Source organism: Sphaeramia orbicularis, chromosome 7, assembly GCF_902148855.1.
Source record: "Sphaeramia orbicularis chromosome 7, fSphaOr1.1, whole genome shotgun sequence".
Lineage (NCBI taxonomy): Eukaryota > Metazoa > Chordata > Actinopteri > Kurtiformes > Apogonidae > Sphaeramia > Sphaeramia orbicularis.
This window is the reverse complement of record NC_043963.1, coordinates 44,563,401-44,707,579: the sequence shown is the minus strand read 5'-3', so window position 1 is coordinate 44,707,579 and position 144,179 is coordinate 44,563,401. Positions and strand designations below refer to the sequence as shown.

Sequence of the window (144,179 nt, the reverse complement as noted above, 5' to 3'; positions counted from 1 at the left end):
AAGTGCTAAGCATCTCTGGGAACTTCTTCAAGACTGTTAGGAAACCATTTCAGGTGACTACCTCTGGAAGCTCATCAAGAGAATGCCAAGAGTGTGCAAGGCAGTCATCAGAGCTAAGGGTGGCTACTTTGAAGAAACTAGAATATAAGAGATGTTTTCAGTTATTTCACACTTTTTTGTTAAGTACATAATTCCACATGTGTTCATTCACAGTTTTGATGCCTTCAGTGAGAATCTACAATGAAAATAGTCATGAAAATAAAGAAAATGCAAAGAATGAGAAGGTGTGTCCAAACTTTTGGCCTGTACTGTACAGTCAGTCCAGCTTGGATTTACAAGGCTGACAATTAATACTGAACAAACAAGAACTCAAACTATGAATTATGAAAGAGCTGCAGCATCTGAAACTGACCACAATGAACATTTGACAGATAAACTGAACCACAGTGCTTCAGTTTCAGCTTCACAATTTGTCATGTCTTTTATGGATTGTGATTTTTCTGTCTCAACTCACCATATATTTTTTATTAGTATGTTTTTTTTGTTGTTTTTTTTAATCAACACTAAAAATTTCAGGCGACCCCATATGAATTCCAGGTGACCCCACGGTTGAAAAACACTGCACTAAGTAAAGGTTTCTGCTTTTTTTTTTACATCAAATAATTACCTTGATTGGAAACAGTGTGATGCAACAATTTTTTCAGATGTAATTTTTTATGGAATGTCCCTTCTGTGGATAGTGTTTGTTTTTTTTTTTTTTTTAGGTCTTTAAAACCTGACGTGTCATCGCTGACTCACCTTGCACATATGCAGCTTGGGTGGCTGTAACTTACTGTTTGTGCAATTGGAAAAATTCCAACGGTTTCGGAAATTGCACTTTATAGGCTTTATTGGGTCATTACAGTAATTTCACTCATGTCTGTACTAGAAGCTGGAGAAGAAGCTGTTTTAGCATAAATTATAACATGCAGTAAATTGTAAATGACTGCTAGATGTTGAAAGTTGTAGGTGCTCTGGAAAAATGGGCAAAAGGACTCATTCACAGCATATTTTCTAAACTTTTTATAGTCAAAGTAAGAAAAAACGTCGAGTCGGACCATTTTAAGCCTAGGGTTTAAAGTAGGAGGGGGTGTTAATATCAAATATCACATTAGCCCTGATTTTCTGATGCAACAAGATGTTCTAAGCACTCCTGTGTAATTTCTTTTAAATTTTCATCCAACCCCCACCCTGAAAATTACTTTTGTAACTCTGAAATCGCAACTTTCACAGCTTCTCTACTCTTTTGTCCAGTGCAGTGTATAAATATGTTCATGATGGGCCATTTAATGATCTTGTAAGTGCCATATTGTATCATAAGAGTACTTTGTACTATGAAAAGTCTAATGTCAAGGTCATGTTGTAGGTTAAAGGTCACCAAAATGCCTAGTTTTTTCAAAAATTCATACCATTCCGATATTTTATCAAATCTGTCCTCAGTTCTCTTCCCTCTGGTTTCCTGGTGGGATCCCCCAAGGCCTTTGGCCCTTTAAAGACACATTACAGACTAAATATTGCAACGTGTACATTCCATTTGAATTTGCCGCTATTAGTGTGGTGGGAAACACTAGTACACATTTTGGAATCACTAACTCTTCGTTCATTCATTCATTTTCTGAACCCATGTTATCCTCACTAGGTCGCTTGGAGCCTATCCCAGCTACTTATGGGCAAAGGCGGGGTTCACCCTGGACATTTCACCAGTTCATCACAGACTGAACATATAGAGACAAACAACCACTGTCACATTCACACCTACGGGTGATTTAGATTAAGCCATTAACCTATCAGTGCATGTGTTTGGATGGTGGGAGGAGCCAGAGTACCTGGAGAGAACATGCAAACTTCACACAGAAAGGTCCCACCCCCATCGACTGGTGTTGGAATTGAACCCAGGACCTTCTGTCTGTGAGGCACCAGGTCTATCTACTGCACCAACGGGACATATACATGTAAATGTCAAAGTCATGTGAAATGACCGTTTGTTCTTTTTGACATGTCTATATGGAGAATACATGGAGTAAATAGTTCTGTTTAATGTGTTTTATTGAATGGAAGTTATTTGTGGTCAATAGATGTGTTCTGAGGAGAGAACCTGAGCCCAACATTTGGAAGAACCCACATTAACAGCTTCATTCCATGAAATATGCATTTGTGACCATTTGGGTGACCTTTGACCTATAATTTGACCTTGACACTACACCTTTTGTAGTGCAAAACACTCTTAAGACATGACATGTCTCACAAAAAAAACATTTAAGGGCCCAGCACGAGCAGATTGCTACATTGTACTTTATCAATAGTGAAGAAGGTTTGAAAGTTGCCAGGGTTGAAAAAGTAATTTTCAGGGTGGGGTGGGGATTTTGGGCTTGATTTGACATTTTTTCACATTTTTGTATTCCCAAGACATGGGAGCATTAGAAAATCTGGGCCAAAGTTTAATCTTAAAATTTTCCTGAAATACCCCCCCCCATTTAAAGGGTTAAAGCTGTGTCACTCTTATCCACTCCAGAGGACAAAAATGCATTGCTGCATCTCAGGAGGATATAAATACAAAAGAAACATGATCATAACCATTTGAAAGAATTTGACTTCGATAATTATGTGCAGAAAAGATGTGTAAATTTGTGGCCACGTGTGTCATACTAGTTGATGAAAATGTACTGGTATAGAAAACATACCTGCTAACATGCATTTACATGAAAACTCAAATGTGTTATTAGCATAAAGGGCATTCCACGTGTTTTGTGAATCAAAAAAGAGCCATCTTTATCTTCATTATGTCATACTGAAAAACACCCCAGACTCGCTACAGTAGAAGTGAACAGCAGATTTGTTGCTATAGTGACAACACCCGTTTGTGATGCGGACATAAATATGGACACATCCCCTGGTCGTAACTCACACTGTCAGTCAAACATTTATTGTCAGTTCAGCAGCTCTGCAATTCTTTGGTGATGATCTCATTTATTCAGTTGGTTCAAAGCTGCGTGTGTGTGTGTGTGTGTGTGTGTGTGTGTGTGTGTGTGTGTGTGTGTCATGCGTGATCCTGTAACGGTTTGGGAAAGACGTGACCCGTGTTGGACGGGTTCTGCCTGAGAGGCCAGAACCACACCACTTAACCTCCACATTACTCTCTCTCTCTCTCTCTCTCTCTCTCTCTCTCAAACACACACACACACACACACACACAGTCTTTACCACATTCATTCACCATAAAGCTCTCCAACATATGGATGCTATAAATTCAAACAGACCCATAAATTCTTGCGCAACACATTTCAGTTTTTCAACAGGGTTCCTCTGAGTCCTTTGGGTTTGACACTCATTTTTATAAGAAGTTAAAACCATAATTCTTTCCACAATGACAGCTGGCATGTGAAATTGCCCATGATATTGACAAACCGTCCAATCTGACACCAGGGGCTTCTACAGCTCTGTTACATTTTTGATAAAAAAGTGAGAAACATAGGCTTAATATTTGCACAAGAATATGATCTCCTCCTGCTTGTACTTTACAAAAAAAGATAAACAGGCTTACACTGTTTTGTTTGGGGGTTTTTTGGAGGAGGAAAGTTGTGTTTTCTTCATTAATAACATCAATTAAAAAAAACTATGCAGATGTAGAATTTCCAAACATTTCACCCAGACAAAGTTCATGAGGTAGGTCTTCAGTTATTCACAGACGTTTTAAGACCCCACTTCCTAAACTATGTGGTCTTTCAGCAACTGCTAATAAAACAAGATGGCAAAACAATGTGTGTTGCTGCACGTCGGGTAGGAAGTGAGTGAGTGCTGGGAAGTCGGGGAGTATTGCATGTCCTCTAACACTAACATTCTTTAAGTAGGTCAAGTAGAGAAGTGATTCCCAGCCTTTTCCATAAACCTACTGATGTAATGCTGACCTACAAAACAGCAGCAGCTGCTGGGATCATGGGTCTGGACCCCTTCTTACCCCCTCCTTCTTCCTCCTCCTCTTCATCCACCTTTCCTTTCCTTTCCTTTCCTTTCCTTTCCTTTCCTTTCCTTTCCTTTCCTTTCCTTTCCTTTCCTTTCCTTTCCTTTCCTTTCCTTTCCTTTCCTTCACCCACATTGTTCCATCATTCTGTGCCAGTTTTGTTGTAAACAAAGAATTACCTTAATCCTGAACTTAACTAAACAGTTTTATTTTCCAAACCTGAACCGTAACCACAACTCTTCACTTCAGCTACACCTCAGCTTTACTTACATGCAGACAAAGATGCATTTTTAATCCTGAACTTGTACAATCCCTTCCACTGACTGTGTTGACTAAAGGTCTTCACTCTAAATGTATTTATTTGGGTCTGCAAAAATGGGCCAGAGTGTTTACATCTGGATGAAGGTACCGTCCCTTCATTAACCTCCTGAGACCCAGGAAATGTCAGCAAAGTACAAGCTTTTTTTTTGTTTTTTGTTAAATAAGTGCCTATATTGGAAACCTCATGATGCAACAGTTTTTTCTGATGCAGTTCTTAAAATTTTTATGGAATGTCCTTTGTGGTGGACACTTCTCTTTTCTTTTTTTTGTATAAAGTTGTGAAACTCTGGTCCACAAATGTGGACAGAAAACCCATAGCTGGGTTTAGGAGGTTAAAGTGATCTGCATTAGCATCATTAACACTCCACTCATGTGTGGGTAATTAAAAACATATTTCTTGAGTGCATTTGCAGAAATTAAAAGTTCAGTGTACCAGATTTAGAAAGTAATTAATTAATACATTTAATTAACCCTCCGGTATCTGGGTGCGCCTTTTAAGCACATTTTGCAATTCATTTTAAAAAACTTCATATTATTTTTCGCAATTTAAAGAAGGTTAGAATTCAAAAGTTGTTCATTTTTGTACGATCTTTAAAATTCTGGCCACCAACTAAAATGTGCATATTGTAAACAAAGGAAAATTACAAGACTAGCATCTGTCTCCCAAGTGTGCCTAAAACGCACTATTTCTTCCATTTGATATGTATGATTAGGGCTGACCTTGATTTACAAAAATAAAATCAAATTAGAGCAGAAAAATAAATCAATATATAATATTTAATAGTTTGATTTATAGGTGTGCATTTTACGCACACTTGGTGACAGATGCTAGTATTTTTGTACATTTGACCTACCGCCAAAAATAATAATGCAAATTATCCGATGTTGCTGTTAATCATTGACATATGTCAGGCTGCAAAAATCAAATAATATGTGATCTACTTTTTATGTAGTATATTGAACTTTTTTTTTTTGTTTGTTTTTTGCATCCAAAAAAATGGTTCGTTTACATTACAAACACGGTATTTAAAGGGTTAAAAAATGTGACAATTATTGAGTATTTGGTATTTTTTTATTTACGCCCCAAGTTGATGAAATAGAAAAAAAGTGTAACAGAACAAAAAACAAACTGTATGAAATTTTTTTTGACATTATTCCACAAGTGTGCGAAAAAGGCACACCTGGTGCTTAGGGTTAATATATGAACTGACCAAAAAAAAAACAAAATAAAGTGGTAAGGTCAGTAGGTCACAATCTGCCACTTCATCACTAGATGCTGCTAAATATTACACACTTACTGAGCCTTTAAAGCTTCATTAATTGGCCACTTTGGGTATAGCATCTGACATGATAAAGGTTAGAGGTTAATGGTTAACTCACTTTATTGCCCCCATAGGGAAAATCAGCCACTGCATGTTACCCACCCTGCTCACACAGTGCCTAGCATTAGCATTAGCACATAGCCCACATTAGTATCAGTGAACTGAAATCCTTGAAGGTGCTCAGGGACCAACTCCAGATCGTGCAGAGGTCAGAGGCACCAACAGGAAACTCAATCTATATGTACTGTACCTGTTTTTAACTGCAGAAACCCATACTGTGCAGAGACAACAGGTAAACACAAAACACAGACATACTCACTTAAAGGTATAATGTGTGATATTCACTGTTTCCAGCTCAGTAAGGAAAGTATCAATTGTTTGTCCTAAAAGTCATTAGAAGTTGCTTAATGACATCATCACCTAATTTGCACAATTGGAAATATTCATGTAATTGTAATGAACAACATAGGAGAGGAATAACATTGTGTTAGAGCAGTGGTTTCCAACCTTTTTTGGCTTGTGACCCCATTTTAACATCACAAATTTCTGGCGACCCCAGACCTTCAAAACGGAGACATTTCCTTTTTGCTAAAATTAATTTGTTTTTATCATGTAATAGTTTGCTATACTATGTTGCAAATAAATGTTAAGTTTAGACGACATTTAGTTTATATAATGTATATCATTATGGACGGAGGCAGAAAAGCCAGATGTAGATTACTGCACAAAGTGAGAATTTGATTTTCCTTGGTCAGGATATGTACAGTCAGTCCAGCTTGGATTTAAAAGGCTGAAAATTAATACTGAACAAACAAGAACTCAAACTATGAATTATGAAAGAGCTGCAGCATCTGAAACCGACCACAACGAACATTTGACAGATAAACAGAACCACAGTGCTTCAGTTTCAGATTCACAGTTTGTCTTTATGGATTGGGATTGTCTCTCTCAACTCACCATATATTTTTTATTAGTAAGTTGTTTGTTTGTTTTTTTAAATTTTTATCAATTACTAGAAATTTCAGGCGACCCCATTTGAATTCCAGACGACGCCACATGGGGTCCCAAAGCTGAGGTTGAAAAACACTGTGTTTGACACCAAAAGTGTGTATAAAAACATTGTAAATAATGTGTAGAACTACAAATGAACTATACTCTGTCCCAGTTCCAACCCTCCTCCTTTATCTGGGCTTGGGGACCGACTAAAGAGACCCAAAAGAGACACTCTGGAGGAGTTACATAGGTTAGTTATTTATGTATTTGTTTAGTTTTATCTAGGGATGTCCGATATTGGCTTTTTTGCCAAAAACCAATATGCCGATATTGTCCAATGCTTAATTTCCGATTCCGATATCTACCGATATCGCTGCCAATATATATGGAATATTAAACTAATTTTAGGTAACATCACATATCTCCTGTCATGGAATTAACACATCATGCCTAATTTTATTGTGATGCCCCATTGGATGCATTCTCAAATGCAACAATTCTTTCAAAATGTAAACACTGTCTGTGCAAAGAATACATACTTCAACTTAAGTTGTGGAAAAAATGCCATATTTATTTATTTTCTCTCCCTCCCTCCATGAGTCTATTACAGTGTGGCAACTCTACTGTACAATTCTGAAAACTGCACATTTCTTTCACCTACAAACAATGCTTCATTTACGCGTCAGTAAATACCGGCAAAATCAAGGCATTATTTTATCGGTTTTAATGAATGAATGAATAATAAAGGCAAAAAAAACGATAACGATATTCACCGATATTACATTTTTATGCCAATATCGGACATCCCTAGTTTTATCTTCATTTTCTTCAGTTTGGTTTTTAACCTTACAGTCCACTTAGGAGACTACAACAAGTAACAGTAAAACATGAATGATTTTTACCATAACATTTTTAATTTTCAGTCAACTTTAACAATCTACAGGGTGGGGAAGCAAAATTTACAATGAACATTTAGTTGTTTTTTCTCAGCAGGCACTACGTCAATTGTTTTGAAACCAAACATATATTGATGTCATAATCATACCTAACACTATTATCCATACCTTTTCAGAAACTTTTGCCCATATGAGTAATCAGGAAAGCAAACGTCAAAGAGTGTGTGATTTGCTGAATGCACTCGTCACACCAAAGGAGATTTCAAAAATAGTTGGAGTGTCCATAAAGACCGTTTATAATGGAAAGAAGAGAATGACTATGAGCAAAACTATTACGAGAAAGTCTGGAAGATACTATTAAAGAAGAATGGGAGAAGTTGTCACCCGAATATTTGAGGAACACTTGTGCAAGTTTCAGGAAGCGTGTGAAGGCAGTTATTGAGAAAGAAGGAGGACACATAGAATAAAAACATTTTCTATTATGTACATTTTCTTGTGACAAATAAATTCTCATGACTTTCAATAAACTAATTGGTCATACACTGTCTTTCAATCCCTGCCTCAAAATATTGTAAATTTTGCTTCCCCACCCTGTAAATTGACCAAAAAGAGACAATAGAGAAAACTGTCAATGTCAATGGGACTGTTTTATATTCAGTGATGTGTTTTAGACAAAGAACGATACGTACTTTCACGTCAGAGTCTCCAATAACAACAGACAAAGACAGATTTGTCACTAGTCACTTTTTTGATAGAGTCTCTAGAGGGGTGTGAAAAATCTGTAAATATGTCTAAGTTAAAAACACAGACTTTAACAGCAAGTATGTTTTTATGACTGTGACAGAGACAATCATTTTGTATCATTTAGAGCACAGGTGTCAAACATGCGGCCCGGAGGCCAAATCCGGCCCGCCAAAGGTTCCAGTCCAGCCCCTGGGATGAATTTGTGAAATGTAAAAATTACACTGACTATATTAGCAATCAAGGATGTTAAAATCATTTTAGGTCAATTCAATCTCAAGTGGGTCAGACCAGTAAAATACTATCATAATAAGCTATAAATAATGAAAACTACAATTTTTTTTATCTTTGTTGTAGTGTAAAAAAGGTAAAATTACACAAAAATGTTTACATTTACAGACGAACCTTTTGCAAAAAATGTAAATAACCTGAAATTTCTTAAGAGATGTGGAATTTTACCAATATTCTGCCTGTTACTAAATGTTTTGTGTATTTGTAGATCCACTGTGACCTGTAAGTTGTGATGCACATATATAAATGACAAACTAAGGCGTAATATTGTTCAAATTGCACTTATTTTTCTTCAGAATTTTCAGGTTGTTCATATTTGTTCATGTTATCTTCAAGTACGGTTCGTAGATGTAAACATTTTCAATACGGAATTTTACTTTTTTCACTCAAAAACAGAGAAAAAAACTTTGGAGTTGACATTATTCATAAGTTCTTATCCTATTATTTATATTATTATACTGGTTCGGCCCACTTTCGATCATATTAGGCTGAATTTGGCCCCTGAACTAAAATGAGTTTGACACCCCTGATTTAGAGGAAAATTGTGTGTATTGTAGTGTTTGAGTCACTTTCCAAAATTAATTTTAAAAGTAGCTAAATTTGTTGATAGGTGCTTTTAGAAAAAAAAGTTGCTTGGGTTGTCTGAAAAGTTGCTAAATCTAGCACAAAACTGCTAAGTTGGCATCAGCGGTGACATTTCTGCATTAATGTATCTAAAAATAACTTTGACTATGCTATATATTTTGCTTATTTTCTGCAGTTGTATCAGCTGTTTCCAAGAATACTAATATTTCTGTTTATTCAGTGTAACAGCCCAGTTCATTTCACCACCGTTTAGTGGCCTCATATCCCTTTACTAACCTGTTTAACTCACTTGGGACTCTATAATTCAAATGAAACACCAGGAATGAATATGATGTGAATAAAGCTAATGCATTATGTCAACTGTAAACCAACAGTGGGTCAAGCTTGTTCATGATGACATATCTATGCATTTTATAACACATTCTCATGACAGTATTCATTTATTTAAATCATTCCTAATATGACAAACAGGCACTACATTTGTGGACATAAAATACACCTGTTAGAATTAAAAAAGAGTATGTAACAGTTGCATTTCAGCTGTGATAATGTTAGATCAAAACTGGCACAAACGTCCATAGAGTTTTCTGTTTCATCAATAACAAATGACCACAAGGTATGCAAACATGCATCATTTTAATCCCCTTCATTTATCAGCTCATATTGTCATGTCTGTGGTGAGGTGTAGCTGGTAGTTACCCCACCCCCCAAAGGGGAGGCAAGGGGTGTTGTTTTTGGTTTGGTTTGTTTGTTTGTTAACACTCTAGCAGCAAAACTATTGGTTGAATTCATACCTGATTGGGTTTATAGATTGCCAGTGACCCAGAATAGATGTGGTTACATTTTGGGAAAAGTAGGTCAAAGTTCAAATTTTTTATGAATTTTTAAAAGCTTTTTTCTCCCATTTTCTTATAATAGGTGAAATTTCAAATATCTATCAAAAAAATCGATTTTGTTTCAATTTACTTCAACCTTAGCACATATATAGAGGCAGTTGATATGCTGACATCAGCGCACGCAAAGACATGATGACATCAGCTGGATCGAAGGCAAAATAAGCTACAATATGTGTGAGGGGCGGGCTTTGTTATGCCTGGAACCACTTGTTTGTTTCTGTTATAAAGGAGTGATATTTTGCTTTTTTAAATGGAATTATTTTAAAACATTTCCCTGTGGTCTACATAAACTGTAAATGCTCTGCTTGGGTCTGAATTCTTCATTAATTCAACTCCACAGGTCCATCTTCAACCCTATTTCTGAGTAATGACACCAGAAAGGCCGTTTAGATGCACATGACCCCACCCCCTCCAGGTTGTTGGCTGTGCTGCTCTGTCCCCTTCAGCCACTTGTGTTCGTTAATACCACCAACAAGTGAACATTTTAGGTAATCGGCTCAAAGTTTGGACATATTTTCAGTATGGACTACAACCGCTGCTGCTGACAAACAGTTATGTTGTACTCAGAGAAATGTTTGTCGGAAGTCTTGACCTAATATGTGCAAATGTCTTTTCATAACTAGTTATAAAACATAACAAATTAAGCAGGAAATGAAACAGGTTTTAGAAATCCACTTGATTTTTGCCGGAACAAATATAATTAAAGCCGCAAGCGGCATCTAAAGGCCCTTGCCAAGGGCACGTCCAGTGGAAGTATGCTCATCGTTCAGCAGGTGGCGCTGTAGCCCCAAATTTTGTGTCTTCTAATGAATGGGTTTAGGCCTGGGACATTGACAATTGATTTGAGACAAATCAGTGTTCGTATGTCCGAACTGAACAAAATTTTGTATATATAAATCTGTAGGGGGCGCTATGAGCAAAAATTCAATTTGTTCCATTGAATGGGTGTAGGCCTGCGAGATGTACCACTGAGTCAAATTTGAGCCAAATCGGTGTTCGTATGTCTGAACTGATGCAATTTTCGTGAAGGTAAATTTGTAGGGGGCGCTACTGAGCGAAGTGGCAATTTCTTTTGATAAATGGGTGTAGGCCTGGGAGATTGACAACTGATTCAAATTTGAGCCAAATTGGTGTTCGCATGTCTAACGTGAAGTAATTTTCGTAAAGGTAACATTGTAGGGGGCGCTATGGCGCCGAATTTAAAATTTTTCTGATAAATGGGTGTAGGCCTGGGATATAGACGTCTGAGTCAAATTTGAGCCAAATTGGTGTTCGTATGTCCCAACTGAAGCAATTTTAATAAAAAATATTAAAAAAATTTGTAGGGGGCGCTGTATTTCAAAATTTCAGTTTCTTTTGATAAATAGGTGTAGGCCTTGGAGACAGATGTCTGAGTCAAATTTGAGCCAAATCGGTGTTCGTATGTCCGAACTGATGTCATTTTTGTAAATGTACATTTGTAGGGGGCGCTATAGTGCGAAATTTCAATTTCTTTTAATAAATGGGTGTAGGCCTGGGAGATGGACGTCTGAGTCAAATTTCAGCCAAATCGCTGTTCGTATGTCTGAGCTGAAGCAATTTTTATGATGGTAAATTTTCGAAAAAACTTTGCAAAGTTTGCAACCTCGTCACACAAAAACGGTGATGCCGATTCAAAAAATTCGGCTAACTTTTGATGCCCCACTTCTCTAGATACTGTACACCGATTTTGAGCTCATTCGGCCAAACGGGTTAGTTGGAGATAGTTAAAATACAACTTCAGCGAAAACGCTGACTCAGCATTTTGGAAAATTCAATCCAATATGGCCGACTAAGGGTTGGTTTAGGGGCATGGCCATTATAATATTTTTTGTTTGTCTCCTCATGATGAATCTGTCTACCGATTTTCGTGGCTCTACGACAAACTTTATGTTGGATGCGCTCCCATTGGCGCAATGCATTTCCACTTTTCAAGGGGGCGCTGCCGCAACGTTTCTTTACCGACATCTACGAAACCTATATGTAAATTCAATTTCTCACACTTCTGAATTTTAGGCGAAATTTGGTGAGTTTTCGTAAATGTTCAGAGGGTCAAAATTGAGCTCAAAGCGCAGGAGAAAGAAAAATAAGACAAAAAAAAAAATATTAAAGCCGCAAGCGGCATCTAAAGGCCCTCGCAAAGGGCACGTCCAATGGAAGTATGCTCATCGTTCAGCAGGTGGCGCTCTAGCCCCAAATTTTGTGTCTTCTAATGAATGGGTGTAGGCCTGGGAGATTGACAATTGACTCAAATTTGAAACAAATCAGTGTTCGTATGTCCGAACTGAACAAATTTTTGTATAAATAAATCTGTAGGGGGCGCTATGGAGCCAAAATTCAATTTGTTCCATTGAATGGGTGTAGGCCTGCGAGATGTACCACTGAGTAAAATTTGAGCAAAATTGGTGTTTGTATGTCCGAACTGATGCAATTTTCGTGAAGGTAAATTTGTAGGGGGCGCTATTGCGCAAAATAGAAATTTCCTTTTTATAAATGGGTGTAGGCCTGGGAGATTGACAACTGATTCAGATTTGAGTCAAATTGACTCAAATTTGAAACAAATCAGTGTTCGTATGTCCGAACTGAACAAAATTTTGTATAAACAAATCTGTAGGTGGCGCTATGAGCCAAAATTCAATTTGTTCCATTGAATGGGTGTAGGCCTGCGAGATGTACCACTGAGTCAAATTTGAGCCAAATGGGTGTTCGTATGTCTGAACTGATGCAATTTTCGTGAAGGTAAATTTGTAGGGGGCGCTACTGAGCGAAGTGGCAATTTCTTTTGATAAATGGGTGTAGGCCTGGGAGATTGACTACTGATTCAAATTTGAGCCAAATTGGTGTTCGCATGTCTAACATGAAGTAATTTTCATAAAGGTAACATTGTAGGGGGCGCTATGGCGCCGAATTTAAATTTTTTCTGATAAATGGGTGTAGGCCTGGGATATAGATGTCTGAGTCAAATTTGAGCCAAATTGGTGTTCGTATGTCCGAACTGAAGCAATTTTAATAAAAAATATTTAAAAAATTTTTGTAGGGGGCGCTGTATTGCAAAATTTCAGTTTCTTTTGATAAATAGGTGTAGGCCTTGGAGACAGATGTCTGAGTCAAATTTGAGCCAAATCGGTGTTCGTATGTCCGAACTAATGTCATTTTTTTAAATGTACATTTGTAGGGGGCGCTATAGTGCGAAATTTCAATTTCTTTTAATAAATGGGTGTAGGCCTGGGAGATAGACGTCTGAGTCAAATTTCAGACAAATCGGTGTTCGTATGTCTGAGCTGAAGCAATTTTTGTGATGGTAAATTTTCGAAAAAACTTCGCAAAGTTTGCAATCTCGTCACACAAAAACGGTGATGCCGATTCAAAAAATTCGGCTAACTTTTGATGCCCCACTTCTCTAGATACTGTACACTGATTTTGAGCTCATTTGGCCAAACGGCTTAGTAGGAGATCGTTAAAATACAACGTCAGCGAAAACGCTGACTCAGCATTTTGGAAATTTCAATCCAATATGGCCGACTAAGGGTTGGTTTAGGGGCGTGGCCATAATAGTATTTTTTGTTTGTCTCCTCATGATGAATCTGTGTACTGATTTTCGTGGCTCTACGACAAACTTTATTTTGGACGCGCTCCCATTGGCGCAATGCATTTCCACTTTTCAAGGGGGCGCTGCCGCAACATTTCTTTACCGACATCTACGAAATGTATATGTAAATTCAATTTCTCACACTTCTGAATTTTAGGCAAAATTTGGTGAGTTTTCGTAAATGTTCAGAGGGTCAAAATTGAGCTCAAAGCGCAGGAGAAAGAAAAAAAAAAAAAATAATAATAATAATAATAATAATCTGAGCAAGAACAATATAGCCATTTCCATGGCAACCACGTATTTGGCCTTATTTGAAAGCTCTCGAGCTCCCCTACATGTCTGTGGGGTCAGATGTCACGTGTCGTGCACTTACACCCATGTGACTGACCCCGAGTGGGCGTGTCCCATTGACTCCCATTCATTCTGTGCAGGTGTAAATATGCGATTTGTGCACATGTCATATACATCTTCGGAAAGGTCTCAGTGCCGTGAATGTGAATGTGTGTGAGAGTGGCGACAGTGGCGAAAGGCGACCGCGTCACTGGCGATTTTGTCCCCATGCACCCACTGCAGACTCAATAGGCCCTGCGCCGGCTTTACTCGGCTCGGGCCTAAAAAATAATAATAATCTGAGCAAGAACAATATAGCCGTTTCTATGGCAACCACGTATTTGCCCTTTTTTGAAAGTTCTCGAGGTCCCCCACATGTGTGTGGGGTCAGATGTCACGTGTCGTGCACTTACACACATGTGACTGACCCCGAGTGGGCGTGTCCCATTGACTCCCATTCATTCTGAGCAGGTGTAAATATGCGATTTGTGCACATGTCATATACATCGTCGGAAAGGTCTCAGTGCCGTGAATGTGAATATGTGTGAGAGTGGCGACAGTGGCGAAAGGCGACCGCGTCACTGGCGATTTCGTCCCCATGCGCCCACTGCAGACTCAATAGGCCCTGCGCCGGCTTTACTCGGCTCGGGCCTAAAGATAGCTTTGCAGCACCTGGAGGGTTCAAATTTAAACTTCATGAACTATTAGGGTCGAAATACACAAATAAATGAACCAAAGACTAATAAAAGTGGGTTTAGCAAAATATGACCCCTTTAAATGTGAGACCCTTAGAGGCAGAAATGATATCCTCCACATGTAATCTAATTCATTTATTGAGCGCGTTAGCAACTCGTTGCTTAAAGTATGTAGACATCCAGCATTCATGGAGCAAGATGAACGTTCATTCTCAGTTTCTGGCAAACTAATCATGTCGTTTCACAAGCCACCTTCCTTTTAGCTACATTTTGGAGTACTCCTGAGAAATATATCTGGGAAAAATAGCTGCTAAATGACCCACTGTGTTCCCCAGCTAACTGCTAAGTGTTTCCATCTGCAGTTTGTGCTGGGCAGGTAGCCTCCAGTGGGCCCCTTCCACTAAAATCACCTGTCTGTGGAGACTTCAGGTGACAGAAGTCAAATAGGACAAAAACCTAGAACAACAGGCTAAAATAGGCTAAGAACATTAACATTTAAGTTTTGCCAGTTGCCTGCGAGCTAATCAACCGTGCATGGAGTTTCTCCAGTCGTGGTAACTACGACTAAAGGTGATGTTCATGTTTGGGTATATTACAGTGCAGTGGCGGCTGCTCGTCTTTCAGAGAGGGGAAACTCATTGTCGGCTTACATAAAATAAAAAAGTCAAGTTAGTTAAACATAAATTTTGCCCTCTGTTCCTTTTTAAGAAAATGGTCAGTGACCTTATTGTACCAAGTAAACAAGAAAACACTGAAATTCTGTTAAATTGAAACAAGGAAGTACAATGAGTGTGTTTTATTTACAGTACAAGAAATGAACAAGTCATTTCGTAGTGGTTTCTCTCTCCATTTCACAGCAGAATGTGCAACGGTATTAAACTGAACTCTGTCAGTGAAGGAGTAGATCTGAAAATAGCTGTCAATCAAATGGGATTCAGCCTTTAGACTGATCCTCCAATCAGCACGTGGAATCCCGGCGTCCAGCCCAGCCAAGCTCCACCCACAGCTCCATTCACCCCCAGAGACGTCGAGCATCTGGGGGCGGGACAACATCGTGGCATTTATCCAATTACCGTCCAGTTTTGAGGCAATGAAAAAAACTGTTCCACTCAGTCCCATTGAAGTGCATGGACGCTGAGCGTCTACGGACAAATGCACTGAGCAGAGATCGAATGAGAAAACAGCACAACGGGAATGTATGAGAAGTGAACAACATCAAGTCTGTTGATTTGTGATAAAGTTGATTCTGAACGAATTCGTCTTTGAGATGAACGTGTTCTAACACATTTGTAGTCAATGAAATGTCAACACAACCGAACATATTTAACCATTTAATTTTCATAATTTTAGGGGAAGCCGAGCTTCCCTTGCAGTCTATGAGAAATCGTCACTTACAGTGTGACAATGTTTAAGAATTGTTCAAGAATTGTTTTAATTTAGCTGTGTTGTTTGTATGGATCCTGAACCAAGCAATTCTGCAATTATCAAACATTGTAGTTCCTCACAAAATACATACAGCGTTAAAATCTGTGTAATGTGTGTGTGTGTGTGTGTGTGTGTGTGTGTGTGTGTGTGTGTGTGTGTGTGTGTGTGGGATTGCTGTGATGGACAATCTTTGTGAATTGTTCTGAATGTTCAGGCCTCGGTCTTGTGTTTCTTCTCCTGACAGCAGAACTGATTAGTGAGGCTTAGCAGACAAGGCTGGTAACCAAAACAGAGGAGGGGAGGTTAAAAAACATACAACACAAGCGCGCAGACACACTTTAATCACTGCATACAAGCATCACACCCACATCTGGAGACGTCTTTCCATGAGTGTGAGTGAGAAAAAGTCAGTGTGAATTGGGCTTTAGTCAAACAAATGCATAAAAGGTGTATGTGTATGTGTGTGTGTGTGTTTGAACAACCGATGTTTGTGGAGAACAGCAGTCAATGGGTTTGCTGGTTTGTTTTCCATTAGTGACATTGCTAAAGCTACTTGAGGGCACCCAAACTTAGTGACATTAGCAAGAAGTGGAACCTGCGTTGTGTGTTTGTGTGTGGGTGTGCATGTGTGTGTGTGTGTGTGTGTGTGTGTGTGTGTGGGTGGGTGTGTATGCATGTTCTGCTTGTCGATATGTAACTACCCACCCCTCCAGAGGGACCTCACCCATGTATTCAGTCATTTTAATGACAAACATATTCTCTGCTGTTTTGGATACATGCACATTTCCTCTCTCTGTTTGAACACACACACACTCTTATATTTACACCCATGCACGACGACACACACTCCTTATACTTGCCATGCGTTTGACAGTGACGCACAGCATTGTTTTATTTGGCTAAAATCAAACTCAGATGTGTTGAATGAGTCTGATAAACAACCTGCAGCAAGCCAGCTGCTTCATCAGGCTGCAGTACACAGAGTCAGTGGAAAAGCCTGCAGACTCGACCCCTTCCTCCAAAATTAAAGGAAGGATTTTTTTATTGAAATATTTAATCCCCTAGATCCAAATAAGAATTCGGTATCTTACTGTGGGACCCAGGATTGCATCTTGTGAGCCTGTGATGTAGCGGGACCAGCCAGACGCAGGCCTGCAACCTATTTAAGGTCCCTGCCCGACGTTTAAGAAACCTGGGAGGGGAAGACGAGAGGCCAGAGAGCATTCAAGTCGTTCATGACAAAGTAAGACCAGCAAATGATTCTCATCATATAAAGCTGATGTAGTTCTGCATCCACGCCCTTATTTTAGTCATTTTTACTCATCACACATAATTTTCTTTGGAAGCTGCGAGACAAACCTCCACAGAGAGACCTCCAAACCCCCAGAAGAGAGCAGAAAAGTTCAGCTTTAATTAGTGTTAAGTGCTTTTACAACTGGACTCTGAAGCTATAAATTATGTGGCAGCGTAATTAAAACATTACTGTTTGGTTTTGGTTCCCAGCTCATAACTGTTCTGTGCTCTCTCTGTGCAGAACTTGTCACCGCAAATAACTAATGTGAGTGAGTTCTCTTTTAGCGCTAATACAGCAAACCAAAACCAAAGGCCTAGTGTTGTACTGCTCTGTTTTAGACCTCAGCTGTGTCAGGGTTACAGTAATACAGAAAGCCCTTTAAAAGTCCATTCGCAATAGATGGAATATGGACGTAGATATATCTGGCACATCTGTACAGTTGAGCAACTGCAGTTCATTATTATTATTATCATCATCTTATTACATCCAGAACATTTGCAGCTGCAAATCTTCCCAAACCACAAGTTAAGCACAAATTAGCGCTGACTTTCATCTGGATTCTCATGCGATCATTCATGATAATATATTAATATATTGACATGAAAAGACTAGAAGTAAGATCAAAGCGAAGTTATTGTCAGACGACTGTGCTGCTAATTATCAGTGCTAGTGAAGGTTTAGATCAGTGTTTTGGTTCTGTGGCCCCCGACTTAAATGATTTTATCGACTCTGACTTGTTAATATTTGAGCAAATTTCTTCTAAAATGTCTAAAATCTAAAGAAAAAAATGAAACATAGTGCAAAGAAAATTACTAACATGAAAGAGCAGGTAAACAGGTAAAAACAATGAATTAAAATAAATAAAAGCATAAATAAACAAGTGGTGCCAGTAGGGATGGGAATCGAGAATCGGTTCTTTTTGAGAACCAGATCCCAGTAGCTCGATTCCTTGGAATCATTTGCCTGCCTGCTTAACAATTCTGCTTATCGATTCCGCCTTCGCTGCGCATGCGCGATTACGTCACATGTACGCTGCATTGTTTTGGTCAGAACGTAGCCAACATGGCGTTGAGGCAGAAATGGACTAAAAAGATGACACCAGGTCCACTGGAACACTGTCAAAGCTTCCATGTCTTCAAAAGGGTGAAATCCCTCCAATCTGCTCAAACATTCGTCCACAGCATCTGATTCATTTACAGGAATGTCACGTATTTGATTCACTACTTAGCGGCGCTTGTGAATGTAGCGGCAGAGTGAACGCCGGGCCCAGTTCCGGTACAGACAACAAACATCATACCCCCTCAAATACACGTTTCCGAAGGTAGGGGAGAGGAAATGAGGTGCACAACAACGGGAGATGAGCTGAGTCAAACTGGTTCCACATAGTGGATATGCGGCAATAGAGGAATTAGTAAAGCGTCTTAAGTTTCACTTTCACTGTACGCCCACGTCCGCCCTCTGAGCCGGGCCTGGTGTCATCTGTTATTATTATTTGTACATACTGTATATGTTATATTTTCTGTGCAGAGATGGAAATATAAAAGACAGTTAATGCAAACACACCCATTTGTACTCTTTTATTCCCTCACCCAATGAGAATCGATAAGAGAATCGATAAGAGAATCGATAAGAGAATCGGATCGATAAGCAAAATCGATAATGGAATCAGAATCATTAAATTCTTATCAATTCCCATCCCTAGGTGCTAGGCACAAAAACCCCTCCCCTTGCAGGTATTGTAGCTTATTTTGGCATCAATCCAGCTGATGTCAGCATATCAACGGCCTCTATAGATGTGCCAAGTTTGAAGTAAATTGAAACAAAATTGGTGTTTTTATAGATATTTGAAATGTTACCCATTATAAGTAAATGGAAAAAAATTAAAAATTCATAAAAAAATTTTAACTTTGGCTTACTTTTCCCAAGAGTAACCACATCTTTTCTGGGTCACTGGCAATCTATAAACCCAATTTTTGATGAATTCAACCAATAGTTTTGCTGCTAAAGTGTTAACAAACAAAGAAACAAACCAAACCAAAAACAGTACCCCTCGCCTCCCCTTTGTAATAACGGTAATAAAGCTCCAGTACGCCAAAATCAGAAAGGACACACCCATCTCTTTTCTAATCCACCCTCCGAGGATCATGGGTATATCTGTAAGTGCACCTGTTGAACAGCCTGTAGGAAAACTCTTAACCTAAGACGACCTGTTGTTGGGAAGTCTCCAGTCATGAATTATACTCTTTACAGACGCTTTAAAGAGTCAAAGGGAAGTGTTGAAGTCTTGTTTCTTCCCTAACAAGCTGAAAGGTTCACATGAAATGTTTGTCTAATGATACCAAAAATATGATTACCTACACCAGCTTTAACTAAGTTCCATTAAAGTTGCATTAGATGACGCTTTGAAGGTAAATTTACTTACAAATCCACACATCAACCAGACACTTAGCAAACACCAAGTTTCATCTGGGGTCATATTTTATCCAGCTGATGAAAGTGAGTCCACCATTTATTTTCCAGATCTGCTTCAGACTCTGCCAACTCCTGACTAAAGTACAGATATGATGCATTTTATATGATTTATAAACAGGTAGTACACAGTAAACCACTGAAAACAGCTGCTGGCTGCTGTTGAAAACAAGGTGGGTGAGAGTTTATGTCGGTGTTGAGCTGAAATACATACATTCTCTTTCAGATTTTCCCAGTGAAAGCATGCAGAGATGAATTAACCCATAAAGACCCAGTGCTACTTTTGTGGCACTTCTCAAATTAATGTTTCTCCATATTTTAACTTTCTTTAAGGGATTTATCACCATACATTATAGTATTATCCTCTGTAGTTTGCATTTTTCAGTGAAAATCATGTATTTTCCTTTATTTAATTAACTGATCATATAGATGTTCAGATAAAAACTTTATTATGTCCAAAAAAAAAAGAGAGAAAACTGATGAAAAAGTGATTTTTTCAGCAAAGATATCAATAACTGAATGTAAATACAAGTGTCTCCATCCACTGTCATTGATTCAACTCCATGGGTTTTACTGGTGAATCAGTGTTGTACAACACAGGTGTCAAACATGCAGCCTGGGGGCCAAATCCGGCCCGCCAAAGGGTCCAGTCCAGCCCTTGGGATGAATTTGAGAAATGCAAAAATTACACTAAGATATGACCAATCCTTTTAGTTCAGGTTCCACATTCAGAACAATTCAATCTCAAGTGGGTCAGAACAGTAAAATACTATCATAATAACATAGAAATAATGACAACTCCAAATGTTTCTCTTTGTAAATGTAAATATTTTCATATATTTACACAAGAACAAAGTATAATTTCACAAAAAATGTGAATAACCTGAAATGTCTTAAGAGACGTAAGAAGAATTTTACCAATATTCTGCCTGTTATTAAATGTTTTGTGTATATGTAGATCCACTGTGATCTGTAAGTTATAATGTTCATGTGTAAATGATAAACTGAAGCATAATAGTGTTAAAACTAGAAAAGCACTCGGAGAGCGCAGACCTCCGCCAAGCGCAAAAATTCCCCACATAATCGGTGATACAAATCCTACATTTATTTTTTAAAATAAAATCCGCCTTCTGGATCAGATCCGGATCAGCCTTTGAAATATGATAGAGGACCCCATTGTCAATTCCTGAGTTAAATTTCATGAGTTTTGGTCAATAATTAAGCGAGATATTGGGAAACGAAAATTTTGGCCCCATTTACCACAATGTTAACGAAAATTTCAAAGTGATCCAGAATCCAGGATTTCTTCCGGATCACCCCCAAAAGTTAAACATTTCTTCCTTATCCCATTTCCAACAAACCCTGAAAATTTCATCAAAATCTGTCCATAACTTTTTGAGTTATGTTGCACACTAACGGACAGACAAACAAACAGACAAACAAACAAACCCTGGCAAAAACATAACCTCCTTGGCGGAGGTAATTACACTTATTTTTTCAGTTTGTTCATGTTATTCACATTGTTTGAAAGGATAGTTTGTAGACGTAAATCTTTTCCTGATGTAAATTTACTTTTTTTCACTCTTAAACATAGAGAAAAGTTTGATGTTGAGGTTATTTATATATTATTATTTCACTGGTCTGGCCCACTTCAGATCAAATTTAGCTGAACTAAAATGAGTTTGACACCCCTGTTGTAGAAGATGACGGTGTTTCTATGTTGACTACGGAGCCTTTGAATGTTCAAATGGGTCATATCTGATGACCATGAAAAGACGACAAACTGCATTTTACACCAATTATTGACATATATTAATAGGTTTAGTAGCTCGGAAGTTATTAAACATTTTAGATCAGTAGATGGTTTTGGTTTCCAGTGGCTGTTTGGGTCTCCATGGGTTAAACTCACCTGATATTTTAAGCAGCTTATTTCCAGTGTCTTAAGGTGACTTTTGATGAGGTTTTACTGTCGGTGAAATACAGCTAGGACTGTAACGTTTAGAAGACACACTGCTCATGATCTTCTCAGATGACCATAGTATTGATCTACAAACCTCAACAGACTATTATGGCCAGTTTCTGTGCACACAGCTTGCAGCCTTCAACAACTGCTTAATCAGTGGCCCCCCCCATCCCCACCCCCCTACACACAGACACACACACTCACTAAGGTTGACCCGGAGGGGAGGAAATTGAATTAGCAGGGTGTAATGCAGCTCCTTGTGTGTGTAATCAGAGCAGCCTCAGAATACAGGCCCATTGTAAGTGAGTGCGGTCGGAGCCCGGAGAGCCAGTGACCGCTGGGGGAAGCTGCCCTTATCACTAGATATGATTACAGCCGGGGGAATGTCTCTGTGTGGGTGGGTGGGTGGCGGTGAGATTTGTGTGGGAGTCATGGCTGAATGATTGTGTGGGGAATGTGCATCTACATTTTTTGTGCATAAGGGACAATGAGAAAAAATTCTTGAGCGACAGGTTAACTTTTTTCCCGCAGAAAGTTGCAGTTCATAATTTCTGTATCTGTTCAAGCTAAAGGTCACAAATCCAATCATGTGATTTTTAGGTCTTAATTAAAACACTGACTCATCTTAACCCTTTGATGCATGAATTATAAGAAGCTTAATCAAGATTTTTTACTCGAGTATTTTTATTCCTCTTTAGGCATAAAAAAAAAAACAATGTGATTGACAATTTTTTATGAACCTAATTTTTGAAGCAAAAAAAACAAAACAAAACATGCATTTACCGGCATACGGTGTGAAAACTATGACAGAAAATGTTTTAATGTGTTTTCTCACATTTTAACATACTATACAGGGTGGGGAAGCAAAATTTACAATATTTTGAGGCAGGGATTGAAAGACAGTGTATGACCAATTAGTTTATTGAAAGTCATGAGAATTTATTTGCCACAAGAAAATTGACATAATAGAAAATGTTTTTATTCTATCCTCCTTCTTTCTCAATAACTGCCTTCACACGCTTCCTGAAACTTGCGCAAGTGTTCCTCAAATATTCAGGTGACAACTTCTCCCATTCTTCTTTAATAGTATCTTCCAGACTTTCTCGTAATAGTTTTGCTCATAGTCATTCTCTTCTTTCCATTATAAACAGTCTTTATGGACACTCCAACTATTTTTGAAATCTCCTTTGGTGTGACGAGTGCATTCAGCAAATCACACACTCTTTGACGTTTGCTTTCCTGATTACTCATATGGGCAAAAGTTTCTGAAAAGGTATGGATAATAGTGTTAGGTATGATTATGACATCAATGTATGTTTGGTTTCAAAACAATTGACGTAGTGCCTGCTGAGAAAAAACAACTAAATGTTCACTGTAAATTTTGCTTCCCCACCCTGTAATACTAGTTATTAGTCAGATAGTATGAAAAAAACATGCATTTACTGGCATACGGTGTGAAAACTATGACATAAAAACATTTTTAATATGTTTTCTCACATTTTAACATACTATAATACTAGTTATTAGTCAGATTGTATGAAAAAAACCATTCTTGTAAAAACAAACAAACAAACAAACTGTTAATTACAGTCTAATAACAATTAGCATTTGATTTCCACTCAAATATGTTACTGCTGATCAGATTTATCAAGAACAGCAAAGTTACAGTAATGGTATGAATGTCAGTGTATGAATGATGCACCTCACTGCAAAAATCTAAATCTTACCAAGTGTGTTTTTTCTCATTTCTATTCAAAATATCTCATCACACTTAAAATAAGTCATAATCACCTAAAGAGTAACTTTTCAATGAGATATAAGAACTGATTTTTAGACAATAGATCATGAAAATGTTATTTCAAGAACTCTTACCAAGATCATTTTCACTTGTTCCATTGGCAGATTTTTTTGTTTGAATTAAGCAAAAAAAAAAAAAAATCTTGAATTAAGTAAAAAAAAAAAAAAAAAAAAAGAAATCTGCCAATGGAACAAGTGAAATAGATTTGAAAAGCTGTCCACTGTAGTGACCACTCTGCATGAAAGGGTTAAATGTTGAAATTACGAAGTTAACTTTACTCTAAAGCTGCACTTGAGTCTCTTGTGCTTTTGTTTTTTTGAAAATGTTATCTTTATTTTTGTATTTAAAAAAACGCATACCAGCATAGACGGAGTAAGCATTAATGCAAACTGTGCAGCTCAGTCCGAGTTTATCAGCTCATACCCAGCTGGTGTGTCATGATGTGGCGTGTGGGGTAACATGGCATTTCCTCTCATAAAAAACAGCTACTTCTGGAACTTGTTTCCTTTAAAGGTTCAGTATGTGAGATGTTAAATTTGTGTATGTGTTGATGTCTGTTGTGTCCTGGCAACCAGCTGTTTGTTGATGTTTCACAACTACATTTTCTACGCTAACAAGTTGTCTATAATATGTCATATTTACAAGTACATAGTATGTAGCATACAAGTACATGCAAATGTTACATATTGAACCTTTAAATTACAGTCATAATTATTCTGATCTGGAAAAGTCTCATAGGTTCAGTGTGTAATGTTCAGGGCAGCCGTTGTGTTTCCTTCTCCTTATGGTGAGCTGTTCTTTTACAGAGAAAACCAGTTTCCACTCTTAGGCCCTGTCCATACGAAGACAGTTTGGGTCGTATCTGGAAAAGTTTTGGATCAGATAGGCCTTTTGTCCACACGAAACTGGCATTTTCAGTCAATCAACTTTTTGAAACCAGGACCAAGAGAGGATAAATTTGAAAACACTGGTTTCGCATCTTTGTCTGTATGACCAAACCGCAACGTTTCGTAGGCCTACCTCTCTAGCCTTTCACTCCGGAGGCAAGCAAGCATCCTTTCCAAAACTTTCTGCAGATATGACCAAAACTCTCTTCATATGGACAGGACCTAAAAGTGGAAACTGGTTTTCTCTGTAAAAGAACAGCTCACCATAAGGAGAAGGAAACACAACGGCTGCCCTGAACATTACACACTGAAACTTCGAGACTTTTCCAAATCAGGACAATAATGACTGTAATTTAAAGGTTCAGTATGTATTATTTGCATGTATTTGTGTGCTATATACTATGTACTTGCAAATACGACATATTATAAACAACTTGTTAGCGTAGAAAACGTAGTTGTGAAATATCAACAAAGAGCTGGTTGCCAGGATACAACAGACATCAACACATACACAAACTTAACATGCTGCAAAAGTTTGGGATCAGACAGGCCTTTCATTCACATAAAACTGCTATTTTCAATCACTCAGCTTTTTGAAACTGGGTCCCAGAGAGGATAAATTTGAAAACACTGGCTTCACGTCTTCGTCTATACGACCAAACTGCAACATTTCTAAAACGATGATGTCATAGCCCCACCTCTCTAACCTTTCACCCTGGAAGCAAGCAAGCATCCTATCCAAAACTTTTGCAGATATGACCGAAACTCTCTTCATATGGACAGGGCCTAAGGATGGAAACTGGTTTTCTCTGTAAAAGAACAGCTCACTATAAGGAGAAGGAAACACAATGACTGCCCTGAACATTACACACTGAAACTTTGAAACTTTTCCAGATCAGGACAATTATGACTGTAGTTTAAAGGTTCAATATGTAATATTTGCATGTACTTGTGTGCTATATACTATGAACTTGCAAATATGACATATTATAAATAACTTGTTGTCATAGAAAACGTAGTTGTGAAACATCAATAAACAGCTGGTTGCCAGGACACAACAAACATCAACACATACACAAACTTAAAGTGCTGCAAAAGTTTTGGATCGGATAGGCCTTTCATTCACACGAAACCGCCATTTTCAGTCACTCAGCTTTTTGAAACCAGGTCCCAGAGAGGATAAATTTAAAAACGCTGGTTTCACGTCTTCGTCTGTACGACCAAACTGCAACTTTTCTAAAATGACGATGTCATAGCCCTACCTCTCTAACCTTTCACCCCAGAAGCAAAACACCAATACAACAACAACAACAACAACAATGGTGGACTACAGAATAGTGCTCGTGCTACAACAGCTATTGAGCTTATTGGAAATACTGAATCAAAATCTTCGGCTACTCTTTCATTACAATTAGCAACAAACAACCATAGCGAACAACCAGAGGTGATTTCTCACAGACTGCAAGGGTAGCTCAGCTTCCCCTAAAATTACGAAAATTAAATGGTTAAATATGTTCGGTTGTGTTGACATTTCATTGACTACAGTCTACTCTCGTTAAACCGCCCGCCGTTATACCGCCATTTCCGCCTATCGCCATCCGCCAGCCCAGTTCCATGCACAAACAACACTTGTACCATTGATTTCCCGACCGTTATACCGCCAGCGTGATTGCCATCGAGTACACATAAATTTTAACAATGCACTGAAACAAACGCGCCAGATGCTGATCGCGACAAGCTACAAGTAGGTCTACGGAACGGCCACCGTTCATTTATCGCAGAACACTCAGTAGGTCAGGATGTCGGGAAGAGGACGTGGGATTAAGCCAAAGCCTCAAGATGATGGGGTGTCATTTCCCGACACGGTATAATAATGCTTAAAATGTTTCCCCACTTTAAATGATCCCTTACAACATAACAGAATCAAGATTTATTTAGAAACGCAATTAGAACGGGTTAACAGAGGCAGCATAGACATCATATAGTAAAGACATGCACATTATGGACGCAACCCGTTGTAACGCCATTTTCGCTATACCGCCAATTTGGCCGTGAACGGAATTTGGCGGTATAACGAGAGTAGACTGTACAAATGTGTTAGAACATGTTCATCTCACAGACGAGTTCGTTCAGAATCAGCTTTACCACAAATCAACAGACTCGATGTTGTTCACTTCTCATACATTCCCGTTCCGCTGTTTTCTCATTCGATCTCTGCTCAGTGCATTTGCCCGTAGACGCTTAGCGTCCATGCACTTCAATGGGACTGAGTGGAACAGTTTTTTTCATTGCCTCAAAACTGGACGGTAATTGGATAAATGCCACGATGTTGTCCCGCCCCTGGACGCTCGACGACTCTGGGGGTGAATGGAGCTGTGGGCGGAGCTCGGCTGGGCTGGACGCCGGGCTTCCACGTTCTGATTGGAGGATCAGTCGAAAGGCTGAATCCCATTTGATTGACAGCTATTTTGAGATCTACTCCTTCACTTGACAGAGTTCAGTTTAATACCGTTGTGCATTCTGCTGTGAAATCGAGAGAGAAACCACTACGAAATTACTTGTTTATTTCTTGTTCTGTAAATAAAACACACTCATTGTACTTCCTTGTTTCAATTTAACATAATTTCAGCGTTTTCTTGTTTACTTGGTACGATAAGGTCACTGACCATTTTCTTAAAAAGGAACGGAGGGCCGAATTTATGTTTAAATAACTTGACTTTTTTATTTTATGTAAGCCGACAATGAGCTTCCCCTCTCTGAAAGACGAGCAGCCACCACTGCTAACAAGATTCACTACATGCTCTAGGATCTACTGCAGAGAGGGACAACCAGAAGGAAATATTGGATCAGACCAGGTAGAAACAAGTTTTATGCGCATGCTCCACATCTTCTTCTGCATTTTTTACAAGAGCGTTACAACGCCACATACAGGCCTGGCATCAGTACTACATTGTTTTCAGTGGTTTTGTGTGGATGCAGATATTTCCTGAAACGACTCCGTGTTTAGGGAGCACTTATTTCTAGTGTCTTAATGTGACTTTTGATGAGGTTTTACTGTCAGTGAAATACAGCTAGGACTGTAACTTTTAGAAGACACAGTGCTCATGATCTTTTTGAAAATGACAAAGAAAAAGATCGGATAGGAAAAGATGCAATTTCACGTGGACATGGCCTTAGTCCACTGCATTTTTTTCCATATTATAGAAAAAAAGATATGTTTCTATTTGTACCTAAAACAAAAAAAATTTAAAGAAAATCAGAGCTGCAACCGATTAATCGACTAGGTGCTTGAAGTCAATGCAAAAAGTCCCGATTCGATTAATCGATTCGAATTGATTGAAGGGAGATATTCCGTGTGAAAACACAACAGTGGAACCAATGTTTAACAGCAGAGAAATGATGGAAACAAAGCTTTGATTCAGGAGAATTGTGGTTGAATGATTTTTTTGGATCACTTTGAGTCAATTAATCGGTTGCAGCGCTATAAAAAAAAAAAAAAAAAAAAACAGCCTAGACAAAAACAAACTTTTACATATTTTGTGGCCATCAACCGCCTCTAGATGGCACTAAATATCACACACAGCAGCTTTAACTGTAACTATTTGAAACCTGCAGACGCCAACATTTTTGACAATCATCATTAACCGTGCAGATCTCTTTGGATTTAGGGTTTTTATATCCTGTTGTATTGAGAAAAAAAAAATGTTTCCACTATCATTGTTTAGCGGAGGCTGCAGGCTGTGCTTTCCACTGTGGATGTCATTGTTTTTCACTGTCTGTTAATTATTTTTGTGCTGGTATTTTGCCTCCTCCTGATATAGCGTTTCCTGCTATTGTCTTTTTCTACCAGGCTGGCTGCTTTTGGACCTGAGCCAGCCGGTCCCTCCTACCTTTAAATACACACACACACACACACACACACACACACACACACACATACACACACATTCTCTGAGCTACACACATTCATGACCATAGAATATACTCATGTATACTCTAGGTCTCCCTTCCTCCTCTTGGCACTTGAGGGAAAACACAAGAAGTCAGTGATACATCAAGCCAACTGTGTGTTTGTGTGTGTATGTGTGCATGTGTGTGTGTGTGTGTGTGTGTGTGTGTGTGAGGGAGGGAGAGTCCACCAGTCAGCTCACAGGGGTTAATCTCTCTCTCTCTCTCTCCTCTTTCTCTCTACCTCGATCTCTCCCACCCTCCCTCTGTTGCCTTTTGTTGCGGCCCCTCACTTTCTCAACACTTGGACAGAAGGAACCGATACTGTGCCTGTCCATGTGTGTGTTTGTGTGTGTTTGTGTGCGTGCGTCTGTGCGGTTTTGGTGTCCTCTCGCCGCTCTTTCTCTGGACTGAACTGTACGTGAATGACAGGACTTTGTGAGACGCTCCTCATGCTGAATGTTCACGCCGCAGACTGGTAAGACACAAGCCGTGATGAGGATGACTTGTCCAGTTTCACGCTGAGTGTGTTTGGGTTGCAGACAGATGACAGTGGATGTGAAAACGCCGCTCTGAGCCTGTGGGAAATACAGCAGGTTGACTTCTAAGTGTGTGTTTGGGTTCTCCACTTGTGTCAGTTCAAGATTTGATGTTTTCAAGATGCAGCAGAGACATGTAAGATGTGAAACTTTGTCCTCTTTCCCCTCGTCTTCGGCTGCTCTCCTTCTCCCTCTGCCCGGCCCATCTTACTCAGGTTACCGGCTTCCTCCTGTTGTTCTGAGCCCGTGGTTTGAGTGCAGCTCTGAGGGCGCTCCCACGCTCTCCCAGAGAGAAAGAAAGGAAGGAAAACAGCGATAACCATTTCAGAGCCACAAAAAAGCAGTGGGAGAATCTTGCACGCTTTCCACTTCCATGCACGCTTTTGTCCCTTTAACACTGGGAAATGTGGAAAAGTGTCTTTTGCATGTCTTGTTGGCATTTTTTTGTTTCCTGGACAAAAGTTTTCTCTTTTCGTTGGACGTGGTGGGGTGGCTGAGGTGGTGAGAAAATTGGAAACAGAGCCACCCACAGTGGAAGTGAGTCAGCCCGGCATTTAGTGGTGTGTTGACTTTGGAAATGGCAGGGAATGGGGGGGGGGGGGGGGGGGGGGGTACTGGGGAGGCAGTTGTAGTTGACAGAAGAAAAGAGGAAACAATACAAAGTGTCAGTTTGTTCATATTTGCTGCTGAGTGTCCCAGAATCCCTGCAAAGCAATTTTTTCTGGCGAGAAGTAGAAGCCATCGGGTGTTTATAAAGGGAGGGAGCGGTCTGTGTCCATCTGGGACAATCCCAAGTGCTGAAAGCCTCCCCACCCTGATCCCAAACATCTCTTTTCCCCCCTTTCTCCTTTTCTCTTTTTCGTTGTCTGTCCCGCTCCTTCACACTTCAAGTGGCTGAAATTTGTTGCAACCTGCAAAAAGTCTCCGATGCGTTTTCAACTTCTCAGTCTCTTTCTCATTCTTTTTTTGCTAATCTGTCATTTCCCAGCTGTGTTTTCTCCAATCTGCTGCCTGAAGATCATCTTGATTTTACATGCAGTTCCCATTTCTTCTTTTCATCAACATTTCTGTTCCTTAAACTTTTTTTTTAAATTGGACATTTCCAAGAACTTAAATGTTCAATATGTAAGATTCTCACATGCTTCTGTGGTCACATGACATTTGTGTTGGAGTTGTTTTTCTTAGCAGTCATGTTAATGTTAGCTAAATACATTTCTTTTTCTTTTCTTATAAATCTCTTTATTAAACTTTTTCTTTTAAAAAACACATACACAAATCACTAACTCAACAAACATCAACAAGAGGACATCCCATCACTATCAGAATCAGATCAAGCTCAGTAGTCATTATCTGCAGCGTTAAAGAAATCCATGAATGGTTGCCATGTTAGATCAAATATTTCCAGTTCCCCCTCAGTAAATATCTCATTTTTGCCTTATGTTTCCATTTGAACAGAATGAGTCTTTTGAAGCTAAATACATTTCTAAGCCAATGACTGCCAGTTTTTGGTTTCTGTGTAGAGGACTTAGGTTGAAATTTCAGCAAAATACTTAACCCTTTCATGCACACTGGTCACTACAGTGGACAGCTATTCTACAGCTGTTCTCCTGTATATTCATGGATTTTTTTTTTTTTTTTTTTTACACATATCTTTATTAAAGTTTTAAGAGACTACATATCTTTTCTGACATGAATCGGTAACATTATGTAGATCTCTCCTGAGCATAAACCCCCAGAATCACAAGCCCTCCCCATAGTTTTCTCACAATTTATCCGTAAATACATGTTTCTGAGCGTCAAAAATTAAACGTGTGGTGTCCAGCTGAGTGGACATTTTTACAACTTCATGAAAAATAGGTTCATAAGATTTTTTTTTCATTACTATTATTTTTTTTTTTGTTTTTTGTTTTTTTTTATATATATATATATTTTTTTATTTTATTATTTATTTTTCAGAAGAAAATTTTCAATCGCATTGTTTTTTTCATGCCTAAAGAGGAATAAAAACACTCAGGAAAAAATTTTGATTAAGGTTCTCATAATTTGTGCATGAAAGGGTTAAACAATAGGAACACTGTGAAACACGAGCTACTATTGAAGTTGAAAAGGAGCTAATATCAAGAACCACTTGGCTCCCAGCACAACACAGACCCATAATAAACACTCTAGCAAATGTTATTGAACCTTTAACATAAGTTAAAACCAAGGTTATTATCGTTAACGAAAACTAACGAAATGACAAAAACTACAATTGTAAAAACATTTTCGTTAACTGAAATAAATAAAAACTATAATTAAAAGAAAACACTATAACTAACTGAAATTGTATTGTGTGTTTACAAAACTAACTAAAACGGATAAAAATTATGGATAAAAGTCCCTTCGTTTTCATCTTTGTCGATGTCGGATTGATATAAAATCGATTTATTTCGCTTTAGCAATTTTAGGTAGCATCACCATACGACACTTCACGGTCCGTCACTAGTGGTTTCCAGTCATCTTCTGGTCCCCACTCTACCTGGAAACATGGAGACTAAAGTTGGGAGAAAGCAGCAGAGTCCTGTCTGGGATTTATTTGAGTATGACGGAGAAAAAGAGAAAAGATACAACAAAACTAAAATTAATACTAAAATTAAACTAAAACTAAGCTTTTAGAAAATAACGCAAACTAATAAAAACTATCAAACCTGCTCTAAAAGCTAATTAAAACTAACTGAATTAGAGAAAAAAGTCAAAACTAAATAAAAGTAGACTATAATGGCAAAATCCAAAACTATTAGTACCTTGGTTAAAACTTGTGTTTAAGTTTAATTCATTGTGTAATATAACGACTAAAAGGATGTACGATCCGGGGTTGCTCATACCAAAATTGCATGGAATTTTTTCCTAATTCTGCAGCTCGACTTAGCTACAGTCTTTTATTGTTTTGCTTTTACAACAACCCAAATTTACTGCTCTCAGCAACTATTATTCTGGTCTTAGCAAGTAGCTGTTTATAGCCAAGAAACTCTAAAAAAAAAAACCCCACCGCAGACAAAGTTAGGGGGGGTGACGTACAGGTGGCACAGGACGCCGGTAGATAAATCCAATTCATGAAGAATTCTAAGTAGTCGTAAAAACGTTAGCTTACCTTGTCATTGCTGATCACAGGGATCATGCTAATGCTAACTAGCTTCTGTAAAGCAGAGTTAGAGTTAGTAATGAACAAACGTCCATGTGACCAGTGGACTGTCTTCTGCCGCCTTCACCCATTGGCTGAACACCAACAGGAAACAGAACTTTACAGACACATTTTTGATTCCTTAAGGTCTCACGGTCTTGCTGTTTTTTTGGGTTTTTGTGCGTGTTGTTTTCAATTATGGATGAAAAGTGTGTTGTAACGCAAGCACTATTGAACATGCACCGAGTAAAATATTACTGAAATTGATTAGTAATGCCTTACACTACTGCGTTACAGCAAAAAGTAATCCATTACTGTAATGCATTACTTTTATAACGCAGTAGTCCCAACACTGATGATAACAATAGTCTTACAGTCATGTCTGACATTAAAATAGAATAATATTGGTAAATTATAACATGAGGGTAAGTAAACTTTTAAGTACACATTTATTAGATATTTCACTACACTGCCATTAAGAAGTAATCTGAATGTGTCGTTTGTCTGTTGAATTGAAGTAAACAAAGCTGGCGTTCAACAGTTTCATGATCTAAAGCAGGGGTGTCAAACTCATTTTAGTTCAGGGGCCACATTCACCACAATTTGATCTCAAGTGGGCCGGACCAGTAAAATAATAACAGTGAAAAAAAGTAAAATTATATTATAATCAGGTTTACATCTACAAAGTTTCCTTAAAAATCTGAATAACATGAACAACTTGAACTGTCTTAAGAAAAACAAGTGCAATTTTAACATTATGCCTCGGTTGATCAGTTTATCATTTACACATGTGCATTACAATCACATAAAACATTTAGTAACAGGCAGAATATGGTAAAATTGCATTTACTTTTCTTAAGACATTTCCATTTGTTCAGGTTATTCACATTTTTTGTAAAAGTATAGTTTGGTAATGTAAACATTTTCACGGAATTTTACATTTTTACACCAAAAAAAACAAAGAGAAAATTTGGGGTTGTCATTATTTATGGGTTATTATGACAATATTTTACCAGTTTGACCCGCTTGAAATCTAACTGAATAACTGTAACTGTAACTGGACTGTATGTGTCTGTATGTGGAACTGGAATTAAAATGATTTTGACACTATTGCTTGTTAAAATCTTCAGTGTAATTTTTGCATTTCACAAATTCATCCCACGGGCCAGAATGGACCCTTTGGCGGACCGGATTTGGCCCCCAGTCCGCATGTTTGACACCTGTGATCTAAGGTGATAGATGTAGGATACAGGTATATGTCTGGAGGTGATTTATTCTCCTATTCACAGTGGAAGGGGCTCCTGGACCTCATTGTCTCGGACATTTTCAACCGTTTTGTCATCGTTCCAGTCGGTTTGGTGTAGGTTTGGATGTGTACTGTCAGAAATGTCCTGAATGAGGTTCCATACATGACATGTCACACCTGGCTCTGCCTTTTATGCAGATGTGGATTTGATATGTGACTATTTCTGCAAAGCGGAAAAAATAATGATCCTCGCATTCTATCGTTGTACATTTTCTACAAGGTGGCGAGGCGGAACATTCGTACCTTTAACAGCCTGTGGAAAAGGAGCAGCTAATGTGATACCAATAGCCCGTTAACCCTTTCATGTATGAATTATGAGAACCTTAATCAAATTTTTTTTTTCCTGAGTGTTTTTATTCCTCTTTAGGCAGGAAAAAAAACAATGTGATTAATTTTTTTTTTTTTTTAAATCAACCTGTTTTTCATGGAGTTACAAAAATGTCCACTCAGCTACACCATGAATTTTATTCTTGAAGCAAAGAAACATGTATTTAAAACCCAATATCATAAAGTGATATGAAAACAGTGAAATGAAACCATGTTTAATGCAGCTAATCTGATGTTTTCTCACATTTTAACATATTCTAATACTAGTTATTACTCACTTCATGGAGATAATATGCAAAAAATAAATATTAACAATTGATTTCCACTCAAGAACCAATCAAGAACAGCAAAGTTACAATAATGGTATGAATTGCAGTTTATGAGATGATGCATAAGTGTCCACTGTGTTGGTTGATATGGAACTAAAACAACAAAACCCATGAATATACAAGAGTAAAGCTGTAGAGTAACTGTCCACTGTAGTGACCACTATGCATGAAAGGGTTAAGTAAATGCCACTAGATGGGAAGGAGATTACACTTGATCACTGTACCAGAGTCACACCAAAGGCCTCCACGGACACATTATACACTTGCTCTTCCTTCTTTCCATTCTTTTATCATTTTCAATCCTATCTCCCTCTTCATTTCTTTTCCCTTTGTCTAGCCTGTTCAAACTCTCTCTCCTTCTCCTCTTCCTCCTCCTCTTCCTCTTCCCTCCCTCTGTGCCGCCTGTGTATCCAGCGATAAGGGGACAGCGACGGTAGCACTTCCTTTTGCCACAGGAAGCAGGAAATTCTGATTTCCACCACAGCCTCTCTGGACAAACTCTGCACTGGGTCCACTGGGATCTGCACATGCAGACGGAGGCATGCATGCATACATGGATGTAGAAACATAGACACAGAAAAGTGTGTGTCACTTGTCTGAAGACAATGACTCCTCTATATCTTTAGTTTGCAGCTGATGGACGGATGGATGGATTGTTTTTCGTGGGAAACCACCTGGGAACCGGAGCGCTCTGTGTCTCTCTGACCTCGGGGTTGGCCCTCAGGTCAGGGGATGATTGGCTAATTATTTCTCTAATCACAGCAAATGTTTTGTTATCACTCTGTTTGGCCACACAGGCTGGGGTGGCGCTGTCGAGCTTAAAAAAACACAAACAACCATTCATCAGCTAATGCAGGGGTGTCCAAACTTTTTTTCAAGAGGGCCAGATCTGATAATGTGGACATTGCCAGGGGCCAGCGGTCCCTTCAGACATTTTTTAAACAGTAAAAATTACATATAAATGCGCTGTTCTACAACAATTTTATTTTCATTGTCACAATATCATTTTTTAAAAATGGCAATGTAACCAAATCTAAGCCACTCAGGTGTGAACAAATTAAAAAAACAAAACAAAACAGTTCTGCCTTCCTTTCACATCTGGAGTCAGATAACATAGAGCAAACTGTATAGAGTATCTTAAACTTCCAAGTTGATAAAAATCTTAACCCCACATTCATTTTAAACATGACTTATATGAGTAATCATTACTCATATATTACTCAGTAATACAAAGTCTGTTAACGTTTAAGATGAAAACATATGACTCTTACTCTTGTCTTTCACAAAATCATTCAGAAAGTAATATTCTGTGTCACATCTACAAGTACATAACACCAGCAGTGACAGGCAACTAACCTGGCAACTTGGTAGCCTGCCTTGGTGGCGAATTCATTGAACTCCCAGGTTCACATGAAGAGTCACTGTTGTGAGTTTAAAGCAGCTTGAATTTGCTTCACTTTTTCAGAGCGCTCACTCCCTGCTAGCTTGTCATATGCGTTAGCATGTTTTGTCTGCTCCTGTCTCTTTACATTGAATTCCTTAAACAAGACAACAGTCTCTTGACAAATTAGGCAAACACAATCACCTCGATTTTCAGTGAAAAAAAATTGTAATTCCCATCTCTCCTGGAAGCGGCGGCCCTCACTGTCAACTTTCGTTTTTTTATTTACAGGCGCCATGGTTAGAAATTAGCGAAAAAGGTTCACGGCAAAGTCACAGAGCCAGATAGAGTTAGTGGTGCTGCCACCATGAGGTGAAAGGAGAAACTGCATTTTGAACCTTTTATGATTCATGTAGTCTGTTCAACAGTCCAAACGGGCCATAAATAATATAATATAAAACCCAAGCTGTGGGCCGTATAAAATCTGACCGCGGGCCGTGATTGGCCCCCGGGCCGGACTTTGGACATGCCTGAGCTAATGGATTCCAGTTATACCGCTGAGTGGGAGGGCTCGGGTGGGCGAGGAGAAAGGGGTGCAAAGAGAAAGTGGGGAAGATAAAAAAAGAGAGTCAGAAGGAAAGAGATTTTACCTTGCATTAGTGCCAACAGTGGATTTATTCTATGTTTTCATGTATTTGTAGTCAAGTTAGGATTATTTTAATGACTCATTGTTATGTCAGAAGTAAGTTCCTCCTACTTTCAACTATCTTCCAAGTTAAATATGATGCAGCAACAGGGGAAGGTGTCTTTATGGATAGTTCTTAGTTAATACCCAAAATTTTCAGTAAATCCAGAACACAGCAACTTGACTCATGAAGATGCAATCTGCAGTCCTTAGTCTTTTCTTGTATTTTTTTTTTTTTCAAAATATCTGTGCATGTTTTAAAAGTAGGTAAAAGGGAGCAGCAGTGTGTTGTGAAAAATCACAAAAACGTGTCCAATCTCTTGTGTTTTATTACAATCATACAATTTGTCTTCCACATCGTCATTTACTGTCATCATTTACTCACTTTTCAAATAGTCAGAATTCGCTCAGTCTTAGTGAAATCGATGAACACTGCAGAGTGCATGAAAAGATTTGATATCCAAAAGTATGAAACCTTGAAAATATCAATATATAACATGGACATTACATATTTATAGGATCACACATCTTAATCCATAACCTGGATAGATACGACAGCTGATCAAACTCATGAGTGACAGGTGTTAAGGCACCAATGGGAACATTTAAGATTTTAGAGGCCGGACTGAAAACAAACACATTTATCTTTAAAGCTGCAAGATTTAATAATGTTATCATAAGAAGTTGGAAGAATTAATAAAAAAGTACTTATAGTCAAATACTTATGTCCTTTAGTAGTTGCACTTTCTGCTCCAATCCTCAACACTATTGTTGCACATTGTTACACACACAACTCTTCCACATTGAACATTACAATTCTGAAATTAAATAAACTATGTCCAAAGTAAAAAGTGAATTTTTATATCATAGAACATCTATCACTATATAAGTTTTTATATATGTATATATATATATATATATATATATATATATATATATATATATATATATATATATATATATATATACTTTTTTTTAACTCCAATTTTTATTCAAAACAGTCTCACAACATATTACACGAGATCATTTAGACAAAATACAGTCTACTCTCGTTACACCGCCAACTTCCGTTCATGGCCAAATTGGCGGTATAGCGAAAATGGCGTTACAACGGGTTGCGTCCATAATGTGCATGTCTTTACTATATGACGTCTATGCTGCCTCCGTTAACCCGTTCTAATTGTGTTTCTAAATAAATCTTGATTCTGTTATGTTGTAAGGGATCATTTAAAGTGGGGAAACATTTTAAGCATTATTATACCGTGTCGGGAAATGACACCCCATCATCTTGAGGCTTTGGCTTAATCCCACGTCCTCTTCCCGACATCCTGACCTACTGAGTGTTCTGCGATAAATGAACGGTGGCCGTTCCGTAGACCTACTCGTAGCTTGTCGCGATCAGCGTCTGGCGCGTTTGTTTCAGTGCATTGTTAAAATTTATGTGTACTCGATGGCAATCACGCTGGCGGTGTAACGGTCGGGAAATCAATGGTATAAGTGTTGTTTGTGCATGGAACTGGGCTGGCGGATGGCGATAGGCGGAAATGGCGGTATAACGGCGGGCGGTTTAACGAGAGTAGACTGTACACTATTAGGGGTGTGAATTGGCAAGAATCTGGCAATATGATACAAATCACAAGACTAGGATCACAATACGATATATCATGATACTGTAAAAAAGGCCATTTTTTGTTTGTTTCTTTTTTTTAAATGATTATTTTCTTGAAGAATTGCATTACACCAGAAATCTGCACAAATACTAAACATATATTTATTTGATCACAACAGGATCTAATGCTATATCACAAAATGTTCCTGTATTAAAACTTAAATTATGTTTTACAGACATTACAGTTTAAGATCCTGTTCAAATGTTCATATTCTATTAGTTCAGAACTAACATCAGAACAGTATTTTTGTGCAATCCCAACAAAGGAACTAACATTATTTAATAAAAGAGTGTTAAATAATAATAAATGAAATATAAACAAAAAAGAAAAACAAAAAAAAAAAAAGAACCTCCACAATATCTGCATTTGAATAAATACCTAAAAATATCGATACAGTACTTTTTAATATCGATACAGTATTGTGAAATGAAATATTGTGATATACTGCAGAACCGATATTTTCTTACACCCCTATACACTATTCTCTTTTTTTTTCTTTTAAAGATAAAGAGTTGTCAATATTGATCACAGAAAGAAAGAGAAAAAAAAATGTAATTTGTGAATCTTTGGTGCATGAGTATCATCATTTAAATATAGACTTTCCTGTGCAATACAAAACAGAGTAATATGTGAAATCAATGCTTTTCATGGTCATCCTACTTTTTGCAGAACAAAAACATGAAAAGCAATAAAGATTATAAATGTAAACAAACATATTTACATTTACTTACATGCACACACATATATCTACATGTATAAATGATTGTGGCCGTGTCTATGAAGCACACACATGCAAAAAAAAAAGGGGTAATATAAATAAAGTTGTTGTTTTTTTTGTTTTTGTTTTTTTACATAATTTAATATAATATTTTAGACAATATAAGCAAACTCTTTCTTTCACTTATACAAGGTGGTATTTGTTCTTCTATATATAAAGGATCTGAAAAACTGATTTGGCAGATACATAGAATATATAGTATCTCTCATTGTCTGTCTATCAGTTTTAAAGCCAAACCTTTCACCTTGTGTTTAAGGACACTTTAAACAAATCATGTTTAAACTTTAAATAATGATAAATTGAGACAAGAAAGGAGATGATGACCACTGTAGTCTGGTCTGAGTGGGAACAAATGCAGGAATAAAGAGATGAAGTGACACCTGTGAGTGTGATGGAGGAGTTGGAGAGCAGATTTTGGAAGAAAATAGAGAGTTAAAGGGCGATTAGGAAACGCTGGAGATGTGATCCTAAACTATGAGCAGGTCACAGGTCAAGAGGGGTGAGGAGGTCACTGCAGCTCCACTTAGAACAGGATATCCTGCGAGGAAAACCCATCTGTCTCTCTTTCTCACTCCTTTTTTTTTTCTGTCTCTTAATAAATTCCCACAGAGCAGAGCAGAGACGAGAGGTGTAACCTTTCACTGAAAACACAAAGTTCTGGACTGAAAAGTTTGTTTTCATCAATCTTCAGCGACAGAGACAAATGGCAGATACACACACACCTGATGCATCTTTATCTGAGAGACTTTATGAAGCATTTTATGTTGTGTAATGATGTTTTCTTCCTGCTTTGTTGCAGTTTTCATGCTTTCACTGCAGCCAAGACAAATATCCCTGTGGGGACAATAAAGTTTATCTAACTGTATCTTATCTAAGCCAGACAGACAGTGTGTGAAAATTCAGAAACATCCTACTGTTTTAATTACTCTTATCATTGATATCAGGGGAAAAAACACTGTTATCTAATTAAAACTTTCATAATATTATAGGATTTCTGCTCTCACATGGAGGATTGTTCTGCATTACAGGTAGTCTTGTGTGCTCATGTGTCTTTTTATGGCATTGTGCTGTTGATAAGTCAAAGAATATACTGATGCATTGTTATAAAATATGCAAGTTTGTTTCTCGGGCGCTGACGTGTGATGGGGAGTGAAGAAGTTTCTTTTTGGCAGGACATCCAAGGTCACAGCACTGGAAATTATTCCAGCTGAAGAGTTTTCCTCTGCATAGAACTTGATGAGAACGAGGACATGTAGTACAAACTCGGGTTAATCATCACATAGCGGTGGCAATAATTTCTGACATTCTTCTAAGAAAACTGTGCTGTGGTCTGTCAACACAGAGAACAATGATATCTGATGACAGGAAATGGCCTTAAACACAATATTTGGAGTTTTTTTATATTCTTTGGAATACCAGCCTTTGACATGTGACTGCCATTTTCATTTGTTGTAAAATTTGAGGTTTTCTACCCCAGACAAATACTCTTTATTATGCAAAAAGAGTACAAGCTGCTCAGTTTTTACAGTATGACACAATAACTCTATTTAACCCATAAAGACCCAAACCACCACAGTCCAAAATCATCTACTGCTCTAAAATGTTTAATAACTCCTTAACCACTAATCCTATCAATACACGCAAATAATTGGTGTAAAATGCAGCTTGTCATCTTTTCATGGTCAAAGTGGAGCTTCGAGCCCAGCTTGGTTCCGAGTTCTGTAAATGATAACAGTTCTTGGAACTGGATCTGCGTCCCGGGTCACAGCGGCTCACTGCACCGCTCTGTAAGCCGCAGAGGCTGTTGTTCAGAGCCCGTAGGATGGCTTCTTACAGGGCACGATGTGGTGATGTGGGAGTTGGAGTTGACATTAAGGAAGTCATAAATGACATTCACCAGCATTACAGAAAATATAAACAGCAGAAGAGTGCAAATGTGTATTACTTTTTGGCTCGGATCTGAAGGAGAGCATTATTCGGAACTAGATCCGAGGTCCGTGGAGAGGCGGATTGGTCTCCCAGTTCACTGCATTTTAGAGCACCTCCCAGCCCCACAGAAGCCGGGCTTGGAGGGCTTGATGAGGGCAAAGCGGGACTTGGAGGTCAGAACATGGCTTGGTTCTGAGTTCTGTAAATGAAAGTAGTTCCATGACCCTTGAACGGAGCTGGTTCTGAGATCCATAAATGGAGCTGGTTCCGTAAACGGAACTAGATCCTTAAACGGAACTGGTTACGAGAACCAAAAATGGAACCGGTTCCATTAACAGAACCGGATTTTGAATAGTACGTGTATGTGAAAACTTTTGCTGGTGGATGGACGTGACATTACCCATGATGCTCTGGTCAGTACCAGTACTTTATTAGGAATAAACTTATATACTTACTATTGCTAATTCTCCTCTTATTCATAAATGTTAGTATTGTGGATCTAAAACAAAAACAGCTGACACAAAAACACAAAATGTGGCAGTGGACGGATGTGACATGGTTGTTACAGATCCCATCATACTGATGCTCGGCAGCCATGTCACCGTTTCCACAAATGATCCCTGTGCAAAAACTAGGATCAGAATTATTTATTGTATAGTTTATCATCATACTAAAGAGTAAATAACAATATAGAATTGTTATTTCTTTATAAAAATGCTTATTATTAGAAAACTGTTGATTTAAAAAGTGACGTGTGACATTCTTCATGTATGTATTGGCGTAACATAAGCAGGATGGATCAGCACCATACTCCATATTGAACCTGTAAAAATAAAACATGTGATATGTAGGATAGAATCTGGTAAGAAAAATTGGGGAATCTAAAAGAACAGAATATTTGTTTTTCAGGTAAATTCAGTTCAAATATAACTTGTCCATTTGTGACATAAAAATATAACATTAATTGTGATGAAATTGGACATTTTTGAGCTGAAAACATAGTTCATATGACCATCAACATGTTGCAACAGAAGTGAAATCCTGTAAATTTGCATAACTTGCATTTACCAACACAAAGTTTCTTTGGGGATTCACTTAGATTGATTTCTTTTGCACAAAGACATAAATAAGACCTCTAAGCAAATTTTAGCCAAGGAAAATATCTGATTTTCACTGAAGAATATTAGAATAAATGGTAATAAATCACTTAAGAAAAGTTAAAAATAGAGAACAATAATTTGGGGACTGCCACAGAAGTTGCACTGGGTCTTTATGGGTTAATCTATGATGGATGTTGGAGGCTGTAAATGTGCAGAGACAGTTTTCCTTTGCAGTGAGGGATCGTTAAGGTCAGAGCTTTGAAATGCGCTCACTTCCAGTTAAAACATCACACAAAGTGGTTTAGATAATCAAGCTAAATTAAAACCTGTCTGATAGCGTATACAAAAAAAAGGTCAAAACTGTGAAACTATAACAGTTGTAATGAACCAGAATTGCCTGTTAAAGAGCCTCTAATATGTGACAACAGTTTACCAGAAACGAGCAGATGAAGGCAAACGAGTTGACTCCACCACGCTTTGCTTATTTTACACAGTCTGCAATTACTTTTATTTAAAAAAGCCCCCGAACTGGACAGGATGACAGGTTACTAAAACTGTACGGTAAACACGCGACTTGTGCGTCCATGTGACTTTTGTTTACAGGCTGTACTCGACTTGTAACTGGGTATTCTGGAGGTAAACAGAGTCAACACAAATTTGCAACTGTGGTTTTGGAGCAAAGTAAAATATCTAAAGGTGTAGCTGCGCTGCTTGAAGAAAGTCATTTTTGGACTGAATTGTCAAGGATTGTCTGCCAGTAGTCGCTTTTCCATTGACCCTCAAATTGCGCAAATATAACTTGTGCATAAAAATTTACCTAATGGAAAAATGACAGTCTCATTTTTCGATTAGAAGTTTTTGCACCGGTAAGAGGTGGTTTTTCGGGTGTAGCACAAATGTTATATCAAGCAAAACTGCAATGGAAAGACCTTTTTTCGCAACTAGTGTCAGGTGAATTTAAAAAAATGGATGTTGACGGACGTTACAACCAAGGTTGTAATAGTTTTGGATTTTTCATTATAGTTTAATTTTATTTAGTTTTGACTTTTTTTTTTCTCTAATTCACTTAGTTTTAATTCATTTTTAGAGCAGGTTTGCTAGTTTTTATTAGTTTTTGTTTTTTCTAAATGCTTAGTTTTAGTTTTTTCTTATCTTTTATCTTTCTCACCGTCATATTCAAATAAATTCCCGTACATGACTCTGCTGTTCTCTCCCAACTTTAGTTTCCATGTTGTTAGGATGAGAAGACGACTCTAAATAACAAGTGATGTGATGAGGTGACGTAAAGTGTTGTATGGTGCCGCTAGCTAAAATTGCTTGAGGAAAATAAATCGATTTCATATCAATCTGACGTTGACAAAGACGAAAATGAAAGGAATTTTATTTGTAATTTTTATACGTTTCAGTTAGTTATCATTTTCTCTATTAATTATAGTTTTTATTTATTTCCGTTAACGAAAATGTTTTTTCAATTCTAGCTTTTGTCATTTCGTTAGTTTTCGTTAACGATAATAACCTTGGTTACAATAAGTGAAGAAGAAGAAGAAACATGTCGTGGTATGTGTGGACTCACATTTTTTATTTTAGTACGAGATAAAGGGCTAATATATAATAATAATGAATATATCTGTAAATCAACACCATATTTATGTTCGTTGCCACGTTTATGGAATGACTTCTCGTGTCATCTCGCGATAATAAACAAACAAATCATCGCATTTGTGATTTAATGGAAAAACTGACGCTACGCACTTCTGTTTTTTCAACATGTAGTAAATATCGGTAAAGTTTTGCGCAGACGTCCAATGGAAAAGCGACTACTGTGTTGGTGAGAAAACACACAAATTTCAACCTACTTATGTTTCAAGAGGGAAGAGGCTTTCTGTTTCCCCTTGTGCCTCAGCTATACGCCAAAATAGTCATTATTCTCTCCATACACTCAATCATATACTCTCTCACATTCAAGTGCGCTCTTAAGTGGGTGATATTTTCCGTGCGGGAACATGAACTTTTTTTCCAACCGATGGTCTATAGTGATACAAGCGAGCGAGAGACATAAAGAGATAGAGACAGAAGAGAGAGAGCGAGGGACCGAAAGCAAGAAATGGTGAACGGAGCTATTTTTGGCCCGTCTGGGTGTTTCCTACTCACACACACGCTTCTCAGGCTTGTTGTTGTTCAGAATGGTGGGTGTTAAAAGGGTGAGTTTTGATTTGATTTGACTTTGCATTTTATGGGTTGTGTATGTATGTATGTGTGATCTCGTTGGGATTTTCCTGTGGTTGCTATGGTTTCGCACTGTGTTTTCAACAATTTGCCGTAACTCCAAACATCCTCGGGGTGTAAAAGATCCTCAGCTCTTCATTATGCACTCCGGCTAGAGCTGACCTCAGTTCACTTTCATTTAGTCCGATCGAACATGCAAACTGTGAGATGTGACAAAGGATGTTACAGTTTATTTGTCTTTTTTTGTGTGATGATTGTCTGCTGAACTCTGAGAGGTCAGCAGTTTTAACATTAACCTTTTTGTCATGAAACCCTTAAACCACAGGTGTCAAACATGCGGCCTGGGGGCCAAATCCGGCCCACCAAAGGGTCCAGTCTGGCCCTTGGGATGAATTTGTAAAATGCAAAAATTAAACTAAGATATTAATAATACTTTTAGCTCAGGTTCCACTTTTTGACCAATTCAACCTCAAGTGGGTGGGACCAGTAAAATACTATCATAATAACATATAAGTAATGACAACTTCAAATGTTTCTCTTTGTAAATGTAAATATTTTCATGTATTTACATTAAAACAAAGTATAGTTTTGCAAAAAATGTGAATAACCTGAAATGTGTTAAAAGAAGTCAGAACAATTTTAACAATATTCCACTTGTTACTAAATGTTTTGTGTGTTTGTAGATCCACTGTGATCTGTAAATTATAATGTACATGTGTAAATGATAAACTGAGGCACAATATTGTTAAAATTACACTTATTTTTTCAGTTTGTTCATATTATTCACATCTTTTGAAAGGATACTTTGTGGATGTAAACCTTTTCATAATGTAAATTTAGTTTTTTCGCTCTAAAACATTGAGAAAATTTTGGAGTTGACATAATTTATATATTATTATGTTATTATTTTAGTGGTTCGGTTCACTGCAGATCAAATTTAGCTGAATCTGGCCCGTGAACTAAAATGAGTTTGACACCCCTGCCTTACAGCCTTAACCCTTTATTGTTCACTCATAGAAAAATGCTAAATTTCAACCTTAGTGTGTTATTGGAGGACATAACAAGACTTTATTACTTTTGTGAAATTTTTCTTTTTTTCTTTTTTTTTTTACTGTTATGTAGAAAATCAAGGTTAATGAACTTATCATATTTGGTTCTTTATCCATAAGTGGCAAAAAAACAAACAAACAAACAAAAGAAACCCAAGAAAAACACATGTAAGGTAAAAGGAACACGTATTTTAGAACATTAGAACATGACTTTTAGAACATTAGACCAACATCAGTGCTGATCCAGACCCCTGTCCACATCCACATGATCCCTTTGAACATCATTCCTTACATTAGTACCATTACTTCATGGTACCGAACAAAGCAGGTCCACTCACTGTTCATGCAGAGGTGGACCTTACAGACCCTGTAGACTACATTGGACCTGAGATTGTTGACTCACTGTCCTCACTGGAACTGTTGATGTCACTGTCTTAAAATGTGTGCAGAAATTGCCAAAAATAGTCACTAACCCTTCTAAACAATTTTTCTGTCTTTCGCAGGTGATTTAGCACCATTTATAATAATATTATTCTCTGTATTTTGCATTTTTCAGTACTAATCAGGTATTTTCCTATATTTAATTCACTGATCATGTAGATGTTCATAAAATCTCAGAGTAAATTCAAAGGTTATTCCATCAAATCAGAAAAAAATGTGGAAAAAACTACTTTCAACAAAATATATCATTAACTAAAACATAAAAACAAGTGTCTCCATCCACTGTTATTAATCCAACTCCATGGGTTTTAGAGGTGAATCAGTGCTGTAACAAGTATTTGAATTTTGGTCCAGTAGTTTTTGTTTTTTGGTTGTGTTTTTTCTTCATCAGTCCAGCTGCTTTTTGGCATCTGGTTGAACTTCAGAAAGCAGTTACATGATCAAAACTTGGTAAAAACACAGTGAAAAAAAAAAAAAAAAAAAAAAGGAAGATTCTGACAACACTGCAAACAACAGTAAAAACAAAATCAACAAAGAAAAAAGTGTTAAAAAAAAAAAAAAAGAAAGCCCAAACCATCCATTTTTAAAGTGAGCCAGTCTTACTCACTGCTCTGAGTTTTGCCCCCCATTACACAGAAGGGGGGGGGGGGTGTACTGAGCATGCTCAGATGTGTATGGAAAGAATAAGGTCTATTCTATCAGCATGTTTTGAAATTTTTTTAATTGAGCAAACGGTTGAATTTTTATGAATATTTCAAATAAATCATACAGAGTGCTCACCACAGACACGTCAGGGGTTAAAGGGTTAAACATTTTAGGTCAGTAGATGGTTCTAGTCGATGGTTTAAGGTCAGAGTTAGAGGCTGAAATGCATTTATTGCAGCTCTTTCTAAATAATAATAATAATAATAATAATAATAATAATAATAGTAATAATAATGGATTGGATTTTTTTTATATAGCGCTTTTCTAGACACCCAAAGCGCTTTACATTATTGATCCATTATTCATTCGCTCTCACAAAAGGTAAAGGTAATATCTTATAGTATCTTTGTTAAATTTAACCTGTAGCTCAAATACAAGTTAGATCAGTCTAAACATGGCTCAAATGTAACCCTAAATGGGTCATCTGTGTCTTAATTCTTTTTCATACTGACAGTGTGAGAACAGATTGATAACAATATAAGCAATATTACCCCAAAATAGAAACAGATCATTAGTCAGTGGCAAAAATGTCTTATTACTCCTGTTTTCACCTCAGTGCTGGTTAGAGATGACTGCACTGACGACAGCTCTGTTGTGGAAAGTGTCTGTCAGCGATCCATTGTGTTGTGTGGCCTGCATATGTCACCACGGCGTTCAGTCTTTTCAGACACTCTACGTCTCTGTCTCACACACACACACACACACACACACACACACACACACACACACACACACACACACACACACACACACACACACCATGGAAACATTTCCAACATGCTTGTGTTTCTTTAAAAAGTGTAAAGTCTGTACGGGAATGTGTCATGTTTGGGTTTCCATTTATGATAGTGTCGTCTTCATAATGCTAATGCAGGGGATTTACACGCCCATTTGCATGCATGTACTTATTTGACTTTTATCATGAATTTTGTTCAGCCTGATTACCAGTAATATTAACCCTTTCATGCATGAATTAAAAGCCTTAATCAAGATTTTTTTTTTTTTTTTTCTTGAATGTTTTTATTCCTCTAGGCATTAAAAAAACAATGCAATTGAAATTTTTTTATGGACCTATTTTTCATGGAGTTGCAAAAGTTGGATTCTGTTGGGTTTCTGTAAATTGTCTTAGAGTCTGGTTTTGACCAACTCTATATATAAAGTGTCATGAGATAACTTTTTTGTTGTGATCTGGTGCTATATAAATAAAATTTGATTGATTGAGTGATTTGATTGGTTTTCCCCTGTAAGTCACTTTGGAAAAAAGCGTCTGCCAAATGCATAAACATAAACATAAACATAAACATAAACATAAACATAAACATAAACAAAAGTGTCCATTCAGCTGGACACCATGCATTTAATTTCTGAAGCAAAGAAACGTATTTACTGAGACAACTAGGAAGTAAAAACATTTTAATGCTGCTAATCTGATGTTTTCTCACATTTTAACATACTCTAATACTAGTCATTACTCACTTCATGGAGACTATATCCAAAAAAAAAAACAAAAACAAAAACTGTTAATTACAGTCTAATAACTAGGGATGCACCGATACCGATACAAGTATCAGCATCATCTCCGATACTCAGTATGTGTACTTGTACTTATAAAAGATACCCGAAACAAATGCACCGATACCACTTACAGCCGTTTGACATTCACAGTTCAGTGCAGCAGGTACGCGGCAGTGGAATAATGTGTTACGAGTGTGAAGAGTGTGGAGATTTTTCAAAATAAATGACAGTGATAAAAGTAACGCTGACTGCAAGTAACGTTAAAGACACAGACAGATACGGACGCAGCGTTCTGTCCGTCCTGTGCGTACATTCCATCCGTTTTCCAGGTGCTGGCAGATGCGTACCCAGAATGAGAACACCGGCGGGAGTATAGAGGTGCGGACCGCCACCAGTGGAAGTGAAAATGAAACTTATCGCTCATTTCTCTTTTCTCTTCCTGCTGAAGCTAAGCTGTTAAACTTTACCAGTGAAAACGCTTCAACATTATCATCACATTAGCGTTGCCTCTGTCGTCTCCATGTTTGTTATTACTGACTTTCTTCTTCTCAAAAATTTTACTCTTCTTCGTGGTATTTGTCAGTATGGTTAATTCAGAGCGGCGCCCCCTGGTGGATTAATTGAGAAACGCTCATTCCAACACATTAAATGTCAGTAGCAGCACTTTGTTCCAGTCAGACTAATGACAACGACAATAAAGCACATTTACAAAAGGAACTAAGAACTGGAATGAGATTATTAAGTACTCGTATCGGTACTCGGTATAGCCAAGTACTCAAATGTAAGTACTCGTACTCTGTCTGGAAAAAAGTGGTATCAGTGCATCCCTACTAATAACAATAACTAGCAATTGATTTCCACTCAAACATGTTTATCAAGAACAGCACAGTCATTGTAATGGTCTGAATGTTGGTGTATTATGGGATGGTGCATGAGCGTCCACTGTGTCGGCTCATATGGAACTACAACCAAACCCATAAATATACAGTTGGAGAACAGCTGTCCACTGTAGTGACCACTGTGCATGAAAGGGTTAAAGAGAGATGTACGCATATCAGCCAGAAAAATAGACACATCTAAGTATGTTATTAGTGTTCAGCTGGGGTCTGAAATATGAAATTCAAAACCTTTTGTAGCTCAGTTTGAATGAGTGACATCAGTAAAATGACAAATACAACAAGAGTACCTGGTAATTGTTAGTATAGTTGTATGTAATTTCATTTTATCACAGTTTTACATTTATATGCTTGTATTTGGAACCTTTGTAAATAATTTACAGCCTTTGAAATGCCTCAAAGAGCATCCTTAACAAGCTTTTCCATATGGGTTCTTCTATGAAACTGGTCCCTAAAAACAGGACAGAGGGGTTAAAAATTCAAACCAGATGTAGACTGATGTTATGGAGCAAGTTTGGAAGCACTTTGAATCTATCTTAAAAACAGAATATTTACTGAGATAAAAGAGAAACTATTTTTCAGGTAAAACACATTTTTATTTGACGCTCACATACAAAAATCTACATGTAACGGAAAAAAAAGGACACGAAAATTACACGCTATAATATTTTCAAATATCTTTTTAGCCTCTCACAGGTTCATTTTGGGAATCAAAATAAATATGCCAGGCAGAGTGTTTCACAAAAATGGCTGCTGTTGCAAAATCACTCGGAAAACACATGTGTTTAAATGGGCTCGTTCTGCATGTAATACAAGTGGACACGATGGGCTACATACAAAACCTGGAATGAGACTGAGATTCATGAAAAACCCACAAGTCTGGATTAGAAAAACCACAAGGATCATCAAATTTAACAGTGTCTTTATTTATAGCGCTATATAAGACCATTTACAGCCATGTTTTCCAGATCAAATCCACCGACACCTAGGTAGCTTTTCCTGTCCCAATTTTGGTCCTATTTTTGGACCCAATATTCGATTAAAAATGTATTAATTTTGGGATACCTCAGAGCAAGAGTGTAATTTTTTTTTTTTTTTTATTTTGCATTTATCTGAGGTCATCATTAGGTACATCCTGGGGGGAAATATGTCTAAATTTCTCTTTTATTATTGGTTGTAAAAAGATGGCAAAGTGCCAGGTACCAAAATGTACCCAGTTTCATGGAAAGACCCTTATACAGTTTTGTGTGGGTTTTTTTTGTGTGTTTTGTGTGAGACAGAAAATGGTTTCGGCTTGTTTTCTATCCATCTATTTTAGCTGCTCTTATTTGTATTTGTATTTTTATAGTAGGTTCTCTATGATGCACAGATTGGATGGCACTTTAATTTTCTATTCTGTTGTATTCTGTTGTATTCTATTGTATTCTTTTCTATTCTATTCTATTTTTTTTATGTCCAATATGTTGATAATACTATGTCAAAGTAAAAAAAAAAAAACAGGTCATAAAGTTAATGTTGTGCTGTAAATCATGATACCAATGCTCGACCTAGAAAGAATTTTTAAAGTGGCATACCTAATCAAAAATATTCATTTGTGGGGTTTTCTACTTTTAACACCCAGCAGGGCAGTGGTGACCCATTTTAGAGTTTGGGTTTACATTTGAGTCATGTTTTCACTGATGTAGTTCAGATTGTGTGTCAGTTACATGTTAAACACTGAAACTAGAACATATTCAAAAACCTTCATTCATGCTAACCCAAACCGAACTCTAACCCCAATTATAACACATTTAAATATACCAGTTAGTCCTTGTTATTATCTTTTTTTCATGTTTTTTGGAGTGTGTTCTGACATTTACTGGGTTTTTAAGCTGTTCTTAGCAAGGTTATTAACATTAACGAAAACAAACTGAATGAACAAAACCTAGATTTGAAAAAACATTTTTGTTAACTGAAATAAACAAGTGGTGCCAGGCACAACAAACCCCGCCCCTCGCATATATTTTGCCCGTTATAGGTAAATGGGAAGATTTTAAAAATTCATAAAAAAAAATTTGAATGTTGACCTACTGTTCCCAAAATGTAATGAGATACATTCTGGGTCACTAGCAATCTGTAAACCCAATTTTGTATGAATTCAACCAATAGTTTTGCAGCTACAGACATTTGAAATTTCACCCATTATAAGTAAATGGGGAAAAAAAGATTAAAAATTCATAAGAAATTGTAACGTCAACCTACTGTTCCCAGAATGTAATGAGATCTATTCTGGGTCACTGGCAATCTATAAACCAAATTTGGTATGAATTCAACCAGTAGTTTTGCTGCTAGAGTGTAAACAAACAAACAATCAAAAAACAAACAAACAAACAAACAAACAAACCGAACCAAAAACAATACCTCTTGCCTCCCCTTCACGGAGCGGGGTAATAAAAACCATGATTAAAAGTAAAAATAGGACCAATTGCCCTGTAGCTTACCAGCCAAATTAAAGCTTTGGGAAATGTATCCAGATGCCATTTATTATCACCCAGTTCTGTGTATTTATTATATTACAGGAATAGCCCATGTTTTGGTCATATTCCAATCAGATCTGTAAAAAATTCAAATTCCAACTTGATATCATTGATACTGATTTATTGGATCAATCCACTTCCTATCTGTTATAATGGGGAAATATTTCAAAGTTGCGCTAAATCTAGAATCAGATCCGGATGGAACTAATTTCAATACCTTGTGTTGACATCGTCATACAGAAGCTGTATACCAAGTTTGAAGTTAACCAGAACTGGAGTTTCGGAGAAGAAGACGATTGAAATTTTTTCCCCATAAGAGCCCATGTAAAATTTTCCGTAAGTTCCCAGATCCAGAAGAAGATCCTGATCAGCATGTGGACATTATGTTTTGGTCATCTCCCCATCAGGGCTGGACTGTAGAAATTTACACTGGATATCATTTATATTTACTGAGTTATTGCATCGATCCACTTCCTATCTCTTATAATGGGGAAATTTTTGAAAGTCGTACCAAATCCAGAATCAGATCCGGATCCAAATAATTTCACTAACTTTTGTTGACATCATCATAAAGAAGCTGTATACCAAGTTTGAAGTCAACTGGAATTGTAGTTTCAGAGCAGAAGACGATTGAAATTTTTGTATCGGACGACAGACGACGACAGACGATGATAGCTTACAGCCTGTTGTGTGCTTACAAAAATAACCTAAACCTATAAAAATTATGGCTAAAATTCCCTTCGTTTTTATCTTTGTCAATGTCAGATTGATATGAAATTGATATATTTCACTCTTTTTAGTTTTTGTCACCATACGGCACTTCACGGTCCATCACTTGTGGTTTAGAGTCAGTTTCTCGTCCCCACTCTACCTGGAAACATGGAGACTAAAGTTGGAAGAAAGCAGCAGAGTCCTGTCTGGGATTTATTTGAATACGACAGTGAGGAAGATAAAAGATATGAAAAAACCAAAACTAATACTAAAACTAAACTAAAACTAAGCATTTAGGGGGAAAAAACTATTCCAAACTAGCAACCCTGCTCTAAAACCGAATTAAAACTAACTGAATCAGAGAAAAAAGTCAAACTAAATAAAACTAAACTATGGTGAAAAATCCAAAACTATTAATACCTTGGTTCTTAGTTTAACAGATGGTGCATCAGTAAATTCTTTACACATAACACATGCAACAAAAACAATTTGTCAGTGCGCCTGACCCCTAGTGGGATTAACAAACCCGAAACCCACAAAACCGAACCCTAACTTAGGGTCTGGTCTACATTCAGACATAGTAAGTGACAGTCATACATTATAAAGTTGTATGTCAACGTCTGTTCAGAGTTACAGCAGAAACATATCATTAGTAGAAATGATTCTGACAGACATATTCATGTTTTAATTCTAAATATACTTGTGGAAGAGGCAGTGAATCTGTGGATCTATGAAGAAATGATCCCATGTTTGTATACTTTATAAATGCAGCTCAGTATTATCTGTCTATTAAAACAGTGGTTTCATGTATGTTAGCTTATTTCCATGATTGGACAGGGTTTCCTGGGTAGCCTGTCATCCATGTTGTGTAAATGGAATTATTTTTATTTATTTTTATGAATTCATCTTTGCATCATCAGCTCATTTTAATGCATGTTTGCGTACATAACATAATTAGGGGGACCCCCTGCAGTATTGTTGTGGATCCCCTAGGGGTCACAGTCTATAGTAAACCTGCAATGATAATGATGCTACTTCATTAGAGTTCATCTATTTAATTAATCACCAACTACTTCAATGTGAATATTTTCAGATTTTTCATTGTGATATCATGACTCACATAAATATACATCCCACTTTTAATCGGTGAGTTATCTGTATACATTAAAAGCTTTCCAGGTGGATGTTAATGCTGTTAGTATCCCCATGTCCAACCTGAATTGATGCATCAAATATCACGCACTGAGGGTTAGAGTTAATGCAGTGTTTTTCAACCTTCATCTGGAATTCAAATGGGGTCGCCTGAAATTTCTAGTAATTGATCAGAAAATGTATAAATTACTAATAAAAAGTATTTTTTAATGATTCAGTATATATTTCATTATAATTAAAACACCACACACTTTTCCTCATAAAATTCAAGTTCAAATAAAATGCAGGATATAACATCTGAGAGGGCATATCTTGATTGATCCGATCATGTGACCGCATGCGTTACTATACTTCAACCTGCCCGGACACAGTCGCAGTCAAAAAACTGGACCGAACAGAGAGTGGAAAGATTTTTTTCACCCTCCTGGCCCCGCTAAGACATCTGCAGGAGAAAAAGGTCTCTGTTTTGAATGTCTGGGGTCGCCAGAAATTTGTGATGTTAAAATGGGGTCACGAGCCAAAAAAGGTTGGGAACCACTGGGTTAGGATTAGAGGTTAGGCAGTGTTTTTCAACCTTGGGGTCAGGACCCCACATGGGGTCGCCTGAAATTCAAATGGGGTCGCCTGAAATTTCTAGTAATTTAAATAAAGAAAGAAAGAAAGAAATATATGGTGAGTTGACAGAGACAATCACAATCCATAAAAGACATGACAAACTGTGAAGCTGAAACTGAAGCACTGTCGTTCTGTTTATCTTTCAAATGTTCATTGTGGTCGGTTTCAGATGCTGCAGCTCTTTCATAATTCATAGTTTGAGTTCTTGTTTGTTCAGTATTAATTGTCAGCCTTGTAAATCCAAGCTGGACTGACTGTACATATCCTGACCAAATAAATAAAATTCTCCCTTTGTGCAGTAATCTACACCTGGCTTTTCTGCCTCCGTCCATAATAGTATACATTATATAGACTAAATGTCATCTAAAACTAACATTTATTTCTAACATAGTATAGCAAACTATTACATTGTCAAAAACAAATAAATTTTAGCAAAAAAAGTCTCTGTTTTGAATGTCTGGGGTTGCTAGAAATTTGTGATGTTAAAATGGGGTCACGAGCCAAAAAAGGTTGGGAACCACTGGGTTAGGATTAGAGGTTAGGGTTATGTGAACCAGAGATCTTGGCGTAAATTGACACGTGATCAAATGCTGTTGAATAACACGCAAAAGGTTAAAAATGCAGACGTCTATCACGCCAGAGGCCATAAGCACAGGTATGACATACAACACCATTTATTGAGATCAGTCTCGATTTTTAGTCTCCTGTGAGAAACTGGATATTTTTAAGTTTTGGACTGAAGAAACTATTTCAAGGTGTCATCTTGGATTTTGGGACACACTAATCAACATTTTCAACCAACGACTAATCAAGAAAACGATTATCAGATTAATAGTAATAATAATAATAATAGCAATAGGGATGTAACGATATGAAAATTTCATGTCATTGTGACCAAAATTATCACGGTTATCATTATTATCACGGTATTGTTGAAATTGTGCTCAAAATGTTTAAAAAGTACTAATACACACACTGAAAGAATTTCACTAACTTGTATTTTGAAAAAAACAAACAAACAAATAAAATAATTGGCACAATCCACTTTCTCTTGGCAGAAACATTCAAGTATTAACCCTTAGTGGTCTGAGCCTATTTTGGCTGTTTTTCAGTACTTTTGATTTTTCCTTTATATACTATATAAACAAATGTTTACTGTACCCATGTTTGGGATCTTTTTTTCAGCACAACTTCATTTATATCATCTGCCTATTATTTTTTCACTTTAACCTACTATATCAACATAAAAGGCTAGAAAACACAAAAAAAATGTACAATTTGATTAGAAAAATGTATATAATTTATTACATAAATAACACAAACATGCTTAACGAACCTTTTCAAAGACTTTAAAAGTGAATATTAGTTCCAAATATTAGCTATATAAAATTAAAATTGTATTAAATTAAAACTATGCTCAAATATTTGACATAAAAGCATATCTTTACATACAGGGGTTGGACAAAATAATGGAAACACCTTCACCTCAAGATGATAATGCCCCAATCCATACAGCTAGAATTGTTAAAGAATGGCATGAGGAACATTCTAATGAAGTTGAGCATCTTGTATGGCCGGCACAGTCCCCAGACCTCAACATTATTGAGCATTTATGGTCAGTTTTAGAGATTCAAGTAAGACGTCGATTTCCACCGCCATCGTCTCTAAAAGAGTTGGAGGGTATTCTAACTGAAGAATGGCTTAAAATTCCTTTGGAAACAATTCACAAGTTGTATGAATCAATACCTCGGAGAATTGAGGCTGTAATTGCCGCAAAAGGCGGACCTACACCATATTAAATTATATTTTTTGATTTTTTAAGGTGTTTCCATTATTTTGTCCAACCCCTGTAGGTGTTTTCTCCGGAAAAGTGCGGTAATCAAACACAGTTATCATGATAATTACAATTTAAACGGTTATACTAACTGTTGGCAACTTTACTGCGATTTATTATCATACCGGTAATCATTACATCGCTAAATAATAATAATAATAATAATAATAATAATAATAATAATAATAATAATAATAAAACTTTATTTGTATGGCACCTTTCATACAGAAATTGTAGCCCAAAGTGCTTCACATTGATTGAAAAAATACAATATTAAAATACATTAAGATTTGATTATACATCAAGAAATAAAATGAAATAAATAGTAATAGGTTGTGATTGTTAGTTGCTGGGTTCATGTGTAATTTTCTTCAAAAGTTGTTTTCTTTAACTTTTAACGGATCATTTACTCTCCTCATGATATAATGAGAAGGTCAGATATGAGTTGTGTGTACGTGCTGATGTTCAGAGTTTTACCACAAGAGCTTTTGCACATGAAAACGGAATGTTTCCTGTTTTATAGTACAGGTACAGAGCGTCTGGAACTGAGAAAACTGCATTTAGAAAGTCTATTTCAAGACTGAAAGTGACACACCCGATACTCTACGGTCTGTGCTGTATGAACACATGAATTCAAATACTCGCACTGACATATTTTTGCGGATATCTGCACGCACAAAAAAAAAAAAAACCAGCACATACACAAATAGAGGCTCATGTTTTCCCCCCAAATATTTCCCAGCCTTATTATTTTCATGTGCTTTGTTCTTGTGTTTACTCAGCTCACTAAAGATAATAAGTCTTTTCCTCAGCGTCTACCCCCTTCCTCCTCCTCCTCCTCCTCCTCCTCATATTTCTCTTTGCCTTCATCTTTCTATCTCCTTCTATCTTCACCTCGCTCCTGATTCCCCGCTTTCTTCCTCCTCCTCCTCCTCCTCCTCCTCCTCCTCCTTCTGGGTTTTTCTTTCTTTCCCATCATCCTCCTGTGTTTCTCGCCTTCTCCTCTGCTCCTTCCTTTTTTTCCCTTCTCGTGCAGCATTCCTTACATTCCTGTTGGCTTCTTAAGGGGAAGGACCCCGCTGGCAGACCAAGGCCAAACATTATTACAGCGCTCTCAGCCTCTCTCGCTCTTCCTCTCATCCTATACCTCCTCTCCCGTCTTTATTCACTTACTCTTACTCTCTTCTTCTCTTCGTGAAACCTCTGTCACTTCTGGTCTTTTCTTTGTTTCCACTCCATCCCTCCTTTTTCTCTCTAATTCCACTGTACAGATAGTTTCTTGTACTTTAACTCTATTAAAACGGCTTATACTGAGACCACTGTGTTTCATAATTAGTGGAAATAAGGGTCATAGCCTTCCCTGTTACATAAAACAGACTTGTTCATGTTTATTCAAGTGCCTGTACTGTTTTTTTTTTTGGGTTTTTTTCCAACTTGTCACTGTCCACATGTTGCACTTAAAGTATCCCACACATGCTGTTTAATTCTGTACCGTTTGCCTGTTTTTATATGGGTTCAATGCAAATAATGAGTGCATCTTAACTCTTCCTGCTCCTTTAAAACAGGGGTGTTAAACTCATTTCAGTTCAGGGGCCACATTCAGCTAAATTTGATTTGAAGTGGGCCGGACCAGTAAAATAATAGCATGATACCCAATAAATAATGACAACTACAAATTGTTTTAGTGCAAAAAATTATATTCAATTATGCCAATATTTACGTTTACAAACTTTTCAAACAAAAAGGATGTGAATAACCTGAAAAAAAAAAAAAAGAAATTTGTTAAGAAATATAAGTACAAATTGATCAATATTGTGCTTCAACTTATCATTTATACATGTGCATTACAGATCAGATCTACAAAGGCAAAAAACATTTAGTAACAGGCAGAATATTGTTAAAATTGCACTTAATTTTCTTTAGACATTTCAGTTTGTTCAACTTGTTCAGGTTATTCACATTTTATTGTTAAAGGATAGTTTGGTAACGTAAAGATTTTCATAATTTAATGTTTTTTGCACTAAATCAAAGAAGAAAAATTGGTGTTGTCATTATTTATAGGTTATTATGATATTATTTTTGAGTTTGATACCCTAACTTGCACTTTGTAAATTCATCCCATGGGCCGGATTGGAACCTTTGGCGGGCCGCTTTTGGCCCCCGTGCCGCATGTTTGACACCTGTGCTTTAAAAGATCTCAATTTCAGTAAACTACACTTTAAATAAAGCTGCCAGTATCTGTTCTCATTTTGTCTGAATGATGCACTGTCTCAGCATGTAACAAAATAAAAAATATGAATTATGTATTTTTGGGGATTTCTTTGATTTAAGATTTGATTATCCTAAGTAGCTGGTGTGTGTTTGTGTCAAAACTTTTACATCAACTTCAAACGCATGCTGCCTAATAAAGCTGTTAGAATGTTTTAAAATCTAGATTTTAATCAGGAACAATCTGTTCCCAAACCAAATTATAAACATCACCAGATGCTACTGGACTGTTATCAAATCATGTTTTGATTGTAGCAGTTAAAATGTTTAATTCAGAAAGTCATACCCATCAGTATTTCTCCTTTTTACCCCCATCTATTCATCTGACCATCATTATGTAAGGACTCACATTGAGTTTGTCTTCTTGAAACATCACATTGCTGTTAAATGTTTGTGTTAAAGCAAGAAGCACATCTCTGCAGGTGGGAGGCATCAATGTAGCACACAGTTGACCACATCCTGCCCCATATATTACTGACAGAAAAGCTATATACGTCAGACTCTGTTTTTAACTTTGTCATTTCAGTATAATTCGTAAAGGTTTGACCAAGTAGTTTTAAGATAACGTATAATGACTGTCATAGGTTTCCTCTAAAGCTTTACCAGAGTTGGAATCTGTCTAGTTTCCGTGCAGACCAAGAAAAAAAGACAAAACTGCATGAATCTGAGAATGAAAAAAATATGTATAATTATCAAAGGTCACAGATAAATCATTGTTTGTTCCCTTTGAATCATACAGTCAGTTAAACATATGAGATTCGTGAATTTAAGGGAAATTTTTTTCAGCTCAAGCAGCTCGAGGAAATCAGCGTTTGTAATAAACGTGCAAATAGGGTAACATTAATATATGCATACCACTGGGCAACCTTTGCATAGATCATCATATCACAAACTTCTCAGAGCAACTGAAAGAGACAGAATGTGTAGATGTAACGGCTGTTTTAGTGTTAGTATTATGGATCGCTTGAGATGAGAGATGCAGTCCACTCAGCTGTTTCCACACAGAATTACTGCTAATACAAAACTACGTCACTATTTTTATGATAAACTGTGGCTTTCTTAACTTGTAACATTATCAAAATTATGATTTAACCCATAGAGACCCAAACATCCACCATCTACCAAAATCATCTACTGATATAAACTGTTTAATCCATGTTGATCCTCTAATTCGGGCAAATAACTGGTGTAAAATATAGCTTATCATCTTTCCATGGTCATCAGATATGACCCATTTGGATGTTCAGAAGCTCCGTAGTGAACATGGAAACACCGTCATCTTCTACAACATTGATTCACCAGTAAAACCCATGGGGTTGGATCAATGACGGTGGATGAAGACGCTTGGTTTATGTTCAGTTAATGATACTTTTTTGCTGAAAAAGTCACTTTTCTTCAGTTTTTTCAATTTTTTCTACATAATAATCCTCAACTTTACTCTGAGCTTTTATGAACATCTACATGATTAGTAGATTAAGTGTTGGAAAATACCTGATTTTCACTGCAAAAAACACAAAATACAGAAGATAATATTACTTTAAATGGTGATAAATCACCTAAGGATGGTTAAATATGGAGAAAAATGTATTTGGGAACTGACACAAATGTCACACTGGGTCCTTATGGGTTAAAATGACAAATATCATATGTGTAATTGATGGTATGATTCAAACAGGAGACCTTTGTGCATACAACCAGTCCTTGTTTTAGTTCTATAGTCTAATAGAACAGTCATAGTATGAACAGAAAGTACAGTGTTATCTAAAGCCATCACTCACCTGCTTAACTACCTTATTTTCCTCATTTTTTTCTACCTAATGTTTTTTTTCTTCTCATCCTCATATGTTCTATTTTCATGCAGAAAGCTCAAAATAATAAGGTTGTCATCTGTCATCAATAGCAGGAATTTATATTTGTCAAAATTCTCGTAGCCACTGATAGATTTGTTATTGTTAAATGGAATTCTTCCATTCTGTTTTGCAGCCTTCTCCATTTTCAAAGCAGTTTTAAAACTTCCAAAGAAATCTTAAATGTCCATCCAAATGTCACTGAAGTCTAAACGCAGATGCAGTATGCGTATGTTTTAAAGTCTGGTTAAATGTTTTACAGTACAGATATGTGGTTGTTGACGTGCAAATTGCAGTAGAAAGTCTAAATAATCCGAGGATAAAACAGTCAAATTTGCACCACTCCTGTAAAGGAAAGCTGTTTTTAGATCAAATAGATGTTGTTTGTGGAAATACCAACTGACCAGTGGTGTGTGTGTGTGTTTGTGTATGTTTGTGTGTGTATTCTTCAGTCCCTGTGGGTGTTTGCCTGCTGCGCTGCTTTTCTGTCACCCCATGGTTTTGTTATTTTCAGCTCGAAACCGGATGTGATTCAGACTGCATGGTGGATTGTGTAATTGAATGGACTAACCACATACACATGTACGCACCGACATAAGCGTGCACTGACACACACATACATAGTGGCAACACACACAGCATGTTACTGCTTATACACAGAAATACATAGAAAAGCTAAAGACACACACATGCGCACATACATAGAGTTATGTACAGCCTCTATACACCCACACAGAGAGTTTCTGGGAAGGGTTCTGGGTTCCCCCTGTTCACAGAGGCAAAGCGGACCGAGGAACACCACCAACAATAGTCAGACGCACGCTTCTAGTTTCAATATTGGTCTGAAACATCAAGTTGTTGACCTGGCTGACAGTGAGATCGGAAAAAAGGATAAAACATGCACTCGCTTGCGCTGTGTGGAAACAAGAGGACGGTTGAAAGTGGGGAAAAACACAGAAATGCGACTGAAACTTGTAATAAATGTCAGTTTCTACACTATAATTAAAAAACAAATCTCCACAATGCATATGCAGATAGTAATAAAGATGTGGAGGTGGAAAAAACATCAAATTAAAATGAGAATTTCCATATTTTCCCATGATATTTCATGAAGAGTTGTTTGTTTTTTTTTTCATTTTTAGAGATAAATATAGAATAGAATAGAATAGAATAGAATAGAATAGAATAGAATAGAATAGAATAGAATAGGAACAATGAAAATTTGTTTAGCACCTCTGTTCTGTTTAGCAGCAAAAACAATTACTATAAAAAGCTGTATAAAAAAATACTACACAAAATACTAACAAATGTAAGCAATGTACGAAAGCTCCTAGATAAAATATTAAATATACATTTAAGTGCTTCTGTGAAACTGGGTTCATTTTGGTATCTGGCACTTTTCCAGCTTTTTAAACCCCATAATAAAAGAGAAATTTAGACATATTTCCCCCCAGGATGTACCTAATGATGACCTCAGATAAATGCAAAAAAATTATACTCTTGCTCTGAGCCATCCCAAAATTAATAAATGTTTAATCAAATATTGGGTCCAAAAATAGGACCAAAATTGGGACATGAAAAGCTACCTAGGTGTCAGTGCATTTGATCTGGAAAACATGGATTGAAATGGTCTTATATAGCGCTATAAATAAAGACACTGTTAAATTTGATGATCCTAGTGGTTTTTCTAAACCAGACATGAGGGTTTTTCATGAATCGGCAGTCTCATTCCAGGTTTTGTATGTAACCCATTGTGTCCACTGGTGTTACATGCAGAATCTGCCCATTTAATCATAAATAAAGTGCAACAGTGGTCATTTTTGTGAAACCCTCTGCCTTGTATAATCACTTTGATTCCAAACATGTACCTGCGAGAGAAAAAAAAAAAGATATTTGAAAAAATAGAAGTGCGTAATTTTCACATCCTTTTCATTGTGTTACACGTGGATTTTTGTGAAATAGTAGTAGAAAAATATGTTTTAGACCCAAAATACTTCCAAATTTGCTTCATAACATTCATCTGGTTTGAATTTGTAGCCCCTCTGTCCTGTTTTTAGGGACTAGTTTCATAGAAGCGCCCATATACTACTAAACTACTACAAAAACTACTGAAATATACAAAAAGTTAACTCTATACTACAGATGAGAAATATCTACAATAAATAAGCATATTTACAGGCAGTATAAGATAGATACAAGGTAAGATACAAATGTTGTTGCTAAATTTCTTTCTTTTTAAGTTGAAACATGATACCAACTTGGCACAGTTATATTCTAATGTAAGGCATAAACTGAATATTGTCATTTTACCTCGTAGAATTGAGGAATTTGTGACTAAACAGAAAAATAACTGTTGACTGTACATCAGGGGTGTCAAACACAGGGCCCGGGGGCCAAACCTGGCACACCAAAGGGTCTAATCTGGCCTGTGGGATGAATCTGTGAAAGGAAAAAATTACACTGAACTCAATCAGGGACCATATAAAGCCTTACTGTGGCCTCAAGTGGGTTGGACTAGAAAATACTATCATAATAACCTATAAATAATGACAGCTGCAATATTTTCCTCTTTGTTTTAGTGTAAAGGCAGTTTAGTGTAATATAGGAGGCATAACATTATTAAAAAGAAATTCAAGGTTAATCATGTTTTTCACATTTTTAAAGGATGGTTTGTAGATATAAAGAGTTTCATTGTGTATTTTAACTTTTTTCACTTTTTCACTTTTTTGTTATTATTTTACTGGTCCGACCCACTTGAGATTATATCGGGCTGGATGTGAACCCTGACCCAAAATGACTTTGACACCCATGCTCTACAGTGTTGGCCACAGGCAGAACATGTTTGTACGTGGCTGAGCGTGAGCAGCTGCAGACAGTAAACAGACTCGTGTTACTAGAAAAACCATGGATGAGAAAAACTGACGAGGTTCTGCGTCACATCGGCTTCCACGGTAACGGGTCTGGTGTGAACGTATGCATTATTGTACTGATAAGTCTGATGTGAAATCGACTAAACCACCGTATGCAAATGCTGAAGTAGCATCTTTAGAAATGAAGTGTGATTTTACAAGAAAACCAATAAAGTTTTATATCAGACTTTTTTTTTGTTACAGTTACTGCCTGCAAATCTTCTTAACCACATAACCTCAGAGCTTCCTGCCAATGTATTATCTATGAAGAGTCGAAAACTCCTGGTACACTTTGTCTTTTCATGAATAAACAGTGCAATAGTTTGTCTTGAATCCACTCTGATGTTGCACTGATTTAATCTTAAAACATGAATCCATACAGACATGGACTGTTTGGAATTAGTGGATTTTAACCCATAAAGACCCAGGGCTATTTTTGTGGCAGTTCCCAAATGATTTTTTTCCTCTATATTTAACCTTTCTGAAGTGATTTATCATTATTTATTGTAATATTATCCTCTGTGTTATGCTTTTTTTGTGAAAATATGGTATTTTTCTATATTTAATTTACTGATCATGTAAAATCAGGTGATTTGAGAATTCTGTTTCTCAAATCTCAAATTTTAGATGTGCTAAAAACCAGTCTGAAGACAAAAGGTGATATTGCCTTTTCTTTCGCAGGTCCACAGCAAGGTTCTAATAGTTTTGGATTTTTCATTATAGTTTAATTTTATTTAGTTTTGACTTGTTTTTTCTCTAACTCAGTTAGTTTTAATTCGTTTTTAGAGCAGGTTTGCTAGTTTTTATTAGTTTTTGTTTTTTTCTAAATGCTTATTTTTAGTTTAGTTTTAGTATTAATTTTAGTTTTTTTTATATCTTTTCTCTTCTTCGCCGTCATATTCAAATAAATCCCATACAGGACTCAGCTGCTTTAGTCTCCATGTTTCCAGGTAGAGTGGGGACCAGAAGATGACTCTAAACCAAGTGACGGACCGTTAAATATCATATGGTGCCAACAGCTAAAATTACTAGAGCGAAATAAATCGATTTCATATCATATCCGACGTTGACAAAAACGAAAACGAAGGGAATTTTATCCATAATTTTTTTACATTTTAGTTAGTTTTTTAAGTACACAATACAGTTTCAGTTAGTTATTGTTTTTCTCTTTTAATTATAGTTTCTATTTATTTCAAATAACGAAAATGTTTTTACAATTCTAGTTTTCGTTATTTCGTAAGTTTTTGTTAACGATAATAACCTTGGTCCACAGTTCTGGAACACTCTGCCCCAACATACATGTGCACAGTCTATTGAGCATTTTAAATCTATTTAAAGACGTACCTTTTTGCACTGACTTTAATACAGATGTGTGATTTTAATCTGTTATCTACGGAAGCTGAGAACGACCATGGATTTACGTATTATTTCATTTATTTGGATCTCCGTTAGCTTCGGCTTAGGCAATCGCTATTCTTCCACCCATCCCAGTTGTCTTTACACTGCAATACACAAACCACCAAAAACATCCACACACAAAATCAAACAAAACAACACAAACGACAACCAAAAACCATTCATCACAATTGCAAAACATAAACAACATACGTGTAATACAGCACCTTGTACAATTTACAGTACCTCCCAAAAGTAGTTTTTAGCATACTTGTTAAATGGTCAGATATATTACACAGTTATATATCAATGTAATGTCAATCAACTAAACATTAGCAGACACCGAGCATTGTTTTGCAAATAAATACTCTTTCAGTAATTCTTTAAATTTGTATTTGTTATTTTCTTGAATGATTCGTCCCAGCAGAGCATTCCATATCACCGTGGCCAGAGCCATTTTATGGTCGTTTTCTCGAAATAATGAAATAAATTAATTTGTTATCTCATGAAAGCACAGACCGGTTTCTCGTAGGTACTATAACTTACTGGTAAGTTGTTGTTGAATGTCTGTTCTGCTCTGAACAGCACATGTCAGCGGCAGCTCTTACCTGCTCACATCTGAGTTCTGTATATAGTTCTCTATTACGAAATAACAAAATAAATTAATCCATTATCATGAGAAAACGACTTAAGTATTTCATTATCACAAGATAATGACCATAAAATAATATGTAAATCCACGGCTGTTCTCGGCTCTAGTTTTTAGATGCTGTTTATCCTATGATTGTGTATTTGTTTTATCCGTTTTAGTATATCTTATATCTCTTCATATTTTTACTAGTTTGATCATATCTTGTATTTTTACCAATATGTTTGTACAGCACTTTGGGCATTTTATGTTGTTGTAAATGTTCTTTATGAATAAACTTGACCTCAGCCTTCTTTTTCCATTAACTTTTTGATGCTCTCTCATTTAGCTACTTTTCTTTTTTTAGCACATTACACAAGAAATCAGATAACTATGCTTCCTCTTTTATTTAGAAAAGACACATTTGATCACACCTATGTATAGTGCACACAGCTGCAGCTATTAATAACTAGTATCTGTGTGACCTACCTTAGTAACATTACAAAAACATACTCGAAATCCATCACAAATAGAGATATGAAGATTCATGAGTCGATTAAATTATGAAGTCTATACCAGTGAGAGGAAACATTTCCACATCTCTACTAATAACTGCACTAGTTATGCTTTTAGTCATGAGTCAACACTTTGATGTGTATTTCACACTAATGATAACACTAATAATGATAACTTAATGATAATACTGCCTGTGTTGTATAGAGTTGAGCATTTGTTTGAGGCAGGAACTTAAATTCAGAGTAATTCAGAATAATAATGGATTTGACCTTTGTTGACACCTGGTTATTGTACAGTTCTGAAAGAGACTTTGGGTTTTTTGAACTGAAACGATTAAGTGATTAATCGACTTGAATCGAACTAAAAAGTTATTCAATTATCATGTCCATGAATTGAAGCTTTCTTTCCTTAATTTCACTGTTGGTTCCACTGTTGTGTTTCACACGGACACTTAATGGGACGCACATCACGCCAGGATCAACACAAACAACACGGTAATGAGGACAAAAACGCAAAAAATGTCTATATGTTCACTTTTCTACACTGGAAACATCACTTACTCCTTTAAACGTTTAAGCTTAAACTCAAACATTAAAAATATTTGGGTTTATGGATTGCCAGTGACTGAGAATAGATGTCATTATGTTTTGGGAAAAAATAGGTCAAAGTTTAAATTTTTTATGAATTTGTAAAATCTTTTTTTCCCCATTTACTTATAATGGGCAAAACTGAGATATGAGAAGTGAATATTTATCAAGTATAGTGTTCATTTTCTCATTCTCCTTTATGTTTTAGCTGTGTTTATGTTTTGTTTCTGTTTTTATTCGTGGCTTTTTCTAACGCCGTGACTCAGGGAAACGCACAAGAATTCCAATATACTGCAATGTATCTGTGCAAATGGCAAATAAATTCTATTCTATTCTATTCTGTTCTATTCTATTTTAGCAATTACAATAATGGCATTTGCTAATTTTGTCTTTAACACGTTCATATGCGACTTCTGTCAGTAAATCTTTTGGCAATTGGATTTCCTTTTCAGAAACGAAAGAAAAACCAGCGGTTAATTGATTTTCGTTTTAAATTTCAAGGCATTTTTCTTTTTCAGTGTCAAAACAGATAAACCATATTTTAAAAAAAACAGATTGATTTTCGTTTTCTCTTTCTAATAACAAAAAAGAAATTTAAAAAAATTGACCAAATACGGTAAATAAATAATTTTTTTTTTTTTCATTTTCTGAGACTGGATGTTGTCAATTTCAAGGAAAGAGCACTAATGGCTAGGTCACAAAGATTCTAACGAACAATAGGTTTGTACGAATCTTCCAGTTCGTACGAAATCTGGAGTTCGTAGACATTCGTGGAGGGAGCATGTCTATGATGTCCAGATTTCGTACGAACTGGAGGATTCGTACAAACCCATCGTTTGTACGAAGAATCTGTGTGAGCTCTTTCCTTGAAAATGACAACATACAGTCTCAGAAAATGAAAAAAAACAGCAGTTTTTGGTCCATTTTTCCATTTCTGTCAGGTAGTAACTTTCTTTTTGTTTTTAGGAAGAGAAATAAAATGGACTGAACTTACTCTCTGATGTATTTAATTATTTATTTTCTTAGATCTATATATTTTAAGTTTTTATTATTGTTATTTATCTATTCTGCTTTGTGTCTCTAAATCGTTGCATTATTTTATTTGTTCAGATGCTTTTTCCTTTTGACATCTTGATGTTTGTTCAAAATTTCCGTCTTGTATACCTATATATTTTCAATAAAGTTGAAAATACACAGACACACGCACACACACACACACACACACACACATATATATGTATGTATGTATGTATGTGTATATATATATATATATATATATATATATATATATATATATATATATATATATATATATATGTGTGTATGTATGTATATGTATATATATATAAGGAAGAGAAAACAAAAATCAATTAACCATTAGTTACCTCCGCCAGGAGGTATTGTGATCACTTGGGCAGATCTCTCTTGGCAGAGGCCTGCACTGTCCGAGTGCTTTTCTTGTTTGTTTGTGTGTTTGTTTATTAGCAACTTTACGGGAAAACTATTATAACCATCTTTACCAAATTTTACCCACCGATAGGCCTAGGCCCTGGGACGAACCCATTAAATTTTGGGCCAAGTAGGCCAAAGTTCAAGGTCACAATAAGGTCACAAAATCTCAAATTTTCCTATTTCTCATCATTGAGCAATTTTTGAAAATTCATAAAAAATTCAAAACAACTCCGATTAGCCTCCAATTTGATCCACCTGTAACTTATAACAATATCTTGTATCTGGCACAAAATTGTCCACATGTACTGTGGAATGTGGACTCTGTGGACATTTCAATTTAACATTGAAAATCCCATTTACCACACATTTTTCATTATAATTCAACAAATATTGATTGGAATTTAATATAATTTGACATACACATGACTTGTACCAAGCTTCATCTTGTCTTGAAATTAAAATTATATATATATATATATATACATACATACATACATACAGACACACACATACATACATACACACACACACACACACACACACACACACACACACACACACATACATACATAAAAACAAACTACAGACCCCCTGTACTGAAGACCTATAGTTCAAACCTTTAAATTCAATCAAACTATAACTATAAAAATTTAAAACCTATACAAATTTATTACCATGTTAGACCGCAATTTCTCTGCTGTATGGAACATCCTTGAAACTGTTTAATTTAAAAAGAAACAGTCCATCCACACATGCACACCGTTTGGACTACTAGTCAGAGGTTTGCGTTCTCTGAACACTTGTTTTTCTTTTGTTTCTGAAAAGAAAATCAATTACCACAAGATACACTGACCGACTTCCAATCAGTGAAGTAATCTATAAAGTGAAAAGTTTATAGGAAAACAGGACAAAGGGAAAAAAAAACAAAAAACAGAAATGTGTCCTGTTAAAGTCCCAGAGCCCCTGAACAGGGGTCAGGACCCTGCATCCGGACCCTTGTGTACTTTTGTTGTGTGCTTTATAACAGCAGATGGAGCCACAGTGTTGGAGCCATTATTTGATTTGACAAGTTGTTAGAGTCACACACGGATTGGCTGCAGTTTATGTCCAATAAGAGTGTGTGTGTCTGTCAGAGCAGAAAAACAATAGTTGTGAAGGTCTGTGTGAAGTCAAGGCTATTTTTGGTGGGACCCGCCTCGACTGCTATTTCTGTCAGCAGGAGACCGGAGAGAGGAGGAGGAGGAGGAGGAGGAAGAGGAGGAGGAGGAGGAGGAGGAGAGGGAGGAGAGGGAGGAGAGGGGGGGCAGGACTTGAGGGGCCGGACTTTGTTTCTTGCAACTTGCAGTGCGATAAGTCTCTTTTCTTTTCCTCCTCTGTGTTCTGTCACCAGCTTCACCATCACCTCGTCGCTTCTTTTCTGTCTTGTTTTTGCGGATTCCTAGATGTTCCCGGACTTTTTCCCCCACAACAAACTAACCTGGATTATCCTCCAAAGTCTTTAAGGGGAAAGTTGTTTTACAAGGTAGGCATTATTGTGGTGACAGGCTCTGATGTGGGAGCAGATGGAAGTTTGTTCAACGGCCGTTATTCGTCTTCAATGATGGGAGTTTTGTGTCGCTTACATAGACGCTACATTAGACGGATGCTAGCTACCTGCGCAGGTGTTTACGCAGATTTAATTTACGTGGTTCAGTAGAAAACCAAATATGGTATTAAAGTTAACTGTAACAAAGCTAAAAGTTGTTATTCAACACAACATATTGTAAAAGGAGTTATTAAAGTATAGGACTTCCTACTAATATTGCTAACGTCGTGTTTCATTTCATTCACCTTCTGGTTGTTTTACGTTTAAAACAGGTCTAAACAAACAAAAAAAAAATACTGTATAAATATAGATAGATGCAAGATATGCTACATGGACGGATGCTAGCTACCTGCGCAGGTGTTTACGCAGATTTAATTGACGTAGTTCAGTAGAAAACCAAATATGGTATTAAAATCAACTGTAACAAAGCTAAAACGTTTTATTCAACACAACATATTGTAAAAGTAGTTATTAAAGTACATTAAAGTATAGGACTTCCTACTAATATTGCTAACGTCGTGTTTCATTTCATTCACCTTCTGGTTGTTTTAGTTTTACAACAGGTCCAAACAGTAGGAAAAAAAACCAAAAACACACTGTATAAATATAGATGCTAGCTACCTGCGCAGGTGTTTACGCAGATTTAATTTACGTAGCTCATTACAAAACCAAATATGGTATTAAAGTCAACTGTAACAAAGTTAAAACTTGTTATTCACCACAACATATTGTAAAAGTAGTTATTAAAGTATAGGACTTCCTACTAATATTCCTAACGTCGTGTTTCATTTCATTCACATTCTGGTTGTTTTACTTTTACAACAGGTCCAAACAATACAAAAAAAACAAAAAAAAAAACACTGTATAAAGATAGATGCAAAAAATGCTACATGGACGGATGCTAGCTACCTGCGCAGGTGTTTACGCAGATTTAATTGACGTAGCTCAATAGAAAAGCAAATATAGTATTAAAGTCAACTGTAACAAAGTTAAAACTTGTTATTCACCACAACATATCTTAAAAGTAGTTATTAAAGTATAGGACTTCCTACTAATATTGCTAACGTCGTGTTTCATTTCATTCAAATTCTGGTTTTACTTTTACAACAGGTCTAAACAGTAGAAAAAAAACACACACTGTATAAATATGGATGCTAGCTACCTGCGCAGGTGTTTACGCAGATTTAATTAATGTAGTTGAGTAGAAAACCAAATATGGTATTAAAGTCAACTGTAACAAAGCTAAAACTTGTTATTCACCACAACATATTGTAAAAGTAGTTATTAAAGTACATTAAAGTATGGGACTTCCTACTAATATTGCTAATGCCGTGTTTCATTTCATTCACCTTCTGGTTTTACTTTTACAACAGGTCCAAACAGTAGAAAAAAAAAAAACAAAAAAAAACAACACACTGTATAAATATAGATGCAAGAAATGTACACACACTAAAAACACACATACAGACAGAGGCAGAAAAATGTTTAAAATACTCCTGTGAAAGTGGTGGTGATACGGGTTAAGGTTAGCCATGGTGTGGTTATGGTAAGTATGTGTAAGTCAGTGTAATGTGTTACAACAGAAGCACATACAGCCTGGGGTTGGGTGATGTTTCTGCATTGCCTTCTTTTTCACATCCTGTGATCTTTTGCAGATCTGTGATCCAATTCTGGGTCAAATATTAGACCCCAAGGGACTTCATAGGACCAGCTGAGATTAGGTCCAACCACACCCAATAGGTGACCAAGTCAGCAAATACAGATCTTTTAAGAGAATTCACACTTTTATCTGTTGTGTTATCAAGTCAAGGATAATTAATTACAGCTATTTGTTTATCGTGGTATATGATACTGCGATTAGTTACATTTTAATAGAAGAAAAGTGGAACCTAAGCTTTGATTGATGTACAGTTATTACTGTGTTCTGTATTAGAAGTGCAAGTCACTTAATATTTTTTTTTCACTTTTTTCTCTGCAGATGGAATTTGCACCTCTGGGAGCTTCATAAAGACAGCCACACAGGACAGCATATTTCACAAATTAGAAGGTACAATGTTTTTTTTTTTTTTGTGTGGGGGGAAACACAACATCTGCACTGTAAATATGTTACTTAAACCTGTTAAAGTAGGGTTTCAGCTGTCAGAAACAGTCGTGTAGAAAAATGTTGCCAGTCTACAGAGAACCGCCTCAGGATGACTACATCTTGAACGTTTCTTTACAACATATGCACAACATTACACATATACAGGGAGTGTAGTGCTCTGCTTTGGTGGGTGACAGCATTTTTTCCAGTCTGGCAGCATGCTGAATGATCTAAGCTGTTTGATTCTCAGAGAATTGCAGTAAAGTATAGAACAGGTGTCAGCCGAGTTGGAAAGATGTGTCTGACCCGCTGTGTTTTTCTGGTGTGGGTTTTTCATGTCGGGTCTGCTGCAGGTCATGTGTAATTATGTGTCAGGAAGAAAGCTACAAAAATGTGTGAAAGTGAAATTTAACACAGACCTTTGTAGGTGGTATGAGCTGACTTTGAACTAATTAGATGTTTTTGGTTTTTTTTAATTCACCTATATCCTTACATTTAATAAGTTTTTTTAGATGACACATGCTTAGAGCTGAAACAATTAATCGACCTCAATCGATCGAAAAGTTATTTGATTTTTTTTACCTGAATCAGAGTATTGTTTCTCTAATTTCACTGCTGCTAAACATTGGTTCTGCTGTTGTTTTACACGGACTTTTATTGTGACACATTATGCATCGATCAACACAAAGTTGTAATTTATGTTAGTCACATTTGAAGTTGTTTGTAAGTTCCTTTTATACTTCTAGTGGTTGTTATTTCAACTGATTGAACTGATGGAAATAAGGACAAGTTGTTTGTCATTTTCTTACATGTCTGTTTAACATTTTCAATATTCTTTCAGCCATTCAAATAGCATTTAACTGAATGAAAATGAACAATCAATACATTAATTGGTTACAAAAATAATTGATAGCAGCAGCTCTACACATGCTGTAGGAAAAATCTAAAAGAAGCAGCATAGGTCATCCAAACACCTACGAATGAAGCTTCTTTTTCAACCTGAGATCAAAATGGTTTTGATCCAGGGCTCCGCCCATCAGAAACCAGTCACCCACCCGCCTGCGTCTTTGTGCTCTGGCTTTTAGTTTAGATTAGCCTTCTCCTCTGTGAAACATGCCCGTGTGATCACACTGTGTAGGATTACAATGCATGACTCTGTGAATGGATGCCGGTTCCCTCTGTACCAGGCTCCGCTGACTGCATGCTCACCAAGGACCCACTATGCGCCCTGTGTGTGTGTACAGTATATGTGCGAGTGTGTGTTTCTGTAAGTGCCTGTGGAAAAACCCGGTGAGGTCATGGCCACGGCTGCAGCGTCTGGTTACATGTGTGTTGTCCACATAGGGCAACTGACACTGGCTCTCTCCCTTTTGTCTTTCTCTAGAAGCCCTCTCTTCTTACCAACACAGAAATACACACATATAAACTCACATTAAAAGCCATTTCCACTGTCGAGCATGGTGTCCTGATGCCAGGCGTTTTTGAAGTGGGAGGCTGGTTTAAGGTGGCAGCAGCCTGGGCCAGATGTGTGGAACATGTGAAACCACCATTATAAAAGCTTCTTCAGCAGCTCTTTTAACTACAGAGGATGCAATAACAGACCAGCAGCCACTTTGAATTCTAACCAACATACACTCTGTTTGTAATAATTACAAGCTCTCTTCTTAAGAAGTAGTGAGATTTAGGACAGGGTGAAATAGCCATAGGTCGATTGTAGAGTTGTAACTATGGATTTTTTTTTGTAATCAATTATTTTCTTCAATTTAAATAAATGATTATTTGAATAGGTGAAAGAAATAGTAAAGAGGTGAAACAGACAGGTCTGAAAATGACAAACAACTTGTCCTGTATTCCAGAACCAGCAGAAACAACAACCACAAAGAGTAAAAGTAAAAGGATATATAAAAAATATCTATACAGAAATAACAACAGCATAAACATGCATACAAGAGCAACAAAAAACAAGCCAAATGGCATCTACAAACAATATGCTCACTGCAGTCTTCAACAGGTTTGTACCCGACTTACAACTTACGATGGAACTAACACAACTCTGTGTTGATCCTGGCATCAAGTGCATCAGGATAACAGTGGAACCAATGTTTAGCGACGGCGTAATTAAGGGAAGCTTCAATTCAGAAAAATTGCAATCGAATAATTGTTTTTGATCAGTTCAAGTCGTAATTGTTTCAGCTCTAGTTGATTAGGCTGGGCAACTGATTTTTTTTTTTTTTTTTTTGGCGTATGAGCTGCTCATCTGAGGGATCATACAGACCAACCTGGTTCTCAGTGTGTTTGTAGTAACATTTTAGCATCTTCAATGCACCAAACGGGTTCAGTTTTAATCCACTTTAACTTGCAGAGTATACAGAGTTCTTTTGCTTCTGTTGAGGAAATGATGACAGACAAAAGGATGATTTTGGACAGATACTTTAAAATTACATCAGAGTGCAATTTTGGTTTATTATTAAAAGCCTCTTGTGGAAAAATTAGACCAACACAGTCTAGGTAATTAATGAAATCACTGCAATTTTCACAAGTGTGCCTTATGTGCAAAAAATTTGCAGAAAAGTGGATTTGTGTTTACTTGATCTAGATATTGTCAGAATATTGCAGTAATACTGTCCAAAATGCAGAATTTCCAAACAAAAACCTAATCCTCCAAAAGCCAAAGAAAACTGGAGGAAAACTGTGATAATTGTGATTAAAATGTCATCATATTATCTGTACGGTTAGATGAAAATTATGTCAGCAATGTCACAAAATGAAAACACAACAGTTGGCTTTTGTAACATCGAATCAAAATCAACCAAATAAGAAATGAGAGTTCTTACTCAACAGAAGATGATGCAACAACGATTCTTTGTGGTTTGAAATCCCTTGTGGTCAGGTTATGACAAAACAATAATAATGTTAAAACCTAATTTCATCATCATAACATACATGAGCAAATTTAAATCATACACATGCATTGAAGAATTCTGTCAGCAACATGAACACCTAAAGATAATAGCAATTTGGTAATTTAATATTGTTCATAAAACTGAAGGAGGCAAAATCATGGGGAAAAATGTACAAATCTGAAAACACACACTGTCCCACTGCAGGTCTGATCATTTATCTGTTGGTCACATATTTAACCCCACACACACACACACACCCAACTAAAAGCACCTATGATTCACCAAAGTCTGTGGCACCAAGTATATTTTCTCCAGCCGGTAAACAGTGTCCACAGGAATTGATAGAGTTATTGTTAGCCGGGCACCTGAATTACAATATGTAATTGAATTACAAGGTAAATGTGTAATTTTTCCTTGTAATAATAATAATAATAATAATAGCTTGTTCAACTTATAGAAAATTATATATATGTGCTTAGAATACTCAAAGGCACAGTTTAATTTTTTTTTTTTTTTCCTATTTCCCCCTCTTGCTTGCGTCTGTGTAGTTTTATCTGTCGTCTCTGGTTGACTTACCAGGGCAGGGGAAATTTACGGGACAGATAACAACAGGCATGATTGTAAGAGCTGCACGGGCATCACATATCCTCTTCCTGGTACTGGTTTCCAAACACTTGTGTCAGCTGATCTGGGCATCAGCTTCACTCCTGTTGTTCAACACTGGTTTTTGCTGAATGGCTCCATAGAGTAGAAGAGGAAGATACCATTGAAACGATAACATGCACATGATTGCGCCGTGTTCCGTACAAATACCAGTTGTAACCTTTAAGTAGATTACGTGAACTATTATGTAAAGAAGTTCTTAGACACAGAACATTTGTACCGGAGTGAATGACTTCCATCTATGTTTATGTACGGAGAAATATTATTAGGATTGCAATAGTTGAGGTTTTATTTCACAGGGCTGCTGTTAAGTCTTTACATTGGTTTAATATTCCTCGTTTTCTGCTACTTAAATTTCCACACTCCTTTCTGCCTCATTGTAACCTGGCCTCAGTTTTACATTTTTCGTCTTTATCGAGTACAGCGGTAATATATCACTAAATAACACATTGTATTAATAATATGGCTGCAGCTACTACTCTATTTATCCACACTAAATTGTGGTCGGCTTTAAATTTCCAGAGTGTGTGTCGTTTTTGTTCCAGAACAGCATAAAGCCATTAAAACACAGTAGCTGTCTGACGTATATGTACTGATCCACAACCCCATTACCCTCTGCAGATATATTATGGCCATTTTGTTAAAGCCAAGCTGCAGTCACAAACTGTGCAATAGTTGTGGTAGTAGTGGTAGTAACAGTAGACGGCAATGAAGTGGGTGGCTATTTTCAACTTGGCGAACAAATGGCCCAATTGTCCTGCCTCTAGGTGCGTGAAATCACTTGATATGTCAGGAGTAATGTTATATAATACCCCCAAGGGGCCCCGTGGCTCTGTGCGTAGATGCGAGTGCACATTTGGACTTTATACATCTGTTAATTGTGTGTTTTCCTCGTAGTATTTTGCCGTGAAACATACTGAGAGACTGTGTGTACGGTGGAGTGGCCTGAGGGAACAGTGTCCTTAACGTTTTATTAGTGTGTCAAATCAATTCATGTTGCATTAACCTTTGAGCTGAAGGCTCCTTGCTGTGGTCAGCTGGGTTACTGGGTTGGGGTTGGTCTCAAGCCACAGTTTGTGTCCCTTTAACTACCAGTCTCTCTCTCTTTCTCTCTCATGCACATAGACACACTTAATCCTGTTGAAATTCATTGAAGTCGATGGGATTATTGTTCTAAGGCTTTATTCCAGTGGCATTTTGGGGAAAAACATTTCATTTTCACCTCTGTCCCACCCACTGCTCCAGAACCAGAAGCTGTGGATGCAAAAAAAAAAAAAAAAAAGCCCCCAGTCATCTGTGTTTTGGGATTTGGTTTTATTAAGAAACCACTTTACATTTATTCTGGATCATAGCATGAGCTCAAGGCTCAAAAGCTGCTAGAAAGAGATGCTAAGGCTGATATCTTCCAGTGTTTTTTTAGTCTTGAAGCTGCAGATTCTTCTTGCAAACACCTCAAACCAGTCTGACCAAAACCATCCTATGTAAAGGAAAGATGTCTCTTCGACGCAAGCATATATTTATAGTAATTCGTCTGTGAGGAGTTAAAGTTCTGATTGACGCCACAAGAGATTGATACTTGATATCTGATAAAAGCCATTGTCTGTCCTTATCACAGTTTTACAAACCAGACTCTTCGCTGTATTTCGATATTGTCTGACCTAAACCGCAGCAGAGAGTAATGGACGGCTCACATTCACTCCAGATCAACAGGGCGACTGACACTGACCTGGGATCAGATAGCACTGTTGTTGTGGAGCTCTGATGTAACAGGATCCCCCTCTCATCTGGTTGGACTCCTGACTTAACATCTGACTGCCTGAGCGTATGTGTGTGACCGATGAATGGTCTCCAGTGACGTTTACAGCTCCGGGCTCATTCCACTAACTGTGTGAAATGGAGGATGAGACACACAATGGATGTTTATTTAATGTGTGTCTGAGTTTGTGTCTGTGAGTGTTCGCACACATCAGGGTGATGCATGTGTGTTTGTCCTAAACATCCTTGTGAACATTCACCCTGAATGAGCAGAAAACAACAACGTCACTAAATGTATATGTTACATACACTGTGTTTTTGCCCTAAACATAAACAGTACAGTTGAGAGGGATGTTTCAGTGTGTGGTGTGGGACTTTAAAAGAACCCTTTACACACAGTCTATAGCATTTATGAATGAAGAGATCTAAAAACAAGTCTTAAGTCATATATTTTATTGACTTGAGTATTTATATAATGTCAAATGTACACAAAGTATCGATTGGCTCTGTTTCATTGTTGAATTTCATTTATTGCCGTGTCAACGGCCATGACCAAATAGTAATGCCTATATTAAGCTAACATTAATATTTAATGCTATGTGAAACTATTTCAACAGAAAAATGTTTTTTTTAAAAATCTGTGACGTGAAACATACTGATCTGTTTTAATCTGTTCCATCTTAGTGAAATGCTCCAAGTGACTAACTTTAGTTGCACAGTGTAGCGATATGTTGAGGGTTTTTATTTCAAAGGTTACTTACAAAAGGTGGCTCTGCAATGTGGGGCAATTGACAATGTTCACCATTTTTTTGATTGTTATCTATAGTAGCAGAAAATACACACTGGGTGTTTCAAATGGAAAAAAAAATGTCATAAAAAGGCAAAGGGCGACCTGCTCTTCCTTCCCCCATGAGCCTTATTTTTGAAAAGAAAACATTAATTGTGGTTGATGGCTGCAGATAACATTCTTCAATCCTGTTTGAGTAATGCCACTATCTAAATATTGCTTTAACTTTTTAAAATATTATTTACAAGTCAAAAAAGTCACAGATTGTGTCACAGGTAATTAAGGCTGGGCCATAAAACAATAATGATATATATATCACAAAATAACTTTTCGTCAATAGAAATATGACACATGCTCGATACAGTTTTTGTCCATGTTTTGGCAGACATAAGAACAGCCAATCATAATTAAGTAGCGCCGCACCGAACCAATCACGCTAGAGCCACGTCAAGTTAGGTTGATGCACACAGCACAGGCGTAAGAGCAGCCGCAGCGCACACACTAATGTTTGGGCTGCAGTGGGAAGTACTGAGTGTTCCCTCAGGAGAATATGTGATCGAGAACTCAGGTGACCGGGTTACTGGAAAGTAGGGTTCGGCATAGAAGCTGGGAGTTGGACTTTCAAAGCATGTTTCATCTTTTGAGTAACGGAAAATTTAACCTTGACAAAAATAGTGATTTGATTTATATTACGATACATATCGATATTGTCTGATATGAAAAAAATATTGTGATGTGATTTTTTTCCGTATCACCCAGCCCTACAGATAATGCAGTAACATGTAGTTTTGTGTTAAATGGCCCAGTGGACTGCATCCCTATTCACCAACACCAAAATGACCTTAAAGCATTGAACACAATCACTACAGTTTGGTCATGATGATGCTACTCTCAACAGATAGTTTAGAGAAAAGATTATTGGTGTCACTGCTGCAACTTTTTGGGTGTGTAGTTTCTCCATTTTCATAAATTCACACTATAACACTTTTATAACAGGTTTACGACTGACTGACTTTATTGACTTGTAAAATAAATGCTGGCAGGATTCACAGGAATAAAAAAAATGCTCATCTCATTCCATAAACTATAACAAAGGTTTTTTTCTGAAATAAAGGAGTAAATGAAAGGGGAGGACTTCACCTCTACATTACACCTCTACATGTTAAGCTTCAGTGTTGCTGCAAAGGGTGATTTCACTTAGTGTGTCACTTAAACTAATTTAATCCTTAACAAGAAAACAGGAAATATTAGAGAGTATCAAACAAATAAAGTGTTGGTGGAAGGATGTTCCTGTCTCTCCAGATTTATTTTGCCAACTTGTGGGTAAATGTTTACCCACAGTGGAAACCACTGGTTTAAGTTTTTGGAGCAGCATTATTACTATTAGTAGCTGCTCATTCTAAGTGGAGTTGTGGGTGTGTTTGTGTGTGTGTTTGTGTATGTGTGTGTGTGTGTGTTCATCCCTGACCAGAGTGCAGAGCATGTGCAGGAATGTTAATGTCTTCTTCCTTTGTTGTCTGTGCAGACAGCAGAGTGTGACTGTGCATATTCATGAAGCTGGCTTCTTGGAACATGTTAACATTTAACAAGTAAGAACGAATACTGGAAACCGAGGAGAAACTGGAACGAAGCAAAAAAATACAAATCTGAAGATGAATTGTTGTGAAATTGTCATGCATTTGTTAAAGCTCTTTCTGACACGACAGAGAAGTTCAAACCATTGAACTGAAGGTGATTTGGAAACTCTCTTACGCACTTACTTTATGCAGTCGACAAAATATTCAGATTTAGTTGATTTTAGTTTAACTCTGAACCTCATTTTAACACAACCCTCTAATTTTGCTGAGTTACATCACATTGTCTCGTGTCTGCAGGAAGTTGAGGGTTCAGCAGGATCAGAATATATCAGCTGCAGCTCTTATCAGTAAAAAAGAAGCCTCTGCTGCTGACTGTAGCTACTAGTCATTATGTCAGTCAGCAAGTACCAGGGTTTTCATCACCGATAGCCAACAAGATCAGTCAGTTGATCTGAAATCATCTCCTCACTGGCAGTAAAGAACAGACCTCTTTTGTTAGTGTTTACTTGTGCTTATTTGCGATTGCGTATTGTGGGTTGTAAATGATAAAGGTGCATATCTGTGTCATGGTGTGTTATGACAGATAAAGGGGGAGATCCCTTTGAGGGAACTGCTGTGCTGAGTGGCTTTATCTGTGTTGGGAAATGTGGAGAATGTGTTTGATGTTGATGAAGAGCAGGAGTGATGAAAGAAAGGAAGCTTGGACAAAGGACAGCGTTAAATTATCAGCAGGAGTTTCCTTACCTCACTAAGATTTGTAGAGTACTACTGTATCCTGAGGCTCTGCAGGATTAGTCTGGAATCTGTGAGTGTTAAACCTGATTTTCCAGGAGTTGACTTAGAAGATTTCTCTAATTTAAAGTTGTATTTATTGAATGAGAAGAAGTTACCTCCTATTGAACTGGGAGACTCCTGGTATAATCAGTCTGATTTATCTGTGCACAGTCTGATACTCCTCTATACAGATGGATTGGAACAGTTTCATGATACTGTACTTTGCTAAAGGCAATTTCACAGGATCAGATACTAAAATAAAAGGGATATGGTTGACCTAAAATACTCTTTATTTTACCTGCAAGTGATAGGGCTGTGTATTGGCAATAACACAAACAAAATATTACTATGATAAAAGTTTTTATATCAGTCGAAATCAGTAATTATCACAATACATGTCAAAACATTTTCATGTTAAAATGGTTGAGTTTCAGCCCTGTTTTGTCATATTACATGAACAATAAATCAGTCATAATGATACATTTTTTGGTGACATCAAAGCAAACTAGGGCTGTAACTAATGATTTTTTCATTAGTCGACTAGTCATTGATTACTGTAACGACTAATCAACTCGTCAGATTATGAACTGCAAAAAAAAAGGCTCTTATTTATATTTATTGCAGCATAAAATAAATTTTCTTTCCCTTAACAAGAACATTTGGTGCAAAAAATGTAGAATGCATAACAAAGCTTGTTAAACAAACATTCAATTAAATATTCAACGAATATTGCAATAATAAAATACTTTTTTTCTCCCTTAAACAAAAGTGTATTTTGTGCATAACAGTTACAGTGCCCAACAAAGTTTGTGAAGCAAACAACTAGATACTTAAGAGTTGCAGTCGGCAATAAAACATTTTTTTTTCTTAAACGACTACTACCAAAACAACTACTAAATTAGCCATCATCGACTAAATTAGTTTAGTTTGTCAGCTAGTCATTGCAGCTGTCAAACATATTTAGGTAAGCAAAACAAAAAAAATATTTTCTGAAGTGAAACTGTCAACAAAATAATCTGTAAAGACATAAGGAGTTAAACTATACAAAGTATAATCTAAAGATACTATGTGCATAAAAATGTGCAGTTTAAGTCTAGCAGTCAGTGGTCAAAAGAAAGATGGATCCCAACTATTCCAACTAGTGTGGGGTTTATACAGAACACTCAATGAACCAGAGTTTATCATCTTAGAATCCTAGACATAAACTTGAAGTTTAAAGTGATTTCAGTGCTTTTGAGAATCAGTGCAGTTTCACAGTTTAATATACGACATTCAACAGTGTGAAGAGTCCCTCAATGTGAAAAACAGGACGATTTGCGGGGTATTACAGACAGAATACATGTGTGTCCACCAGCCCATCTCTGGATTCCTTCAGCTGTAGAATGTCTGTTTGTAACTGATGATGACCTTTGACCTCCCTGTGCAGAACGGCATCAAAAGAAAGAATTTATCCCACAGGGAACAGTAAAGTGTCAGATGTTCACAACTTGATGCTTTGAACTCACTTTCCTAAAATAATCCTAAAAGACGAATTTTGCAGTGTTTAAAGTGAATGTGGCATGCAACTAATATATGCTTGGACACTTTTCCTTTGTTGTGATTCATGCAGAAAACTGGGACTGTCAAAGAGGTCACTTCTGTAACTGTTAGAGAACACACTGCCCACTACTCCTGTTTGTTCCAAATGAGCCAGAAATCTAATATATCACATTTAACTTTGCTGTAGAGTTTACTCCTGGAACAAACCTGCAGCCTGTCCACAGATACAGATGAACTAAGTAGTGTGTGTATATGCCTTTATACTGTGCAATGCTCAGTAGAATACATTCATATAAAGAAAAGAGTCTGAGATGCAGCACTGATGTCAGTCCAGTTATGAAAGACCTGTTTGCTGCGTCTGTTGTCTGTGCTGCAGATTCAGAAATCACTGTCATTTGTCATAGAGGACAGTACACCTGGTGTCAAACAGGCTTTCACAGTTCATCTGCGAGTGTATGTGGGTGTAATGAATGACTTGCTCTAAAGTTTCAAGCTTCAGGCGAGTTGCAACACTGACTCGAGTGAAAGATGACAGGGACTCATGGAATGTTTGTATGAATGTAGGTTTATGTAGCGTGCTGGTTATGTAAATGGGTGTATTATGGGTATGCATGCCTCAAGGAATCCCTAAGCATCTGTTTAGTTAAAGAAGAGTAGCTTGTAACCGCTAACATAAATTCCATTTGTCATACTCACGCTTTGACCATTCATAAAGAGGTAAAAAGTGTAAACCTGTATCTTTCCTGGGTCATGAACTTTTTACCCTTGATTTATTGAAGAGTGGGCTAGGACTCATATACAAATATCTAAAATATACCTAATGCCAGTAGATGGTAAATGTAAGATTTAGACTTTTGAACTAGAATTAGTATCACCAACTAAAAGTATTTTATACATTTTGGTGAGCATTTTATACTAGTGATGTTCCGATCTGGATTTTTTTGCTTCCAATCCAATTTTTTAATGATTAGTTTTGCCAATCCGATCCTTTTTATTATGAACTTTTGATTTAAATTTGGAATCAATATTTATAGGTTATTATGCTATTATTTTACTTGACATCACAGTTGGGCTGAATGTGGAACCTGAACTAAAACAAGAATGACCCCTTTGATTCCTAATAACATTAGTATAATTTTTACACTTTCCAAATTCATACTGTCGGACAAATTAAAACCTAAGGCATGGGGGGGTGGGTGCTTTGCATGCCGTACGTACCTCACAATGAGTACGCACAGACCATACGACCGTACAAAGTGAAAATAAAACTTGAGACACTTTACTAATTCCTCTAAGTCTCCCACTGTTGTGCAGCTCATTTTCCTTTTCCCTACCTTCGGAGAACTTTTACCTGGGGGGGCAGGATGTTTCTTTAAGAGGGCATTGCCCCCTCTTGCCCCCTTTAGAACCGGGCCCGGATTGGCCCGATCTCATGACTAAATCCGATCTTCTAAAAAATGCCAGATCGAGAACCAATACCGATCTTTAGATCAGATCGGGACATCCCTATTTTATACTATTATCGTTAACAAGACTCATGGAGGGAGATGAAGACATGTAATGTAGTTCATCACCTGGAATTAAACAGGAGACGTTATGGTTCAGTGCAGTTAACACCTCAGGTTACCCATGCATTTACTGTTTTAGAATCAATATCTTGACGAAAAATGTAGATTTTAGTGCACAAAGTTAATCTCTATAACCATGAACTTATGCATCATTACCTCTGCCAAGGAGGTTAGGTTTTTGCCAGCGCTGGTTTGTCTGTCTGTCTGTCCGTGGGCAAGATAACTCAAAAAGTTACGGACGGATTTGGATGAAAATTTCAGGACATGTTGATACTGGCACAAGGAACAAATGATTAAATGTTGGTGGTGATTTGGGGGGGGGCACTGATCTGCATTTGGCAGAGGTCTGCGCTGTCCGAGTGCTTTTCTAGTTTAGTTTTACTTTGTTTAAATAAAACAAAGGAAATAACCTGTATAATGACTTCTGTACAGCCAAATTTCTGCAGAAACATGTTGTCCACTCTCTAGCAGCTATTATAAATTATTGTGGGAAATGTATGTTTTTAGAGAAATAAACAAGTGACGAGGGGTGACATGGTGGTGCAGTGGATGGCGCACCACCATGGAAGGTCCTGGGTTTGATTCCAACCAGCGACCTTTCTGTGTGGAGTTTGCATGTTCTCCCTGTGTTTGCGTGGCTTCTCTCCGGGTACTCTGGCTTCCTTCCATCATCCAAACACATGCACTAGTAGGTTAATTGGTTAATCTAAAGTGCCCAAAGGTGTGGATGTGATTGGTTGTTCGTCTCTATATGTCGGCCCTTTTAATGAAGTGGTGACTCATCCAGGCTATACCCTGCCTTCACTCCAGTATCCCCCATGGCCCTAGTGAAGATAAAGCTGGCTCAGAAGTTGAATGAACAAGTGATGAGTTGAAGAGCTAAACAATAGCATCTGGACTAGGGATGCACAGATATACAGGGTGTCCCATAAGTCTCCATACATAGGAGACATAATACATATGGTTCTAACATGTATTTCTTTATATTTCTTCTTTATAGTTCTTCAGCAGTGGAGGACACGCATTGAAATGTGTTCCCGACAAAATGGCAGTCATATAGAGCATATTATATAAATAAAAATGGTTTATGTCAAGAAACGTTTATTTTTCCTATGTATGGAGACTTCTGGGACACCCTGTGTTATGTGAACACCAGTGTTTAGGGTTGATCGTCTATACTGAGAAGATGTCTTTGTGTCCCTGGCACATTAAGTGAAGAAACGCAGTATAACAAGCACAAAATAACATTATCATCTGCTATTAGTTAAGCTGTTATTCTCATACATCAGAGAGTAGGATTTCACAATCATCGCATCCCTAATCAGAGCGTGGATTCTGCAGTGATCCACCAGAAACATGTCTGGTGTCCTAATGTAACCTTCTATAGATGGAAACACCAGTAATGGTAGTTTTTACACTTGAGGACAGCAACACACACTGCCATTTACACTTGAACACTCAAGTATGCACCAACAAAACAGCATCATAAATATAGAAACACTCTGACGACAGTTGTAGGCAATAGGACCTACACACAAACACACACTCATAGGGACACACACGTATACAAACCACAGTCTGGCCAGCTGGTTTAGGAAGACGAGAGGGTTTGAATGGGAGTGACAGCTGTGGATTCCTCAGGATGAAGGAGGAATGGACAGATAGGAGATAGAGGGAGAGGAGGAGTGTGTTCCAGTGAGAGGCAGAGAGTTACAGCAGAACTGCACAGAAAACAGACAATGACAGCATACCAAGTGGCAGACTTTCTTTTTAGAGTTTAATTTCTAATAAAACAAAGAAAACCACATAGAATATTATAAAACAGATTAATGCTGACTGTTCATTTAATGCAGTCAGCCTTACAAGATTTGTGTCTTTACAAAACACACTACCTTTAAGACATGTCTAAGCTCAGTTATTATTTAATCAAGTCAAAGGATCAGTGACAATGTTCTTTTGTGAAATTCATACAGTGCTCTTTAAGTATTAATGTTCCTCCCTCCCAGAGTTTACTGCATGTGATCCCAACGGTCAGTACCACACTCTATTCATAGAGATCCTGTGTTGCACAAGGCTGATTTAGCAACTCAGATTTTTTTTGTTTTTTAGCAAATGCACCATCACATCCCACACATTCTGTATGAAGTGATCCTAATAACTATAATGAAGAGCGTCTGCACAAACCAGATGACGCCTTTTGCATGAATCTCAACTTTAAAAAAAAAACCTGTGGTTCACAAACTATTATAACTAAAGTGATCCAAGAAGAATACATATATTTTGAAGTTAATGCTTTGAACAAAAGCTGCACCAGCTGAACCGACAAAGAAAACAAACAGCACCACCTACAGAATCTCAAATGTCAATGAGTAGACAGTCCACAGGGATGGATGTGTCGGTACAATCACCTGACAATCCCACTGACACAACACTTCCCCTCAGCTAAAGTAAGCATATGCTTTGTCAAAGTAGTGACAGTCAGCAAAAATGACCTGTGCAGGGGAATCACATCTTGTTCATTGTAAAAGTACAATGCTTTCTTTTGGTGTCTGTGACTTGAAGTTACTCAGTCCCACAACAGAGCAGAACAAGTGAAACACAACCTAACTGGATGGTGAATGGTTTACTTAGTAGTTTTCCAAGTTTCTGTAATGGGTGTGTTTGTTCTGAAGTTTGTGTTCAGAACATTAGCGTGCTGCCTTCAGGGCCACTGTTAGTCATTAATCTGAGTTGTTAATGGATATTAAGTCTTTTCACTAAAGCTGAACACAGACATAATCTGAACAGTGATTTTAATGAGTGAGAGAAAGGCCATGACAATAAGAGACACAACCTCCCCGTGGAGCCAGAGGGAGATGGTTGTTTTGGTGTAATAGTCGAAGCATGTATTCTAATGGGAGTCTTCAGTGCCACAGGGCTCAAGGGCACTACGGCAGCAACGTCACAACAACAACAGGGGGAGGAGAGGGGAGGAAATGGGAGTCTAAACTCAGCTCTTAAACAGGAAGCCACCCTGGTTCTCTCATTGTTGTGTTTTTATAGACACGACTTCCTGCTGGTCTGACTGCCCCCCCTTGTTACCATGGTTACAATCCTTGTTTATGGGGTGGGTTTTAAAGTCAAAAGCTGCTGGTCATCACTGGCCAAAGGGTGACAATTAAACACTGAGTTATTTTTGTTTATTTAGTTGTGCAGCAGGATTCTTACCAGAGATGAATGATCAGAGTTAGTACAGATCTTGTTTGGCATCTTTGTTCTGTTTTATGAGACAGCTCTTCTCCTTCTGCACGTGTTTGCTTTTAGACTTCCATTTAATTCCTGGCAGCAACTGAACAAAGTGAAAATCACCAGATACAGCTTTTTTTTTTTTTCTTTTTTTTTCTCCTGCCTGTACGTATGTCGTAAAAACACCTATTTGCTCCCCTACAAGGTGCTACTACTGTGTGAATGAAATGGTGAAATCAACAGTTTGGCGTCAGACAGCATCAACAAACAGAGGCACAGATAGAGAGAGAAAGAGAAGGAGGAGGAGAAGAAAGAGAAGGAGTTAAAGAAAAGAGGATGTGGCCGACAGTAAAAGATGACTGGAGGGGAGTGGAGAGCTCTGTCTAATTATAGATCCTGCTGTGAGCTGGCTGAGGCAGAAGTGCTACTGGGGTTTTCACATAGCCGGATATTTACAAGACAAACACGGGTATGTGCCTTTGACTTCATTTATCATTTGCTCCAACTGCCTGCGTGTTATGTTTATGCTTATTTGGTGCTTTTTTTTCCTCTTTAATGTACCTTGTAAGAGGAGAAACCTGTTGTGTCAAACTCCTGCTGTGGTGTGCATTAGTGAGTGAAACAAGGTGCGATAGCTGATCCCCACCGATCGAGTGGAGCTTAGACGGAAAGAGGCAAAGAAATAAAAACAGAGAGAGATTTTCTGTGTGGCGGTAAATAATTCTCCGCGTTGAACTCGGTCTGTGGTACTCTTCCTGCAGCGCTAATGCTTGTACACATGTTTTAACAGCAGTAACACAATACAGGAGATGTAGTTGCTGTTTGAGATGTGTGTATATGTGGGTGAATGGTCCTGCTGACCCAACAGACAGCAGTCCTGGATGTTTATGGAAACTCGCTGAGGACTTAGGAAACTGGACCCATGCTGCATTATACATCAGCCGTCCTCTGTTACTGTCACACAAACAAGCACACGCACACCTACCCACAATGTGTCTGTCACATGCATGCACATCACTGCTTTTGTGGCTCGACTTTGTGTCTGAAATATATCGTTCCATCTGAAACATTTACTCAATCCACATCAGAAATGAAAAGGGTTAGAGATGGGGGAAAAAAACAACAACAATAGGGACTAAACCTTTAGCATCGACTTAGCTTTGCATGACAGGACACATAGTTGTTTTATTATGTTTTGGGTTTTTTTATGGACCTTTGAGTCTGAAATAAAGATTGATTGATTGCTTGAAATTGCCAGTATAATATATTAATAATAAGGTGTATATTTCAGATCCTGTTCTTGATAAATCTCTGTATACCGTAAGTCATTAAAATTGCACACAACAGATGAGTCAACTACATAGAGGAAGGCTTAAAATGCACTTTCAGCACTAAGTACAGCTCTTGTTCTTCTAAATCAGGAAGTGAAAAATAGTAAGTGGCAGTTAATTCACTAAATTACACATGCAAAGCTTGTGGCCCTTTACATTAAACACAGCACAGAAATAATAAGGCTGGTAATTGACAATGTATTTGTCAATCAACGAGCAAATCTAAAAAAGGAAACTGTAACCGCATAGGGACATCGATTTACAGATATGAAGCAAAACACGTTTGCTAAAACTACTTTTGCAGTGTATCTTGATAGCTGACTATTTCATTCCCAGCCCAGAAATTCCTGATGTTTTCTTTTATATAATCAGTCCTGTCCACTTGCTTAAGAAAAGAAAAGCCAGACTTGAACCTGCAGCTTTGACCCAGCGTTTGTTTGCTTTAGATGAAATGGAAACTGTTTTCTTTGGCACAGAACTGGGGAGACATACTGTAAACTTGGATCAGTGATGCTTTGGAACAGCTCCTTATGCGCCTACACACACGTTTAGTGGTTTAAAGAGCCTCAAGTGTCATTTTTGAATTGGCATTACCAGGAAACCCATGCATTTCTGCAGCTTATTTATTGCAGGTGTGAGAGAGATAAGAAATAATACTGTACTGTCTAGAAACTTTTCAGTGCACACATATAAACCACTGTGATGCTGATACAGGAATTGGGGTATAATTTTATATCTTGGTGACGATATATAGTATGACAATGTTTTTATTATGCTGAAAATTTGATTAAGAAGCTGTGATTTTGAAGCTTCCACATAAACAATTTCTGTCAGGTTTACTGACCTCTGTGTTTGTTTCTGTTGTTTTTGCACTTTTCATTCCTGCACCAGTGGAAAGTAAAGAATGCAAAGTGCCTAAAGGAAAAAAAATAGTGTTGTTATTGATGCAACAGTATAAACAATAATGCATAATATCGTTAGGCTCATAGCATAATTGCCTAATTCCAACACAAATGGACAAAAGTATAGGGACATGTCATGTCTACAGCTGTAAGATGTCCTGTTCATGCTGATATGAGATATAAACATCAATATTAATTATCAATATTATATTTATCACAATATAAAACTATATTATGACATTTGCGATTATTGTTTTATTTCCCAGACCCCTGTTAGAAAAACACCCACCTGAATTCAATGTGTCCTTTTATCCATTTGTGTATGAGTTAGACAATTATGTTGTGAGGCTAACAATATGTAATAATGTACATTTTTACCCTGCTTCCCAAAGGGGAGGCAAGGGGTATAGTTTTTGGTTCGGTTTGTTTGTTAACACTTAAGTAGTAAAACTATTGGTTGAATTCATATCAAATTGGGTTTATAGATTGCCAGTGACCCAGAATAGTTTTCATTGCATTTTGAGAAAGGTAGGTCAAAGTTCAAATTTTTTAAGAATTTAAAAAATTTCCCATTTACTTATAATGGGCGAAATACGTGCCAGGGGCGGGGTTTGTTGTGTCTTGCACCTCTTGTTATCATTTACATGTCATCATTTCACATCCCAATGGGCATATACCATATGATATGTTGAATCGTACTGTCTCCTCATACCAGGATTATTATTAAAATGTTCAGGGGCTCTCCCCACCACATGCACATGGAATGATGTCACATGACTTTGTGCGCTCAAATTCCATGAAACCAACACCTCAGTGGAGTAAATAAATGCATCCTTCCTGCTCTTTGCTGTTTAATACCATGGTTTCTACATCTTGATTCCATGTATTGTAGATAATCATCTGCAGTGTTTTCAACTTATCAGAAGTAGTGCACGTTTACCGTATTGTGATACTGTGATTGTAATCGTACTGTATTGTGAGCTACTCTGAAATTCCCAGGCCCAGATTTTTTTCTTCTTTTTCTCTTCCTTTCAGTCCCTCTGCTTTTTAAATCCACTCTTCTTCACCTAATCTCCTCCCAATTTGTCATTCTTCTAATAACTTCGGGTACTTTTATTTTTATTTTCCCACCGTTAATGGTCGTGACTTGCCTTCAAACCCTTTTCCCTTCCTCTAACAGACATAGAATATCTTTATCTACTGAAAGTACAGTATGTGTCACTTGTAAAAGCTTTAGTGTGATTTAGAAACAGCCATGCAGACAGTACAGTCACAACAGAAGAAGGTGTAGTTATATTTGGACAGATGACAAAACACAGAGGTGGTGTCTGCTCATGTGGATGTTGTATTTGTATAAAGCCCCAATAAATGTGTGTCTTTTACTACTGGTACCTGTAATGTTGCTGAAGATTACTGAATAATAACTGTCCTTTTATGTGTTCTGAACCATCATCACCTTATTTTTGGTGTCTTTGTTCCTTGGCTGTAACCCTTATCCGTTTAGTTTCCCCGCAGAGTTTATCTTCTCATGTTTTTTTCTGTTAGCATATGTCTGCTCTATGACATGACAGTCAGTCAGTCAGTAAGACATAAAGAAAGACAGCAAGACAGAGGTAGACAGGCAGAGCACTTCATACATCCTGGTCTTACCTGTCGAACCAGTCCTGACTAAGAACATCATGTTGAAAATAAAAGACAATACAAAGAGGAGGAGCTGACGGATTACTTAAATGCAGGACAGGGGATGGACTCTGTCTACATTTACACACATGTGCCAATTATTACACCTGCTATTTTATTGTGTGCAGAAAATACAAGCGTAATCTCTTTAGTCCGTCAGATAAGTCACCACATTCCCAACGGCCTGTTACCAGACTCAGACTGGTTTCTATGTTAATCACACAGAGATGACTAGCACACACTTCATTCTGTGACATCATGTAAAAAATAGCACATTTTTGGTGTTTTGACTACATTCTTTTTTCATTTTTACTAAAACCCACACCCTTAAACACTCCAAAACAAACTATTACAGACTATTCCAACAACTTGTTTCCTGGAAGCTTTGTTCTCATGATGTGGACATGTTGCTTATATGTTCAGTATCTGCATGTGTGGGTGTGTTTTTTTGTTTTTTTTTACCGTTGTCCGTTCTATAATGGCTTTATTTACACAAGAATACGGTGCTGCTTAAATAAAAATCAACACAGAATCTCAGCTGCAGGGTCAAGATTTGTTTTTCTTGTACAACATGCAGCTGTAATGACCTGTAACATAATCGCATTCTTTAAGAGAAGTAAAAACATTAAAGCCTCATATTACTTGGAAAGCTTGAAAACGGAAAGACTGGAGGGATTAAATGCGGTCGCAGAGGTCTAGAGACTAAACCACTACACTGTTTGTAGACTTAAAGTCATGTTGGCAACATGGCATGTATGTTATTATCACTTATTTTACTATTCAGAGGCACACGTAGCCACTCAGTGGGTAACGGAGCGGCCAGTGGTTATAGAGATTTTTCTATTTCTTTAATTAACAAACTGTCACTAAAGAATAAAAGTGGTTTCTTTTATGGGTTTTTCTTATTTTTTTATTGGTGATGTCAGGGCAGAGACCTTCTCACCCTCGTTTGCATCCTTTTCATACCGAGTAACCGTCATAGCGTCCTCAGGTTGGAGGTGTATGATGGGAGCCAAATGGGTCGGTTGGTGTTATTTAGGTGAAAAAGGTCAGTATAATTATATAAAGCCAGCTCCATAGTTGCTCCTTTTGTTATTTCCTTTTTAAGTTTAAATACCAACACAAGCATGTTTTGAGTCCTGCTCATTTTGTTCTGTTTGTCCTGCATGATGTGAGTTTAGTTCAGTCCTGACATATCAATATAATTTGTGATAAATAACTATTACTTTTGTAATCCATTAATGTATTTTTTATTTTTCTTCAACTCAATTACAATGATTATTTGAATAGGTGTAAAAAAATATTAAAAATGTGAAAAGACGTCTGAAAATGATAAACCTCTCTAATACCAGCTGCAACAACATCCACAAAAAGTATAAAAGTAAAAGGATATGTAGAAAAATACCCATATAAAAATAACAACAAAAGCAACAGTATAAAAAAATATATAAAAATAACTATAGATATAAACAGCAAATAAGTCAAAGGACATCTACAAACAATGTCACCACAGTCTACACACATTTGTATCCACTTAAACGACTTAAGATAGAACTACGAACACTGAAAAATAAAGCCAGATATTTTTAAAGTTGTGTGAAGCTTGGTTCCAGTTCCAATGTAGAAAAATCAACATATAGACATTTTCTGCCTTTTTGTCCTCGTCTTTCCTGAGCGACGCTCCATGTTGTGTGTGTTGATCTTGGCGTTATGTGCGTCACAATAAGCGTCCATGTCAAACACAACAGTAGAACCAATGTTTAGCAGCAGCGAAATTAAGTAAACAAAGACTGGACTCAGGAATATTGTAATCTTTTTTTTTTTTAAGCCGATTCAAGTAGATTAATTGTTTCTGCTCTAAAGCTAATCTCACTGTCATCACCAAATAGCGGGAATGCAAACAGAATGATTGATCCACATAGTCTTTTGACAGTGCTGTACTTTTGTTAATATTATCCTTTATTACTCTTATTTCCTGTACATTACATACACTAACATTTTCTGTTCATCTTAGCAACAAGTGGAAACTGGAAGTGACATCATTGCATCCCGTCACAAGTGTATGAGTGTATATGTGGTTTCCCTGTAAAAACAAAAGGCCCTGTGTAGGTAAATGTTGGACCAGTGCGTGTTTTGCTATTTATAACCCATGGGAGGTAGGGAATGAGAGAGACGTTGGTGTTCCCGACTCTGTGTATCTGTGTGTACTGTAGCAGCCTTTGTTTCCTTGTATAAGCATGTTCTCCTCTCCTTTTCCACAGAATAATAGCCTTGTTATTTCTTGCAGTCATTACTGAGAATGTGTGTGTGCGTGTGTGTCTGTGTGTGTCTGTGTGTGTGTGTGTGTGTGTGTGTGTGTGTGTGTGCGTGTTAGCGGAGGGATCTCTGTTATTCCAGCCATGGTCGGCATTTAAGCCGTCTCTGCAAACATACGTCCTAATATGGAGGAATATTGTCAGTACACACACACACACACATACTGCTGTCACATTAACCCAAACATGTTAATGAGTGTCTGTAAGTACGTGTGTGAAACAACAGCATTGACGAATTTGTTTTAGTGTATGTACGTGGTTCCCTTTGACCCATTTCCAGTGCGGCTGTTGGCGTCGGTCCAGTCGTCTGCATGAATGACATTTTCTTCACACGCTGCAGTCTGACATCTGAGCAGCAGGAACAGCAGTATTAAGATGATGTCTCACTAAGTTATTTCAAGACGTGCGTGTGTGTGTGTGTGTGTGAAGCTGGAGTTCTAGCGCAAGGCAGGTTTGTGCAATAGTTGTTTGCTCAAGCCTGTCTTATGAGTACAGGTGTGTATGAGTGTGCTGCATGTGAAAATATGCAAATTCTTTTTATGTGCGAGTCCAAGTGTTTTCAGCGTTTACATATTGATGACTGTGCATCTGGGTTTATTTAAGTGTAAATTATATGCATCTGTAGGTGATTGTGTGGCAGCTGTGTTCGTCTTTATGCATATGTGGAGTCTTCTCTGCATTTCTGACCGTGTTTGTGTATGCATTTGTTTGAGCATACATCAATTCATCTCATGCGCGATAGTATGCATTCTGTGTGTGTATGTGTGTGTGTTTATGTCACTTAGACAGAAATCACCGCCAGCCTTTTCCCAAGCTGTTCCTTTCCTGGATCCTGTTTTTAGCGCCGGATGAGGCAATCTTTCCCATTGACTCAGCCATGCAATGCAAATAGCCCCAACAGCATGCAAAGAGCATGGAAATGTGTGTGTCTGTGTGTGTGAGAGATGGACAACGATTGGAATACACAAAGAGGTTTGTTGTTGTGCATGGCTGAGATATAAGAAACATATATATTGTTAACAGGAGGTGCACTTTTGATTTATTTTTAAACATTATCAGCAGTTTTTCTTTGATGTTTTTTTTTTATCTTCAAAAGACCCAAACATCCAGTAGCAACCAAAATCATCTACTGGCCTTTAATGTTTAATACCTGTTGATCCACTAATCCTATCAATCCATGTAAATAATTGGTGTAAAAAACCAGTTTGTCATCTTTTCATGGTCATCAGATATGACCCACTTGGATGTTCAGAGGCTCCGTAGTGAACATGGAAACACTGTCGTCTTCTACAACATTGATTCACCAGTAAAACCCAAGGAGTTTGATGAATGACAGTGGATGGAGACAGTCTTTTTTCACATTCAGTTATTGATATCTTTGCTGAAAAAGTAACTTTTTCTTCAGTTTTCTCTTTCTAACACTCACCTTTAATCTGAGCTTTTATGAACAACATGATCAGTGAATTAAATATAGGAAAATACCTGATGTTGTGGATAATACCGGATATAGCCGAGTAGAGGCTTTAATATGTCATGAAGCTGAAGCAGCAACGACAAGTTAAGTTATGCTTGATAAATGGCAGTGGATGGAGACACCTGTTTTTGCATTCAATTATTGACAAAAGTCACTCTTTCTTCCATTTTCTCTGTTTCTGATATAATAACCCTGGACTTTGATCTGACCTTTTATGAACATCTACATGATCAGTAATTAATAATAGGAAAATACCTGATTTCACTGAAAAAATGCAAAATAAAGAGGACAATATTATAATAAATGGTAATAAGTCACGAAAGAAAGGTTAGATAGAGAGAAAAATTAATTTGGGAACCTCCACAAAGTAGCACTGCATCTTTATGGGTTCATTCTGTTTCCTTCTATGGTTCTGTTCTATGTTGTGGAGCAGTTTGACTTTTCTTTCTTGGTATTTTTGTCCAACCATATTTTCACACACAGTTGGGAAACAAGCTCTTGTGTTTACGAGAGTAAACTTTGCTGCCATATGTCATAATTTGAGGTGTCTTGTATGGAGGTTTTGTAGCAATTTCAGATATTAAGAAGTCATTTAAGTACACCAATAAGAATGTTTTTGCACAGAGGGCTTATCCAGTACTATAACAATATTTCTATCCTTAGCTCTGTATTTATAGTCGTTTCTCGCAGAGTGTTGAAAAATGGTCCTATTTTTGCTGTGAGGTTTGTGGTACTCCACCATCTGTTATGAAAGCGTCAGTTTAGTATATTCTTCAGTTTTTCTCCAAACAATGATTTACCTGTGTTTGCGTGCACTTGCCACCTTTTAAGTACCGTTTCTGCGCTGTGTTGTGTAAATACTCTCTTTGTTGGAGTGAAAGTACTGACTTGTCTCCTCCTTTCTCCGTCTCTGTTCCCAGATTCGGCGGTGGCTGTGCCATTGCCGTGCACCACCTTGTTTCCCATGGACCTCCGGGTGGGAGAGCGGGGGGTGCGCCCTGGATCGGACACGGCGCTCCTCACCCCCCTGCACCCACCGTTACTCCTCAGCCCGTTCTCCCATCAGCCCCGCACCTCCTTCTCCCAACAGCAACTGCACCAGCAAATCCGGGTAGGCCGAAATAAAAACCAAGCATTCATTTATTTAATTAAAATCGGCTCGTTGTTGGCTTCGTATATGTCATAATTGAATTTTGTATGTGGGAGTTCAGTTTAACATGGAGCAGAGGAGGAGAGAGCAGGAGCAGCACAAGAAACAGCAGGAGTTGCAGCAGCTAAAACACAAAGACAAGAGTCAACAGAGTGAGTCCATTCACGTGAACACACTTATTTACACAAACACACACACATTTTAACCTGCAACAACAGAAACATGCTACTACACGTTTCAGTTTGCAGCTGAACCTGTAATCTTTTTTTTTTTTTTTTTTTTTTTTTCACCCGCTGTATTCATGTATTGAAAAAATAATTATGCTCATGAGTTCTAATCATGGCCAAGGTGGAAAGTCCCTGTAAGAGATCTTATTTATCTGTATTGAACGCTGTAACCACAGAGCTAAATATAACCTGACAAGTGCAGCTACAACAGTGGAGATAAATATAGCTTTGGCTCTGGGCTCATAAAGTCACTGGGTCAATATTGACTTAATCATTCCCAGCACCTCCTGTCACCTTTGTGTTCACATGTTTTACAGACAAATACTGACCTGCACACGGATCACACACTAAACCACAGGCACTCTCATGCATGTATAGCACGCATTTATTTTCCACAACTTTACTTGGTATTGTTCTACTTGTCTTTGTGCTGTATGCTTAGTATTAATAAATAACCATTAATGCCATTCTGCTTTTATGTAGGCCTTTTCCTTTTTGCAGCCTTTTATCAGTTTGTGAAGCCATCTGTGATTTTGATTGGGTATCGGTTTGGTTGTTTGACAGGTGCGGTGGCCAGCTCTCTGGTCAAACAGAAACTCCAGGAGGTTATTTTGAATAAGCAGAAACAGGCAGCGCTGGAGAGAACAAACTCCAATACTTTGTCCACCTCAACCATGGCATACAGGTATCTGCTAAAAAGAAAATATACTAAAATGTGGAATGTTCATACACATGACAGTCAATAGACATTCAAAGTGGAATGAGAACAGCTGAAGGAAGATAGAATTTACTGTTAACAAAAGGGGATACAGTTTGCCATCAAAGCCATCGTATGAATTAGAAAACTCCCTCAGAGCCCAGACGTTGGTGGTAATAATGATGACGGATGGAGCCTGAGAACGGGATGTCCTCACCAGAGGGAAACTTCTGAGGGGCTGATTGTAGAGAGACAGACATCTGAGCTGAGCTGATGAAGGAATGTCACAAAAACAGCCACAGAACTGAAATAACGACACAATGACAGTTTGACAGCCCACAAGTGTTTGCCTAAAAGTGAGCGTGTCAGGTTGTGATTAGAAGAAGGAAATCAGCTGATAGAGCTCAGAAACAGTGAGAAAATTTGACTTATGAAAGAATTATGTGGGGAGAAATATCCATCCTGACTGAAGTTCTCACTAAGACTTCTTTCTGGTGTTATTACTTGATCTGATGATTTGTGTGTATTATTTTTTACCCCGATTTATGGACAACCCAACCCACCGGCTTTAAAACCCATTTCTAGTGTGCGCTTTGGTTATTTGCTCCACTAAAAACATGTGTTTTGTATTTGACAGAACACAAGGCCCAGACTCCAGTGTTTCCTCTCAGCCTTTGGTCTCGTCTCCGTCACAGCCGTCATCTGAGGGTCCAGAGGGGACGCCACTCCGCAGGGCAGGTAATCTCAGCCAGTGTCACCCAGCGCTGGAACATAACACACTAGTCAATGATCCAAGGGCATACAATGGAATTAGGAAATACACTGTGGATTTTCATCACTTAATCATAGCCAGGAAAGTATTTTGACAGTTTAGTGCAGTTACTTTGGCTCTTTCTTTGACTTAAAGGGGTCATATTTTGCATTTTTAAAAAGAATTATGAATTTTAAAACATTTCCCTGTGGTCTACATAAACTGTAAATGCTATGCTTGGGTCTGAATTCTTAATTAAACTCCACAGGTCCATCTTCAACCCTATTTCTGAGTAATCATACCAGAAAGGTTGTTTTGAGCGCCGGCCCTTTAAATGCAAATGAGCTACTTCACACCCCACCCCCTCCAGGTTGTTGACTGTGCTGCTCTGTCCCATTTCTCGGTACTCAGAGAAATGTTTGTCGGAAGTCTTGACCTTATATGTGCAAATGTCATGACGTAACTAGATATAGACGCAACAAGTTAAGAAGGAATTAAAATGAGTTGTAGAAATCCACTCAATTTTTGCCAAAATGAATATAAAGATAGCTTTGCAGCACCTGGAGGGTTCAAATTCAAACTTTTTGAACTGTTAGGGTCCCCAAATGCACAAGTAAGTGAACCAAAGACTACTAAAAGTGGGTTTAGCAAAATACGACCCCTTTAAAGGTGGCTGTTACCATGCGTGCAAACAAGCCCCCCCCTCCCCATTTCCCCTCCTCCCTCTGTAAATGGAAAGACACAGGCTTAGGCTACTTTTACGCGTAGCTGGATATCTGGCAAAATGGAGATTTTTCCTCTGCGTTTGTGTCTATTGTTTATATGACAAAAATGGCCACGCCTGCCGAAAACTACGGTTTCTAAAAACTGGAGATTTTGGCAAATCTTTAGCGTTAGCATGTAAACAGAGGGAAACGGAGATCTCAGACGGACGTCACAGTTTTTGACAGAAATACATTTGCGTCACATGTGTGACTAGTTGTGATTCTTTTCAGGATTCTGATTGGTTAATGCATTAATTGACCATCTCACCACCCTGCCATCTACTGGGGTGGTGTGCTCGTGACAGTGTAGATATACAGGGCCGTGTAAATGAAGAGTTTTCTGAAAGCAGTCACGTTTGCACAAGGTTTTTTTGAAAACAAAGAAGGAGAAACGTCTGTTTTCCAAAATACCCAGCTATGTGTAAACACAGCCTTAATCACAGTTGTGTTATGACCATCCAACCAACAGGTGCACAGTGTTCAAACATAATAACCTTAAGTAACATTCCCTTATTGTTTCAATTTCTGTCTTATATGTAGCATCTGAGCCCAATCTGAAGGTGAAACACAAGCTGAAGAAACACCTGAATACCCGCAAGAGCCCCCTCACCCGCAAGGAGAGCGCCCCCCCTACTATTAAACACAGAGTACCCGAAACACTGGGTAACTGACTAATGAGCTTTGTGTTTTCATACATGCACTATTAATGTTCCTTTATGATATAATTGTGTGATAAATGGTATTTAATGTGCTCAGATGCAGTTGGTCTGTTCTAATGTCTCTGGTTCTGTGTCCAGACTCGTCTCCCAGCAGCAGCAGCACTCCGGTCTCCGGCTGTAGCTCCCCCAACGACAGTCTGCCCAATGAGAATGGGCTGCTGCCATCTGCAGGCGGCCTGTCGCACGAGGTTTGTGTTACGTTAATGAGCGCTTCCAGACTGTAAACAGAATGTTAAACACCTGTTGACAAAACCATCTATACCCAACATGTGTCAAAACATGAGCTAAAACCTGCTTATACTGTGAATCACGCAACTTGCAAAGTATGCTGCCTGAGAAACTTTACCTTTGATAGAAAAAAGTGTGAAATACTAAAAAAAAAAAAAAAAAAAGATGTTCAAAGGTAAGTGGATGACAATATAAAACCGTGGCAACTCACAGTGCTAATAAACCGTGGTGTCTTTGTTGTCATAAAACTCAGAAGGTTTAACAAACTCAGTGACAGTTTGGCGGAAGAGGCAGAGGAGGCGTTCATGCACATGAGCTGTGCCTAGAAGCTGAGTAATGACATGTTTAAAACAATGACACTGGAGCATTAGCATGGTGTTTGTCAGCTGTTGGTGCATTATTTATTTAATCACAAGAAGTCAGAACACAGCAACCTCTGTCACACCTGCTGTCAACGTCTGAGTCCTGATTCCTCAGAGTCAGGAAAGAGATTAATTAAATGTCATGTTTTTAAGATCAACTTAACATTTTATGAACCGCTTGAGATTTCATCTTTTTTTTTTTAAATTTGTCCAACTTGTCACTTTTGTTGCTAGATTTAGCGACTCTTGAAACTACCCTAGCAACAAATTTATCTACTTTTAAAATTTATTTGGAAACTTTTAGCAATTTTTTTAGAGTGACTCAAACGCTAAAACACACACATTTTCCTCTAAATGACACAAAATTATTTTCTCTGTCACAGTCATAAAAACACATCTGTCTGTAGCTGTAGAAGGCAGTGTTTCCAACTTAGACACTTCGTTGGTATATTTAGGGATTTTTCAGACCCCTCTAGAGAGTCATTATCAAAAAAGTGTTTTAAGACAAATCTTTCAACTTTTTCTAGTGTTATTAGAGACATTTGCAGATGCTGACGTGAAAGCACGTATCCTCCTTTGTCTTAAACAAATCACTGAGTATGAATCAGTCCCATTGTCTTTGACAGTTTTCTCTATTTTTTTCTTTTTGTTAATTGAAGATTGTTAATTGAAAATTGATTGAAAATTAAAAATGTTCATGTTTTACTGTCACTTGTTGTAGTCTTCTCAGTGGACCGTAAGGTTAAACATAACGTGCTGTGTACTTTTAATCCCCCTCGGCCAAATGTAGTGTAAGATTCTGTTGAAAGTAACTGCCCTGTAATTTACATTAGATTGTCTTTGTGTAAAATTTATCACATACATATTTATATTTGAAAGTACTCAGATATTATAACTGCACAAGGTCACCCATTTTCAGTAGACTTCTTCTCCATGCCAAGGTGTATCCACAGTATAAATTTGGGGCAGATATGTCAATGCATTCTTCAGATGATGCAATTATGTTGTTGAATAGACAGACAGACGGACGGATGACAAAATTACAGTATCCCTCAGCCGAGAGGGAAAAACCAAACCAAACTGAAGAAAATGAAGATAAACACTAAACAAATAAATAACAACCTAAGTAACTCCTCCAGAATGTCTCTTTTGGGTCACTTTAGTCGGTACCCAAGCCCAGATAAAGGAGGAGGGTTGGAACTGGGACATTAAAAAGAACAAGAACTGACAGAGTGTAGTTCATTTATAGTTCTAAACATATTTAGGGTGTTTTTATTGTCACTGTTTGTGTCTAACACAATGTTATTATTCTGTCCTACATCATTCATTACAATTACAATTATGCAAATTAGGTGATGATGTTCTTTAGCAGCTTCTAATGACTCTAAGGACAGACAATACATACTTTACTTCCTGAGGAGTTGGAAACATTGCTTGATATTTCATCTTTTTTTTGTTTCCTTTTTCTTCAACAAGAACTCCTCTGTTACCGAGTCACTAATGTAAGATCTGACTGTAATGGAGTATTTCTGAAGTCATTATTTTTATCATGTGTCCTCAGGCTCAGAAGCTGCTGCTCAGAGATGGAACTCTTGCTAACTTCACCATCCAGAGTCCGTCCACTCAGCCCACCATCACACTGGGACTGCCGGCTAATGCCAGGGTAAACAACCAGAATAATCCAAGTATTCTCATGTCATTTTTGTTTTTTACCAAGCTCTTTTTTATTTTCTATTTTCACATGTATAACAAAAAACATACAACTTGAACATGAAACTGTTGTATCCAAATTCCTATCCAACGGCCCTCCCACCCACTCCACTCCCCTCAAGTACTGGACCTTCATTAAGTTTATGTACAGCTGGACATAATATACTTGCAAACAAAAATATATAAACACCCTTCAAATATATGTACAGACACGTACATATATATACATGTACACGTGCATATTTGTAAGTTTACATACATACAAATAAATAAGAGGAATCCGAGTGTAATTTTTAACTGTAAACACGGAAACATACATAAAGTGCTTAAACTCCACTGGCTGTATAGTATTAACAGTGTTAAATTTAACAAAAGAAGCTCACATAATATCCTAAACAAATCTGAACTTAACAAATGAAATTAACAGAGATATCGCAATTAAAGCAAGTGTCATACTCATAGAGCCAGGTTCAGGATGACATTTAGAGTTGTGTAATGAAATTAAAGAAATTAAAGTGTCATCAGATTTATGTCATATCGTCTTTATTTCCTGTGATCTTTAAAGTGAAGTTGTGATGATCTCCTTACCCTGTGTGTTGATAGGCTGATGGGGAGTTATCGTCTCTGAAGGTGGGTCGGGTGCCCATTGTTACTGCGGGGGGGTCACCAGTCTTCCTCCCTCTGAGTAGAGAGGATCAGGCTGGGCAGCTGAACCCCCACCTGCCCGTCATCATCCTGGAGCCGTCTGGACTTGTACACACTCCTCTGCTCACTGGTAAAACACACACACACAAACACATGTATGTACACTATAGACACACATATTCACATATCAAAGGGTGGAGAGTAACATGTACAAGTACTTAAGAATGAAGTGAATTTACTACTTTATACTTCTGCACAATGTTTATCTGGCTGATGGAGTTATTTTTCCATAGAACCGCAAACACTTATTGATGCATTGATTGGCAGAACATACACAACACCCTTTTAGATTATGTAGATGTGATTATTTCTAAACAAAAAACCTAAATTATAGTGTACTTCAGCTGGTTATTATTATTTTTATTATAATATCTTAAAAAAAATAATAATATAACTGAACATCTTACAGCTGGTTGAACATGTCACCTTCACACTTATTATACATAAAGCAATTCCTAGAAATCTATAAAAGGAAATCTCTTACTTGACATTTTATGATACAGTCTTATTGAGTACAAAAATAATGACATAACATCATGAATTAGTGTATAAGCATACAAAAACTTACTATGGAAAAATGTAGTCTCACTTAATCCAAAATATCACCAAACATGCACTGGACCTTTGAAATAACAAACTATTGCAACTGAGTAACTGCACAGAATGACATTTCCATTTCAATTATGAGTCTAATTGCAGTTTGATTAATTGTGCAGCTCTACTGCCTGTTTCCACATTGACTATTTAGACTTTACTACTACACTGCAGGAACGCGCACCCACAAAATTTCATAGGCTGTAAGATATTGAGACATACACTGAACCAGCACTGAAGCAGTGAGTTTTAGTCTTACTGTTTTACTGTGTTATAGCACCTCCCAGTGGTGACAGTCAGACACTACAGTCTTCATTTTCAGATTTAATGCACAGTTAATGTATTTTAACCCTTAAAGACCCAAACAGCCAGCGGCGACCAAAACCACCTACTGATCTAAAATGTTTAATACCTGTTGATCCACTAATCCTAACAATACGTGGAAATAATTGGTGTAAAATGCAGTTTGTCATCTCTTCATGGTCATCAGACATGACCCATTCGGACGTTCAGAGGCTCTGTAGTGAACGTGGAAAGGCCATCATCTTCTACAACATTGATTCACCAGTAAAACCCATGGAGTTTGATAAATGACAGTGAATGGAGACACTTGGTTTATGTTCAGTTAATGATATATTCTGTGTACAAAGTCACTTTTTCTTCAGTATTGTCTGTTTTGATATAATAACCTTGACTCTGAGTTTTCATGAGCATCTAATGCTCTGTGAAGTAAATATAAGAAAAATACCTGATTTTCACTGACAAAAGCACAAAATACAGAGGATAATATTGTAATAAATTGTGATAAACTTAAGATTTATGTAAGAAAAGGTTAAATATAGAGAAAACTTTATTTAGGAACTGCCACAAAAGTAGCACTGGGTCTTTATGGGTTAAACTGAATTAAAATGATGAACAGAAACACATTTGTTATATAAATATTACATGTGCTCTAAGCTGCTGATATGTTCTTGCATATAATACATACATATGTCCTTCCCTGTCTCTCTTTGTGTTATTACAGTACCAGGTCTAGACACCGTTCCCCTCCAGTTCCCACCCCAGTTGGACCACCTGGCTCCAGGGGGCCCTCAGCCCCACAAGCCCCTGAGCAGAACACGCTCCGAGCCCCTCCCACAGAGCCCCCGGTCTCTTCACACTCATCTCCTCCAACAGCAGCACAGCAGCCAACTACTGGAGAGACTGAAACAGCAGACTCACCTGGGCAAGGTAGGGACAACTGAACATACATGTACTCATCCATACTGATGGAGCATCTGACCCATTTTTATTTTACATTTCATCTATTTTCATAAAGAAAATTGAGCATCCTGTCCAACATGTCTTCATTTGATGATGTCTTATACAATATTTAAGATAAGACTTTATTTATCCCACTATGGGGAAATTAGTTAACAGCAGCAACATACAACAAGCAATCACTGAGAAGAAAGGCAGGTAGAAAAACCACACAAGTGAAAATGACAAACAGAACATAAAAAAAGAAAAAAAATTGATATTTATATAAATAAAGAATTTGCACATGTACATGGTCTGATATGGGGGAGGGAATGGGGGGTGGGAGGTGGGGGTTACTGAACTGTTATAAAGTCTGATGGGTGTGGGGAGGAAGGACCTGCGGAAGCGCTCCTTCTTCCATGGGGGATGTAAGAGTCTGGTCCTAAAGGAGCTGCTCAGGACCTCTACAATGGGGTACAGGGGGCGGTAGGGGTTCCTTCTGATGGTTGTCAGCTTTGCCGACATCCGTCTGTCCACCACCTCCTCGATGGAGTCCAGCGGGCAGCCTAAGACAGAGCCGGCTCTCTTTATCAGTCTATTGAGTCTCTTCCTGTCTAAAATGTGCTTTTGCAGCTGATGTCCAAGTCCAGTGAGAAGCCCAGACTGCATCAGATCCCGTCTGAGGAGATGGACTCCGAGGACGGTGGGGGATCATCACCCACAGAGCCCACCTACCCAAGCAGAGTGAGGGCGGAGTCATTGAGGGAGGCGGAGCAAACAGCATCCAAGAGCCACGAGGAGCAAATCAACCTTCAGCACACACTCATACTCAACCAGGTTTGATCACATTTTGACATAGAAGATACAAATGCCTGACAGGTTGAGTGGAACGAGGCCACACTAATGTCCTGGATTTCTCCGTCCTGTAGATGGCAGCATTGTATTTCCATTAGCGAGGTCCAAGCTGTAGTTAAATGCAGTTGTGTGTGTGATAAGTACTCATATATATCAGAGTGGTTCAGTTCTGTTGATGTGATGATGTGGTGCATGTGTTTACCTCAAGGTTACAGTGCAGTGAGCCCTCAGTATCATGTATATTAGTGATTTTACCAGTTATTAATCGCTGTCAGAAATTACCGATTTAGTTACTGGTGTTCCTGTTTTACCATATTGTCATCCTTTTCACACTTAGATCCGAGGAGCATAATCAGACAGTCTGAAAATTTGTGCTCATTTACCCATAAAGACCAGAACTATTTTTGCGGTGACTTCCAAATAAACTTTTATCTACATTTAATTATAACCAAGTGAGTTATCACCATTTATTATTATAATATTATAATTGGCAGGTCTTCTTCACAGAAAGTCAGGTGTTTTCCTGTATTTAATTTACTGACCATGTAGGTATTAATAAACTCAGTAAATTCAAAGGTTATTATATCAAAACAGAGAAAATTGAAGGAAGCATGGCCTTTTCAACGAAATATATGTAATTTATTTTACATAATAACAGGCCTCTACACCACAATTATTTGTCGAACTACGTGGGTTTTATAGGTGAATCAGTGTTGCAAAAGGCAAGGGTGTTTCTGTGTTCACTACAGAGACAAGGGATGCATTTGAAAAAGGCCTCTGATGCTGCTGAGAAACTGAATTATTTGCATGTATTGATAGGATTAGTGGATCAAACGTTTCTAAATATTTAAATAAAAATAAATTTTAGATCAGTAGATGCTTTTTGGTCTTTGAGGGTTACAGTAAACATTTACGACACTTAGTATTTATAATCTTGGATTATTGGTCTAGTAATCTTAATTAAGCAAACAAGTAATAATTTTAATCAAAGGTAAATTAGTTAAGAAAAGACAAACAATTATATCGAAGTTTCAATGTTCACAAGTGATCTAAACTGTAAGAAGTGCTCATTAATACATTTATCACGTAGCAAATTCAGTGTATATGAACCTCTACTGGCTTCATCACCTATTAACTTATTAACATTTTCATTATATCTGTGTCCTTCATTTATCTGCAGTCGTTGCTATGGGAACAGCAGAAGCAGCTGCAGCAGTTGCATCGGCAAATGGAGACCCTGGCGGTTCCCATGTTACGGAGCGGTGGTGGGGGGGTCGGTAGTGCTCTGGGGGTCCATCGGCCTCTGTCACGCACACAGTCGTCCCCCGCCTCCACCTCTCTCACTCTACCTGAGAAACCCCTGAGCCTACCTGGACAGGAAGTCAGCAGCAAACCACGCTTCACCACGGGTGAGTTGGCCAGCGTCAGGTCCCCAAGTGTTTTCAAAGTGTCCTGAGTGGGTCTTAACGCTGTTATAATTTTCAAACATGGTTAAGGGTGAATGTGAGCAGCACTTTGTGTATTTATACTGCATATACGTGTATGTAAAGCTGGGGGTAATTCTGTTGTGTGTGTGTGTCTACATCCAGGCCTTGTGTATGACTCTCAGATGCTTAAACACCAGTGTACCTGTGGTGACAACAGCAGCCACCCAGAGCATGCTGGGAGAATACAGAGCATCTGGTCCCGTCTTCAGGAAAGAGGACTGAGGGGACAGTGTGAGGTACAACATCACAGTGACAGCCAATGTCCTTAAACCAAATCTAAGTGAATTTACCGACATCACATTGCTTCAATATCCTCCAGACTTTGGACGTACATGAGATTCATGTTGATTAAAAACTAACAACCCTTCTGTCTTCCGTACATTATTGCTCATTGTATCATTTTGATTTATTATTCCTGTAATATTCTCATTACCCCACCCCCCGAAGGTGAGACAAGGGGAACTGTTTTTAGTTCAATTTGTTTGTTTTTTAACACTTTAGCAGCAAAACTGTTGGTTGAATGCATGTTAAATATGGTTTATAGATTGCCAGTGGCCCAGAATAGATGTCAATATATTTTGGGAAAAAGAGGTCAAAATTTCTATATATTTTTTTTTTATATAAATTTTGTATCTCTTTTTTTTACCCATTTACTTATAATGGGCAAAATTTCACGTCTCTAGCAGCAAAACTATGGGTTGAATTCATACCAAATTGGATTTATAGATTGCCGGTGACCCAAAATAGATGCTATTACATTTTGGGAAAAGTAGGTCAAAGTTCAAATTTTTAATGAATTTTTTCAATCTTTTTTTCTCCCTTGTACTTATAATAGGAGAAATTTCACATGTCTATAAAACCATCAATTTTGTTTCAGTTTAATTCAAACTTAGCGCATATATGGAGACAACTGATATGCTGACATCAGCACATGCATAGACATGATAACATCAGCTGGATCGATGCCAAAATAAGCTACAATACGTTCAAGGGGCGGGGTTTGTTGTGCCTGGCACAACTTGTTTAGATTTGTCTTGGCTTCTTCTTGAAGTTTTAGTGAAAAGATGACACGAGTATTTCCTGTTGCTACAGAGTATTCGTGGTCGTAAAGCCACTCTGGAGGAACTGCAGTCAGTGCATACGGAGAAACATGTGTTGCTCTACGGCACCAACCCACTCAACAGACTCAAACTGGATAACCGCAAACTGGCTGGTATGTTACGACTTTGACTCACAGAGTCACCAAATTATAAAATTTCAACTTTGTAACTTATACAGTCATTTATCAGCCACCGCATGAACAGTAATATAGCATCACCTTCCAATTTGATTATACTTTAGTTCTTTGTTGATTAAAAACATGTGATTCCAACTTTATATACATATACTCCAAACATTAGATGTCAAGAATAATCAAATTCAAAGAGACATGACGAGTCAGTAGTGTAATCCATGTTTCATTAGCCATCAGTAGGTAAGATTTAAAATAAAATTGAATACATTTGTGCCATTCATTTTTGCTGTTTGTGTCTCCACAGGAATCCTCTCTCAAAGAATGTTTGTGATGTTACCATGTCGGGGTGTAGGGGTAAGAGCAAAACACACACAACTCTATTTTAGATCATAATATTCCAAAGCTCTTAATGAAAGCTATTCAATACAATCACTGCATTGATGAAAGACAATATTGTTTCAAAGCAAAGCAGCTAAGACAAACGAGAGAAAATTACAAGAAAGAAAGAAAGAAAGGCAGGATATTAAAGAGGAAAAGAGAGTTGGCTCAGGCCTCAGCTAACTTTTGCCTGACAGTCTGTGTCTGACCATGACAAGTCAGACTAATGAAAACAACATGTCCATGACCAGGGATAAAAGAAATGCCTTGGATTTCACTGTCAGTCAGCCAGATGGACAGTGATGCCAGTTTGTGAACAAACAGAGGAGGGAAAAAAAAACAGTGGAAAAGAAAATTGATCTGGCAAAACAGGCATTTTTATTCTAGAGCCACAGCTGGAAGTTGGGTCATCCATGTCTTCATAGAAGGCCTGAATGTACTTTTTATTGCCCCCAAGGGTTTCAGATGTAGACAGGCAAAAGCACAATGCGTATAACAAACCACATTAACACAGACGAGCAGAGAAGTTGTTAAACATCCACAGCACAAAACGGGAGGAAACAAGGTGACGGTAAAATATAACACCCTAAAGCAATACAGAGAATGACATCAGTGAGCACTTTCAGAGCCTTTATGACCCATTGTATGTTCAGAGTTGTAGATTTGCCTCAGAAAGTACATTTTTAATCCATAAATACCCAAATATACACTGGTGACCAAAACCATTTACTGATCTAAAATGTTTAATACCTGCTGATCCACTAATCCTATCAATACATGGAAATAATCGGTGTAAAATACAGTTTGTCATCTTTTCATGGGCATCAGATATGACCCATTTGGACGTTCAGAGGCTCCATAGTTACCATGGAAACACCATCATCTTCTACAACATTGATTCACCAGTAAAACCCAAGGAGTTTGATGAATAACGGTGGATGAAGACACTTGGTTTATGTTCAGTTAATGATAAATTTTGCTGAAAAAGTCAACTTTTCTTAAGTTTTTTTGGTTTCTGATATAATAACCCTCAACTTTAATCTGAGCTTTTATGTACAACATAATCAGTGAATTAAATATAGGAAAATACCTGAGTTTCACTGGAAAAAATTCTAAATGCAGAGCATAATATTATACTAAATGGTGATAAATCACTTTGTAATGATTATGTGTAGAGAGAAATTCATTTGGAAGTCCCCATAAAGAATAGTTCTGATCCTCAAATGTAATCTCAGCATGATGATTAAAATACATGATCAGTAAATTAAATATAGGAAAATACTTTATTTTCCCTGAAAAATGCAAAATAGAGAAGGTAATGTAATATATGGTGATAAATCACTCGTGAAAGGTTAAATAGAGAGAAAAAATCATTTGGGAACTGCCACAAAAGTAGCACTGGGTCTTTATGGGTTTAGTGATATTTGGTGTCGTCCTCTGTTTATTTCTCGCAGGTTGATAATGACACGATCTGGAACGAGTCGCACACGTCCACGGCGTCACGCATGGCGGCGGGCAGCGTCGTCGAGCTGGCTTTCCGAGTGGCTAAAGGGGAGCTGAAGGTGAGCGTACGCCGCCTCAACCGTCTCTGACTCAGTGACTGAAGACACAAGTCATGTACGACGTAGTTCTGTTTTGTTTGGCTCCGTTGTTCAAACAAAAATTACAGTTTACTTGCGAAGCCACTGATTATCAAACCAAAACCAACTGTGAGAACAAAGTTATTGTGAAGAGTCTGTGGCCGCGTCCAGTGTTTTGTTCATTCATGTCAGTTTGAAGAGCTTCAAACCCACTTCAAAGTTTGTGTGAAGCCCTTCAATAATGGCCTCAGTTTTTCTTCCTTTTCTTCATGACGCTGATTAAAAGTCCGAACTGATGAACATGAGCCTTTTGTTACAAGTGGCCAAACATAAACATACTATTTCCTAAAAGTAGTTATTGCTGGCATCTTCACCACAAGTGGGTTTAACCTCGATGGTGTAAAACAAGAGAATGAAAGACAATATCCACCACAGAGCAGAGGTAGTAAACAACCATTATGAAATTTGCCTCCAAGGAAGAGATTTATTCCATGTTCTAAATTGCAGGACTACAGTGCCTTCACTGTTTCTTTGGACAGTTCTGGACTCATGAAACGCTCATTAATTATATGTTCTTCTTCTGCTCAGAACGGCTTTGCTGTGGTCAGACCACCAGGGCACCACGCCGACCCCTCCAATCCAATGTAAGTAGTGTGTGTGTGTGTGTGTGTGTGTCTGTCACATGACCGACCACAGGAAACTCTCCTGTTCTGGATTTACTGTCAGCAGCTGCAATATGGAGAAGATTTATGAAGTGGAAACAGACAGACAAAATGAAGATTAATACTTTTTGAGCTTTCTGTATATGACGATGTGTTGTTTTTGTCTTGATACAAAACTGAGGATGAAAAAATAAGACAAGGTCCGCACAACCTGGTCAGCCAACCAAGTCAGTTTTGTGTCAATGAAAAGAGGTGATGACACACACATCCAGTTGTTAAAAGGTGTGCAGGATCCCAAAAAGACTAGTGGATAAAAAAAATCAGACAAGGTCCACACAACCTGTGAGCTCCCAAGAAGATATTTATTCACCACAGTGACGTTTCGGGCATCGGCCTTTCATCAGACAGGCCATGACACACAGCTGTTTATATAGAATACTAATTGCAGTATCGCGTGACAGGTAATGCACATTATGTCATGATAACAATAACTTTTAAATAGAAGTGTCTTTAAATTCATAATAATTCATATAAGCACAATAATTGAGTTTCTTTAAATTACTATGAATACAATAATCAGGTTTCTTTAAGTTTAGCGCAAATTCATACAAATACAGTGGTCAAGTTTTGTTTTTGTTTTTTTTTAACTTGTCCTATCCAGCATCATAACAGCAGAATGGTAGTCTGGCTGCCTTTTGGTGCTGAACAAATTTGCTTTGCTCAAGGAAACTTCAAGTATATGAGGCCCCCCTTGATATTCTACTGTCTTTATTCTGACTGACTGATTATTACCGACTCAACTCTTCTGAGCACTGGCCTCTATAGATGCTGTACTTTTTTATTTTCACATTTTGACATGTATTGTTGTAGAGCTGAAACAATTAATTAACTAGAATCGATTGGAAAAATTATTCGATTACACTTTTCCTGAATTGAAGCTTCGTTTCCTTAATTGCACTGCTGCTATACATTGGTTCCAATGTTGTGTCTCACACGGACGCTTATTATAACGCACATGAAATTGTGAGTTTTTAAGTTGGATACAATTTGGTGAAGACTGCAGTACACATATTTGTTTGGTGTTTATAGATATTTTTATATATGCTTTTATACTGTTGATATTTCTATACAGATGTTTTTTAGATATTCTTTTACTTTTATACTTTTTGTGGTTGTTTCAGTTGGTTCTGGAATAAAGGAGACGTTTGTCATTTTCAGACATGTCTTTTTCATATTCTTCTTATTTTTTTTACCAATTCAAGTAACTATTTAATCAAATCGAAGAAAATATTCAATGGATTAATCAATTACAAAAATAATCGATCGCAGTAGCTCTACACCGTTTACATTGCAGAGCCATAGTCTAAGTTCAGGTTCCACATTCAGCCCAAAATGGTCTGAAGGGGGTCGGACAAGTAAATTAATGACAGTGAAAAAAGTAAAATTACATCAAGAACCAGAAATACCATATATGTGTGATAAAAGTGTTGCTTTGTCTGAAGTGACTGAATGTCATTTTTTTTCTCTCTACTCTTTGTCTCTATCAGGGGTTTCTGTTACTTCAACTCAGTGGCCATTGCAGCCAGACAGCTTCAACATAAGCTCAGCGTCAGTAAAATCCTCATAGTGGACTGGGTAAGACATGCCTCAGCACTGATGAACCTACACAGAAAACTGTTAAAGGGGTCATATTTTGCTAAACCCACTTTTATTAGTCTTTAGTTCATTTATTTGTGTATTTGGACCCTAGTAAATGGACTGAACTTATATAGCGCATTTTCTATACCTTCATGGTGCCCAAAGCGCTTTACAATTCCTCACATTCACCCATTCACACACACAGCCTGGCCCTACTGGGAGCAATTTTAGGGTTCAGTGTCTTGCCCAAGGACACTTCGACATCTGGACAGTTGGAGCCAGGATTCGAACCGCCGACCCTTTGGTCATTGGACGACCCGCTCTACCAACTGAGCCACAGCCGCCCATAGTAGTAGCCGCCATACTAGTAGTTCAAAAAGTTTGACTTTGAACCCTCCGGGTGCTGCAAAAGCTATCTTTATATTCATTTTGGCAAAAATTGAGTGGATTTCTACAACCAGCTGTAATTCCTGCTTATGTTATTTGTTATGTCTATAACTAGTTATGTCACGACATTTGCACATATAAGGTCAAGACTTCCGATGAACATTTCTCCGAGTACGCCATAATTGTTTGTCAGCAGCAGTGGTTGTAGTCCATACTGAAAATATGTCCAAACTTCGAGCCGATTACCTAAAATGTTCAGTTGCTGGTTGTATTAACAAACACAAGTGGCTGAACGAGACAGAGCAGCACAGTCAACAACCTGGAGGGGGCAGCGTTCAAAACAACCTTTCTGGTGTCATTACTCAGAAACAGGGTTGAAGATGGACCTGTGGAGTTGAATTAATGAAGAATTCAGACCCAAACATAGCATTTACAGTTTATGTAGACCACAGGGAAATGTTTTAAAATGCATAATTCCATTTTAAAAAAGCAAAATATCACTCATTTAAAAGCCTTTAATAGAATACCTGAATCCTGGGTGAATTCATCTACCGTTTGTTTAGTAAATGATCCCGTGTTTTTCCTTATCTCATCACTAGGATGTTCACCATGGTAACGGGACCCAGGAGGTGTTCTACAGCGACCCCAATGTCCTCTACATGTCACTTCACCGCTATGATGATGGAAACTTCTTCCCTGGCAGTGGGTCACCGGCAGAAGTGAGCGAATGTCCTGAACAGCACATGGTATCACTGATCCACCGGGTCGTAGCATTTCATCAAATATATGACTGACCTGTTTTTAGGTCGGCTCTGGGGCTGGTGAGGGCTTCAACGTCAACGTGGCCTGGACCGGAGGACTGGACCCCCCCATGGGAGATGCAGAGTACCTCGCTGCATTCAGGTAGGGAGCTTTGATAACTCATTATGTCACAGGTCCAGCAGCTCTACCTCATAAGGAAACAGCAGGCCATTTCACTCATACAAACACCATCACTGTCTCTCCTTATCAGTCGGACTCTTTATCAATCCTCATATTGATTCCTGATCAGTTTTTCCTACCAAACAGTTTAGGTTGACTGCCTCAATGTCTTCATGTATTATTTTCCCTCCTTTTACTGTTTTTGCTGGTTAGGAGCTGATGGATGAGTCAAGCTGACTGTCCTCACCTCAAATAGATCAAATAAAACATTTACAGTATTTTGTCATCGTTGTCGGGAAGAACCCTCATAAATCCATTTTTGATCTTTTTATTTTGTCATAAAATGATTCTGTTGGTCAGTCTTCATGTTGGCCTGAGAGTTTTAGAACTGTTAAACCAATAAAAAGTGTTGAAAACAGCTTGTGACTACATCTCTTAACACCATTCAGTTGCTTAGAATATACATCATTTTTCCAGTTTCCTGTAAAATAACTGTTTTGGACATAAGAGGTTTCCACCCATCAGCGATATTATGTAGGTTTGTAGTCAAATTAAGTTGCTCTGATGTGAAGTGGTTTCAAATACATGCCATTCCTGGAATTTATAGCCTCAGTGCCTGATATTTCAGTGTCATTTGGGAAAAATGTCACACTTACCTCTCAGTGTCTTGTAATTCAAGGGTTCTGAGAGGAAACTTGGCTTGTGTACCTCCTGCTGACATTGTTCAGAGATTGTAGAAATCAAAGGTTAGATTTTTGGTGTTTATGGCTAACCGCTGGTGTTTTCAAGGATGTAAGGGCTTAAATATGTGATTGACAGCTTTAATCATCAGTAACTGTGAAGTACCCCTCAGATATGACTCTACTGTGGTTCAAATGTGGTAGCTTCCACAACCATGAAAGTTTGGCTTCATCCGTTTTTATATGTAGCCTAGTCTGTTGATTTAAGCCAGGGGTCGGCAACCTGTGGCTCTGGGACCACATTTGGCACTTGGGCCCTTTTTTAGTGGCTCCATGTGACTTTGTCTAGAAACATATGGAAATGAATTACACTAAGGCTATTTTTTTTTCTTTACACATTTTTTTTTATTATTGTCGGAACCATAAGGTCAATCTGATGTTATGCAGCTGTGAAAATATAGACTATACTCCAGATGAACCTAAAAATAGAAGCAGTACAAGTAGTAATAGTGGAGTACTTTTTATTTTATGACACTGACTGTATTCATTCGTATTCTCCATTGCAAAGAAAGCATTCACGTAGGCTACCGGTAAATTTTTGCTACACAACACAATAATGGAATTTTATTTAGTGTATTTTTGTAATTTCTTTGTAGTTCTGTAAATGCAGCAAAACTTTGATTTATTCTCGACATATTCCATGCAAACTAATCCTAAAGAGCTTCTTAAACAGTTACCACTTTGAGGTAAAACATATAAGGATATGTTTTGGCTCAAGACAGTTTTTTTTTTTTCTCTTTCTGTTCTAAAAGGGCTCTTTAGGTAGTAAAGGTTACCAACCCATGATTCAGGTTAAAGAGGAAAGAGGCCTGGTATGTAAAGTTGTGTATTTCCACATTCTGGCACTGTTTCCCCTTAATTTATGCAGAAAGATGCTTCAGTATTGTGTGGCATTTCCACTCTTATTCAAAATGCTCATCTTACAGACAGTACAACTACAGTGTCATTGTCTTTTCATGTGACACATATCTGTGCTTTGGGCCATCGCTTTCTCTTCTTTGTAATGCCGCCTTTTTGCAAATTTCCAGCAGCATAGACATTGTTTTGCAATCCAGATCTGTCAGAAAAATATGGCTGCGTCAGTAAAAGGGCTTGATTATCTCAGAAGCGAACGATTCTGATGGATTGGACAATGTGGACCCAGTCCTATGTTCCCATCCCTGCTTATCAGTTGCATCATCAGCACATTAGAGGCCAAGGACACAGAGCTGAAGTAGATCTTTTACTGTGGTCATGTCATGTTCCCAATGAGAGGCCAATCCATATTGAAAGCAGATATATTTCTGTCTTTAATTTATGTCATGGAAATCCAAAGTAGATAAGGCAACAGACCAAAAAATGAGACCGCATGTAGCTCACTGTTCTGCTGTCACCCCCACTCCACTTTTATTGATCAGGATTAGAGTTTTGACTGGAGCTGTAATCAGACAATTTCTCCCATTTCCTTCTCTCTGAGCCACAACAAACACACTTAAGCCCATCAGAGGCTCGGCTTCACATCGCCTCTGACGTATTCCTTGCGTAATTAATAATCCTTGTCATTTGGAGAACATGTGTCTGGCGCTCCCCCCTTTTTCCAATAAATTCTGATGCTTTACAGTAAATGGTCTCCAGGTTTTGTGTTTGACAGAATGTGGACTGTTACTTCCTGCTCGCGGGTTAGATAATTGTCATTGGTGGGTGGTTGGCACCAATAAAGTTGCAGCAGTGTGGGCTCTTCGGTCGTCTGGTGTGCCGAACCCCAAGGAAACTGTGGTGACCGCATGGTTACTGGAAAAGTGGAACAGTGGCAAATTCACAGACTTACAGTTGGGAAAGCTACACTCAGAATGTATGTGTTTAGAATATTTGGTTACGGTCTGTAAATAGACATGGTGAAACACAGATGACTCGCGTAAACTCATCAGTTGCGTGAGCTGTCGTTACTATTTTTCCAATGCGTTGGATCAGTGGAGCTCATGTGGGGAGTTTCTAAAGTGAATGGGCAGCTGGATGAGGCCGTCTTCACCGTGTCCCTGTCAGATCCAGGACTGTTGTGTGTCTCCCCATGACCTTTGACCTACAGCAGAATGAAAGGTTTCATAAGGGGGAACAGTTCACCTGCACGGCAGCGACATGTAAAATATTGCATGTTTCATAATCAGATACACATTTTAACTCATGGAAACAGATTTAAGGTTTGCATAAGAGCATTTAATGCAGCTTTGGATACTGCACATATCATATTTGCAGATCCATCTGCTCATAATTTAGATTTTAATTTGTCCCTCTTGTTTATTCTTTCCCATCAGAATTAGAATAGAGCTCAGTAACTTTGGCCTGACTCCTTTCTGTAGATGTGTGTTCTCCAAGCAGCATGAGAGGGTGTTTGTTTCTTTCAGTTAAATAAAAAAAAAAGAAAGTTTTTTTCAAATTGAAAATTAAACCCAAAGAGGTTTAAGGACCTTCTCGACTCATCAGACTAAAACGAATTAGGAGAGAGATGTGCCCTCTGAACAGCAAAACTAATTCACTGTGATTATTATTATTACATAACGCCAACTGTAGAGCCGGGGATTTAGATCTGGATCTAATATAAGGTCCAAATAATTCTCTGTTTGTTTCACTGTGCTCAGGGCCCCAGATGGAGGAAGTTTACCACATCTAAACATTTCAGAAAATTGTGTTCCCGACTAGAGAAAATAATACTAATTTAGGATGAGATCTGAATTGGGATCACAGATTCCAGGTGAAACCTGACCTGAAACCGGTGCACACACACATTCCTGCCAATACAGTAACAATAGATATTTAAAAAAGAACATCTGTCTTTTGTTTACCACAAAGAACTTTTTACACATAAACATCATTCCTTCCTTTTGGAGTGTGAGGCCAAAACCTAGAATCTTATTGAATATCACAGTGGGTTTAGCAAATGTCACTAAAACACCAAATAAATGTGTGTGTGTGTGTGTGTGTGTGTGTGTGTGTGTGTCTATATTTACAATCCATTAGGAATAAGTAATGACTGTTAATACAGGCCTTTACAGTCGCTCTGCATCATTTCCCTTTAGTCTGTAATAGAGCTCCTGTACTCTGACTGCAACTTTAAAAAGTTTTTTTTTTTTTTTGCCTTTTCTTTATTTTAGATGTAAAAACTATTCATCACACACACATACACACACCCTTCACCTCCAGTCTATTTAAGCTTGTAAATGTTTAATGCTCTTCATGTGCATATAAGCCATTTAATAAATTGAATGTTATGGTTTTATGTTTGCGAAGGCTTCATCTTCAGATGTCAAGCTTTGTTGTTTTTTCACCTTATCCTTCACTCACCCCCACCACCACCACCACTACCCCTCTTTTCCACCCCCCCATCCCGGCCCTCATCCATGCTCTCCCTTTTTCCGCTCCTCCTTTGATTGATCTTTAATAAGCGTCCCCTCCTCTCCTCCGCCCTCCCTCCTCCCCATCATCTTTCCATTAGTTTGTCTGTAGTGGCCCTCTGTGGGGGGAGTGTGGCGGCTTTAATGGGTCTACAGGGGAGGTGGGGTTGGTTTTTGCGGTTGGACGTGTGCATGTGTGGGTTTGAGCGAGGAGTCATAATCATGTTCATACCCTGCATCTTAACTTCACCAAATCTTAATGGATTAAAATGATCAAATATAAATTCAGTCAGGATGACACAGTCGAATAATTTCTGCTGCACGTGATTTACTTGTGAAAATTAATTCAAGCGTTTGTCTTTGTGTTGTGTGTTGGCAGCGTATACGCTCACGCAGGAATGTGTTTGTGCGTTTATCTATTTGTGTCGTCTATGAGGTCATATTGTCCATCTGCACGCAGTCCTGACGGCGTTACACGTTCAGATACATGCATGTGTGTGCACATAAAGGGGAGGGAGGTCTCCAAAGTCCCCAGGCAGAATAATGAAGGTAAATGGATCCCAGATGGACTGTTTTTCCTCTTTTTCTCTGTGTTGTCAATGACGTGAGGAGAGTGACAAGCCTCTAATGGGAAACAGACCCACACACTCCGGCTTTGAACTCCACCGACAACAACCGAGCTGCAGAGTCAAGCCTCTCCCCGCCTCGGGATACCACCGCTCTCTGCTCTACAACAATAGCATTAAGGAAATCTTCCTTTATTTCAAGGATACAAACAACTCAGAGCAGCTACAAAAGCTGACAAAACAGTATGACTTTGTCAAGTGGACTTGAATTACTCACCAGTCGACAGGTTGCTCAATAGTCCCCCGTCAGCTCCGTCTAAGCTGCTGAGTCTGGGATCATCCTCACTTTGCTTCCACTTGTCAAAGTAATGAGTTCTTTTTAGATTTGATCATAAATATTTGTCTTCTCCTGGGGAATATTCACTCTGACAATGCAGAGTTTGATGACAAAACAACTTTTCATTTAATATTAGGATCTTACTGATGAGATGAGTGACGTCCCATCCGTCACTGAGCTTTAGAGAAGATGCAGTCTAGGCTTCTGTGCAGCTTCGCTCCAGAAACTATCAGATGGTTGTGTTTTTTGACAGTGTGTTGAAGCGCACATCTGTTGCGATTCATCAGGTACAGATTTCATTATTAGCATTTCTCCATTAGCAAAGCTCCGCTCACATTAGTCAAGTCGTAAAAGTCAATTGAAGATGACGTGTTTTTCCACTAAATGTTATTACCCAGACAGACGGCTGCACCACATCGGAAAAAAATAGCGTTGTTGTATTTTTTTTTCTGGAATCTATATTATGATATTAAATAATACATGGATGGTGGCCAGAGGAGTTGAAATACTCCATTTGGAAAGAATGAACCTTTGTAGAGTGATTAGAGAAGGACATGAGGTTATGTACATCAGTCGCTTTGAAGGCTCTATGGGAAAAGTACCGATATGTCGTCAACGTCAAAATAAAGTTGTCTTTTATTTTTAGATTGTAGTGGACATCCAGTTCCATGGAGAATTGTGATAAGTGGTCGACTGACTGATGAAGCATGCTTTACTTTCTGCCGTGTCTGAAAGGAAACGACACTCTGATGCATGTGTGACTCGTATCTGTTCAGTTCAATATTTTGTCGTATTTAAAAAAAAAAAAAAAGCACAAGATAGAGGTTCAAGCTTCCTTCAGGCCAACATAGCAATACAAAAGCAGCATGCATGTGCAGGTCTTAAAAAGTATGGAATTTTGAAATGCTGTTTTCCAGACCTTGAAAAGTCTGGAATTTTGTGTGAAAGTATGGAAAAAAGTTCCTCTCACAGTCAACTTTTAGAGTATGCGCAAAGGCACATATTCTTGTAAGATAAGATATACATGAGGAAAGCAGATGAAAAAACTTCATATGATTTCACTAACTGGTCTGTACTGGAATGATATCCAATAAAAGCTGGAGCCTACGTGTTCAACTTCAGGAGGTTGTCATTTGTTATGTGTCTGAATCCAGGAAATAAACATTACACCATGCACTGTATGAGGAGATGTCCAGGTCAAATTGATTTAAAAGTTGTTTTTTTATCTTAAAACAACTATCCTGTGTAATGTAGGCTAGGTCGGGAAGTTGTACCATTGATGAAATTGGCTGTGTAAGAACTACAGTGGATGATGCAAGCTGTAACCTACCATGACTTGGTCCTGGTCTTATAGTAAATGAACAGTAGCAGAAAAAATAACCTGGATCAGATTAATGTGAGTAGCGTCATGTGAATGCAAAGGACATGTCTGCACGCTCATGACAGTGATGTGTAATTACAGCAGGTTGTACAGTTAAGTAGACACGCAAGTATAAAAGGACTTGAAGGCAAGGGCTTTGGGAAAAAAATAGCAGTTTTGTACAAGTCTGGAATTTTTATTTGGATAAAGAGCAAGCACTTTGAAAAGCAAAATTAAAGTGCACCTCCAAAGATCTAGCATCAAACGGCCTCTCTTGGCGGCCGGTAGGAACTGTACCTAAAGCCACTGTGTCCTGAGTGTGTGTGTGTCTGTGTTTGTGTCCAGGACGGTGGTGATGCCCATCGCTCAGGAGTTCTCCCCGGACGTGGTTCTGGTCTCAGCTGGGTTTGATGCTGCAGAGGGAAACCCGGCTCCTCTGGGAGGGTACAAGGTCTCCGCCAAATGTAAGCAGCGCTCTTTACCACACACTGCCTTCTCTAGTCTCTCACTCAAGGTCTGTTTTTGGGGATAAGACCTTTATTTTACGTCCATGTGGTTCCGCTGTGATATTAATAGATTATTACAGCTCTTGTCAAGCACCAGAGGAAAAGGCAGGAGTTGTCTTACAGTAGGTCGCTGCATCACTGATGTAACCATAATTAGGATAATTAGTAGTTGGTAGGTCCCTGTGGGAGAATCCACAAGGTAAAAATATACATTTGTTTTCAAAGAATATCGGAAATTATAGCAAATGTCATTTAGGTGGGTCTTACAGTAAGTGGGCTCATGATTGCAGCGTACCTGCCCCTGAGTACAGGTTTGGACCGGACTCTGACGTGTGCATCTGTCCTCCTAGGTTTCAGCTTCCTCACCCGCCAGCTCATGTCTCTGGCAGGGGGTCGGGTGGTCCTGGCCCTCGAAGGAGGTCACGACCTCACAGCCATCTGTGACGCCTCCGAGGCCTGCGTCAGTGCACTCCTGGGCATACAGGTGAGGCATGCTGGGATATGGACTTTTTGTGTTTGTGTGCTTCAGGATAAACGACGGCGAAGAGGGAACATTTATTTCAGTGCTGAACGTCGTCCAGGGTTTTGTGGAATGTGGGGAATATCCAGGGGTTTTGAAAGATCCGACAGGCGGGGAAATTTCCCAACACACAGAGAAGTCTGGGAAATATCCAGACATTTACAAAGTGCAATTAGGTTTAAGTTAAATTAACTCTAGTGTGCTCATATGCCCTTTTTTTTTATGTTTCTCTACATATTTTAACAATCTTTAGCCTAAACCTAAATTAGCCTATGCTCTTAAAGTTTGTACTTACTGTTAAAAAAACTGTGTTTTACATTGACATCCATCCATTCAGGGTTCCTGCAGGATCTTAAAGGAGTGATATTTTGCTTTTTTTTTTTAATGGAATTTTGCATTTTAAAACATTTCCCTGTGGTCTACATAAACTGTAAGTGCTAATTGAACTCCACAGGTCCATCTTCAACCCTGTTTCTGAGTAATGACACCAGAAAGGTCATTTTGAGCGCTGGCCCTTTAAATGCACATGAGCCACTTCATGCCCCACCCCCTCCAGGTTGTTGACCGTGCTTTCTGCCCCGTTCAGCCACTGGTGTTTGTTAATACCACCAACAACTGAACATTTTAGGTAATCGGCTCGAAGTTTGGACATATTTTATGTATGGACTACAACTGCTGCTGCTGGTAAAGAGTTGTGTCGTACTCGGAGAACTGTTTGTCAGAAATCTTGACCTTACATGTAAAGTGTCATGACATAACTAGTTATAGACATAACAAATTAAGTAGGAATTAAAACGGGTTGAGAAATCCACTCGATTTTTGCTGGAATGAACATAAAAATAGCTTTGCAGCACCTGGGGGGTTCGCATTCAAACTTTGTGAACTACTAGGGTCCAAATACCAAAGACTAATAAAAGTGGTTTTAGCAAAATGTGACCCCTTTAAAATGTCTTAAAAGTCTTGACTTTACAAATTTGCATTTAATATGTTTAAAAAGTCTTTAAAATGTCTTAATTTATGTTGCCATAAACTTGTTGGATGCATTGTGTTTAAATATGTTTATGTGTCCAAGGTGCAAAGAAAGTAACATTAGTCGACTCAGTTCCACCCGTTCCAACTTGACAATTTATATTGAAATTAGGAACCAGTTATCGCTAACTTTGCAGCTGCTGGTAAGAAATGATCACAGAGCATTCAGTTTTGTGTACAGTATGTATGTAATATGCAGTCTCTGCTGATGTAAATAAATACATTCTCCCAAATTCAAGGAGTCATGAATTTTTGCCAGTGTGGTCATCAAATAGGCTGTGAAATGGACATTAAATTCTGTTTGAAGTGGTCTTAAAAAGTCTTAAATTTAACTTGTAGAAACCCGCAGGAACCCTGCCATTATTTGACTTGTTTTTCTAGAAGGATTGTTTGTGAATGACTCCAACATGAACACTGTTGACAGACTGACTGTGAGCTGTTTGTGTGTTTGTAGGAGCCACTGCCAGAGGAAGTCTTACTAGAGAAGCCCAACGCTAACAGTGTGCGCTCCCTGCAGACCGTCATACAGATCCAAAGTAAGCGCCACCAACACTTCAAACATTGAGTTCCTGACACAAAACACCATCTCACACTTGAACCATGTACCTGGTGGTACAACATATGAAGGAGGACCGTCTCTGGATCATTTAATCGTTACACTGGCTGTAGTTCAATGTCCAGATGACGCTGAACAGACGTTCTCCAGACTATTGATGATGGCGTTAAAACATCAGAGACAGTGGCTTCTAACAGTTGAAGCATGGATGCCATCACTTTGCCATCTTTCACCGCTCATGGAAACAGGCGTCAGTTTTCCGTGGACTTGTGTGGCGTTGTCTCCTAGTGCTGTTCCATTCCTCAAGCTACATCAGATGGGAGTGTTTCCAGAATAGCACACACAACACACAGATCTGTTCAAAACTGCTACTCATACAACAGCAGACGATGTTCAGTGTCAGTTGCAGCTGATTGCAGATTCACCACTACATTTGTTCCTTTCACAATAAAAGCCCTAAACAGATGCAGTGTCTGACTGAAATATAACTCAATCAGGTTACAGTTTCAGTCATATCATGTTTAGTAACATTCATGTTACGTAATTTCATTTGAGTGAAATAGCAGCACATTTAAGGTTATTGTTACTTGCTGCTTTTAGGAGATGGGAATATGACCATGTTGGCCAAAGAAATGTCACAAATCATGAACTGACATCAAAAAGGTGCAATGAAAATCTGTACATTAATATTTTCCACTTTAGCTCTAGTAAACTTTTTAACTACCTTAAATCCTGATCATAGCTATCAAATAGTCATTCATTTTCATAATTTTAAACTTTTAAATATGAGCTGAAGGGGTTATAACCCCCCCCAAGAAAAAAGAAAACAAAAAGTGAAATATTGTCTATTTAATCAATGTGAAGTCAACAAAATACCAGCTGTGGATTTAAGTGAGAATACTGACAATTTTTTGTCGTGTGCTACATGTGTGTAAGGGTCCTTTTTTGTTTTAAAAAAAAAAAAAAAAAAAAGCAGCTTTTGATACAGTATTAATATTAGGTAAGGGGTATTTGTTTTTCGGTTTGTTTTTGTTTGTTTGTTTGTTTACACTCTAGCAGCAAAACTATTGGTTGAATTCACACCAAATTGGGTTTATAGATTGCCAGTGACCCAGAATAGATGTGGTTACATTTTGGGAAAAAGAGGTCAAAGTTCAAATTTTTATGAATTTTTAAAATCTTTTTTCTTCTCCCATTTACTTATAATTGGTGAAATTTCAGATGTCTATAAAAACATCAATTTTGCTTCAGTTTACTTCAGACTTGGCAAATATGTAGAGGCAATTAATATGTTGACATCAACACACGCATAGACATGATGACATCAGCTGGACCGATGCCAAAATAAGCTACAATACGTGCAAGGGGCGGGGTTTGTTCTGCCTGGAACCACTTGTTTCTTTTTTTTCAGTTTATTTATCCTGTCTGTTCACTGTCATGTTCATCTTTTGCCTTGTGATGTGTTGATGTGAAATGACAGTGGTATCAGAGGTCACATGACTGCTCTGCTAACGTGTGTGTGTGTGTGTTACAGGTCAGTACTGGCAGAGTGTGAAGGCCTACAGTGGATCGGTGGCTTTGTCCTACATGGCTGCTCAGAGGAGAGACTGTGAGGAAGCAGATGCTGTAAACGCCTTGGCTTCGCTCTCAGTAGGAGTTCTGTCCAACAAGAGGTACGACGCAAACACACTGCCACCTGTTCTCTAAACCACACACACACGATGCAAGTTCACATCCAATCAGCTTCTCTCTAACGCAGGGGTGTCAAACTCATTTTGGTTCAGGGGCCATATTTAGCCCAATTCGATCTCAAGCGGGCCAGACCAGTAAAATAATGACTTAATAACCTATAAATAATGAGAAATCCAAGTTTTTCTTTTTGTTTTAGTACAAAAAAACCCGAATTAAATTATGAAAATATTTACATTTTACAAAAAAGATGGGAAAAACCTGAAAAAACAGAAATTTCATTTGAAAAATTTGTGCAATTTTAACAATATTATGCCTCGACTTAGTATTTATACATGTACATTTCCACACAATGTTACATAAACATTTGGTAAAAGGCAGAATATTATTAAAATTTTGGAGTTTGGAACTAAAATTTTAACAATTTCTACAATATTCCATCTGTTATTATTAATACAACTCCAGATCACAATGGATCCATAAATGGACAAAACATTTAGTAACAGGCAGAATATTGTTCAAACTGCACATTTCGGGTTGTTCATCTTTGTTTTTATTTATGTATTTATTTGCATTTTATTGTGAAAGAAAATGTAAATGTAAATATTTTCACAGTGTAATGTTATTTATTTCGCTTAAATTTTTCACATAGTTTTTCCTCAAGAAAATTTGTCATTGTCATTATTTATGGGTTAATTGTGTTGTTATTTTTACTGTAGATCACATTGGTCTGTATGTGGAGCCTGAACCAAAATGATTTGGACAACCTAATTTTTGCACTTTCATCCTGCGGGCCGGAATGGAACCTTTGGCGGGCCGGTTTTGGCCCCCAGGCCGCATGTTTGTCACCTATGCTCTAACGCTTCTGTCCCTCCTCCAGCCTCCCTGACGAACCGATGGAGCACGAGAGCGAGTCCATGTAGGAGACGCCGCTCCGTCACCGTCAGGACGTCGGCCCCGCCTGTAGCCTCGGATCTCCTACGATGAAGGGGACTCCTTCTCTAATGCCACTGAGCCCCGCCCACCTGCCTTATTTAACACATGCACATACACCAACAGTCCATGCTGAACTTGTGTATACCTGCCATATGAGCACCTCAACGCTGAAGCCGGCCGCACTACTGCTGCTGGGAAACCTCCGGAAACCTCACCAAAGAGCAATAGTAGACACTCTGGACAGACGTTAGTGTCCTGACTGACAGTGGACTGTGTGTAAACGAACATTGGCTTTACAGGAACCGAGTCCAGACGCACACTCTCAGCTCGGACTCCGCTCGAAGCACCAGCAGGTTTTTTCTCATCGCCTTAACTTTGCCTTAAAACGTAAGGACCAACATCAGGTTTCAGGAGGAGGACGGTTCTAAATTCCTTTCACTTGTGCCACTTTTCTTGCAACGACGAGGATCGACGTCAGGTGAACACATACGTACACACACCTGACGAAGAACGCCCACAACAAGAAGTGGCCCGAGCAGACGGACGGTCTGTTTCAACCATGTCATCACATCCGCCGTAACCACTAAACACGTGACGACAACGAGCTCAAGGGAAAGACACAAAATGAAGACACAAAACACACAAGTATGGTTTTGTAGAAACAAAGAAGAGGACGAACGTCTTTTATTGCACTGTTCATTCCATAATGTGAACCATCAGCAATTCCAAAGCTCTGGGAAAAAAAAAAACAACAACTCCTCTTTCTTAGGTTATTTAAATTTTTTTTTTTTTTTTTTGGAAGATTTGGATGAAATGATGCATGCGCTTATTTTCTCCCGTTCAACAAAACGTCTTATGAAGTCTTTACTTTCAAAGACACGTATCGACCGAAATACTGTACACATGTATTTCCTATGAAGTTAATCTTAAAAGTAGGCAAGGTAGTTTTCAAGCAGGAAACTTTTCACTGCTGCTCAGTGTCTTAGAAGCACACACACACACACACACACACACACTTGTACAAACCAATGACGAACTATTGATTTACCACTAGTATTGAATACTGTATATTCTTGTTGATATCTGAGACTTAATGACTGTTCATTCCACGGCACCACTGAGGACCATCGTATTGTTCTGTATTTGCAATAACTTTAATGCACTTAATGGACGTCACCCAAAGACAACTGCCTTTAAACCGCCTGCACTTGGCAAAAAAAAACAAAAAACAAAACAGACTATGAGGGACCAGTACGGATCCAGCTCTTATAATCCTCCTCAGCGACACGTCAGCCTGTGGAACATCATTTATGCAGACTTTTTTTTTTTTTTTTTATACTGAATGTCTTAATGATGAATCCACTGATGTCCACAGATACGCTGTAGAAATCCATCCAATCAGAGTGGCATGTTCTGTTTTGTTTTGTTTTGTTTCCTTTTTAGTGTATCTTTGACTCCAGGCCTAGTTTCAGTCTGATAAAGGAAAACTAACATTGCATTTTGTCTGAAATGAGTGTATTTGTTTGCAAGACTCTGCTTCGTTCCATCTTCTTTTCATTTTACAAATGGACTTGGAAAAATACAGTAGATGATACTGCGCATGTACACGAACATCTTCAGTCACTGTTTTTATATCAGAGCTCCACAAAACTCAACACAAATACAATAGAACAACAGTTTTATCGGCTCCAGTCTCTAAAGAGCACAATAGTGAGAGTTGACGTGGGCTTTTCCATCATTTTCAGCCATGTACGATTTTAATGGTAACTTTGATTGTCTTTACCCATATCTACAGTTGCGGAAAAAATTATAGACCATCAAAAGTCATCAGAATCAGCGGTTATGCATTGAAGTGCTAACTCCTGTGTGTATCATGTGACTAAAACAGACAGAAAAGAAAACATGGAATGCCTAAAAGCACTGTTTTTGTCAGTACGATGCCATAGATATTGATGGAAGAACTCAAGAGATTTTGGTTATTATCAAGAAAACATGGAAAATGAATAGATATCAGCTGGGAAATTAAACTCTCATGAGCTGCTTTTGTTGTTATCGTTATATTTGTCCAAACAAATATACCTTTAGTTGTACCAGGCATTAAAATGAACAAGAAACTGAAGAAAACAAGGGGTGGTCTAATACTTTTTCCGTGACTATATATTGAATTTTTTCCAGTTTAAAGACCATTTTTGTACGTGACTGAAAGTGAAGTTGGGTATTTGTGTTTGGACAAACACTCACCAAATAGAACATTTCAAAAATCTAGAGGTAGAAGAGGCAAAATAATTCAGTTATATTCAAGTATAATGATAAAATGTTCATTCAATAACAACGTATCCAGTAGAATGAAGTAAAATGACAGAATACTGAAACATTTTGCAAATGTTTTAGCGAGTTTTAAATGTAACATAAATCTAAACCTAGGATCAAATTTATATTCCGATAATTCTCATTTTTGCAGCGTAGACATTCTTCTGTCAGTTCAAAATCAAAGTAGAGTAAAATGATATGAAACTGCTAAAGAATTGACACATTTTTTTGTTTAAACTCAGTGTAATAATCACAATAATGTTAATTTCATCATACAAAAAGAAAAGTTTGCATTCTGGCATTATTCTCATCCTCGTTATCTAACACAGAGACGTGGAAACGGCATTTAAACACTAACAATACTCAATAAAACTGACTGGAGTGTACGTGTCCACCTGCAAAATTAAAAAAAAAAAATCTGAATTCTCCACCTGACACAACCTCACTAACCCGCTGAAACAAACACAAATGAAACCAGGTCTTTGTTTATCGTTGTGTACATTTGACGGAGCTGAAGGTTGTAGTTTAACATCAGGAGCAACATCTGCTCAACAGGAAATTAAACAAACTAAGTATCAGTGCAGAAGACGTGAAACATGTCCTGTCCACAGTATCGTTAGCCTCGTAGCATAATTACAGAAGTCGTACACGAATGGACAAAAGTCGTTGAATGAAGTCGTTTCTTTTCTAACAGGGGTTTGGGATGCAAAATAATAATGACATATGTTATAATATAGTTTTATATTGTATAAAATATCATATTGATGTTTATATCTCAAATCTGCATGAACGTGAATCTGATGTGTCCCAATATTTTTGTCCATATAGTTTATAAACGTCAATATTTCCTTAAAGTTTAGTGGTAGATTTTTCTTCCTCAGTGAGATGTGATGAAAGTAGATGATTATTTGTGGTAGAAAATTATTAACTACAGTCAGAATACGAAGATATTTTAGAAAGTTAGAGGTAGAACATTTAAAATTATAGTCATGGATTTGAAAAAAAAAAAAAAATCAATGTTGAGAGAAATGAAGTAAAAACCATCTCTGACGCATTTTGGAAACAAAGATATCAATTTAAACCAAACTAACCAATACAATGTTATTTATCGCAGTATAAAACTATATTATAACATTAGTCGTTACTGTTTTATTTCCCAGACCCCTGTTAGAAAAGAAACACCTGAATTCAACATGTCCCAATTATTTTGTCCATTTGTATATGAGGCTAATGCGATGCTGTTACAGAGCATGCCCAGTAGGTTCCCGTCCATCCTGTCCTGTTTGGGCCTGTATCCACCCAGTCCACACACTCATCTGTCCCGTGCTTTTGCGTTTCCCAGTGTTAGCCTTTGCGTGTTTGACCTCTCCTGTGTTGTGTCCGTGGTTGTTGTTTTTGTCGTCCAGTTTGTCGGGGGCCAGTATCGCCTCAACTCTTAATTCCCTTTAGTATTACTGATGTTGTTTGTACCTTCTGTTAAATAGAAAGACACTGTAAATAGAAAAGTCAAAGACCAAAATACACATCACACGTGCCTTGATGCATGGAGTCGGATGTGTGTTGGTAACTCTTAACTAACTGGACTTACAGTAACTGTATCTAGGACCTTTCATGCTATTCTTTACCTGTATGTTATTTTTTTCTCTTTCACCTTTCCTACCATGTTCATGTATAGAAAGATTGTCTATTTTTTACTGTTATTTTTGTCTTCTCTTAATTAAAAAAAAAAAGAAAAGATTTTCAATACAAGCCTTTTTTTTCTGTTTCTGTCCAAAAACACATGAAATATAGCTTTTGGTTATGAATTTCCTGACAAAAGGGGTAAAATCTCAACATTTATATTTACTGTTTCTGGCAAATTCGGTGAAGAGATGAAAATGAATATTGTCATGGATTTAGACTTCAGCTAAAGCTTCAACCAACTCGCCTTTATTTCCATTTTATGTAGCTTTATCCTTTTATTTACACTACAGATTCTACCTTTAACTCCACTAAGTTTTTATCACAGCTTTAGTTACTTTTCACATTAAAAATAAATATAAAAGTATCTCAAAATGAGCTGGATAATTACCCCACCCCACCCAAGGGGAGGCAACAGGTATTGTTTGTTTGTTTGTTTGTTTGTTTGTTTGTTTGTTAACACTTTAGCAGCAAAACTTTTGGTTGAATTCATACCAAATTGGGTTTATAGATTACCAGTGACCCAGAATAGATGCCATTACATTTTGGGAAAAAATGGTCTAAGTGAAAATTTTTTATGAATTAAAAAAAAAATCCCATTTATTTATAATGGGCAAAATTTCAAACCACTATAAATGTGTAAATTTTCACTCAGTTTATTTAAAATGTTACAGAGATACAGAAATAAATTTTAGACATCACTCTGCAAAATATCTAAGTGATAACTTGTTTTTGAAATTTTGTGTGACATTTTTAAATCTTATTCTTTTCCCATTTACTTATAGTGGGCAAAATTTCAAATGTCTCTAAAAACATCAATTTAGTTTCAATTTAGGTCAAACTTGGCATATATATATATGTATATATATATATATATATATATATATATATATATATATATATATATACATATATATTCAACAAATATTGAATATGGATGAAAGAGTGGATCGATGCCAAAATAAGCTACAACATGTGAGGGGTGGGTTTGTTGTGCCTGGAACCACTTGTTCATTTTAGTTTCACTGGCTGGTCAGTTATTTTATTTGTTTGTTACCCCACCCCCCCAAAGGGGAGGCAAGGGGTTTGGTTTTGGTTTGGTTTGTCTGTTTTTTTTTTTTGTTTGTTTGTTTACTAACTCTTTAGCAGCAAAACTATTGGTTGAATTCATACCAGATTGGGTTTACAGATTACCAGTGACCCAGAATAAATGCCATTACATTTTGGGAAAAGTAGGTCAAAGTTAAATTTATTTGTGAATTAAAAAATTATAATAATAATAATTTCCCATTTACTTATAATGGGCAAAATTCAAATTGCTATAAATTTGTACATTTTCACTCAGTTTACTTAAAACGTTGCAGAGATATAGAGATGAATTTTAGACATTACTCTGCAAAATAACTAAGTGATAACTTGTTTTTGAAAAATTTCTTTGAATTTTTAACTCCAATTCTTTTCCCATTTACTTATAGTGGGTGAAATTTCAAATGTCTATAAAAACATCAATTTTGTTTCAATTTATTTATTTGTCAAATTTGGCAAAAATATAGTTTTTATATTCAACAAATATTGAATATGGATGAAAGAGTGGCTCGATGCCAAAATAAGCTACAACATGTGAGGGGTGGGTTTGTTGTGCCTGGAACCACTTGTTCATTTGAGTTTCACTGGCTGCCAGTAGGTCATTACTGGGCCGATCCACAGTCACTGTTTATATGGTCAAATATTGTATTTGTTTGTTGCCCCACTCCCAAAGGGGAGGCAAGGGGTTTGGTTTTGGTTAGTTTGTTTGTTTGCTTGTTAACTCTTTAGCAGCAAAACCATTGGTTGAATTCACACCAAACTGGGTTTACAGATTGCCAGTGACCCAGAATAGATGTCATTATATTTTGGGAAAAGTAGGTCAAAGTTAAAACATTTTTATTAATTAAAAAAAAAAAATCCCATTTACTTATAATGGGCAAAATTTCAAACCACTATGAATTTGTAAATTTTCAAACAATTTACTTAAAACATTGCAGAGAAACAGAGATGAATTTTAGACATCAGTCTGCAAAATATCTAAGTGATAACTTGTTTTGGAAATTTTTGTTAAATTTTTAAATGTTTTTTTTTTCCCATTTACTTATAATAGGCAAAATTTCAAATGTCTATAAAAGCATCAGTTTTGTTTCAATTTATACAAATATAATTTTTATATTCAACAAATATTGAATATGGATGAAAGAGTGGCTCGATGCCAAAATAAGCTACAACATGTGAGGGGTGGGTTTGTTGTGCCTGGAACCACTTGTTCATTTGAGTTTCACTGGCTGCCAGTAGGTCATTACTGGGCCGATCCACAGTCACTGTTTATATGGTCAAATATTGTATTTGTTTGGTACCCCACTCCCAAAGGGGAGGCAAGGGGTTTGTTTTTGGTTTGGTTTGTCTGTTTTTGTTTACTAATTCTTTAGCAGCAAAACTTTTGGTTGAATTCACACCAAATTGGGTTTATAGATTGCCAGTGACCCAGAATAAATGTGGTTACATTTTGGGAAAAACAGGTCAAAGTTCAATTTTTTTGTGAATTAAAAAAAAAACATAATAATTTCCTGTTTAGTACTTATAATGGGCGAAATTTCAAATTGCTATAAATTTGTAAATTTTCACTTAATTTACTTAAAACGTTACAGAGATACAGAGATAAATTTAGACATCACTCTGCAAAATATCTAAGTGATAACTTGTTTTTGAAAAATTTCTTTAAATTTTTTACTCTTTTTCTTTTCCCATTTACTTATAATGGACACAATTTCAAATGTCTATGAAAACATCAATTTTGTTTAGATTTACATACAATATAGATGAAAGAGAGGATCGATGCCAAAATAAGCTACAGTATGTGAGGGGTGGGTTTGTTGTGCCTGGAACCACTTGTTTTCCTTATTTTCAACACAGAAGATATTACCGAGGAAGTAACGCCATGTTGTCATTGATTGAATTTCCATCCATTTTCAAACCGTTAAATAAGGTCCTAAATCCACAATTATTACCCATAATGCTTAGTCGCTTATATTTCTGTATTTTGAACTGAAGTCTTAAATCTGTGGTTTCAGATGAATGCTGGTGTTTTAAACAGCTTATGAACATGTTTTTGTCATCGATCCACATGACGTGAACATATGAAGAACTGTGATAAAGACAGAGCCACAAAGAAAAGAAGAAAAGCTCTCAGGTGTGTCAAGTATTATTGTTTTATAAACTATACATATAGTAATAAATAAAAAAAAAAAAAAGATCTGATTCTTACAATTATTTGTAATGGTGAGCTGTACCTAAGTTTCATTCATTCATTCTTTATATTTTATTTTTTAACACCTTTTTGAAACACTTCTAACACTCACTTATTTTCAACACTATTTTAAAACCTCAGTGTAATTTTTCATTCTTTCTTTTTATTTTATTGAGCTGACTGACAAAGTGAATATCCCCTTAAGGATCAGTAAAGTCCATCTGTACGTGTAGGTTGTGTTTTAGTATCTAAAGTACATATTAGGTGAAACTCCTGCAGAACATCAGGGTAAAGAAACCCAAGATCTACCAACACCTGCAGAAGTACATGTTCCAGGACAAACTGAAATATTACCATCTAAGTGTTGGTTTGTTTTTTGAAGTGTACATATTTTGCAACATTTCATGACACAAACCAACAATAGTCCTGCACATATTGGGGTGTGGTCCCACCCTGGGTTCCTGCAGGTTTCTACAAGTTACATTTAAGACTTTTTTAAGACCTTTTTAAGACTACTAAAACAGAATTTAACCCTTTCATGCATACTGGTCCCTACAGTGGACAACTATTCTCTTGTATATTCATGGATTTTGTTGGTTTTTTTTTTTTGAACAGTAGTACTACAGACATTTCATGAAAATGCTTGCTTTTCACCCCTCCCTCATTCTCCCTACCCCTCTTGAATTCCTCTTCCCAGTTTTGCACAGTTGATAAAGCTGGTGCACCATCCCCTATAGCACAGGTGTCAAACATGCGGCCCAGGGGCCAAAACCAGCCCGCCAAAGGTTCCAATCTGGCCCGCGAGATGAATTTACAAAGTGCAAAATGCAAAATTACCCTGAAGATATTAACAGTCAAGGGCATCAAACTCAAAAATAATAGTATAATAACCTAGAAATAATGACTCCAAATTTTCTTGTTGGTTTAATGTGAGAAAATTAATATGACATTATGCCTATAAATAATGGCCACATCAATTTTTTCTTTTTGATTTATTGCAAAGAACATTAAATTCTGATATCCTTTAAGTATAAAATACCAATAACCTCAACAAATATGAACAACGTGGAATGTCTAAAGAAAAATAAGTGCAATTTTAACAATATTCTGCCTGTTTTGTGCCATGGTAGATCCGATCAGTAGTGCACGTGTAGAAATCATAAGTTGAGGCAGAATATTGATCAAATTGTACTTGTTTTTCTTCAGAAATTTCAGGTTTTTTTCCATTTATTCACAACCTTTTTTTGTTTTGGATAGAAATAGTGTCATAATTTAATGTTATTTTTTGCACTAAAAAATTTGGAGTTATCATTATTTATAGGTTACTATGCTATTATTTTACTGGTTCCGGCCCGCTGGAGATTAAATTGGGCTGAATGTGGCCCCTGAAAGAAAATGAGTTTGACACCCCTGCCCTATAGTAACCATGTCAGCATGAATGTCCCTGGGGGCTAACCCCTTTTTTCTGCAGACATTCGATAAGACCACAGTGCCACGGATGGTTCACCAATTGTCTCTGGTACTACTTTTCAAAGTCCTAAATTATTTATCCAGTGTGGGTTTATCTGGAAGGAAACCATGCAGTTAGTATCAGGAGAGGTTGAATTTAATGTATGCCAAGTTTCATCGCTGTGGAATAACTCCTTAGTCAGGCTATGAACTTTTCAGCCCCCTCTCGTATACAAATACAATTTGATTGATTGATGTTGGTGAATTACTTAACCTGTTTAACCCTGACCATATTTTCAGGGGAAAAACGCCTAAACAGACATACCCAAAGTAAATGAAGAATTACTTCACAATAATAAGGTTCATATGAATGTTCTTGGTGTCTATGGACATTTAGAGACCTCACAGAATCTATTCCCATTGTCTAAATATTGTATCTATTACTATGCCTGAGTAAACTGTAACAAACTAAAAGACAAATTAGAATTTTTTATCCTCGCCTGTTTTTTTTTTTGGCTGGATTGACGATGATATGCATGAATTAATTGTTTGTGTCGGAGATTTTTAATAGTGTATATTTCACCCCACGAAGATTAAAAATCATGTTTGAACATTAAAGTTTGCACTAAAATACACTTTTGATGTACTTTTATTAACATTAGGGTCTAAACTTTGAGCAAAAGTTGAAAAAAACATCCATTGTCCTGATTTATTATATTTTTATAGTAGATGAATATTAATATAATTTTTTGGGCCCATGGGCAGGCTGATAGGGCTAATTAACCCTTTGGTGCATAGTGGTCACTACAGTGGACAGCTATTCTACAGCTTTTCTCTTATATATTCATGGATTTTGTTGTTCTTTTCGTTGTTTTTTTGTTTTTGTTTTTTCTTTACACATATCTTTATTAAAGTTTTAAGACACTACATGTCTTTTCTGACATGAATTGGTAACATTATGTAGATCTCTCCTGAGGATAAACCCCCAGAATCACAAGCCTTCCCCACAGTTTTCACACTATTTATCAGTAAATACATGTTTCTGTGCGTCAGAAATTAAATGTGTGGTGTCCAGCTGAGTGGACATTTTTGCAACTTCATGAAAAATAGATTCATAAGAATTTTTTTGTCATTATTACTTTTTTCAATGTATTTTTTAATTTTTTTTTTTTTAATTATTTTTATTTTATTTATTTATTTATTTTTTTTTTTTTAGAAGAAAATTTTCTATCAAATCGTTTTTTTTCATGCCTAAAGAGGAATAAAAACACTCAGGAAAAAATTTTGATTAAGGTTCTCATAATTCGTGCATGAAAGGGTTAATAAGAAAACTTGTACTACAATAAGTACCAGCCTTACTACATAAAAACAGTCGCTGAAGTGTTTATCATGTTTGGTTTTGACCGTGTTTCTCATCAGAACACCAGTAAAACATTTTAACTGCTCACATTACTCAGTCACTGCCTTTACCCAGAACGAAATATCTGAAATAATAATTAATATTTCTATTATGTGTCACATAAACATTTACGGTTCCTCCAGGATAAATCCTATTTCTTCTTGCTCCTCATGGATTGCTTTATGAAAAACAAAACAAAAAATCTGTATTAGACCCAAGGTTATTATCGTTAACGAAAACTAACGAAATGACGAAAACTCGAATTGTAAAAACATTTTCGTTAACTGAAATAAATAAAAACTATAATTAAAAGAAAAAAACAATTACTGAAACTGTATTGTGTGCTTACAAAACTAAATAAAACATATAAAAAACTGTGGATAAAATTCCCTTTGTTTTCGTCTTTGCCAATGTCGGGTTGACATGAAATCAATTTATTTCGCTTTAGCAATTTTATCTGCTATGATATTTAACGGTCCGTCACTTGTGGTCACTTGTGGTTTCCAGTCGTCTTCTGGTCCCCACTCTACCTGGAAACATGGAGACTAAAGTTGGGAGAAAGCAGCAGAGTCCTGAGATATGAAGAAACTAAAACGAAACTAAAACTAAGCATTTAGAAAATAACGAAAACTACTAAAAACTAGCAAACCTGCTCTAAAAACTAATTAAAACCAACTGAATTAGATTTAAAAAAAAAAAAAAAAAAAAAAGTCAAAACTAAATAAAACTAAACTATAATGAAAAATCCCAAACTATTATAACCTTGATTAGACCCACCTTTTTTTTTTTTTTTTTTTTTTTTTTTTTTTTACTAAACTTGATTTCCAGAGGATGTCAGAAAATATTAGTTATATTAGTTTGTACAACAGGCTCTAACTTCAGCTCCATAAACCAACGCTGATATGATGTCAGTATTAGTTACAAATCCCAAAGTTAAAACTCCAGTCAACTCTAAATGTCTAAATGTACTAACGGACCACAACTGGATATTAACTTGTTCTTTTCTATTTTTTTTTTTTATGAGGAATTAACTGTGGCTGACTAACACTGGTCTACAAGGAAAATGCTTCCAGAATAAAAGTAATGACATTTTACCACATGAGAGTCACTGATAAAGAAAAATCAAGTCAAAAATGCTGGTTGGCTGAACTTTCCAAGATACGGCCTCGGGTCAAAATGTGAAATTCAAGAATTAACAAGAGAATGGGTTTGACTCAAAAGGAATATTTGTCTCAGAGCTACAAGATCTACTTCAAAACACTGTCTGCACATTAGAATACATTCACTTTACAGGTTCTATTTAGTGGAAGATTTATAAAACTATTATATAAATGTACATAAACCAATATATATGTGTAATAACACTTAATCGTATACCTTGAAAACATCAGCAAACCGGCACTTTTGTCATTTATTTTCCAATTAATCTTATTAAAATACGTAACATTTAGCACATTTAACTCTTTCATGCATACTGGTCACTACAGGGGACAGCTATTCTACAGCTTTTCTCTTCTATATTCATGGATTTTGTTGTTTTCGTTGTTTTGGTTTTTTTTCACACATATCTTTATTAAAGTTTTAAGACACTCCATATTTTTTCTGACATGAATTGGTAACATTTTGTAGACCTCTTCTGAGCATAAACCCCCAGAATCACAAACCCTCTCCATAGTTTTCACACAATTTATCAGTAAATACATGTTTCTGTGCGTCAAAAATTAAACGTGTGGTGTCCAGCTGAGTGGACATTTTTGCAACTTCATGAAAAATAGGTTCATAAGATTTTTTTTTTTTTTCATTATTATTTTTTTTATGTATTTATTTAATTTTTAAAATTATTCTCATTTTATTTTATTTTTTTAAATTTATTTTTCAGAAGAAAATTTTCAATCGCATTGTTTTTTTCATGCCTGAAGAAGAATAAAAACACTCAGGAAAAAATTTTGATTAAGGTTCTCATAATTCGTGCATGAAAGGGTTAATCTCTGAAGCAAATCATTTCTAAAAAATTGTAGACCAGTGTAATAAGACTAAAGCACCCAGTCCTAATGAGAAAACAATGACGGAGCGACAAAGACACAGTTTAACAAGTGAGTCAGGAGACCAGCAGGGTGTGGTGGTGGTGGTGGTGGTGGGGGGGGGTATAAAGCTTCACCAAATCAGAGTCCCATGAATAATTTGACAGTTTAATTTTCAGAACAGTCTCAAACTGATAAAATAATGATACAAGTGTTTTGTGTATCACTACATCTACTTCTCCAGGAATGTGTCCGTATAAATCCCACCGTAACCATGTCCATCAGTTTTTTGTAAACCACATATATTTCAAGTAAATGCTTCTAAAAAGACCCACACTGTCAGTCTGTCAATGTACACGTTCAGGAATATACATGTGGAAATCCAATCCTATTTAGTCATGTCTGTCTGGTACGTGTAAAGCTGTAGCTAACAACTCTTTAGCTTAGCATAGCACAGTGTTAGCTCTAGCTAACAATGCAAAAACAAAACCTGCCAAATAGCAGGGTCAAAGTTCACCGATTAAAATATTACGTTTTGTTGAGTTAGGCGTGAACAAAATGCACAAAACAACATGTAGCGTCGCATTATGTAGTAATAGTGCGTGTTTCACCTCATTATATAACGACCAAAGTTATAATAGTTTTGGATTTTTCATTATAGTTTAGTTTTATTTAGTTTTACCTTTTTTTTTTTTCTCTAATTCAGTTAGTTTTAATTAGTTTTTAGAGCAGGTTTGCTAGTTTTTATTGGTTTTCGTTTTCTTCTAAATGCTTAGTTTTGGTTTAGTTTAAGTTTTTTCATATCTTCATCATTGTATTCAAATAAATCCCATACAGGACTTTAGTCTCCATGTTTCCAGGTAGAGTGAGGACGAGAAGACAATTCTGAATGACAAGTGACGATGAAGCTAAAATTGCTCGAGCAAAATTGATTGATTGATTGATTGATTGATTGATGTATTTATTTGGAACATGAATGTCAAACAGAAGAAAATAAATAAACAAAATACTTAAACGTAAGACATATAATACATATTCGAAAAGGAGTGAGACGAAGTACAACTTATAAACTCCCACCCCTTCTCCTTATATAATTAATAACAATAATAACCTTCCTTGTCTAATCATATCTATACACTATGTCATAATTTGACTGATACTTACTAGTAAATAATTAGGTTTCTGACTTTATATTATTATGAACAAATATAATATGATATAAATCAATTTCATATCAATCTGAATTTGACAAAGACGAAAATAAGGGAATTTCATCCATAATTTTTTTACGTTTTAGTTACTTTTGTAAGCACACAATTCAGTTTCAGTTAATTATTGTTTTTTCTTTTAATTATAGTTTTTATTTATTTCAGTGAACGAAAATGTTTTTACAATTCTAGTTTTCGTCATTTCGTTAGTTTTCATTAACGATAATAACCTTGGTAACAACATGCCGCATTTCGTAATAAAATTCTTGAACACATTTTGTAATAACTTATACGTATTGTGTCTTCCAAAATACCGTGCACCAGTAAGTTTTGTGTCAGTTATACGTAATTAGAGCAGCTTTTGTTTCTAGTTTGCGAACACATTCTTTATTATAATGCATACAGTTACATTTGATTTAGATTTGACCAATGAAACATCCTACTAGTTTTTTTTTTAAATGAATTCTGTTTAAGCTGGAATGCTTAGTATTGTTTTGCTGATACGATGGTTTTTCCAATCAAGGCATCGATTTTGATGGTTTATTACATAATGCGCCAAATTATTACATTTCCTTAAACAACAGTAGTGCTGCACTCACATTTTGTAATAACTGTTGCAATATGTAATAAATTATTACAAAATGTGGCAAAGTTTATTACAAAATGTGTTTGAGAATTTTATTACAAAATGCAGCATGTTATTACATAATGAGGTGAAAAATTATTCCATTATTACATATTGCACCGTTACTACATAACGCGGCGCTACACAGCACAATGTTAAACATTTTTAATTAGTGAACTTTTGTTTGACTATTAGCAAGATTAGCTTTGCCATATTTGCATTATGCTAAGCTAACCTGCTGTTGTGTTTGATGGACAGATGGAAGTGTGTATCTTTTCCTTTAAAACTGAACAAGTAGATGAAATGCTCTTGCCTTGTTTCAGAGTTTTTTTTACAGTGTTGGCTTTCGTGTAGCTTTCTAACAAAGACATGTCAACAAAAAAGCATGAAACAATAATTTCACCAACAGCAGATCCAAATGGGGGTGTCGAACTCATTTTAGTTCAGGGGCCACATACAGCCGAATATGATATAAAGCGGGCTGGACCAGTAAAACAATATAAATAATATTGTCAACTCCAAAGTTTTCACACTGTTTTTGAGTGTAAAAAAGTAAAATTCCATAATGAAAATGTTTACATCTACGAACTGTACTTGAACCTAACATGAACAAATATGAACCTGGAAATTCTTAAGAAAAATACTTGCAATTTCAACAATGTTATGCCTTAGTTTATCATTTATACATATGCATTACAACTCACAGATCACAGTGGATTTACAAAAACACAAAACATTTAGTAACAGGCAGAATATTGGTACAATTCCACTTACTTCTCTTAAAACATTTAAGGTTATTTGTATTTGTTCAGGTTATTCATATTTTGCTTGTAAAAGGCTAGTCTGTAAATGTAAACATTTTTGCATAATTTTCCTTTTTTTTCTGCAGTTTTCATTATTTATAGGTTATTATGATAGTATTTAACTGGTCTGACCCACTTTAGGTTGAATTGACCTAAAATTATTTGAACATCCTTGATTGTTAATATTTTCAGTGTAATTTCTGCACTTTACAAATTCATCCCAGGGGCCAGATTGGACCCTTTGGCGGGCCGGTTTTGGCCCCCGGGCCGCATGTTTGACACCTGTGATCTACTTGTATGTAATACTGTTTTCTCCCAGTGTGCTGAAAGTGAAATTGTCCTCTTACACCAGCATGGCGGCCGATATCCTGATCAAGAGGCAGTTAAACGTTTATCATAAGTCCTTATTTTCTCCATTAAAGTCCCATTTGAGTCCGTGACGAGGGTAGAAATAGTCGAGATATGAACATGGACAATCCAGTGACTGTTCAGCAGCTGAAAAAAAGACAAAAAGGCAGATTTGTAACACTGGATTAATTTGGAATCCAAAATGGCATTAACATAAATAGTGACCACTGAAAAGAAAATTAGTATTTCAGTTAAAACAAATATTGTGCAGGAAAAAAACCATCTCCCTGTTGCATAAAACCCACACACTTTTCATTTTAAATCAAAACGCACAGAAACTTTTTTTGCCTTTGGGGCCAAATATGAATATTCTTTAAATGTCAACTGTCTTCTAGCTTGTCAGTGAAGGTTAACTTTGTGAGAACACACTATGTTTACTGTAGGTCTCTATAAAGGACGGTTTTCATACAAACTGGAAACATTCGCTGCCTCCCTGGGACGCTCTAATGATAGGTTGCTGGGCTTCATGCATATTGGCAGTGAGGGAAAAGTGGTTTGTCATGGATATGTATCAAATACTAATAACATGTCAGCCCACATCTCTTTGGAGTTTGATTGTTTACGTGAAGTGAAAGCTAAACCTCGCAGGTGATGTACGTTTGCGCTACAGTTCTTTTGCGATTCAAAAGAAAACTGAAAACTGTCATTCTTTCTCCAGAGCATGTTTATAACTTATAATTGTGAATGCAGACTCCTAAAGAAAAAAAAAAAAAGCCTAGTAGACATGGGGGAGGTGTGTGTCCATGTGCACCGCTACACCTATGCATGTGCGCACATTTGTGTGTATATAAATCAGCTCTCACCTCCTCCATCACTCCCAGTGGTTTATGGGAGCTCAGCAGGGAGCCACATCAGCCTCCCCTTTGATGGTGACACACATGATTCATGGCTTTCAGAAACCGTTTGTTTTCATTACGCCTCCTCGTCAGCTCGCTGTAGCTGTATCACGGTTTCGTGCAACGCAAGCAAATTTGGGCCAAAATGAAGAGGAAAGAATTTGTAGAGGAGAGTTTTTTTGGCACTGGAAGAAACAAAGGGGCTTGGTTCGGGTATAAAGAGGAGAAACTTAAGTCAGGACGAAAGGCTGCCCACGGCTACTTTTTCCACCGTCATTTCGGTTCAGAGGTGGTCAGGGATTCATAACGTGTCAAAGTTTCGGAAAAGTAGGAGGTTGAAAGGGTAGGGAAAGGTCAAAGGTCCAGTCTTAGTTAGTCTCTCCAGTTCTGACTTTAAAAAAAAAATCTCTTTTGGGTTCTTCTGCTGTTCTCTTGAGGCAGAAATAAAGGAAAACAAAAAAAAGATGTTCATGTATGGCTCAGAGTGTGCGTACCTATGGTGATGAAGATGATCATTTAGCTGAGGGTGATGATGACGATAAAGCCAGAAGTCATAGTTCATGAAGCCAAGTGTTTAGGGGCTTCACATAGAGGTAACGTTTCAAATGATGTATCCTTAACCTCCATGCTTGAAATGTTCAAAAATCAAGTTTTATTCTCTGTTTCGGTCTTCGTTGTGCTCTAGGCAAAAAGATGTCGTTAAGAAATCCTGTTTTTTTGTTTTTTTTAATGCTAGTAATAACACAACAAAAGCTGTGTTTCTTATATTTCATGTCAATGCTACCATCGGTGCACATGAGCAGTACTGCAATATTTAAGAAGTATAAAAGCATCAAGTGTCCACAGTCACAACCCACTGAAGATATGTTGCATTACATCAGATGTTCAGGTCCGGTCGTTGAGGCAAACAGATGTTGCGGTGTTTAAACACACCGAAACACAGTGTTCCAATGTATCCTTGGCATTATATGTCATGTGAGGGTATTTCCTTGTATGAGGGATCTGTCATACAATTAAGAGCAACACAAAAAAGTCTATCTTTGCCGCAGGACTAGTGCCCAGCAGACATGGTCGACCAGGCCCCTTCCATCCTCCATACAGAAAAAGCATAGCTCAGTCTCTCGTGGGCCAGGTAGTTACATCCAGCCAGTTTACTGTCCATCTCATCGCTCTGCAGAACCTGATACAGAAAGTCAATGTACCGTGACGCCAACTTTAGGGTCTGGATCTTGCTCAGTTTGTCAGAGGGGAGAGTGGGGATGATCTTGCGCAATGAGGCAAAGGCTTCATTCAGTGATTGTGTTCGCTGGCGCTCACGTATGTTGGCAATCACACGTTGGGCGTGTGGGTCCTCGAGGGCCGACAGACTTCCAGGACTCGGACCGGGGATAGGAGACAGGGACGGCCCGGACGACGGCGGCCGGTGTTGAGGACTCCTCTTCAGCCTTTTCGGTCCGGACGGGGTGTAAATCTGGACGTCGTCCCCGGGTTTGATTTGACCTTCTTCTGCCGATGTGGTGGCGGTCACTGTGGTAACATGATCCTCCGCATGTGAGCCCGTCTGCCGTTTACGTCCGTTGATTCCAGGTGTTGCTACGACGACAGGACAGGCGTTAGAAGGTGGTCTTCCCTTGGTCTCTGCCCTGGACACCACCTGTCCTTCAGAGTGGTCATCAGTGGACTTGTCCTCCTCCCTCATACTGTTTTTCTTCTGTTAACTCTCCTTCTGTCTTTCTATTCTTTATTAACCCACTGTGCTAAACGTCTGCTCTGAAGAACTCCAGCTCCACTGTTTCTTTCCTTTTACATTCGTCTCTCCACAGTTGACTTCAGTTTTTTTCCTCCTCTTTTTCAGGAACTCCCCTTTTTGTGTTTACAGCTTTCTGTTGTGTTGTTCCTCCTCTTTAGTTTTGTACTTAAAACCTTCAAACACGCTAAACTAAAATAAGCTCCTATCGTCTCGTCGTCATCCACACACGTGGAAACATGCAAGCGATCTGTTTATAGTCTCTGTGAGTCTTTTCAGCATCTGTGAGCCAGACCGTCCTCATGTCCCACCGCTGCAGCTGCATGTGAGACAACACAACCACAATCGGACTTTTTAAAGGGAGGGAACCATGAAACTTTTAGCTGCCCACCCATCCGATTCCCTGATTGGTTCCGAGAACTTTCTTGCACAGCTGAGCTTAAGTCAACAGGAAGAATGAAGTTTAGGCGATTGGTCCGATCAAAGACAGAAGGTGGAGACAACGGTGCATCAAACAGCCAACCAGATTGGACCTTTGTGACGTTTACTTTTTGTCATAAACCTTACCCAACTTTATAGGTTCCAGATTTCCTCCCAAACAAGCCGCTACCATCCCCCCCTCGCTGCCTTGTTCCTTGCCCTCCCCTTCCTCCCCAGTCTGCAGCTCACCACCATCATCAGTTGCTGTCTGTATTTTACAGAGGAAAAAAAAAAAAAAACAAACATCAAAAGATGCTCCACAAAAGTTTTGCTTCCTGCTTAAAATGGTCATTTGTTCTAATTTACTAATGTCAGTTTCATAGAGTCTGGAAGTTATCGCCTACGTTCACTATGTTCCTTGATTATAAAGCGTTGTAGTGACTTTGAACACATTTTTTCACATCCAACTCAAAACTTAATTTTCCTGGTTCTCTCAAAGCTTTCGTTTTCCAGCTATTTGTAGTTGAAAATGTTATCTACTGCCAACCTGGTGGCCTGCAGCAGATACAGTATGGTATTTAGGCAAAAAACCTAAAATCAACATACTTGCAAAAGAATGCTAATGTTGTTTTATCAGTTCTATGTGTAAAGAGGCTGATGTTAACTCCAGACAAATGTAACAAATGATCAAAGTCAAAACAACGATAAAAAAAAAAAAAAGTTATAAAGTTATACGAATAACTTATATGATATTTGTTAATGGCCAAGATGAGTAAAAGCCTCTCTTGGTCTTATTTATGAAACAACCGGGACAGTTGGTAGCATTTTAAGTGTAGACCTGGAGGGAGGAAAGAGCTGGCACTGAGTCAGCGTTGAGATCTAATCACAGCATTAAGGAAAGAATGAGCTCTGTGGATCAGACGGAGGCCCGCTGGACATTTTCTTACTTTCATCCAATGAGCTCCGATTACAATAAGCCTCGCTCCAAGTCCAACGTGGATTGTGTTTTCCAAAACTGAGCCTCCAGGATGGCCATCAGCCACACCCCCACAAAAGAAGACAGTCTATTGTTAGATGGACGCTTCTCAGAGACAAGACGCTTCCCTCCACTTGAAATTAGGATTGTCCAGGCAGGATTTGAACACAGAAGTGGAAAAACTCTAACTCAGTTTCTCCTCTGTCTCCACTGAGTAAATTCAATGGCTCGAGTCCATCTAGAGAAGAGAAACTTCTATTGTCTGACCACAGATGAAACCATTTGTGTTGTGCACACATTACTGGGCACACTGACAGTAACACAATGTGCACAACCGTAGGTCTTGAAATGATGACTTCTACAGGTGTGACACTAGGGCTTTGAGAGACGTCTGTGAGTCAGGATGGCATTTCCAACTCAGGTGAGTGGAACCAAACATCCACCGTAGAATCAGCCACAGGTTCCATGAGTAAGACCTGGGAGAAGTTAGAGCAGTGTTTTTCAACCTTGGGGTCGGGACCCCATGTGGGGTCGCTTGGAATTCACATGGGGTCCCCTGAAATTTCTAGTAATTAATAAAACTGAAAACGTATTAATAGAAAATATATGGTGAGTTGACAGAGACGATCCTAATACATAAAAGACAAACTGTGAAGCTGAAACTGAAGCACTGTGGTTCTGTTTGTCTGTCAAATGTTCATTGTGGTCAGTTTCAGATGCTGCAGCTCTTTCATAATTCATAGTTTCAGTTCTTGTTTGTTCAGTATTAATTGTCAGCCTTGTAAATCCAAGCTGGACTGACTGTACATATCCTGACCAAGGAAAATCAAATTCTCTTTTTGTGCAGTAATCTACACCTGGCTTTTCTGCCTCCGTCCATAATAATATACATTATATAGACTAAATGTAATAAAATTAATGTTTATTTGCAACATAGTATAGCAAACTATTACATGATCAAAAACAAATTAACTTTAGCACAAAAAATGTCTCTGTTTTGTGTTATGACCCTGGGTCATAATTTGTCCATTTATCTGTGTATGTATATGTAAGGGTAGAGACTGCGATCTGGTAGGATCAGCGATTCTACCAGTAGAGACTCCGATCGTAGTCTCTACTGGTAGAAACTCCGATCCTGCCAGTAGAAGGGTTAGGGTTAGAGTTAGGGTTAGGGTTAGGGGTTAGGGTTAGGGTTCGGATTGGAGTTTCTACCAGTAGAGACTCTGATCAGAGTTTCTACTGGTAGAATCGCCGATCCTACCAGATCGCAGTCTCTACCCTGACATATATATGTTCTGTTTAGGGTGTGTGTTCTCCCCGTCCTGTAGGTGTGCTGTGCCCTTTTTGTGTTTTTGTGCATGATTGCCCGGCCCCTTTAAAAATGGCCCTGGAGCACCAGTTCGTTCTCTCTCTTGCCTCCTGCCAGCTCTCAACCCTGTGTTCCTGCATGTGTGACCGTCAGTCGTCGTGTGCTCGTGTGATAATTCGATTGTATATAGTTGTAAGTAGTTTGTAAATTGAACCTTTTTCTGGTAGGGGAGGCCGGCTCTTTTGTTTTTCCCGTTTTCTCCTGTTTTTTGGTTAGGGAGTTTAGGTTAGTTTTCTGTATTTTATTTCTTGAATTTATTTTGGAGTAAGTAATTTAGTTTGAACTCCCATGAAAATATTTTGTTTGTTGTTTTAGCTGTGTCCTCCCCTAACCCTCCTTTAGTTGTTTAAAAAAAAGTAGTAATAATAAATATTGTGAACTTTAGTTTCGACTGACGTGTGTGTTTGGGAGCTGAGAAGGGACAAAAGAGAGCATATTATGTTCGCACTGGTGAACCCTTAGGCCGGGGTGTAACATTTGAATGTCTGGGGTCACTAGAAATTTGTGATATTACAATGGGGTCAAAAAAGGTTGGGAACCGCTGAGTTAGGGGGATGATGATTACGTGTTCTTTAGTGTATAACTGTAAAAATATGGGCTGTTGTGACTCCATAAGACCTGTTAATAATCATAGATGCAGGATACTGTTAAAATCAGATACACTCAGTTAC

The 144,179-nt window shown here is 37.5% G+C and overlaps 2 protein-coding genes across 5 annotated transcripts; one reads left to right on the top strand and one right to left on the bottom strand.

The window, feature by feature from the left end:
- Positions 1-28,757: 28,757 nt before the first annotated feature.
- On the top strand, positions 28,758-124,480 carry hdac7a (histone deacetylase 7a). Of its 3 annotated transcripts, none has more exons than XM_030139771.1 (26): positions 28,758-28,936; positions 70,488-70,556; positions 94,006-94,196; positions 94,297-94,387; positions 95,027-95,147; positions 95,797-95,897; positions 97,215-97,337; positions 97,472-97,581; positions 99,545-99,646; positions 100,297-100,468; positions 102,017-102,222; positions 102,865-103,068; positions 104,267-104,495; positions 104,676-104,809; positions 105,666-105,786; positions 106,112-106,161; positions 107,640-107,747; positions 108,354-108,409; positions 109,975-110,062; positions 111,052-111,171; positions 111,258-111,355; positions 118,090-118,208; positions 118,601-118,734; positions 120,254-120,335; positions 121,890-122,028; positions 122,925-124,480. In XM_030139771.1, the coding sequence occupies exons 1-26, from the start codon at positions 28,918-28,920 to the stop codon at positions 122,965-122,967; spliced, it is 3,030 nt and encodes a 1,009-aa protein (XP_029995631.1). In that variant the 5' UTR covers positions 28,758-28,917; the 3' UTR covers positions 122,968-124,480. The 3 variants fall into 3 exon arrangements, with proteins under 3 accessions (XP_029995631.1, XP_029995632.1, XP_029995633.1); XM_030139772.1 differs by lacking the exon at positions 28,758-28,936 and adding an exon at positions 68,245-68,446; XM_030139773.1 differs by lacking the exons at positions 28,758-28,936; positions 70,488-70,556 and adding an exon at positions 85,639-85,852.
- A 13,467-nt stretch (positions 124,481-137,947) lies between these two features.
- Positions 137,948-141,048, bottom strand: LOC115421801 (twist-related protein 2-like). Of its 2 annotated transcripts, none has more exons than XM_030137739.1 (2): positions 138,964-141,048; positions 137,948-138,247 (listed from the first exon to the last, which is right to left on the bottom strand). In XM_030137739.1, the coding sequence occupies exon 1, from the start codon at positions 140,693-140,695 to the stop codon at positions 140,048-140,050; it is 648 nt and encodes a 215-aa protein (XP_029993599.1). In that variant the 5' UTR covers positions 140,696-141,048; the 3' UTR covers positions 137,948-138,247; positions 138,964-140,047. The 2 variants fall into 2 exon arrangements, with proteins under 2 accessions (XP_029993599.1, XP_029993600.1); XM_030137740.1 differs by having other exon boundaries at positions 139,491-141,048.
- Between the last annotated feature and the right edge of the window lie 3,131 nt (positions 141,049-144,179).

Coding starts and splice junctions, on each gene's coding strand:
- LOC115421801 (XM_030137739.1), bottom strand. CDS start 140,695: ATGAGGGAGGAGGACAAGTCCACTGATGACCACTCTGAAGGACAGGTG.
- hdac7a (XM_030139771.1), top strand. Junction 97,338..97,471: donor CAGAGTACCCGAAACACTGG/GTAACTGACTAA, acceptor TTCTGTGTCCAG/ACTCGTCTCCCAGCAGCAGC. Junction 104,810..105,665: donor GACTGAGGGGACAGTGTGAG/GTACAACATCAC, acceptor CTGTTGCTACAG/AGTATTCGTGGTCGTAAAGC.